This window comes from Sus scrofa, chromosome 16 (assembly GCF_054392235.1).
Source record: "Sus scrofa isolate SSC_HxYL_T2T_F1_AM1 chromosome 16, Sscrofa_HxYL_maternal_Yorkshire_Landrace_v2.0, whole genome shotgun sequence".
In the NCBI taxonomy this organism is placed as follows: domain Eukaryota; kingdom Metazoa; phylum Chordata; class Mammalia; order Artiodactyla; family Suidae; genus Sus; species Sus scrofa.
Window position 1 is genome coordinate 75,211,302 of NC_139398.1, and position 144,179 is coordinate 75,355,480.

Sequence of the window (144,179 nt, forward strand, 5' to 3'; positions counted from 1 at the left end):
TAATCAGTGAGTTAAGGGCCATTTTTACCCTCTTTCAGGGTTAAGAGAACTTGTGCACAGACCAGTGCAGTGATTTGTCCACGGTCTCTTAGTGGGAAGGGGCAAGAATTCAGAGCAGGGATCCAAACGCAGGCAGCCTGGTTCCAGAACCAGGCTCTTAGCTCTCCAGCTCAACTCCAATTTCTAAGCCAGTGGCCTTTTTCATGCAAGTGAAATCCCAGAGAGCCACTAATAAACCCACTATAGTCCAAACTCCTCATGTTTATTTTCAGAGGTGCACACAGCTTGGAGGGAATCACGCACCTGTCCAGGCTGACCACCCACTGAGATTTAAGTAATTTGCTCAAGGTCACACTGCTGCGTGCAGTGGATTTGAATCCAGACAGTTCTCCTTCCTGAGCTTACTACCCTCCAGCAATACACCACACTGCCTGCACTTGGGCCTGAATGAAGAAAACTAAACAGGAGTGTTGTGTGCATGGAAAGACTCAGGAGCACCCAGGAGATTCCTTGTCCCCAGGGATTTGCATCAGCCACCAAAGCTGCCCTGCCTGTTCTCTGCAAAGTTTTGCCTTATAAGGTTCTTACAACAGGAAGCATTGCCACCTCTGATCTACCTGGATCACTGCAGTGACTGGGAGTTCTCCATGTCTTGTCAACAGGGCACAAGATAAATAACAGCAGGGCCAGCCTTGAAGTATTATCTGAGAGGCAGCTGACTGTCATCCTCCAGCCCATTGAAGTATCTGCATGAAGGGCGGTGTGAGCACACACGAGTCCCCTGAGACCTGCTGACTGTTCTCCACATCCACCAGCACATCGTGAATCACAGTTATAACCAGGTGGTGCATGCTTTCAGGGCAGGAGGTGGCCAATGTTTAGCATGCATCGACCCAGAGCAGGCTCATGAGTCTCTCCATGCTGCCTGTTTGCACTTGTGAAATAAAAATGAAGAATTAGAGTTATAATTATTAATGGGTGGCTCCCTAGGGTTTCACTGACTTAAAAACACCACCAGCCTGAGAGTTGGGAGACCTGTGCTAAGATGGTATCAATCAGTTTCTGACAGTCGCGTGACATCTCTCTGGGTCTTGGTTTTTTTCATCTGCAGTGGGTGGCTGGGACAAGCACTGTGAACTCAAGCTCGTTGCACTCTGAGCTCTGACCCTGGCCAAACGTAAGGTCAGGGACCCCCGTTCTTCGTGCTGCCCCTTCCTCACTCTGGCCACGGTCAGAGGCAGGCTAAGCCCGGGCTTTGGGTCTCAGAAAAAAAAACAGACACCAAAAAAAGTCTTAAAAGCAGGAGATACTTCAAGGCAAACACTGAAGTGGTCCCTATGGAAAAACATCTGACCTTTTTGTTACATTAATTTATGATTTTTACTAGATTTGGGAGGAAACCATAATCTTTCCAGGTTTTTACCCTTTCTTTCTTTTTTTTTTTTTTTAAGTATCTTATTTGCTTTACTTACTTATTTATCTTTTTAGGGCTGTACCCTCAGCATATGGAAGTTCCCAGGCTAGGGGTCAAATCAGAGCTGCAGCTGCCAGCCTACACCACAGTTCTTAACCCACTGAGCGAGGCCAGGGATGGAACCGGAGGCCTCACCCATACTAGTTGATTTTTTGTTACAGCTGAGCCACAACAGGAACTCCCAAAGCTTTCAGCCTTTAAATCTGACCCTATTCTAAAAATGTAGAGGCTTCTGACTTCCTTTCGCCCTCCCCTCCACTCATTTGAAAAGATTCCTGAAAACCTCTGTGCCTTGGTCTCCTATTTGTAAAAGGGGAGCAACTGCCCAGAGTTACCTCTTAATGGTACACGTTCTCATCTAAGAGGATATCACTCATGAGGTCCCAGAAATGTGTGCAAGCGTATTTTTCTCAGCATTGTTTGTAATAGCAAAACAGAGGAAATAAACTAAATACCTGCCAACGTAGCGCTTGTTAAACCAATCCCAGGCACATCCACCCTATAGAACACTAGGTGCCCTGAAAGTGGCAGCAGCAGATCTGCCTTGAGGAATGGACCACTTCCAGAACCCATTTCTAAATGAAAACCACAAGATGCAGAGCAAGGCATAGCGGCCTCCCATTTGCGTTTCTTTTCAAGAAAACTATATTCACATATGCTGATTTATACATGGAATATTTCCAGAAGGATAAACAAGAGACTGTCACCCGTGGTTGCCTCTGGGGATTAGACTAGGCAGCCTGAGAGGGAATGAAACTTCATTTTCATTCTGTATGCTCTTGTACTATTTAATTTTTTTATCACTCACATGCAGAGTTGCTATTTAAATAAACAAAAGGCCCATATAGTCATCAATGTTAATGATAGAAGATAATGAAAGACTAGAATCTGTCAATACCAATTAGAAAGCATTTGTTCATTCGAAAGATGGACGGTGCATTTACTATGTGCAAAGCGATGTATTTGGTATCTGAACTTGCAGAGGTGCCTGGGGGTGGCTGCTTCCCCTAGGAGGGCACAGCAGGTGCCAGCTCAGGCCCTGGAGGGAGGTGGAGCCAACTTGAGGTGCGCCAGGGAGCCACCACTTCCTTGCTGGGTGGCTGTGGGAAAATCAGGTGACCTCTCTGAATCTCTCTTAATCTGGAAAATCAGGATAAAGAAGCAACTCCTCCTCCTCACCCTGAAGAACTGTGATGAAGACTAAAGGAGATGAGACAAGTGAGACGCTCAGCCCTGGTTCTTATTAATGGTGGTAAACACAGGTCATGGCTATGATAGGCATCTTTCTCTATCAGAACTCCAGCCACTCATTCTCTCAAAACCAGAAACTTCTGAGGTCTGGATAACCCACTATCCCTCCCTATGCAAACAGGTTCTATGAACTCAGGGACAAAACAGATTCAGAGAATAAGGGACATCCTTATTCTTAAGAAGCCTGGAAGAGGAATGCAAACTAAGCCTTGCAAGATAAGTACACAGAGGCAGTATGTATGGGGGTGGGGGTGGGTTCCTTGCTGAGGAAGAAGCATGGACAAAAGAATGAAGCAATAAAGATGCCTGAGGAGTAGCCAAGAGCCCAGTGTGGGTACCTCCATCACAGGTGACAACTGGACCTGTCAGGGCAAGGTCTCAAATGCCGTGATGAGGAGCTTCCAGAACAAAGTAGACAGAGAAAGTTGAGGAGCAATGGTAATGACCCAACATAGAGGTGATGAGAGGGTAATAGCTAGTGAGAATGGAAAGGAGAAGATGGAACCTGACAGACCCCAGAAGGTGGACTATCAAGGGTTTGGTTAGTGCAATAAATCTGAGCTCTCCATCACAGTAAGAAGGAGAAATGGGGGTACATGTGGCTTTGTATGTTGCCAAACACAATTCGCCCCTTTTAATTTCCAAACTGTCAGAAGATCTGAGTCAGCTTCCCTTTTTTTCTTTTCTTTTTTCTTTTTAGGGCTGCACCTGTAGCATATGGAAGTCCTCAGGCTAGGGGTCAAATTGGAGCTGCAGCTGCCAGCCTATACACCATAGCAACACCAGATCCAAGTTGCATCTGTGACCTACACCACAGCTCACGGCATCACCAGATCCTTAACCCACGGAGTAAGGCCAGGGATCAAACGCACATCCTCACAGACACAAGTCAGGTTCGTTACCACTGAACCACAACAGGAATTCCCCAGCTTCCCTTTAGTTCATGCAATAAACAGCCATTGAACACTTATTGTAGATTAAAAGACTGTGCCACGAGCCAGAAATATAGCAGTAAAGAAAGTCCTTTAAATCGACTGTGGAGTCCAGGCAAAGAAAGAGTCGATCACAACCATGCTAGGTCAGGAGAATTCATGGGATGTTGAGATTTTAAGTAGGGGTACCTACTCCAAGCTTGGGTGGCTTCAGAAGCGACTTTATGCTGAGAACAGAGAAAGAGGCAAGATTTAAGAAGCCAAAGAGCCAGCAAAGAATATTACAAGCAGAACAGACAGCAAACATGATGGTTGCCAGACATGGAGGCGCTGAAGAGGGGCATCAGGGGTAGATGGAGATCAGGGTGCAGAATGGACCCTAGAAAGGACCATATCATGGGACCAGATCATGATGCAAGGTGACAGGACCACATGCATGGGCATCACTCCCCAGTCGTTTCTCAGCGCCAGCATGACACAGCACCAACCCTGCCCCTGTAGCTCCAGTTTGCACACTTGGGAGAACTGCCTCTGGGCACAGGGGCCTGGGAGTTTCTCCCAAAAGCCTGTGCAGAAGGAGAGTCTGGCCAACGAGTCAAACCAAGTTAGGATTTGAAAACAATGACTTTGCTTTTCTATCAGATTTTTAAGTAGGGAGGGTTTTTTTTTTTCCTGCCCTATCAATGCCATATGCACTGAATCCCCCTTTTCACTTTCACTTTAAAAAAACAAAAAAAAAAACAAAACCTCATGCAAAATCCATGTGAAGATGGACATTTACAAGTACGTAACCTTGGCTACAGATTTCTTCCATCCCTTCATCTGACAATAATAATAACTTCCAAGGCCCTTAGAACATTATCTCAATCTCAGGACACAAGTAAGAGCCAGTTTTATTTTGATGTTGGTTTTGTTAGTGGAAAATATTTTATAACTTACCCAAGGTCATCTCGCAATTTGTGGATCTAAGGGCAAGGCAGCTTGGTTTAGTCTATTTTTCTACTTATCTTTCCCACCCTCTTCCTCTCCATTCATTTCGTCTTTCCTTTCCCACTCTCAGTGCACAAAAGAGACTTACTTGGTCTCCTCAAGCAATGGAGGTGGGGAAGGGAGCATAAGGGAATTAACAGGCCTTTAATAAAGGGGAAGCTAAGACCACTGCAGTGGAGTGGCAGGAAGAGGCACTGCAAAGATGCTGGCCAGGGATGCTGTGGCCCAAGGTGCTTGCCTTCGGGTCTCTCCTGCCATTCCTGGGATTCAGCTATTTCAGCTATTTCAGGGAGTTGGATTCCCTCTTCCCCTACTACCAACCAGCTTTCCAGGAGTGTGTCTCACACTTTGGCCCTTAGGACATTGAAGAGACATGAAAATGAAGTGGAATTCATGACCTCAGGTGGGATCTCAAGCTGGATAAAGCCACTATAAAGATAACTGGTGAAGATGAGATAACAATGTTTTATCAATGTTAAGTTTCCTAAATTTGATCACTCCACTGTGAACAGTCTTCTTCTTAGGAAATATATACTGAAGGAGTTAAGAGTTAAAGGGCTTAGTGTAAATTATTATCAAATAGTTCAGGGGAAAAAAAGATGCCTGTGTGTGTGTGTGTGTGTGTGTGTGTGTGTGTGTGTGTGTGTTGAGGGCTAAGGAGGAGCAAATGTGGTGGTTGCTGAATCTGGGTAAAGAGTGCTCAGGAGTTTTTACAACTATTCTTGCAAGTTTAAGTTTGAAAATATATTTTTTAAGTTAGGAAACAAAATTAATTTTTAAAAAGCCCCAAAATGTGGTCCAGGACTGGATGCATCTGAATCTCCCAGGGACTAGTTTAAAATACTATACCAGTTCCCAAGCCCCAACCCAGAACAATGGAATCTGCACCTCTAGGGTTGAGGTCTGGGAATGGGCCTGTCACAGAAGCATCTCCAAAGAATGAAAAGAGCATCAGTAAACTATGAGTCCCCAAAGGGGAGAGGGGAGGGCAGAAAGAAAAACCCAAACAACTAAGGGATGAAAAATGTCCAAGTGTGATAAAAGCTATAAACCTGAAAACTCAAATGCTGAGTTTATATTAAACCCCAAATAGAGGAAACATGAAGAAAATCACAGGAAAGCACATCATAATCTAATTATTCAAAACTAGTGATGTGGGGGAGGGGTGGGAGTGTCTGGCAAAAGAAGGCATTACACATAGAGCAACAAGGACAAGAATAATAGCAGATTTCTCCTAGTTGAAAAAAAAAATGCAAGAAGAGAAGACAGTAGAGCAGCATCTTTAAAGCTCTGAAAGGAAAAGACCTGCCAACCTAAAATCCAGAAATAAAGACTTTTTCAGACCATCAACAGCTCAAAAGGATTCATCACCAGCCAACCTAAACTACAAGAAATGTTAGAGGCAGTTCTCTGGGCAGAAGGAAAAGATAGCTAGATCAATCTAGATCAACACAAAGGAAAGAACATCACCAAGAAAAAATTTTTAAATGTTTTCATATTATCTAAATCTCTTTAAAAGATAATTGACTGTTTAAACAAAAAATAATGACAATGTAATATGGGATTTATAACATATTACAAAGTACAAATGCATGACAGCAACTGTGCAAAGGGTGGGAGGGGAGAGGTGGAAGTATATTATGCAAGGTTCTTATATGTGAAGTGACGTACTATCACTTACAAGTAGAAGGTGATAAGTTAAAGACGTGTACTATAAACTCTAAAGCCACCACTAAAAAGACAGAGCTTATAGCTAAAAAGACAACAAAGAAGTGGTCTAAATGAACAAAGAAATTCATTTAGGGTAAGCAATAAGGTCCTGCTGTATAGCACAGGGAACTATATCCAATCACTTGTAATAGAACATGATGGAAGATAATATGAGTATATACACATAAGACAATATATATATAAAATACATTTTATATATTTATGTATAACTGGGTCACTTGCTGGACATCAGAAATTTACAGGACTTTGTAAATCAGCTATAATTTTTAAAAAAATCAAGTCAATTTCAAAAATACTCCATCCAGGAGTTCCCATTGTGGCTCAGTGGAAACGAATCTGACTAATATCCATCAGGGCTCAGGTTCGATCCCTGGCCTCGCTGGGTGGCTTAAGGATCCAGAATTGCCAGGAGCTGTGGTGTAGGTTGCAGGCATGGCTGGCTTGGATCTGGAGTTGCTGTGGCTGTGGTGTAGGCCAGCAGCTGCAGCTCCATTTTGACCCCTAGTCTGGGAACTTTCATATGTCATGGGCGCAGCCCTAAAAAAAATAAATAAATAAATAAATAATACTCAATCCAAAAGAAGACAGAAAAAGAACAAAGAAAAGAAACAAACAGCAAGAGAGCAGACTTAATCAATAATCAAACCTATAGAAAAGTTCCAAGAATATTTACAGAGAACTCAGGTATAATGTTTATGCAGATTCACCTATTTTTTCTGTCATTTCAAATTTGCCCTATTACTCTCTCTACATATACATTTTTCCTAAACCTTTCCTTTTCTTTTTTTTTGGTTGCCCCACAGCATACGGAGTTCCCAGGCCAAGGATCATATCCAAGCTGCAGTTGCATCCTATACCACCACTTCAGCAATGCCAGATCCTTTAACCTACTGTGCTGGCCAGGGACTGAACATGCATCCTGGTGCTGCAGAGACCACCAATCCCATTGCACTACAGCGAGAACTCCTTCCTGAACCTTTTAAGAGTATATTGCAGATACCACACCCTTTTATGCCTATACAGTTTCACATGTATTTATTTCCTAAGAACAAGGACATTCTCCCACACAACCATAGCCAAGTTACCAAACTCAGGAAATTTAACAATGATGCAATAGTCTTATCTGAAAAAATAGTACATTTCAAAATTTCATCATTGCCCCAACAGTGCTCTTTAGACCAACTTTCTCCCAATCCAGGATCTGGTCCTGATGTTACAGTGTATTTAACTGTCGTATCTATGCAAGGTGCAACTGTTCCTCAGCCCTTCTTTGTCCTTGCCTGACCTTGACATTTTTGAAGAGTATATGTCAGATGAGTTGTCTTTGTTGTTTTGGTTGTTGTTTAGTTTGGTTTGGTTGAAGAATACCCCTCAAATTCTCTAATAAAGATAATTTTTTTTTAACTCTAAATGAAATCAGGACACTGCCCTACTTACATGGCTCCCATGGGTCCCCCAGCCCTTGCACTCAGGTTAACCACGTCATTACAAGGCCTTTCCTGATCCGGCCTCTGCTCTCCTTTCCACCTTCACCTCGCGTCACTCTTACCCCATCATGTTCCAGCCACGAAGACATGCCGGCTTGCTTTCCAGCTTGTTCTCGCCTCACGGCTGCTGCATGTGTGCTCCCTCTTCCATCAGCCCTCATCCTCCTGACTCAGTTCACAATCCCCATTTCTGAGGCCTCTTCCCTAATCACCACTGAAGGCAGCCCTTCCCCAGAGCCAGCCTCTGTCACGTCTCTTTATTTCCTCCAGAGCACTCCTCACCAGTGCAAATCACCTTGTGTGTTTACTTACCTTCTACTGAACTAAAAGATTTGGAAGGGGAAGAGCCTTGTCTGTCTTGTTCACAGATGAGTTCTTAGCACCTAGAATGATACCGGGCACACAGAATGAGGTTTTGAAAAGAACAAATGGGGAGTTCCCGTTGTGGTGCAGTGGTTAACGAATCCGACTAGGAACCATGAGGTTGCAGGTTCAATCCCTGCCCTTGTTCAGTGGGTTAACGATCCGGCGTTGCCATGAGCTGTGGTGTAGGTTGCAGACGCGGCTCGGATCCTGCATTGCTATGGCTCTGGCGTAGGGCCAGTGGCTACAGCTCCGGTTCGACCCCTAGCCTGGGAACCTCCATATGCCTTGGGAGCGGCCCAAGAAATGGCAAAAAGACAAAAAGAAAAGAAGAGAAAAGAACAAATGAAGAAGGGACAGAGGGCACCAAGAAAGAGAAGGAGAGAAGAACCAGAAAATGTGCTTTAAACAAAAAGAAATCCCGGTGACATCACTCGCATGTGTTGAGAGTTTTCCACACACTAAGCAATGTTCGAAGCGTTGTTCGTATGTCCCAGGTCACTTAGGGGATAGTCAGAATCTTGAGTATGTCACTGAATTTCTGAGAGCCCTAGAACCTCCATCAATAAAATGGGGAAAACTTGGCGTTCTGGGAATATCTGAGCAGTTAACCTCAGAGAGACAAGAGCAGGGATATTCAGGTTATCTAAAGGCACTCACAGGGGGTGGAAACCAGGGTGAACAGCAGAGACCTGTCCTGGGCAGCCAGAATGAAGGCCTGAAAAGGATGGAAGACACCTGTTGTAGTGAATGCCTAACTCTCCTTCCAGGGAGGGATCCTTCGAGCCATGGAAAGGGGCTCCAAACACTCCATTTTTACCACATGATCCTACCTCCTGAGGAAACATCAAAAAGCTGAGAGATAAAAGGAAGGAGCAGAGATGAGAGCTGGAGAAAGTGTTCTGCTGATGTTCAAATACCTGGTCTCGGGCCATCCAGAGGTCTGGCTTCCCTCCTGTCCTTAGTTTCATGAAAGTCATTCACTTTTCCAGCATCCCTTGCAGCCAGGATGGTGGAACATCTGACCAAGGTTCAACCAATTAGATGTTATGTGAAACGGGGCCCTAAAAAATGTGTTTTAATGGTTGGTGGCAACAGCCACATCTTCCATCCAGTGTCACCAGTGGTAGCAGTGGCCCCACTGCTGGGTTTGTGTGACAGCAGTAGCATCCATGCCAGGCTGGGCCTGCATCATCACTCAGACCACTACTCTGGCTGAGGCCTTGCTTCAGTTGTCACTGCTGTATATCTGGTGCCTGTTCTGTAGCTTTCCTGACATGTCTGTGAACCCGACATGCTTCTGGTAACTTCCTTTTCTGCTTAAGTCAGTTGAGTTGGTTTCTGTTGTTCTCAACTAAGAACTCCAATGATTCCAGTTACTTTCCACAAGAAAGTCATTCAATTAATAACTCATTTAAGGATTTCAGATTTGCCTGAGTCTTTTTCTTTTTCTTTTTTTTTTTTGGTCTTTTTGGTCTTTTTAGGGCCACACCCTGGGCACATGAAGGTTCCCAGGCTAGGGGCCGAATCGGAGCTGTAGCTGCCAGCCACAGTCACATGGGATCCAAGTCATGTCTGTGACCTACACCACAGCTCAAGGCAACTTAAACCCCTGACCAAGGCCAGGGATTGAACCTGTGTCCTCGTGGATGCTAGTCAGATTTATTTCCACTGAGCCAAGACAGGAACTCCCTGAGTCTTCTTTAAGTGTATATATCTAGCCTCTCCCAGCCACTAATTAATACTGTCTCCTGAACCCAAACAGGGAGAGCCAGCCTCAGGCTGAGCCCTCAGCCAGAGACTCTGCTGCTGGCCCATGTCCCACCTCTCTGTGAATGAGAGAAAGGCCTGACCATCAACTGGGGATGCCTCGTACGGTCACATGCCAAGGCCCGGATGGCGCAGCTCCTCCGTGGCCCTGCTGGGCGGTGGCTGATTTTGCTGGAGTTCGAGGGAGAGAGTAGTGAACATATGTTTACAAACAGACAGATCCTTCACTTGGCTTGGATTCAGCAAGAAAGCCAACTTGGAAGGCATGGACCAACTTGTAAGCCAAATGACGCACAGAATCAGTGGTCTGCAACCTGGAATTCCAGGGAGGTCTTGAAACATCCTGAAATTTTACATAAAATATGTGAGGACGTACAGTTTTCTGGAGAGGGGTTCTACAATGCTTATCAACTTGTCCAAGGGCTCTGTGACATCTACCCCACACCAAGATGACACAAATAAGTCAGAGCTAAAAACCACCGGTATGATCTAACCTTTCAGTTAACAAATAAGGAAAGGAAGAAACAAATGTTCAGAAAGGTCACAGAGCTCATTAGCGGTCAGCCGAGGATGAAAATCCAGGTCCACAGCTCAGATTATGCTTTAGGGAGCCATCACATGACCATCCCAGCAAAATGTTATTGGAAGAATTCCACCTGGTCAGGAATGTCCCAGAAGCGGCAGCAAGACTTCAGTGATGGGTGTCCCAGGAGGCATGATGCTGCTCTTCCAAACATCAGGCTCCTGTTGTCCCAGCCACCTCACCCAGCCCCATATGCTGTGGTGTAGAGCAGATCAGGGGCCACCAAGGGAAGCTCTGTCCCTCTGCCGTGCCCCCCACTATTCCCTGCCCCCCACACGCACTTGCAGGCACCTGCACCAAGGGGCCAGGCTGAGACGCAGGAAACCTGTGGGCTGGAAAGCCACAAGCTGCTCGGCTAATGCTTTAAAAAAAAAAAAAAAAATTTCTTTTCAAAGATCTAAAACCCACACAAATACTCTTGGCCCTCACATTACCACCAGGGCCAAGTGTGGGTGGCAGGGCTTTACGCATTCACACTCACCTTTCTCAGACAAGGCCTCGCCGTCTTGGGTGTCCGTAACATTCATTTCATTTCATCATTTTACGATATTGGGGACAGGGCCACCAAAGAGTTTCCCCCAGTGCCTTACCTCCAGGATGTCCCAGTTTTATTAAAAATAAATAAATGGGTCCTAGGGATTATCAAAATACACAGGAATCACTGCTAAGACTTGGGCCAGGCAGTGATAAGCACCTGACATTATAATTGAATCTTCACATAAGGATAAATACTATTACTGTCCCTATTTATTTATTTATATAGTCTTTTTAGGGCCACACCAGAGGGCTATGGAGGTTCCTAGGCTAAGGGTCGAATCGGAGCTATAGCTGCTGGCCTACACCACAGCCACAGCAACACCAGATCCGAGCTGTGTCTACAACCTACACCACAGCTCACAGCAACGCCGGATCCTTAACCCACTGAGTGAAGCCAGGGGTCAAACCTTTGTCCTCACGGGTGCTAGTCAGATTCGTTTCTGCTGAGCCAAGACAGGAACTCCACTGTCCCTACTTTATAGCTACAGAAACTGGGCCCAAAGAAGGTAACTTGCTCAAAGTCACCAACTTGTAGGAGGCAGAGGAAGGACTTAAACCCACATCTCAGGGGGTGGGAGGGGTGGGTTAGAAATGGGAAAGATGGGAGCAACCTATACACACAACTGTATAGAATAGATGATTAATGGGAACCTACTGTATAGCTCAGGGAAATCTACTCAATAGTTTCGTAATAACCTATGTGGGAAAAAAAGAATCATAAATACATATGTATAGCCAATTCATTTTGCTGTATATCTGAAACTAATACAACATTGTAAGTCAACCATACTCCAATAATTATTTTTAAAGAAGCAAAAGAAGAAGGAGGAGGAGGAGAAGAGGAAGAAGAAGAAGAAGAAGAGGAAGAAGAATCAGCAAAAATAAAATAAAAATACATCCAGGGAGTTCCCGTCGGGGATCAAGGGTTAACAAATCCAACTAGAAACTATGAGGTTGCAGGTTCAATCCCTGGGCTCACTCAATGGGTTAAGGATCCGGCATTGCCATGAGCTGTGGTATAGGTTGCAGACGCAGCTCAGATCCCACGTTGCTGTGGCTCTGGCGTGGGCTGGTGGCTACAGCTCCGATTAGACCCCTAGCCTGGGAACCTCCATATGCCGCAGGAGCGGCCCTAGAAAAGACAAAAAAAAAAAAAAAAAAAAAAAAAAAAAAAAATCCAGGTCTCCTTAATTCTAGGCTCTAAATGCTCAGCTGTTCTGCTCTGTTAGACTAAATCACTCTGAGGGAGAGGGCGCTGGCTGGAATTTCTGAGAACATAGTTTTCCACATTCCCCTTCAAAGGTTCTAAGCACTAAACAGGAGTTCCCATCATGTAGAAAGGAATCTGACTAGTGTCCATAAGGACACAGGTTTGATCCCTGGCCTCGCTCAGTGGGTTAAGGATCCCACCTTGCCATGAGCTATGGGGTAGGTGACAGATGCAGCTCAGATCTGGTGTTGCTGTGGCTGTGGTGTAGAGCAGCGGCTACAGCTCCAATTCAACCCCTAGCCTGGGAACTTCCATATGCTGTGGGTATGGCCCTAAAAGCCAAAAAAAAAAAAGAAAAGAAAGAAAAGGTTCTAAGCACAAAACAAAAGGATGTCCACGTTAAGTCCTGCATCTTCCAGTGAGAGTCAGCACCTCAAGGTCTCTGACTCTGAGATCCAAAAGAGTTTCAGAGATCATCTCTTCTAACCTCCTCATTTTACAGGTGAGGACAGAAAGGCCCAGAGAGGGCAAGCAACCTGTACAGACACACAGCTGGTAAGTGGTCCCTTGACTCCACGTGCAGGAAGCCATCTGCTGTACCAGTGTCTCCAGAGTGGGAGACATTTTTGTCCACTGTTGAATGGGAGATGATTTAAGGGGTACACAGATAAAGCTTTAAATAATGTAGATTCCCTTACAGAATGAGAAAAATATTCCCATTCACTTCTATTTTAGTTCTCTGATCACTTTAAGGATAGTCCTGGTTTGGTGTAACTATGTATTTAACAGCTCTTTAATATTTGTTAAACTTTTTATAAAGACAGAATGGACCTTTGGTGGGAAAACAAAGCATAAGTATCAATAAGAATGTAGTAACATTGTTTTATATCTTCGGCTTTTGTCTTTTGTTTTAAAGTTACCCCCTAATTATGCCAAGTGACATAAGCTTTCCACTTATACATTTAAAGTTTCCATTAAACATATGTATTTAGGTTAAAGAAAAATTAAATCCATATAAAGAAAAATATTAAATGAATACTTATCGATTGCAAAGAAACAGCAAAATAATTTCAAGGAAAATAAACATGTAACTTCATAATCACTTTTCAAGCAAATGACTCAACAACAAAAGCAAAACTTTAAAGCACATGACTCTAATCATGCCCCGCTCATGTGACTAGAAATCTCTCATACTAACTAGGGGGTCAGCTCTACCCTCTGTAACTTCCTCTCTTCACTCTGCCCGCCCTCTTACCACTCAGGTGCCCTCAGGGAGACAATCGGCCACCTCAGGAGGAGTGCGACACGAGGCCCTTCTGAAGGGAGAGGAAAGCAGCCCAAAGTCAACGCTGCCATGGCCTGGGGAGCCGCTCACGGCTGCGGAAGGGGTACACCGCCCCCTGGTGGCCAGTTTGGAGGTTGATGCAGTAGCTTTGGTCCTCTGGTGGATGTACACAGGCAAGTCTGACACTCAACTGGTAGGAAGTAGTCTTTGTCTTTGTATTACAGGTAAGCACATATGTAAACATGATTATGTGCTGCCTTTGAATTTCACTTCAGGATATTAAGGGACGTTATAAAATATTTGTTATAGGAGTTCCTGTCGTGGCTCAGGGGTAACAAACCATGAGGATACATGTTCGATCCCTGGCCTCGCTCAGTGGGTTAAGCATCTGGGGTTGCTGTGAACTGTGGTGTAGTTTCAGATGCAGTTCCTATTCAACCCCTAGTCTGGGAACTTTCATATGCCGAAGGTGTGGCCCTAAAAAGCAAAAACTAATTAATTAGTTATTAATTAAATACTTGTTACAGAAAGGGATGTTTGGGTCTGACACAGTTTTGAGCCACTGCCCTTGAGCAGTAAGACCTGCTTCCAGCTTTATGGGCTCACAGCCAGAGCACGAGGAGCCACCAAGGAGAACATCTCAAATGTCCAGTGTTATTTCCCCAATCTGACCAGAGTGTTTCTGGTCTGCTCCTTCTGTGAAAATGCTGCCTCCCTCCAGGCCCAGGGCTCCCTGCCTCCAGCCCACAGCTGTCTCACCCTCCTCTGCTCCCAGCACACCCCTAGGAGTGGTGAGCCAGCTCCGCCACACTGGACTTTACACTTTACTTAACCAACCAGAGCCAGGCATCCAGCTATTAAAAACGAGTGCCCACACCCACGCCCCCTGGGGTTGCTCTGAGATCCCATGACACATGCACGGGAAGCACTAGAACACCCTGGTGTGGGGTCCATGATCTGTAGTGTCAGGCGATGATGGTGACACACACAGTCTCCCTTCTACCAACTCCTCCTCTCCCCACACAGGTTTGCTTTTGTTTTGTTTCTTTTTAAGGCTGTGCCAGCAGCATACGGAGGTTCCCAGGCTAGGGGTCAGATCAAACCTGTAGCTCCTGGCCTACACCACAGCCATAGCCACGCCAGATCCAAGCCTTGTCTGCGACCTATACCATAGCTCATGGCAACAGCCCACTGAGCGAGGCCAGGGACTGAACCTGCATCCTCATGGATGCTAGTCAGTTCATTATCCCTGAGCCACAAGGGGAACTCCTCCAGTCCAGTGTTATTTAAAAAGGTCTCGGTAAATCTGTAATGACTGATAAAAACAGAATCAAGGGGGTTTTTTTGGAGAAAACTTAGCACACTCATCAAGCTGAGAATGTCCTGAAGAAAAAATCTGGACTTGCCACCCATTTCAGCTAAAAGAATATTTCCACATTAGAGAAAGCGGCCGATGAATAAATAAGAAGGCAGGAGGCGCCCTCTGGTGGCACAGTTACATAATCTCGGGGCAGGGGTTGGGAAGGGCGGTTCTGGAAATAGAAAGCGGGGAAGGAGAGCGTAAGTCTCAAGGAGGACAAATCCAAGTGTTAAGCTGAGTCAGGGGACGACAATGCCTGGAAGGTAGAACGGGAGTTTACTGTCTCCTCAGTGGACCACCACAGATGCCTTTGCTGCCTGACTTTACCCACAGGAAGTGGCTCGCTCAAGGCGAGGTCGTTAGTCAAGGGTAGGACAGGGAATTGAACCCCAAAGTGCCAACTACAAATGCAGAACTCTCTACCCTAGTGGGCAGCAAACCCCGTCAGAGCTGGACCTGTGACTTATGTCATTTTACATCCTGCCAGCACTTAGCAAGGAATTATGCAATCAATCAAATATTTCAAGTAATAATCAACATTTATGAAACCATCGCTCTGTACCCAAAGCTATGCAAAGTGAGATTACTACATTATTTCACTTATTCATAGTAACTGTAAGAGGTGGCCTAGTTCATGGACAAGGAAACTAAGTCTCAGAGAGGTTAAGTCCCTTACCTAAGATCACAAAGCCTAGATTCCCACCCAAGCACACTAACTCCAGAACCTGGTCTCTCATCCACTAGTTCTCACTGTTTGGTCACAGGTTTCCTTTATATTCTTATCTTTAAAATTATTAAGGACCACAAACTGCTTGCTTTTTGTTTATACCTATCAATACATTATAGCATTAGAAATTAAAATAGAAATTTAAAAGTATTTGCTAGTTGGTTTAAATATTGTAATGACCCTTTTGATATTAACATAATTAAAATATCTCTATGAAAAATATTTTCTCAGAGTTCCTATTGTGGCTCATTGGGTTAAGAACTAGTATCCATGAGGAGTCGGGTTTGATCCCTGGCCTCACTCAGGAGGTTAAGGATCAAGTGTTGCCATGAACTGTGGCATAGGTCACAGATGCGGCTTGGATCTGGCCTTGCTGTGGCTGTGGTGTAGGGCAGCAGCTACAGCCTGGATTCAACCCCTCGCCTCGGAACTTCCATATGCCATGGGTGTGGCCATAAAAAAAAAAAAAAAAAAAAAACAAAAAAAAAAAAACTTTTGGATAGAAAACACTTAGTGATTCGGATATTGTTTAATTTTTTTTTTTTTTTCCTTTTTAGGGCTGCACATGTGGCACGTGGAAGTTCCCAGGCTAGGGATGGAATCAGAGCTGCAACTGCCGGCCTACACCACAGCCACAGCAATGCAGGATCTGAGCCGTGTCTGTGACCTACACAACTCACAGCTATGCCAGATCCTTAAACCATAGATCGAGGCCAGGGATCAAACCTGCATCCTCACGGATACTAGTTGTATTTGTTACTGCTGAGCCACGACAGGAATTCCTGTTATATGTTCTTGTAGATTTCTGTAATAGCTGGCTTACAAGAAGACAGCTGAATTCTCCAATCCTCTGCACCCAGTCAGCCGTGAGATCACATTTCACAAAACTTCTACAAAACCATATGCTTGTGAGAAAGAATGAAAAGGGGAAATAATATCTTGGTAGTATTATTGAAAAATGCTCAACATCCCTGATTATTAGAGAAATGCAAATCAAAACTACCATGAGACACCACCTCACACCAGTCAGAATGGCCGTCATTAATAAGTCCACAAATAACAAATGGAGGGGGTGTGAAGAAAAGGAAACCCTCCTGCATTGTTGGTGGGAATGTACGCTGGTACAACCACTGTGGAGAACAATACGGAGGTACTTTAGAAATCTATACATAGAACTACCATATGATCCAGCAATCCCACTCGGGCATGTATCTGGACAAAACTTTCCTTAAAAAAGATGCGTGTTCATTGCAGCACTATTCACAATGGCCAAGACAGGGAATCAACCCAAATGTCCATCAACAGTCAATTGGATTAGGAAGACGTGGTATATATACACAGTGGAATACTACTCAGCCATAAAAAAGAACAAAATAATGTCATTTGCAACAACATGGATGGAACCAGAGACTCTCACACTGAGTGAAGTAAGCCAGAAAAACAAATACCATATGATATCACTTATATCTGGAATCTAATATACAGTGCAAATGAACCTTTTCATAGAAAAGAAAATCATAGACTTGGAGAATAGACTTGCGGTTGCAAGGGGGAGGGGGAAGGAGTGGGGTGGTTGGGGAGCTTAGGGTTATAGATGCAAACTATTGCTTGTGGAATGGATTAGCAATGAGATCCTGCTGTGTAGCACTGAGAACTATGTCTAGTCACTTATGATGGAGCATGATAATGGGAGAAAAAAGAATGTGTACATTGCTATGTGTAACTGCGTCACCATGCTGTACAGTAGGGGAAAAAAAAAACTGTATTGGGGAAATAACAATAATGTCTTCTAAATGAAATTTTTCTTCCACTGTGCTGCTCTGGATGCAGCCTATCAAGGCACTGATGGGGAATTCCCATTGTGGCTCAGTGGAAATGAATCTGACTAGTATCCATGAGCAAGCAGGTTAGATCCCTGGCCTCGCTCAGTGGGTTAAGGATGAGGCATTGCGTGAGCTGTGATGTAGGCTGCAGGCGCAGCTCAGATCTGACATTGCTGTGGCTGTGGTATAGGCCAGCAGCTACAGCTCAGGTTGGACCCCTAGCCTGAGAACCTCCATATGTCATGGGTGAGGCCCTAAAAACAAACAAACAAAAAGGCAATGATGAACCTCAGGATAGAATCTTATAAGTAGTCAAGAGGGCTCTGCCTTAATCCCAGATGCCTCCATCTAAAGCCCAAGGGGCAGGAGTTCCCGTTGTGGCTCAGTGGTTAACGAATCCGACTAGGAACCATGAGGTTGCAGGTTCCATCCCTGGCCTCGCTCAGTGGGTTAAGGATCCAGTGTTGCCGTGAGCTGTGGTGTAGGTTGCAGACGCAGCTTGGATCCCGCATTGCTGTGGCTCTGGCGTAGGCCGGCGGCTACAGCTCCGATTTGACCCCTAGCCTGGGAACCTCCATGTGCCACGGGTGCGGCCCTAGAAAAGACAAAAAGATCAAATAAATAAATAAATAAATAAAGACCAAGGGGCAGAAATGATTAATTTCTGTTATTCCATGTCTCAGGAAGAGAACTTCTGAAAAATCCTTGTTCAATTTCATCTAGATGCAGAGGCCTAGTATGAAGAAGTGATAGTTTCATTTGAGTTTTATTAAAATAAATAAATGAGTCATGAATAGCAATATCCTAAAAGACATTCACATTTCACAGCTGGAGGGAAAGAAGCATGGCCCCCCAGCTACCATCCCTCCCTGGGTCTCCCGTGAGCATCAGTGAAGAGGAGCCTGGGCTCCATTGCTGCTTCCTGACCACGCGCCCTCCCTCTGCCCTAAGACCCCAGCTCCAACCTCATGTCCGCAGACTACACCACCCACTGCCAGTCATGCTGTGAACACCGGGCTCATTCCCTTTCCTCCTTGAAGAATCTGACTCCAGCTTCACTGCCATTCTCTATAACACCACTCCTCCGTCCTGTTTATTCCTTCCAAGACCCTGCTCTCCGAATTCCTTGTCAGTTCTCCTCCAATGAGCTTGCCCTCCAACTACCTCAGTCACTCATTCCTATGGTCATCTAGACAGCATCCCTGTGGATAACTTCCAGCTCTCCATGATCTGCTCCTCAAGTACCCCACTCTCCATCTTCCCAGCTTAGCACTGCCCTGATCCCAACAATCTTTTGCCCTCCCCGCCTCCAGGGACCTACACTTAAAATCCAAAGTCCTTTCCATTGCCTTCAAGATCCTACATGATTTAGCTCCCACCTCCCTCTCTGGCATCATCTCCCAGTCCTCTCCCTATTACTCATGATCCTCCAGCCCTTCTGACCTTCCTGCAACTCCTCAAACAGGCTAAGTCCATTCCTACCTCAGGACCTGTGTACTTGCTCTCTCCTCTCTCTGCCTAGACAGTCCTTACCCTGGATGTCCTCAGGGATCCTCCCCCACCTACTTCAAGTCTTTGTTCAAAATTACCTCCTCAGGAGTCCTCTTGTGGTGCACTGGGTTAAGGATGCATCATTGTCACTGCTGCAGCTCAAGTTATTGCTATGGCTCAGGTTCAGCCCCTGGCCTGGGAACTTCTATGTGCCATGGGCAAAGCCAAAAAAAAAAGTACTTTCTCAGTCTTCTCGATGTGGCTCTCTATAACCTATTTAAAATTTCAACCCACCTACAGGACATACCCCCATCCCTATTTTATTTTTTCCATGGCAACTATCACTTTATAGCATATGGTGTAACATTATTTTGCAGCTAGTTTGTCTCTTCCAGCTAGAATGAAGGCAAAGATTTATATCTGTTTTGTTAATTGTTCTATCCTTAGTACCAAGGACAGTGCCTGACACATATCAGGCACTGCACAAAAAAAGGAAATTGGATTTTGCAGATTTCAAACAAAAGTTAAAAGGATTATGAAGTCATCTTCCACATAAAATTTTAAACTAAAAGCACCTACCAATTTTTCAGAATTGACCAGAATCATCTTTAAAGTTTCAACAGGTTTCAAATTGAAGTGTAAGCTATGTTTTTGCCACTACCACTTAGCTTTGCCTCTTTGGTAGAAACACATGACATCTATTATGGGCTGAATTGTGTCTCTGCTCCTTTGCCACTGTCCTGAAATTCACATAGTGAAGTCCTAGCCCCTGGTACCTCAAAAGGTGACTACATTTGGAGACAGGGCCTTTAAAGGGCTAATTAAATTAAAAATGAGGAGTTCCCGTCGTGGTGCAGTGGTTAACGAATCCGACTAGGAACCATGAGGTTGCGGGTTCAGTCCCTGGCCTTGCTCAGTGGGTTAACGATCCGGCGTTGCCGTGAGCTGTGGTGTAGGTTGCAGACGCGGCTCGGATCCCACGTTGCTGTGGCTCTGGCGTAGGCCGGTGGCTACAGCTCCGATTTGACCCCTAGCCTGGGAACCTCCATATGCCGCGGGAGCGGCCCAAGAAATAGCAACAACAACAACAACAAAAGACAAAAAATAATAATAATAATAATAATAAAAATAAAAATGAGGTCCTGGAGTTCCCGTCGTGGCGCAGTGGTTAACGAATCCGACTAGGAACCATGAGGTTTCGGGTTCGATCCCTGCCCTTGCTCAGTGGGTCAAGGTTCTGGCGTTGCCGTGAGCTGTGGTGTAGGTCACAGACGCGGCTCGGATCCTGCGTTGCTGTGGCTCTGGCGTAGGCTGGCAGCTACAGCTCCGATTCGACCCCTAGCCCGGGAATCTCCATATGCCGCAGGAGCGGCCCAAGAAATGGCAAAAAGACCAAAAAAAAAAAAAATGAGGTCCTTAGGGTAGACCCTAATTCCTGGTAGACTGGTGCTTTTCAAGATTAGGACACAGACAACACAGAGAGAAGGCAGCTGTCTGCAAACCAAAGGAGAGAGGGCTTGGAAAGAAACAACCTAGCAACTCCTTAACCTTGGACTTCTACCCTCTGGAATTATCAGAAAATAAAGTTTTGTTGTTTAAGCCCCCAGTATATGGTATTATTTTATGGTAGCCCAAGCACACTAATATAGCATTCATGCCAGATTAGTCTTCAAGTATATAAAGCTTTAATTATACAGGATCTTTAGAGCACATCCCTCCCATAAAAGTCACCAGTCCTGAGTGTGAGCACCTGCTGGATGCCAAGCTCTGTGTGATCTTATGTCTTCTGCCTTCTTAGTTCCCAGTTCTGTCTCTTTTTCAAGGTCTGAGTCATGCCAGCCTTCCTTATCTCTCTTCACCTGACTGTCCCCTTCAGCATCTCTGCACACCAGCCTCACCCCTGTGCCTCACACTACAATGCAAGACAGAAAGGCAACTTGTTTGACTGCTCTGGTTACAGTTTTCAACCAGGGAAGGCAGAACACTGTGCTCAACTAGCTTTTCATCTCTCCAGAATGACAAAGATGCTTCTTAACTATGCACCCTGCTCCAGACTACCTGGGTTAGTCTCCGCACTGTGCCCCCAGTGGACTGTCCCCTCTGGTGTGTCAGTGCAAGTGTGCAGGACACCAAAAGCCAGCTGGGGCCTGGGCTCTGAGCAGCACACCAGTGGCCAGCAGCTCCCACCTCTGAAGCAGTGCTGCAAGATGGATGGGAGGGATGGTACGTGCCATCACCATGGAAACCCCTCCCACTCCTTGGGCACCAGGGGAAGGCAGGGCTTGCAGTCTTTTCCATTCCCAGCTCCACTGGGAAGAGAAGTGGCTCTTCCATCCTGGTTCCTCTTACAGGAAAGAGGCCTCTTCATGAGGAATGCAGGCACACAGGGACACAGGCAGCCACCTGGCTGTCTTACTTCCTGCTGTAACTGAATCCCACAAACTGTCTGCCTATTCCAGGCAAAGCTGTAGACATGGAGACTGCGAAGATAAACCATCCCTCAGCAGGTGTTCACTCTAGCTAGAGAGGGATGGAAGATCTGGCATTTTTCATTGTTCCAGTTGCTTGAGCACATGAGGCTAAGGTCCCCAAAAGCCACTAAGTGCAACATGTTCTAAAGTTATTTATGAGCTTGGTGAGAGATGCCAGAACCAGCCCTGCGAGCATCAACCATTAGAAAAGAAAGCAGCCTGATACAGGTAGCCTTTGGGTGTCTGCAAGGAAAACCCATGTCCATGGTGGGAGAGTGAGATCCCTCCCCTCCTGTGGTCAAGGGTAGCTCTAAAGAAGTCACCTATGAAGGCTGAGGGACCTGCAAGAAGGAGGAGTGGCACCTTGTCCCCTAGATGCACACCTTCTGAGATGCAGAAAGGATAGGCCCCCTGGTGTCAACAGAGCCAAGCATGGTGACAGGGAGGACTTGGGGAAGCATCTTGAGAGCCTGAGAATATCGTTCTTTTCAGTCTTCTCACTGCACTATGGGAGGGTGGGGTAGGGATCTTCAGCATGTGGGGACTTGAACTCAAACACTGGTGGCCTGATCATGGCCCAGAGACTGCTCACCTGCCAAAGCAGCCCAGGACGACTGGGTAGAGCCTTTGAAAAGCCTCTGATGTGATGCCTGGGAAACCTTCACCCTAACCCATTCTCTGAAGTCCTTAAAGGGCATGGCTGTTGATGTGACACCATTCCTGTGGAAAAGGACCCCAATGGCTTCGTTTGTTTTTGGTTTTTTGGTTTGTTTTGCTTTTTTAGGGCTGCACCTGCAGCATATGGCAGTTCCCAGGCTAGAGGTGGATCAGAGCTACAGCCTCTGGCCTACGCCACAGCCATAGCCACAGCCACAGCCATGCAGGATCCAAGCTATGTCTGCCACATACACCATAGCTCAGGGCAACACCGGATCCTTAACCCAACGAGCAAGGCCAGGGATCAAACCTGCATCCTCATGGATCCTAGTCAGGTTTGTTAACTGCTGAGCCATGAAGGGAACTCCCTGGATTTTTTTCGTTTTTTTATTGGTTTCGTTGTTTGACCCCACCAGCAGCATGTGATAGTTCCCAGGCCAGGGATCAAACCCGTGCCACAGCAGCAACCTGAGCCACTGCACTGACAACAGCCAGATCCTTAACCTGCTGCACCACCAGGAAATTCTCACCAATGGTTATTAACGGAAGGGAAGAGGCCAGGGATGGCTCCTGGACCAAGCAAAAGGAGTCCCCTCCTAGGAGAAGCATGGGAAGAGGAGTGACTGCCATTCTCAGGTGGGAGCGTGTGATCTCACACACACACCCCCCACAGTGGTAGGCATCAGCACTACACAGAGCCCAACAGCCAGAGCAAAGCCAGGACACTCCCCATAACCAACATGAAGCCGGTCACACGAGCAGAATCCCTTCTCCCTCCAGCTGTCCGCCCTGGCACTGGGCTGCAGAAGGCCCACAAGGGGCCTGACAGCTTCTGGGTGGGCAGCAGATGCACATGCTTGAGTCCCAGCTCCAGCCTCTGCCCAGGGACAGGGAAGAGAGTCTGCAATGAGTTTGAGATGGACGTTTTAAAACAAACAGGACTGAGGATCCTATGCTAAGCCCCAAATTCATTTTAACCAAAAGTGACCAGAGAGCTATGGAATCTGTTGCGATTATATTAAGCATCATGCACCACCTGGCGAGGAGGAGAGGTTGACAAAATACCACTGGTAGTAATTACTGAAGAAAGAAAACCACTTCACATTTCCACCTTAAAGGCTACAATCTTCTTGATACACAGGTGGGCGGGGCTGAGAGAAAAACACAAATGATTGTCTGTGGGTTTGGGGGGGAAGCAGGCCTCCCCACCCATGCCTCTGTGTGCAAACCTTTGATGGAGGAAGGCTCTTCGGTCCAGACTCTAAGCGATGCTAACACTGGGCCCAGGGCAGTCTCTGGATCTCTAGAAACCAGAGCCCGAGGACACAGTCATTAATTTCAGCAAATACCTGAGCACCTACCTTGTGCCAGGCAAGACTCAACAGCAGACAGACCTCAGCCAGTTCCCAGAGGGGCAGAAGAGAAAGCCAGCCAAACAAGCACACACAGTTTGGTAGGGTCAGTGCTAGAAGCTTAAGGATCTGGGGCTAATTGAGCAAAATGGAAGGAACGTAGCTCAATCTTGGAGTATCAGGAAAGGCTTCTGATAAGAGAAATGTGTCGGTGGAGAATTAAAGGACGGATACGTTTGAGCCAAGCAAAAAGGCAGAGCTTTCCAGGAGAGGAATCGTACCATCATCTCACTGGGAGCCACCATGTGGCCTTGGGAGCCACGCAGACTTTATCCCAAGGGCAGTGGGGCATCATTAAAAAGTAAATGAAATGAGGAATGATTGCTTAATGGGCATGGGTTTCTTTTCTGGGGTGATGACATGTTCTGACATTAGGTAGTGGTCATGACTGAATAACACTGAAGGTACTAAAAGCCACTGAGTTGTGTACTGCGAAATGGTTAAAATTTTTAAATTGTGAATTTTATGTTATGTGACTTTTACCTCATAAAAAGAAATAATAATAAGATGATGCCTGGAGGGAACTTTCAGTTCCAACCAAGATAGAGTAACAAGGAGCACTCTACCCCTCTGCTTGAAACAACTAAAACTAAGAAAAATATATGAAACACTGTTTCCGAGAGAATAGACATTGGGCAACAGTGGTCCTTGAGGAATGGGAAATAAATGAGGTGAGCTCTAGGATTAGCCCAAGTTTAGTTTGGCAAGTTTTGAGTCCACAAAGCGGGGAAGAAAGGAGAGCCAAGCCAACTCCCTGAGCTGAAGAGACAGAGCAGAGTTTAAGAAGCCCAAGGCAGCTGGAGTTCACAGGGCAGAGCACCGGAGAGAGAGCCGCACAGAGAGAAGCCTGGAAACATGCAGAGGATCTCCCTCTAGCAGTCATCACATGTCCCAAGAAAACTGCCTGGAAAGGCAGAGGGAAGAGCATCCAGAACTCACACAGAGCTGGGAATAGTGTCTATTCCCAACAGTCAGACCATAAAAACCTCCTCACTCAGGGGACAGTGAATAGAGTATTAAGTGTCTTCATTCCTCAAAAAAATTAAAAATATGACCCACTATATGATCCAGCAATGCTACTTCTAGTACACAGCCAAAGGATATGAAAACAGGATCCCGGAGAGATGTCTGCACTCCCATGTTCACTGTTGCATTATTCACCGCACATTATCCACAGACACAAAAACCACCTCAGCGTCCGTGAACAGATGAATGGATAAAAAAAGTTGTGATATACATACATATCCTATTGAATAATAATCATGAGAAAGAAGGAAATCGTGTCGTGTGCAACAACATAAAGGGACCTTGAGGACATTATGCTAAATGAACTAAGTCAGAGAAAGATAAATACCGCATGATATCATTTATAAATGGAATCTAAAAAAGCCAAATTCATAGAAACCAAGTAGAGGGAGACGTTAGTCAAAGGGTACAAACTTCATTATAAGACAAGTAAGGGAATTCCCGCTGTGCTCCGCGGTAATGAATCTGCCTGGTATCCCTAACAATGTAGATTTGATCCCTGGGCTCACTCAGTGGGTTAAGCATCTGGCATTGCTGTGGCTATGGCATAGGCTGACACCTGCAGCTCCGATTTGACCGCTAGCCTGGGAACCTCCACATACTGTGGGTGTGGCCCTAAAAAGACAAAAAAAAGACAAGTTCCGGGGTTCTAATGTACAGCATGGTATATGGCGAATAATACTGTATTATGTAATAGAAAGTTGCTAAGAGTAGATCTAAAAGGCTCCCACCCACCCCCCCAAAAAAGAAAAGATAATCTGTGGTGCGATAGAGGTGTTAGTTAACACTAAGTGGTGATCATTTTGTAATACATAAGGCAATCAAATCAACACACTGTACACCTCAAACTTACACAGTGCTATGCGTCCACTGATCTCAATAAAGCTGAAAGGAAAAAAAAACACCAGGACACTGGGGCCAGAGAGATATGACTTCGATTCTAGGCTCCAACAACCTACCAGCTGTCACAAATTTGGAAGCTTGTTTCCTCATCTGCTAGGTAGGAATTCCTTTAGTGCTGTAAAGAAAAATGGAAGAATACTTGTTCAAAGGGTTTTACCTCAATACTAAGAGGAAATTAGCCCAAGTCCTGTCTAACCTTCAAAGCAGGACTCAAAAGAATCAAGCTGTTTCCAGTCAACTACATCCCAGAACAACATTTAAGAACATTTGTAGGAGTTCCCGTCATGGTGCAGTGGTTAACGAATCTGACGAGGAACCATGAGGTTGCGGGTTCGATCCCTGGCCTTGCTCAGTGGCTTAAGGATCCGGTGTCGCCGTGAGCTGAGGTGCAGGTGGAAGACATGGCTTGGATCCCGTGTTGCTGTGGCTCTGGCATGGGCTGGTGGCTACAGCTCCAATTGGACCCCTAGCCTGGGAACCTCCATATGCCGCCAGAGCGGCCCAAGAAATGGCAAAAAGACAAAAAAAAAAAAAAGAACATTTGTAATCAACTATATATATATGTATATAGATATATATTTTTTTTGGTCTTTTTGTAGGGTGGCTCCCACAGTATATGGAAGTTCCCAGGCTAAGGGTCAAATCAGAGCTGTAGCCGCTGGCCTACGCCACAGCCACAGCAACTTGGGATCCAAGCCGCGTCTTCCACCTGCACCTCAGCTCACAGCAACACCGGATCCTTAAGCCACTGAGCAAGGCCAGGGATCGAACCCGAAACTTCATGGTTCCTAGTCAGATTCGTTAACCACTGCGCCATGACGGGAACTCCAACTATAATTTTTTAAAAATTTTAAAGAACATTTCTAAAAATGTAAAAATACCCATCACACACACACACACACAAAGGTAAAATTCACATCTGACATCCAATTAAAAACTGTCAGGCATACAAAGCAATGGGAAAACATGAACTGTAATGAGGGTAAAAAAATAAACCCTTGGAACCAACCCATAATTGACATAGATTCAGAATTAGCAGACAAGAACATTAAAAAAGATTATAACAATATTTCATGTGCTCAAAATGTGGGTTAGACACATGGAAGATATTTTAAAAACTGTAGTCAAACTTCTGCAGTTGAAAACTACAATGTCTGAAGTTGAATAATAACGTCACATTTGCTGCCTGCCTGGAGAATGGCTTTGGGGAAATAATTTTTTTTTTCTTTTTTTGGCCACACCCTCAGCATAAGAAAGGTCACGAGGCAGGGATCAAATCCAAGCCAGAGCTATGACCTACAACCATAGCCACAGAGAAAAGCTGGATCATTAACCCACTGCGCCACAGCAGGGACTCTGGGGAAATAATATGAAATAATGAATAAAAAGCTGTTAGAACATCGAGGTGAGAAATGAGAGTGGTCTGGGAGTTCCCGTCGTGGCTCAGCAGAAACGACTCTGACTAGCATCCATGAGGACGCAGGTTCAATCCCTGACCTCATTCAGTGGGTTAAGTATCCAGCGTTGCCCGTGAGCTGTGGTGTAGGTCACAGATGTGGCTCAAATCCCATGTTGCTGAGGCTGTGGCGTATGCCGGTGGCTACAGCTCCGATTTGACCACTAGCCTGAGAACCACCATATGCCGCAGATGTGGCCCTAAAAAGACAACAGAAAAGAATGCATGGACGATGGGCAACTGGAAGAATCAGAGCTTTCTGAAACATTTAAGAGGTGGAATTGGCAGGATGCGGTAACTGCTCGGGCGTGTGAATGAGGTGATGAGCTAAGACACAGAATGAAGGAAGCAAGCAGTCCCTGCACTTGACATGAGATCACAGAGCACCAACAATGCCTCAGGTAGAATCGGTGATGGAAAAAGGAATCCAAAATGCAATTCAGGAGGCCACGAAGAGCCACACAACCAAGTAATGTCTCTTGCAGAGGCCACATCAGCAGCAGGAACAGTGCACTCAAGAACTCAAAGACGGGTGCAGCCAGGTTCTGGGGAGACAGAGTGTGGAATAAGGGAACACTGAAAGGCCAGGCAGGGGTCAGAGCAGGCAGGGCCTCCAGGGCCAGGGAGGCGAGTTCAGATGTAACCCGAGGCCCAGTGGGAAACTGCTTAGATTGCAGTCAGAGCAGGGCACGCACAATTAGATTTGCCTTTTTAATGTCACTCTGTCAATGTTTGGAATGAACTGGAAGGGGAGTGAGCAGAAGCAGAATGACCAGTTAGAGGGCCCCTTGGTCGTAGTGACAGATAATGCCTTGCATTGGAGGAGTGGGAAAGAAGTGAGCCAAGGAGAAATATGCCCTAGAACAGAACCATGAGGTTTGGTTTGGAATAAGTAAATGCCATTTATTGCCGTAGAGAAGGCTAGCAAAGGGCAGATTCGGAAGGGGTGAATCGAGAGTTCTAATTCAGATTACTAGAACTAAGATCTCAAGAAGTAACTCTTGGTAGCAGGTGTGGGAGTTCAGAGGAGACCTGGGTTAGAGACACAGATGTGGGTTAGAGATAGAAATGCAACACAGAGGTGGGATTCTAAACCACAGCAGTAGATAAGATCACATGGGGAGGGTTTGCAGAGAAAAGAGGCCAGCACTGAGCCCTTACAATCTGACATTTAAGCAAGATGTGGAGATAAGGAAGGAAATTTACAGACAGGGTTGAGACTAGAGAAGCTGCAAACATAAAATGAAAAGTAGAGAAATGTGATTACTGATGAGAGGAGGGGACCCAGAGCATATGTGGAGGGACTGGCCCATGAGAAGGAGAGACACCTCAGTTGTAAGATGCAGGTGACTTTGTAGAATAAACAGTAGCAAGATGAAGGCATTCCTGACTGCTGGCAGGAGTCATCCTCTACTACAGGGAGGTACAGCACCAAAGAGGCAGGGGTGCCGGGGGAAAGGCACAAGTTTCATGGGTAGAAAAGCTATGAAAACTGGAGTTCCCGTCATGGCTTGGCAGAAACGAATCTGACTAGCATCCATGAGGACGCAGGTTCGATCCCTGGCTTCACTCAATGGGTTAGGGATCCAGTGTTGCCGTGAGCTGTGGTGTAGGTCAGACACAGCTCGGATCTGGTCCAATCCAGGTCCGATTGGACCCCTAGCCTGGGAACCTCCATATGCTGCAGGAGCGGCCCTAGAAAAGGCAAAAAGACCAAAAAGAAAAGAAAAGAAAAGCTATGAAAACAGTAGACTCATACACTGTGGGCGAATGAATATGAGTAAACAGTAACACTGTCAGGCAGTGCTGCATGCCCAGGCCAGTTCCCCAAGTTGGTTGATCCTAAGCCCTAAGGATGCTAACTTCCTCCATGGGGTAGTTTTTCACTAGGAACAATCTTCAGTTCTCAAAAGGCACTAAGACCAAAGTAGCTCATCCCACCCCTAGCTTCCTTTGAAGCTGTTTCAGAATCAGATGCACTGTCACCAACCCTCATCAAAAACTACCAGGTGTTCAGACACCCTAGAACCTTAGATGCAGGTATCAAGGTAAGGCTCAAACCCAGTGCCCTCACCCCCACAACGAGATCTGTGGGGAATCAGCGAGAGGAAGGCAATCTTTCTGGCCTCCAGGTTCTCAAGGTTCCAGAGGAAAGGGTGTTTTCTCATTCTTTAAATGGTATAATCCTATTAATATACAAATTTTCATAAATTTAAAGTATGCTAATCTCTCATATGCATGCACACATAAGACAAGCCTGGTAAGAGATGAATATATACATTTATAGACATTTTTATACCCCAAAATAAACCAAACCATAATAGTAACTAAAACTCACAAAGGCTTTCTCCACAAAGAACCTCTTTTGGGTGTTCAGGCATCAGCTCGTATAATCCTCTGGACAACTTCCCAAGGTCACAGATTACAATGCTGAGCCAGGATCTGATTTTTGAGGCTGTACTCCCCACTACTCCGCTTTTCTGTCTCATGGAAGCACGTATGTATTTAAATAAAAGTGATCGTAGAGACCATCCTACAACCCACATTTTATTTATCTATTTTCTTTTTAGGGCCACACCCACACCCATATGGAGTTCCCAGGGTAGGGGTCGAATCAGAGCTGCAGCCACTGGCCTACACCACAGCCACAGCAACGCCAGATCCCAGCCACATCTGCTAACTACACCACAGCTCATGACAATACCGGATCCTTAACCTTAAACTTTTTATGCCAAAAACTTTTCATAGTTATTTTTCCACGTCTACCTAAGTAGATCCACCCTCTCCTTTTTAATGAACACATCTTATTCACTTGTATACCTGCACCATGGTTTTCCATTATAAACTATACAGCAACGAACATCACACCTGTGGACGCTTGTATGTGGGGTTTTCCCATGCCTTCTCCCCACTATTTGCCATCCTGCTGGTTCCAACTCCTGGATCCCTCCTGAAATCTTGCTCTTTTCTCCACTGTCATCTCAAGGTTATTTCATCATCATCACCATTGTGATTCCAAATTGGTTTCCCTGACTCCAGAAAAAGGAAGGTACTAAAACACAAACCTGACCTTGTCACTTCTCTCCTTAAAACCTTCCCAGGGCATCCAACATCACCAGCACAAACTCTTAACCCTCTGTACAGTTTAAAAAGCCATATGACCTTACTTTACTCTCCAGACTCCTTTGTTATCCACCACTGTGCTTGCTCAAATTTCAAGTGGGGGAACGGAAGCAGTTTCATTTAACAAGCTGATTTCTTTCCTCTGCAAAAGCTGTCCCCTCTGCCCAGAACACTCCTAGTCCACCAAGTTTCTGTCCACATGTCCCCGTCAGAAAGGCTTCCATGCCCTTCCCTAGACTGGTCCCCCACCCAGCCCCATTTGCATCTTCCTGTGTCCTGATGGCATTTGGTACCTCTCTTCTCACTGGATGCCAGGCACCTGAGGGCAAGGGAGATGTTACTTAAACATCATAGGCTTGGTCCCTAACATGTGGGGCCTCAATAAATGACTAACATTTAAACTAATGGAAAGAGGAGTTCCCATCTCAGCACAGCAGAAACAAATCCGACTAGGAACCATGAGGTTGTGAGTTCAACCCCTGACCTCGCTCAGGTTAAGGATCCGGCATTGAGTGAGCTACGGTGTAGGTTGCAGGCTGAGCTTGGACCTGGCATTGCTGTGGCTGTGGCATAGGCCAGCAGCTGTTACCCTGATTGGACCCCTAGCCTGGGAACCTCCATACACCATGGGTGTGGCCCTAAACAAGACAAAAAGACCCCCCCCCAAAAAAAAAAAATATATATATATAATAAAATAAAAAATAAACTACTGGGAAGAACAAAGTCAACTTAAGAATTTCTACCATAGTGCTGACCCTTTTGGGACTCAGTATAGGGACTAATCTTCCTATATAGGTTAGTTCAGAATTAGTCTAATAGAGAATATAGACAGTAATATACTTAAAAGGCTTTGTGTTCCTGTTGAAGGCTAACTGGAATGTGAAACCTGAAAAATGCCAAGGCAGGAAGAGTAAGCTGGTCATGAGCGAAACTTACATAGGTAGAAGCACCAGTAAGATCCCGTGTTCGGAATCTAAAATATGGAAGAGATAATCCTATCTACAAAGCAGAAACAAAGCATGGACATGGAGAGCAGACTTGTCTTTGCCAGGGTGGGGATGGAAGGGGGGTTGGAGTTGGTAGATGCAGACCGTTAGATTTGGAATAGATAAGCAATGGAGTCCTGCTATACGACACAAGGAACTATGTCCGATATCTTGGAACAGAACATAATAGAAGCTAGTGTGAAAAAAAAAAAATGTTCATACGTATATGACTGGGTCACTTTGCTGTACAACACAAGTTGAAGGGACACTGTAAACAAACTACCTTTAATAAAAAATGTTTAAAATACATAAAATGAAGAGTAAATCTGCCCGTGAAAAAAAATGAATAAAGTCCAGTGTAGGAGAACTGTCTGACTGAAAGAAAGACACTTCAGGAAGTTCCCTGATGGTCTAGTGGTTCGGATTTGGCTCTTTCACTGGGTTCAATCCCAGGTCTGGGAAGTGAGATCCCATGTCCAGCAGCTGCAGCCAAAAAAATAAATAAACTTCAATTCTCAAGGATTACCACTTGGACAACTTGGATTTCCAAATAGGGCCTCTCATAAGCTTTTTCAAGTATTAAAGCCAAATGCATGATACGAAGAGCAATAATTCCCACAAAATGAGAATTACTTATATTAATGGAGAAATATCTGTTTAAAGTTCTCAAAATCACCACAAACACTAGGCACTTCGGGTCCTAATTAACAGCAGTGAAAAGAAGGTCACTCGTGCTCAGGTCTGACCAAGGACAGTGACTAACTTGTAAAGGATTGACTTTGCTCCCGGCCCTTTGTTCCCCTCACAAGAAACCCTTTCCAGAGCTTCTAAAGGTACAGTATGAAAGCCACTCAGAACTAGGCTATGCTTTTCAAAGTGGCCCTGTTACACCCGAGGATGTGAGGTCTAAAACTTTCCCTTAAACTCAAGTGCCCGAGTGGTCTTCTCTTTTTTTTTTTTTTCCATTTTGTTTTTTCTTTAATGGCCATACCTATGACATATGGAAGTTCCCGGACCAGGGACTGAATCCAAGCCACAGCCACAACCTACACCACAGTTGCAATAATGCTGGATCCTTTAACACACTGCACCAGGCTAGGGATCGAACCCATCTCTCCACAGAAACTTGAGCCACTGCAGTCAGATTCTTAACCCACTGTGCCACAGCAGGATTTCCAAGTAGTCTTATTTTATTCCAGCAATTCAGAATAATTCCGTAAAAGGCTGAAGGTCAGGATCATTGTCTGTATGTGTTCCTAGTATTTCACGCCTAATATCTTGCAGCTTCCTGTAATAATGATGGAAAGAAAAGGCTCACATTCTAATCTGAGTGTAGATGCTACAAACATTTCATGGGAAAGGCTTCTTGTACAAGTTACTATTAAGCAAGGATCAAATTCAACTGACTGCCTGGCCCAGGTAAGTGAAGTTAAGTTAAGCAGGCTGGGTCAGAGCAGAGAGAGAGTAAAAGGAACACTTCAATTCTCTCTGCAAGCCACCTCGTGAAGGGTCTAGAGGACAAAAAACCAACACCCACCTAAAAGGCAGCCACCACACCATTACAGACAAGGACGTACTACTACTGACAGGTCAGCTTTTCCAAGAGAAGCTCTAGAGATAGATATGTGAACATCTAATTTTATTTTATTTTCTTGTTTGTCTATTTTTAGGGCCAAACCCACAGCATATGGAGGTTCCCAGGGTACGGGTTGAATCAGAGCTGTAGCTGCCAGCCTACGCCACAGCCACACCAGATCTGAGCCACATCTGCAAGCTACACCACAGCTCACAGCAACAGCAGATCCTTAACCCACTGAACAAGGCCAGGGATCAAAACTGCATCCTCAGGGATACTGGTCAGATTTGTTTCCACTGAGCCACAATGGGAACTATGAAACTAATTTTAAATGGTGGCTCCAAGTGACTTTTTTTTTTTTTAAGCATCATCCACCCCCTCCGCCCAAAAAAAGAAAATCCATGGGCAATCATTTATAATCTGATATTTTGATTTCAATCTCAGTTATGGAATCAAAACACCAGCTCTATCATTTTATAGCTCTTCCTGCCTTTGGTGTATCAGTGAATCTCTGATGTTCACTGTCATCTGAAAAATAAGGTCATAAACATGAAACACAGTGATGCATATTAAATACTTATTAAAAACAATTCCCAGCTCATGGTAAGCAACTAAATATAATTTTAAAAACAATTCCCAGCTCACGGTAAGCAACTAAATATAATTTCCCATGGAGGAGAATAGATCTTACTCTCAGTAAATTATCTGCTGTGGTCTTCAAAGAGCCCCACTGAAGATCACAAGGACGTCAAGTTTCTTAGGTTTAGACCCTTTCAACTTTTGATCACTGAATACAGGAACTGAAAAGAGCCAGCAATAAAGAACGCTGAGCAACGATACTTAATGAGCCGAAAGTGGTTCTTCTAATTAAGAGATCTAGTAACTGCCACTAGTTAACGGCCACAAAAAGGTAGTAAAGTACACATTGAGAGGCGTATGTTTCAGAGAAAGCAGTGGGAGCTTCCAAAATAAGCTGTCCAAACAAACGGGAGGAGTCTAGAGTAAGTTTTTCAACTCAAACTTCTCAGATTATACCCTTGTCTGTTAAACACGTCCACTAGTTTTCATACTGTTTTGAGCAAATCCCAAAGAATACCAAGCACAATATTTGGAAGAGTCTGTTAAAGAGTTGCTTTATTAATACAAACTGTTAATACATACCCACAGACCATAAAGTGCTAAGAAAGTTAAATATGTAAGTCATAGCAAACAGGTGGCAATTCAACATCCAGGGTCGACAGAATGCTTGAGGGAGACTGCAACACATCTAGAAAACAGGAATTTCTTACTCAACATCTGTAAATCCTCAGGGCCATCAACACAGACACTCATTGTCACTTTATTTATCTTGTCTTTTGTAGGGCCACACCTGTAGCATATGGAGGTCTAGGCTAGGGGTCTAATCGGAGCTGTAGCTGCCGGCCTACTCCAGAGCCACAGCCACGTGGGATCCGAGCCGCATGATCCTTAACCCACTGAGCAAGACCAGGGATGGAACCCAAAACCTCATGGTTCCTGGTCAGGTTCATTAACCACTGAGCCACGACGGGAACTCCTCGCTGTCACCCTTTTTTTTTTTTTTGTCTTTTTGCCTTTTCTAGGGCTGCTCTCACAGCATAGGCATATGGAGGTTCCCAGGCTAGGGGTCGAATCATAGCTGTAGCCACCAGCCTATGCCAGAGCCACAGCAACTCAGGATCCGAGCAGCATCTGCAACCTACACCACAGCTCATGGCAATGCCGGATCTTTAACCCACTGAGCAAAGCCAGGGATCAAACCTGCAATCTCATGGTTCCTAGTAAGATTCATTAACCACTGTGCCACGACGGGAACTCCCTCACTGTCACTTTTAATCATGAATTCTTCTTTTCCCCTGTGCCTAATGAATCCTTACCCCAGCCCCACCTACATACCTACACACACACCTCACTTCTTGGAATGTGGCTGTGGTCCCAGAACTAACCTTCATTAGGAAATAAATCTCAGAAGCACCCAAAACTGTATCATTCTTAGAGACCCAGTAAGAGCCAACAATTATCACTAGTGTCATTTTTAAAATAGTGTTAAGTTATTCTTCCATCAAAATGAATAGAACATACTAATGACGACTTTTGACCACTAGCTTAAACCAAACCTCAACCTTCAGCAGTAAGGTTGCCAATCACTGCAGTTGCGCAGGTCTTATTCCCAGCTTTGGATACAATTTGGAATTCTCATCCCAAGCTAGTCTATTTAACTTCAACTTAAAACCTAAGAAGTTATACACTAAATTTCATCCCGCTTGAATCTAAGAGCGTCCAAATTCCAGAATGACTTCATTTGACTGGGCATTTGGGGCTAAAAAGCAATACCAATGGACAAGAGTTTTCATTATCCTGAGACCTCATCCATGTGGTTTGAGGGATTCTCCTTCTGCAGCATTCTGTGCCCACGGTACTGAAGTGTTAAGACACAGACTGTTTACAGCCCTCCTAGAAGGCACGCGTTCACTTACCAGACTCCCACGGCGGAGAAGGCATGTTCAGAGGCGAAGGGGGGCCCAGGTGTAACAGCTGCTCAAGTTCCCTCTCCTCACGGAGGACCATCAGAGGCACTCCATTTAAGGGCAGGTGTGCGATCTGGTGCTCTTCAGGTAGGTCGAAACTCTCAAAATCTGCAATAGGGAGAAAGCACTTTGTCAGGGCAGTGGTTCTCAGGGTGCTCAGTGGACCCCTGGGCGTCTGAGGACCTTTTGCAGGGCCCTTGAGGTCCAACTACTTTCATAATAGAGACCCAGTAAGAGTGTCTATTATGAAAATAGAGACTATTTCCTATTGTTTTGGATATAATTCAGAATTGGATAGGATAAAGCAATGTTGGATAAAATCACTGTGGCGATAAACTATATTTACTAGTCACTACATTTCTTGCTACCATTCACCTGCAGTAAAAAATGCCTGTTTCACATATCACTTTACTATATGCAGTAAAAAGCATTAATTTTATTAGCTCGCAGGCCTTGAGAACATGTCTTTTTAGTATTCTGTATGGCAAGATGTGAGTATGCCATAAAAACACTTCTGCTGCATACTGAAGGACCATGGTATTCTCCAAGAATAAAGATTTGGGCAATTATTTGATTTGCAAGCTAAACTAGAGTCCTTGGAGTTCCCGTTGTGGCTCAGCAGTAACAAACCCGACTAGTAAACATGAGGATGTGGATTTGATCCCTGGCCTCCCTCAGTGGGCTAAGTATTTGGCATTGCCATGAGCTGTGGTGTAGGTCACAGATGTGGCTCAGATCCCGCATTGCTGTGGCTGTAGTGTAGGCTGGCAGCTGCCGCTCCGATTCAACCCCTAGCCTGGGAACTTTCATATGCTGCAGGTGCAGCCCTCAAAAAAATAAAATTATATGGACTAGAGGTCTTATTCCTGGACACTATTTACTTGAAAGAACTGACAGACAAACTGTGGTTACTCAGACTTGGGTTTGGGTTGCACAGTTTCCCTGAGGAATGAAAGAAGTCTATCACTTCAAGGCAAACAGTATTCACTGACAATAATAAAATCCACAACTTAAAAGGGAAAAGAACGAGAATTTCAAAAAACTTATGTGTAATCATTAGCTTGACAGCTTCCTAATACTAAAGACCTCCCTGACGAGCTCACGGAGTGTGGTTTTGATACTGCATAATGCAACATTTAAATGACCCACATTTCCTAGCAAACCAGTATTTCTAAATGACCAATGAATGATAAATGTAGGATAAAAAATACAATCAAAGTGCAAAACAGAGCAACGGCTCCTATTGTCAGAGTACACAATGTTCACTGAAATGGTTTCAGATTCCACACTGGCAGCTATACATACAAAACAGCCACCTGTTGAATTTCAGTGTCATATCAAAGACTTAAAACACTTCTCTCTTCTAACTAAGTATCTCCATAGAGCCAGAATCTCTTTATATACATCAACCCGAAACAGGCAACAGACAACACAGAATCTGTTGTGAATGCAGCTACTTTATGTTAAGCCAAATAAAGCAAAATTTCAAAAACATAAAATCATGCCAATCTTCACACTAACTGTTTTATCTTAAAAGAAAATGTTTAAGGTATATACATTAATGTAATGGGCTTATTTAAAGAATTAATACGTTTTTTTCAATTTCTCAATTTTAGTTTCTAATGTAAGATATATAAACAACACAAACAAAGTTCTTTGGAGTCTTCACTAATTTTTAAGGGTACAAAAATCCTAAATCCAAATTTAAGAACCATGATTTTAGGCAAAATTTCTTTTTTTTTTTTTTTTGTCTTTTTGCCATTTCTTGGGCCGCTCCCACGGCATATGGAGGTTCCCAGGCTAGGGGTCTAATCGGAGCTGTAGCTGCCAGCCTATGCCAGAGCCACAGCAACACGGGATCCGAGCCGCGTCTGCAACCTACACCGCAGCTCAGGGCAACGCCCGGATCATTAACCCACTGAGCAAGGGCAGGGATGGAACGCGCAACCTCATGGTTCCTAATCGGATTCGTTAACCACTGAGCCATGTCGAGAACTCCCACAGAAAGCTCTTTACATACACACACAGTCTAAGAAATCACAAAATCAAGAGAAAACAAAGAAACAGGAAATTAAAAAAGAAAAATTTTAAATAACCAATAATCAAATATACTCATACTCACACACCCCAGTTTTAAACAATGAGATACCCATTACCTTTCTGATTGAGATTAGAGTTTTAAAACATTTGTTGTTAGCTGTAATTATTGAATGTGTTCAATAATTTACGCTCCCATTTTGGAAGGCAATATCACTTTCCTCTAATACAGTATGTCATAGTCCTCTTTTCTGGTCAATATGCATAAATCTACCTCATTTTTCTGAATCGTAATCATTAGAATGAAAGCACATTATATCAAAACTTAATCACACAACTTTGAGACCCAGTCATCTTCCTTAAAGTCTGTCCTCTGGGTATACTCACACACTCTCAACAGTAATTTAGATAATACTAAGAGTAGAATTGTTTTATATTGTATAAAAGACAGAAACTACCTAGATGTGCACTAATAACATGATTAAATGTTCTTTGGGTAAAACACCAAAAAAATACAGCTCGGAGTTCCCGTCGTGGCGCAGTGGTTAACGAATCCGACTAGGAACCATGAGGTTGCGGGTTCGGTCCCTGCCCTTGCTCAGTGGGTTAACGATCCGGCGTTGCCGTGAGCTGTGGTGTAGGTTGCAGACTCGGCTCGGATCCTGCGTTGCTGTGGCTCTGGCGTAGGCTGGTGGCTGCAGCTCCGATTCAACCCCTAGCCTGGGAACCTCCATATGCCGCGGGAGCGGCCCAAGAAATAGCAACAACAACAACCAAAAAGACAAAAAAAAAAAAAAAATACAGCTCATGTGTGATCTGCCCCCACCCCGTTACCAGTATCACCCTTGACTCTGCCTTTGTTTCCCAGAACCACTCCAGTCCTTTATGCTGCCTCAGGATCTTTGCACACACTTTCCTCTGTTACAGTGCTCTTAACCTCCCTCAGCCCTTCTTCACCCAAATACCTCAAGTTCCTAAGGGAATTCATCCTTGCTCTTCCAGGCTCAGTTCAGATCTCACTACCAGACCCCGTTTTTCCTCCTTCCTCAAAGTGAGATGCTTTGTTCAGTGCCTGACTTTGCCTCCAAATCATGGGCTTCCTTGTGGTGGGGCCTGCCTTGTTAATCCCAGCATCCCAAGCCTAATTGTGCCTGGCACACAGTAGCCTCTCCTCAAAATATGAGTAAATTAAAGCTTGACAAGTTGGCTCTACAGCAGAAAATATTTCAGATACATGAACCAAGTTGAAAGAGAAAAATGCACAAACGCACATGTTTTCACTGGCTATGTGGATTTTTCAAGCATTGTTCAACTTGACATAAAGCCAACTTTCCAAAAGGTCTGCTAGTTAGACTGTCCACTTTAGACTTGTTCCACGTCAGTGGACACATCTCAGCTCCCCTAGGTGTTAAGTTTTTGAGGACAGGAACAATATTTGGAACATCTTTGTTCCAATTCCCCTTCTGACCCAAGATGTAACCTTACAAATAAATCCGCAAAGGTATTTGTTCAAAAGAACCCACATTCTGACAGCCTTGTTATAGGTTGGGGTCATATATCATTATCCATAACCATATCAAGTCACAGTTGAATTCAGGATCCTAAGACAAGGCACAATGGAATTCAGGATCCTAAGAGAAACTCAAGACTAAAGCATTTGTGCAATACCAAAAGATACTACCTAGTGGATTGAAGGGAAAGAATTTTTCTATTTCTGGATAGTTGTCATCTGAGGCAGGAACAGAGCTTTTTGCTTTAACAGTCTTCTCAGTCACCTAAAACCACCAAAGAAAATATGCATTACCAAGAGTGGAAGCCTGGTCAACTGATTAGTCCAAGAGATCCCAGGGTTTCTCTAAGACATGTGATTGCTTCACCACATTTTAAATTTTTTTCGATTTCATGCTGACTTTTTTGGGGGTGGGGGGCCATACCTACAGCAGAGAACAATTCCCACAGCCACACCAACTCAGGGTCTGGGCCACGTCTGCGACCCACACCACAGCTCATGGGAACTTGGGATCCTTAACACACTGAGCAGGGCCAGGGATCGAACTCACATCCTCATGGTTACTAGTCGGGTTCGTTACCGCTGGACACAACAGGAACTCCTCATGCTAACTTCTAAGAAACCTAATCCTTCATTCTCATGATTACATACAAATACAATTCAGCAAGCAAGCCTAGTATCATGGCTCAAAAGTTTGAAATTTAAGTATTCCCACCTATTAGCAGAAGTTATCAAGAATGCAGAGTTGAGTTAATTCAGAGCTAATCAATTTAATCACCCAATCAAATGAGGAGAAAATAGACATAAATCAACCAGAATAGAAGCTAATCCTAGAAGCCATTTTTGGCTTTGGGAATGGCATGTTTCCATTGCTGTGTCTCAGTATTAGCTAAATAATTTGTTTGGTTAATATTAAAAAACTAATGTTTGTTCCTCAAACACACACATAGAATAAGGGGCAGCAAAAGACATCCAAGGACTTTAGAAGCCCACGATGGATAATTCCCTAATCTGGAATTGCCAGACAGTCTACAATGGTAGTGAGCCAAAACAGAAGCCTGAATAGAGTTGATTTATTCTTTCATCACATGTGCATACCCAGAGGAAATCTCTTAGGCAGGGGTTCCCAAACTTCAGTTCTATCACATTCTTGCTACTTTTGTCATATTCTTTGCAATACTTACATTTAACATTTCTCTTACTCAACTCAGTTTTTTTTTTTTAAAGACATCCTTGTCCTAAGACCATACATGTGGGTCTTGGTTTGAAGTCAAATACCAGTTGTTTTTTTCCTAATACATATTAAACAAAAGTTATTCAAATGAAGTGTTAATGGACATGCTGAAGTAACCTTTCATAGCCAAGCCCTCTCAGTCCAGGACGCACTGACCTATTGTTTGTACACACATATACAAAGGTGAACATGCTAGCAAGATAACACCTAAAACCTGGTGCTTGCTCTGGAAGGTAGGGAGAAGGATGGCAGAACCTGAGCTGTTTGTTTTATTAGCCAGGTAACCTCTTGCAAAGTACCCTCTCAGTACTTTTTGTATCTTCAAGTAGATACTACCAACCAATGTGCTGTAATACACGCATTAAAGGCAGGTGAGGAAAAATATTCACCAGCTGTTTCTGATACTTGTGATGTTGGAGTTACAAAGTCTACAGTCTGAATCTCTTCTGCTAATTTATGTTTGCTCGTCTATATTTCCTTCTATTCACAAAGAAGAAAGCCAAGTAGAATGCCAATAATTGTCTTCAGAGTCAAAGGTGCTGAAATGTTTAAACAGTGTCTTCATAGCCAACGCTTACCTTTTTGGCAGAGAAGGTTGTCTGTTTCTGTTTGAGGGGCCCATTAGTCTTTACTGACTTTTCTGTAGTTCTGTTGACAGTTCCCAAAGCCTTTCTGGCAGTTTTAGGAACAGCTGGTGGAGCATCAAACACTTTGCCAACATGTGGTGTTGAAATGTGAGATCTCCCATCTAAAGCTTTGACTGCTAAAGAAAAAGTCTTACCATAAGATTATTCCAGCAACAAACACCTGAGCAACTTGAAGGCTGACTGTGCCTACATATTTGGCCTAATTTTTACACACTTTACCTCCATTTTTGACAGTGGCATGGTCATATGCCTTCATAGTTCAATTCAGTACCCTCTAAAATAATCTCACTAAGATATTGAACATGAAATAAGAGACCATGGCAAGCCTCTCTAAGTATCGAGAGTAAATTCAATTCCAATTGCCAATTGCCCAGGAAGTACACTAAATACCTCCCCTTCCTCCCTAGATCCAGGCCACACCCACCATTAATTCACCATACCTGTGTATCCAATTTCAACTAGTATACTCACAAGGTCCACACCCCCGCTTTAGCCGGTCCTTAGGAGCCACTTGGGTGCCTGCTTCTCCATTTTCCTTATCAACAAAGATCAGAGTAGACATTCTGGATTACCTAGGGGTGTGAAATATTCATTAGACCCTAGGAATTGGGGAAGCTGGGAGAAGCTAAGGTGTAGCAAAGACCCAACTTTCTACTCTAGCACGTCCACGCAAAGAGCTAAGCAGAGGGTAAAGCCCCATCTTGAGTCAACAGGCACTTAATCCATCTCTTAACTCTTGAAGGCTGCATCAGAGGCCCTAAGTTCCGGAAGAGTTGGCGATTTGGGACTGGCACAGCCCTCATCAGAAGCAAACCTCCGTGGGTCACGGATACAGTCCAAGGCCGCGGCGCAACGCGGTTCCTTGCTACAAACATCGGCGGGGATTCCAACCCCCCACGCCTCGTCTCCCCGATCCCCCGCAAGCCAGTTCACAGAACGCCCCCGGCCCCTACCCGGCCAGACCCTCCCCGGCCAACGACTCGAGACCTCTCTATTCACCCACGTTAGGATCAACAGCCACACTCCTCGCAAGACACGGTCTGCAGCGGTCGCGCCAGCTTCGGTGTTTAAACCACAACTTACGCCCCTATTGGTTCATCCGTCCAGGAGGCGGGACCTGGGTGGGGCGGAGGCTCCCAGGAAGAACCAATGAGAGGAACGCAAGCCCAGGGGCGCCGCTTTTCCCGGGACTACGCAACTTGTTTCCTTGGAAGAAAAAAAGCAAGCCGGCTGACACTTTGATCATGAAATTCTAGCAGTTTTTAAACCTGCTCCCCACAGAGATAGAAGGGGAGTAAATATGATCTCAATTCCAAGAAATAAATAATTATTACGATTATTATAATACCAAGATACGAAGTTGTTTCGCGGGTTTGGGTTTTGTTCTGTCTTTACTAGGGCCGCACCCGCGCAGCATATAGAGGTCCCCAAGCTAGGGGTCTAATCCGAGCTGTAGCCGCCGGCCTATGCCAGAGCCACAGCAACCCAGCAACCCGGCGTGGGATCCGAACCGCCTCTGCGACCTACATCACAGCTCACGGCAACACTGGATTCTTAATCCACTGAGCGAGGCCAGGGAACGAACCCGCAAACTCATGGTTCCTAGTCGGATTCGTTAACCAGTGAGCCACGGCGGGAACTCCTTTCTTTTGTTTTTTAGCTAAGACACTTCGGTGTCCCAAGACACTTTTAAATGAAGATTGTGAAGTTCAAAAAGTCAAGGTGAGGAGTTCCCGTCCTGGCACAGTGGTTAACGAATCTGACTAGGAACCATGAGGTTACAGGTTCCATCCCTGGCCTTGCTCAGTGGGTTAAGGATCCGGCGTTGCAGTGAGCTGTGGTGTAGGTTGCAGACGCGGCTCGGATCTGATGTTGATGTGGCTGTGGTGTAGGCCGGCGGCTACAGCTCCAATTGGACCCCTAACCTGGGAACTTCCATATGCCGCGGGAGTGGCCCTAGAAAATGTAAAAAGACACACACACACACACACACACACACACACACACACACACAAGTCAAGGTTGTGGCTCAGCAGGTTACAAACCCTCTGAGTATCGACCAGGAGGCGGGTTGGATCCCTGGCCTGGCTCAGTGGGTTAAGGATTCTGCGCTGTGGTGAGCTGTGGTGTAGGTCGCAGACCCAGTTCAGATTTCCTGTGGCTATGAAGTAGGCCAGCAGCTCCAGCTCTGATTCGACCCATAGCCTGGGAACTTTCATGTGCCGCAGGAAAAAGCCCCAAAAAGCAAAAAACAAAATTAAAAAAAAAAAAGTCAGAGTGATGAGTTCCCTGATAGCTCATCAGGTTAAGGATCCAGCATTGTCACTGCTGTGAGACGGGTCACTGCCATGATGCAGATTCAGTCCCTGGGCTGGGAACTTCTGCATGCTGATGGAATGGCCAAAAAAGAAAAGAAAGTCAAAGTGAGATGGTGACAGAACTGTTTTCCTAAAGTCTTCAACTAATCAACTATTTTCCTAGAAAGAAGAAGCATCAGTTCCCACTGTGGCACAGTGGAAATGAATCCCACAATTATCCACGAGGATGCAGGTTCGATCCCTGGCCTTGCTCAGTGAGTCAGGGATCTGACATTGCTGGGAGCTGTGGTGTAAGTCACAGACGCAGCTCAGATACCACTGTTGCCCTGATTCAGTCCCTAGCCTGGGAATTTCCATTTGCTGAAAGTGCCTGGCAGCACTGGAGGAAAGGCATTGTTGTCACCAGGAAAATGACCAAAAAAGAGGGTACATAATAGCTGTATTTCAATTAGAGATATGAAAAATATACACAACATTGTAAATCAACTATATTTCAATTTAAAAAATTTTTAAAGAAAGATACACATACAGCCAACATATAGTGGGTTGGGAAAAAACATATTAGGTCTACAGAATAGTAGCAGAGCTGAATTAAATATTAAGGGAGTTCCTATTGTGGCTCAGCAGGCTAAGAACCTGACAGTGTCCGTGAGGATGTGGGTTCTATCCCTGGCCTTGCTCAGTGGGTTAAGGATCCAGTGTTGCCGTGAGCTACCACACAAGTCACAGATGCAGCTCAGATCCGGTGTTCCTGTGGCTGTGGCATAGGCCTCAGCTGCAGCTCTGATTCCACCCCTAGCCCAGGAACTTCCATATGCCAAAGGTGTGGCCGTAACAAGGAAAAAAAAAATTTAAGAAGAAATGTAAGTACAAATAGATAAAATGGCAGTGTCTGAGTAATTTTGTTGTGCTTGTGATTAAGAATAGACTGATTCTGAAACTAATATTGTAAGTCAATTATACTTCCATTTTTTTAAAAGGACTAATGATTATTCCCTAACTGAAGCACTATCATCAATATTTCAAGTTAGGATTCTATTATACATAGCATCAGGAATCTGGCTTAGGAACAAAATGATGATCTAATGACTATATAGTTCAGGCTTACTTTAAAATTATATCATTTAATAGGAACTTATTTTAAAACTTTAAACCTTTGTGCTTCAGCAGATTGAGGATCCAGTGTTGTCACTGCGGTGGCATAGGTCACTGCTGTGACATGGGTTTGATTTCTGGCCTGGGAACTTCCACATACCTCAGGCACAGCAACAATAAATAAATAAATTAACCTGTAAGATCTCAATAGTATATTCATCAAAGCTGATGGGGGAAGGCCAGAAGAATGAACAAGAGAAAAAGATTAGAGAAATAATAATGATGTAGAAAAAGAATTCCAATTTCCTAGATACAGAAAGAAATTTTGCTTGAAAAAAGTTGATGATCTTTTCCTAATTCTATAGTAAATGAACATATATTAAACAAGATAAAAGAATCAATTCAGAACACAAAGCTGACCTGTCATCCAAATCCTACTCTCCACAGGTTACCCCATACCTTTTAACTTGATGGTAAGTTGGGATAGAGGAGTTGAGCCCACATTAGCCTTTCACAAGAGGCTTAGCACTACGCTGGGCATAGATGTGGTTCAAAATATATGCCAGTTCATTGTCCCTTCTTCCCTGGCATTTCAGGACCAAAACTGATTGAATGATTCATTCAATCAATAAATATTTATGGAATGCTTTTTTTTTTTTTTTTTTTTGTCTTTTTCCTACCGCACCCCCGGCATATGGAGGTTCCCAGGCTAGGGGTCTAATCAGAGCTGTAGCCTCCGTTCTACACCAGAACCACGGCAACTCCAGATCCTTAACCCACTGAGTGAGGCCAGGGATCGAACCCACAACCTCGTGGTTACTAGCTGGGATTGTTAACCACTGAGCCATGACGGGAACTCTGTGAATATTTATTAAATGCTGGTCACTGTGCTAGATGCGAAGAAAAGAGGCAGGACAAAAAAAATGCATACCTTTACTGTCCATTCCCTTTCCTTTCTCCCCTTTTTCCCTATCTCTCCTCCTATTCTTTCCCTATATCTCTTTCTAAATGTCTCAGCTCCATATTATGTCATCAGCACACAAAAGTATGTATTTCAAAATCGAATCTGCACAACACAGTCAAAAAACAAAATTCAATCAAGTAAATTTGAAGATCTCATTGGCTTTATTCAACAACTTGTGAATCAGACAGCATCCCACAGAACAAACAGAAGTGTGTTCCAAGGGGCTGTACAAGCTGAAGTGTTTTTGTAGGAAGAAGGATGAGGCATAGGAACTATCAGCAAAATAAAGGATTTTGAGGCCGGGACATCTTTGCCGGTGGTGGAGGCGGGGAACAACAAGAATTTTACAAGACGATTGCCTCTTCTTGCTCTGAGAGGTGGAGTGGGGGGTAGGGGATGACGGAAAGGGTCCACGTGACACTGGCACTGACCAGGAAATTCCAAACTGATTAGATGACATTTCTTTGACACTGATTGGTAAATTCTAAACTGGTTGATTGGATCACATTTTTGGAGATTACATTTCGGAGTTGTGATTAGGTTAAGTGTTAAATCTAGATCTGGTGTCATGGGCACAAGTGACTCGATTTGGGGCCAGTAGCTTCTCTCTTTAACAACACCCACAGCTTCCAGGTGGGAGTTCTTTTATTTCCTGAGGTCTTTGGGTAGTACAAGGTTAACATCTCCCTAGGGTAAGTCTTCCCCCTACAATAGAAAGCATTATGTCTCACAAGGTCCTGTAGTAACTGTAAAATGCCGAAACCACTCCATCTTTCTTTTTTTTTTTTTTTTTTTCTCTTTTTTTAGGGCCACACCTGAGGCATATGTAAGTTCCCTGGCTAATAATCAAATTGGAGCTGCAACTGCTGGCGTACACCACAGCCCCAGCAACACCAGAACCAAGTCACATCTGTGATCTGCACCAGCAGCTTGCAGCAAGGGGTGTAGGTCATTAAGCCTAGGTGAGTTAAGCTCAGCTCAACCCAATGAGAGAGGCCTGGGATTGAACCGGCATCCTCAAAGACATTGTGTCCAATTCTTAACCCACTGAGCCACAACAGGAACTTCCAACAACCACTCCATCTTTGAGTAACCACTGTTTTCTTACTAAAGATGCCCCTGAATATGAATGGGGATACGTAATTGCTAAATGACCATCACCACATAACCGCACCTATGTCCTAATTAAGCCCAAGCTATCAAGCAACAAGCCATCCAGAACTGATTCCTGCTTCCTTAGATCCTCATCAGAATCCTCCAGGGGGAATCCAGACCTTACAAAAGATTAGAGAAGAATCTTGTCAAGCACATATAATTCCTCTGGGAGATGTGCTCCCTGGTTTGTTCTTGGTGGTTTTAACTAAACAGGCCTTTACACTTCCAAGCAAATTTCAGCAATTGTTTTAAGGAGATAAAAATAAACCTTGAGTGATTCACAGACTGATCAAGTTCAGACTATTTTCTGACAACTTCTTTTCAACTATTGCCTTGCACAATCAAAATTAATAATTACATTCTTATGCCCTGGACACTGAAAATTAATAAGAAAAAATAGATTATATGATAATGAAATCTTTTATTGAGGCAAGGATGTTAGCTATTTTCACTTTGACATTTGGAAGGAATATATGTGTTATTTCAAAAAACAAAATGTTGACCAGAACATTGGTGTTCCCGTAGTGGCTCAACGGTTAACTAATCTGACTAGCATCCATGAGGATGCAGGTTCAATCCCTGGTCTTGTTCAGTGGGTTAAGGATCCGGCATTGCCGTGAGCTGTAGTGTAGGTCAAAGACACAACTGGGATTCTGTAGGCCCACAGCTACAGATCTGATTCGACCGTAGCTTGGGAATCTCCATAAAGCCACGGGTGTGGCCCTAAAAAAGCAAAAAAAAAAAAAAAAAAAAACTCAGAGAAAGTTCTACTCCAAAATTACTGCTTATTTTCCAGCACTTTATTTCACATTATACTTTAAAGGAAAGTTCAGATGCCATATATATCATTGTTTTGTTTTCACACAACGGAAATCGTTCTAAAGAGCTTTTTTCCTAAGAGTAAAACACAAGATCACTTTGGGGCAAAGTGTTGCAATTACGGATTAGATCCATATATCCTCAGAGCACCTGGTATTCCTTTGATAGCAGCTTTCTACAAATCACCGGAAAAACTTAGTGTCTTTCTCACTCTGTATGATGTAAATTCGAAGAGGCTAAGACTGTGTTTACCATGTCCCCAGCGTGTTACACTAGCTACTAATTAATACTAATTTTAACTCTTTCTTTCTTTCATTTTTGGCTGCCCAACGACATATGGAGTTCCCTGGCCAGGGATGAGAACCGAGCCACAGCTGCGACCTACGCTGCAGGCAGGATCCTTAACCCACCGCACGGGCTGGGGAAGGAACCCGCTTCGCAGCGCTCCAGCAGAAACGCCGCCGGTGTCTCTGAGCCTCAACAGGAAAACTTTCACTGCTTTTTTAACTTCAAGCACTTCCGCATTCATTTCGTTGCACTTCGATTTCATTTCGTGAAGCTTAAGCTGTTGTCTGTTCTCGGCACTAAAACTTTTGTTTGCATGTTTTACGTCGTAAAATTCTGCGACTCAAAAAGAAAAAGAGTTGAAAAAGCACAGGATGTAAAATGAGCTGCTCAGGAGTTCCCGTCGTGGCGCAGTGGTTAACGAATCCGACTAGGAACCATGAGGTTGCGGGTTCGGTCCCTGCCCTTGCTCAGTGGGTTAACGATCCGGCGTTGCCGTGAGCTGTGGTGTAGGTTGCAGATGTGGCTCGGATCCTGCGTTGCTGTGGCTCTGGCGTAGGCCGGTGGCTACAGCTCCGATTCGACCCCTAGCCTGGGAACCTCCATATGCCGCGGGAGCGGCCCAAGAAATAGCAACAACAACAAAAACCAAAAAACAAACAAACAAACAAAAAAATGAGCTGCTCAATTCTAACCCAAAACTAGAGACCCCCTGTAGAGAGGTAGGTACGGATCGAGATCTCGCGAGACCAGCGTCGTTTGGGAGTCCGAGACCCAGAGTCTTTGGTGCGCATGTGTTAGTCGTCCGGAAGGCGCCGCAGTGGGTGCCGGGAGAGGAAGGAAAGTCAGGAAGTAAACATTGACGATCCGCTTCCTTCGTGTCCGGCTGTTTTGGGGTCAGCAACTGCGCGACTTCGTGACCAGGTGAGGGATTATTGTGAGAATCTGGGGAAGGGGAGGAGGGTGAAGGTGAAGAACTCAGGGAAGTGAGCTAGAGGCTAATACAGATATCCTCACGGCGTTGACGAACGCCAGGTTGAGGAGAGAATGGGAACAGGGGACCGAGAAGGATGCCGCCGTGCTAGGCCTCATACGTGGTACTTGTGCCCAGTTAGACCAGGACTGTATCTTCAGTGGCATGACATATAGTGCTGGTGTTATATTTCTCTCGGACAGTCCTGCATTGGAGGGTTTTAAGCTTGGGTAGTGGGACATGATATGGTTAAATCTGTTTTAAAAAATAGCACTGCAGTGTGGAGAATTAATTGTAGGGAATCAGAAGAGACTCAAAGGAAAAAGTAATAACGTTGTTGAGAGCAGAAGTAGATGAATTTGAGTGATATTCAGAAGGTGAAAATAATACTTAGTGCTGACAGAGATATGGGTACTAGCTAGAACGTTGTTAAGTGATGGATGATGGTGTCTGTCTTTCATCAAGAGAGGGAACAGTGGAGGAGATTAGATTTCAGAGAGAAGATTAAGATTTGTTGAGTTCAGGGAGTTCCTCTTGTGGCGCAGCGAAACGAATCCGACTAGTATCCATGAGGATGCGGGTTTGATCCCTGGCCTCTATCAGTGGGTTAAGGATCTGGCATCGCCATGAGGCGTTCTGGTTGCAGACTGAGGAGAGGAAAAAACAAAACAAAACTGTTTGTTGAGTTTAGTTTTCTCTGTGGTATATAAGTGGAGATACTTTGAAGCAAGTAATTGTAGTGTACTTATCTGAAGCTCAAATAAAAGGTCTGGAGTAGAGAAATAAATTGGAGAGCCAACAGTTGTGTATTTTGGCTGTTGAAGCCTTGGAAATAGATAAGCTTGTCCTCTGCTGGAGTTAAGAGTGATGAAGAAGGCCCTAGGATTGAGCCTTGTGGAATCCAACATTAAATGACTGTACAGAAATGAATGAACTTGCAAAGGAGACAGGAACCAGTTTGGATCTGGTGTGGCTGCAGCATCAGCTAGCAGCTGCAGCTCTGATTTGAGCCCTAGCCTGAGAACTTCCATATGCCATGGGTAAGGTCCTAAAACACTAATATATATATATATATTAGTGTGTATATATATACATCTATACGTATGTGTGTGTATATATATAAAAAGGTATAGAACTAAAAAGTGTCCACAGGACTTAACGCATTGACAGCTTAGTGGTATCTTTGGAGCGGTGGGAGTGGAAGGTAAATCAGAGTGATTGACGGAGGTAGAAGATGAAGAAATAGATGCAATGAATATAGGTAATCTTTTTTTTTTTTTTTCTTGGGCCGCTCCCACGGCATATGGAGGTTCCCAGGCTAGGGGTCCAATCAGAGCTGTAGCCGCCAGCCTACACCGGAGCCACAGCAATGCAGGATCCAAGCCGAGTCTGCAACCTACACCACAGCCCACAGCAATGCCGGATCGTCAACCCACTGAGCAAGGGCAGGGATCGAACCTGCAACCTCATGGTTCCTAGTCGGATTCGTTAACCACTGCGCCACGATGGGAACTCCTGAATATAGGTAGTCTTAAAGCATTCAGTCTTTAAGAGGAGCAGAGGTAGGACTCTGTGTACTTGCTAAGGGTTAGTGTGATGGAAGAGTCTGAGACACACACATAGAGAGGACTTCAGGAATATATATGAGAGAAAGAATCTTTATGTATGTCTCTCTCCAGTTGTAAATTAGAGTTGAGAGAAAACAACAGTATATAGGCACTTTTGTGGAGGGAAAAGAGACCTTTTCCTTACAGACACTATGAAAGAATAAGAACATATGAAACATTTCATACAACCCACAGTATGTATTTTTAGAGTGTACTTTTGATAGTCACACTGATGAATTCACAAAGGCCTGGTTTATACTAAGAGATATTTCTTCCTTTTCATAGAGGAGACTGGATAACCATGTCAGCTGCAGCTGTGGATGCAGTTAATGCTACCCCCATGTCAGGGTCCAAAGAAATGAGTTTGGAGGAACCAAAGAAGATGACCCGAGAGGACTGGAGAAAGAAGAAGGAGCTAGAAGAACAGCGAAAATTGGGTAATGCCCCTGCAGAAGTTGATGAAGAAGGAAAGTAAGTAATTTTTTATAAGATCTGTTCATTCAAAATTCAAATTCATGTCTACTTTTTTTTTTTCATGGTCACACCCATGGCATATGGAAGTTCCCAGGCCAGAAAGTGAAACAGAGCCACAGCTGTGACCTATGCTACAGCTGGGGCGACACCAGATTCTTCAACCCACTGTGCCAGGCCAGGAATCCAGCCCAAGCCTCTGCAGCAACCCGAGCTGATGCAATCTTAATTCACTACACCGCAGTGGGAATGCCTCAAATTCATGTCTACTTAGTTTACCAGTTTCTCATCCCTTGCTTTGACAAGAGGCCATCTCGTTACCACCATTTACATCATTTTTGTTTTTATTTATTTTAGCAATGTGATGTATAAGGTTTAGTAATTGAATAATAATGAAGGACTTGTAGTTAACAGCTTTAGTCCTTCTCAGTTCTTCCCATTCCCTGTCCTCCCCTGCACAAATGGCTATGGTTGACCCTTGAACAACACAGGTTTGAGCTGTGCGAGTCCATTTATACTCAAAATTGTTTTCAATGAGTGTGCATTCCACTACTGATTGAGTCTACAGATTCCAAACTGCAGATATGCAGGTCCAAGCTATGCAGCTTGAGCATTCACAGATTTTGTTATCCAAGGCAGGTCCTGGAACCAGTCCCTCACAGATACTAAGGGATGACTTTAGTTATCATTCTGTTTTGAGTTCTTCTGGTTGACCTGCCACATCCCTAATTAATATACGTACACCATTATTATAATTAATTCTAGGCATTATTAGTTAACTTCTTGCTCTGATACAAGATTAATCTCACTAACAAAGGTTCCTATCTTCCTCTCCCTTCATCTCTTCTCCCCCTTCAGTTATATTGCTGTTCTTACTTTCTTTGTTGTAAATTTTTTTGCTCTAATATAAATTGCTTTCTTTATTTTTGTTTTTTATGATATTATAGAGATAACAAGTATATTCTATCTCCCTTCTCTCACTGCAATATTCTTAGATTCTGTATAGGCTGCCTTTGTAATTATAACATCAATTATTTTTCAGCTTCATTCTGTAAAAAAAAAAATTTTTTTTTTCATTTTATTACAGAGACATCAATCCTCATATCCCTCAGTATATTTCTTCAGTGCCATGGTATATTGATCCATCAAAAAGACCTACCTTAAAGCACCAGAGACCACAGCCAGAAAAACAGAAGCAGTATAGCTCATCTGGAGAATGGTACAAAAGGGGCGTGAAAGAGGTATGTAGGCAACCTGTATGTGTGTGTGTGCATGGGGAAATGGAGATTTTATTTTAAGAACATTAAATGCAATACTATGTAAAACAGAAACAGATTACATAACTTTTTATAAGGTATTAAAATTCACAATACATACTGTTTTAGCTTCTTTATCTTATAATTTTATATTGCTGAAGTCCTTAAACCTTTTATTTATGAAAGTGTGGAGATTCTAACTGATTTTTCCTCTTAACAAATAAATCATTTCAGTAGACAATATACTAATGAGAGCTAAAGTTATTTTAACTTGTTTAGATAGATAAATCATTTTGTTTTTCTTTTTTTTTTTTTTTTTTTTTTTTTTTTTTTTTTTTTTTTTTTTTTGGTCTTTTGTCTTTTTTTTTGTTGTTGTTGTTGTTATTGTTGCTATTTCTTGGGCCGCTCCCGCAGCATATGGAGGTTCCCAGGCTAGGGGTTGAATCGGAGCTGTAGCCACCCGCCTACGCCAGAGCCACAGCAACGCGGGATCCGAGCCGCGTCTGCAACCTACACCACAGCTCACGGCAACGCCGGATCGTTAACCCACTGAGCAAGGGCAGGGACCGAACCCGCAACCTCATGGTTCTTAGTCGGATTCGTTAACCACTGCGCCACGACGGGAACTCCTGTTTTTCTTTATATCCACTTACAGAATTCCATAACTACTAAGTACCGCAAAGGAGCATGTGAAAACTGTGGAGCCATGACACACAAAAAAAAAGACTGCTTTGAGGTCAGTTCACCTTTGAGAATTCTAGAAACTGTTGTCGAAGAGTCTCTTTCTTTATTCTTGTTAGAGAGTTTAATTTTATTTTTCTAAAATTACCTATATTTAGGAACAAGTTAAATAAAAGTTAATTTGAGTGAAATTAGTTTAGCGTCATCGGAATTTTTTTTTTTTTTTTTTTGCCTTTTGCACCTGCAGCGAATGGAGGTTCCCAGGCTAGGGGTCTAATCAGAGCTCTTGCTGCTGGCCTATGCCAGAGTCACAGCAAGCCAGACCCGAGCCGCATCTGTGACCTACACCATAGCTCATAGCAACACTGGATCCTTAACGCCCTGAGCAGAGGCCAGGGATCGAACCCGCAACCTCATGGTTCCTAGTCAGATTTGTTTCCGCTGCACCATGACAGGAACTCCGAGTCATCGGAATTTTTTGCTGGAAGAATAACTAATTGAATAAATCATAAAGCCCCATGTCTGGTCACACACACTCTATAAAGATTATATGAAATTTTCTTTCGGCTACAGGGATTTAGGAAAAGATTTGATTTTATTCTGTTTTCCAGAGACCTAGGCGTGTTGGAGCAAAATTTACAGGTACTAATATAGCTCCAGACGAACATATCCAGCCTCAGCTAATGTTTGACTACGATGGAAAGAGGGATCGGTGGAATGGCTACAATCCAGAAGAACACATGAAAATTGTAGAAGAATATGCCAAAGTTGATCTGGTGAGCACCATTCCCTGCTTTTTTGCTGTGCTTAAAGCATGTACATTTTGCTGTATCTCTAATTTATCAACTCTATTTTTTGAGTTTTCAAGCAGTATAAAAATGATGACATTTTTATCATTGTAATAATAGTAAGCCTAATTGAATAGTGAAGTAATCAGTGTGCTAGCCCTATTTGGCAGCAACTTTTTTTTTTTTTTTTTTAATTCTTGTATTATCCTTTCCTCCCTGACCTAGGTTGCAGAAAATGCTGGAAGGATGAGAGCAGATTAGTGTCCAAAGCTTTTTGCTTTGGGAGTTAGAAACTCTTGACTGTATCTTGCCTCTGGGCCTGTTTTATAGTTGTCTCACATGGCATTTGGGGGTGGTAGAAGAGGATAGAATAACTCACTTCGTGAAACTGAATTTTATTTTAGTTTAACCTCAGTTTTTTGTTGTGATTTTACCTTTTCAGTCTCATTTTTTTTAAAAAAAAAAAACACACTGCTGCTTTTTTTTTTTTTTTTTTAAAGTAGAATTAACATAAATCATGGGATTTTAGGGAGTTCCCTGATGGCCTAGTAGTAGTGGTTAGGACTCTGTCCTTTCATTGCTGAGGCCCAGGTTCAGTCCCAGATCTGGGAACTAAGATCCCACATCAAGTTGCCACACATCACAGCCAAAGATAAATAAATAACTAAAATCATAGGATTCCACATAAAAATCTGAATTTCATCTTTTCTTGCACAATGAAGTATGTGGTAATTCTGAGCCTGCTTGAAAGAGCCAGTCATCTCAAGTCAGGTGGCCCATGCCCCTTGTCAGCAGGGCTTACTCTCTGCAGCTTACCCCTGGTGCTGTCTAACTCAGTTTACATTAATGCCTGGTTCAAAAAGGAGTTGGTCACTCCTATTGTTTAGGAGCCAGAAGTCTAGAGCTGCAAGACATGACCTTGTCCAGTGACCTTCTCTGAAAGCAATAAACTTATTTATTTTATGTATGTAAAAATCAAATGTTCATTTGAATGCTACAAATAAATTTCATGTTTCTTTCTTTCTTAGGCAAAACGAACACTGAAAGCCCAAAAACTCCAAGAAGAATTAGCCTCAGGAAAGTTAGTGGAACAGGCTGTAAGTAATAAAATGATCATTTTTTAAAAATCCAGACTCTTAGTAAACAAAAAATGAAGGTTTAAACAGAAATTCATTTTTTATCTCTCCAGTTAGAAAAGATTTTATGGAGAGAGAAGTGCTGTTGAGGGGAAAGAGTAAAACTGACACAGGGTTCATGAGACTATAAATTGATCCATTCATTTTGGAAAGATTGTATCAGGCAGTTTTCAAAGCACAAGTTAGCAGGTAATTGATGTTAAAAGCCAGTTCTGCCCCTGGCTAGCTACTAGTCCTCAGAAAACTCATTTGCTTCCCTCTGTATCAGCCTCAGTTGATCATCCCTAAAGCAGAGAAACAATACCTACCCCGCAGGAGGCTTAGCATATATATCACAGAGTAAACCCTTGGTTATTGGTAGCTACTGTTGGGATTGTTCTTAATCATTAACAACTCTGGAAAAAGGAAAAAGGCTTGTTACTCTTTTCTAACATATTCTTTGTTGTTGTTTCTTATAAACATAATTTATTTCCCCAATAATTAGCATGCTTAAATGTATGTAAGGCACTGAAGAATTTTGCCCATTTGGATATGATGATTAACTACATAGCCTAGAGCCGTGTCTACTATAGAGACTTAGCTCTCAATAGCAAAAAATTATTTAAAAAAAAAACATTTCCAGTTTTGAAGGTTACACATTTTCAGAAAAAAATTAAGAAGAAACATATCCCCTGTTTTAACTGTTAACATTTTGAAGTAGGCCTTTTATTTTTTGTCTTTTTGCCTTTTCTAGGGCCACACCCGCAGCATATGGAGATTCCCAGGCTAGGAGTCTAATCAGAGCCGTAGCCACCAGCCTGTGCCAGGGCCACAGCAACGCAGGATCCAAGCTGCATCAGAGTTCATGGCAACGCTGGATCCTCAACCCACTGAGCAAGGCCACGGATCGAACCCGTAACCTCATGGTTCCTAGTCGGATTCATTAAGCACTGCACCATGACGGGAACTCCTGAAGTAGGCCTTTTAGTGTCCCAGTCTACCCCCTCACACTATCTCTGAATGTATGTGACTGTAATACATGTTTTTTTTTAATGGATTCATCTTTAGGTACTGATTTATAACCTACTTTTTCAATTAAACGATATACAGTGAGGACTTGTTCTCTGTATCATTAAATGTGCAGTGAGGACTTGTTCTCTGTATCATTAAATGTAGACCTATAACATTTTTATATAAATTTGCATGGTTCAATAATAAAAATCATTTAAGAGAGATGTACATTGAAAAGTCACCCACCCCAGCCTCTATCCACCTGATTCTAAACCTCACTGTCCCCATAACCTTTTTTATTTTTCTTACAGATTCTTTCAGTTTATTGTGTCAATACAAACAAATACAAATATGTAATCTCATCCCCTTCTCTCCCTCTTTTTTTTTAAACCAAAAAAAGTAGCAAAGTATATGTATTTTTCTGCACCTTGGACAGAATTACTTAATGTTGTTCAGTGTTTATTGATTGCAGTAATTTATATAACCAAGTATCTCTTGTTGATTTGGTTTTTTCCCAGTTATTTCTATCGTACACAAAACTAGATTCTTATGCATATGTCTTTATATAATACACATTATTTTGTAGGATAAATTCCTAAAAGTGTAATTGTTAATGCACCGAATATGTGTTTGTAAAATTTGATGACTTATCACTTAGGTACCATTCAGAAAGGCTGTACAAATTTATACTTCTACCGATATTCCCTCTCCCCCTCTCTCTCTTTATATATATACATATATAGAGAGAGACATGCATGTTTCCACATCCCCCCACTAATGCCGTAAGGTATTCTTTCTAACCTTTGAAGCCTTTTTAAAGAGATATGAGGAGGTACTGAGCAACTTGCTTTGGGCATTTTGTGCAGTTAGAGAATATCCTGACCCATGGCTAATGAAGAAAAATTGTCTCAGGCAAGGATTTCACACTCGCCTTAAATCACAATATATTATCCACCTGAGTAGATTTCTTCATTGCCCAGATTCTACGAAGGCTGCTTTTGCTCTAAAGATACTTATTACATAACCCTGGTAAGTTTTCTTTTTGGCCTTAGTAGGAAAATAGTGAAGGAAGTTCATCTGTGGCACAGCAGGTTAAGGATCTAGAGTTGCCACCACAACTGTGGCACAGGCTACAAGTGTGTCATGGGTTCGAACCCTGGCCTGGGAACTTCCACATGCTGCAGGCGAGGCCAAAAAAAAAAAAGAAAAAAGAAAAATAGTGAAGTTTAATGAAAATGTTGTGTCTGAAGATGCACACATGTGAAATGAATATTTATCAAGTATATTGATAAGCTTTATTTTTCTGTTATATTTGTATGATTTATAATCCTATCAGTGATAATTTTGGATTTGTAGACAGTCTAATAAAATTAACCATTCACAATGACATACTTGTATTTAAAACTTAACGTGCTTGCTACAAGTGAAAAATGAGAATTTGTTTGGCTAAATTTAAGTTATATTATTTTAACTAGGAATTAAAGTGTCAAATAATCATTTGATTCAGTGGAATAAAATTACAAGTTTCCTTTTTTTTTTTTTTTTTTTTTTATGTGATTCAGAATTCTCCAAAACACCAGTGGGGAGAAGAGGAACCAAATTCTCAAACGGTAGTAAATATATGCCCTGTCTGGGCATAGATGACATTTTTAAAATGTTGATGCCTAATAATAATAATAATATATAATTCATAATAATAATAGGTTTAAAGAACAAAATGAGTAAGGGTTTGGTTAAAGGGAAAATAAGAATTAGCTGTTGCTCCTTTTTTCTTAAAGATTTTTCCCCTTTCCTTTCTCTTCCAGGAAAAAGATCATAATAGTGAAGATGAAGATGAAGATAAATATGCAGATGATATTGACATGCCTGGACAGAATTTTGACTCTAAGAGACGAATTACTGTCCGGAATCTCAGAATTCGAGAAGATATAGCAAAAGTAAGCCTTGCCAACTTAATGTACATATTCAAAAAATATTGGTCTTCCTAGCCTAAATTTTTTCTACTCATATGGTACCTGTAAGTGTATGGGTAATACAGTCAGTCTTTCCAAGGGTAGGTAACATTCTGGGGTTTTTTCTCTTCAGTTATACCCCAGATAGGCGCGCACGAAAACACACACACACACACACACACACACACACACACACACACACACACACACACACACACACACACACACACACACACACACACACACACTAAACTGACTCCTGCTGCTAGTCTGCTGAAATCTTCTTTGATGGAAGTAAACATTAATGAAATCTTTATTTTTAAATGTTTATTATAGTTTATTTACAATGTCCTGTCAAATTTTGCTGTACAGCAACATTAATGCAATCTTAAAACATTTTTCTCCTTCTAGTATTTGCGGAATTTAGATCCAAATTCTGCTTACTATGATCCCAAAACTAGAGCAATGAGAGAGAATCCCTATGCCAATGCAGGAAAGAATCCAGATGAGTAAGTATCAAGGTGGATGTATAGATTTCAACATAGGGGATGGGAGTTTTTATTCATAATATGCAATCTGGGAGTTCCCGTTGTGGCTCAGCAGGTTAAGGACCTGACATTGACTCTGTGAGGATCCAGGTCGATCCCTGGTCTCACTCAGTGAGTTAAGGATCCATCATGGCAGTAAGGTGCAGTATAGGTTGCAGATGGACCTCCGATCCAGTGTTGCCATGGCTCTGACTTAGGCCAGCAGCTGCAGCTCTGATTCGACCCCTGGCCCAGGAACTTCCATGTGCCACAGATGTGGCTGTGAAAAGAATAACAAAACAAAATAAAAAACACTGCAGTCTGAAATTAGAAGAAGCATCTTGGAGTTCCCGTTGTAGATCAGCATGTTTCTTAACCCAGCTAGTATCCATGAGGATACAGGTTTGATCCCTGGCCTCACTCAGTGGGGTAAGGATCCAGCATTGCCATGAGCTATGTTGTAGGTCATACAACAGCTATGGCTGTAGTGTAGGCTGGCAGCTGCAGTGCTGATTCGACCCCTAGCCTGGGAACTTACATATGCCACAGGTACAGCCCTAAAAAACAAAAAAATAAAAATAAAATTGAAAATAAAATTCTTTTTTAAATGAGCATTTTCGCATCACCTTATGATCAGGTCAGAAAGAATTTTCTTAAGTCAATCTCTGAAATAATTTTTTTAAATTTGTGTTTACAGAGTGAGCTATGCAGGGGATAACTTTGTTAGATACACAGGCGATACCATATCAATGGCTCAGACACAATGTAAGTGTTTCCTTTATGTCAAGATATTTCATATTGGCTCATAATAAATTTGGGTGCATTTTTTAATGCTTGTTTTCAAGAAGCATGCAATAAATGCAATTGACAACTCATTAAGATGTTTTAAATTACTCTAGTGTTTGCTTGGGAAGCCTATGACAAAGGGTCTGAAGTGCATTTGCAAGCCGATCCTACAAAACTAGAGCTGTTGTATAAGTCCTTCAAAGTCAAGAAAGAAGACTTCAAAGAACAGCAGAAAGAAAGCATCCTGGAAAAGGTAATTTTGACCACGTTGCTAAAGAAAAACATTTCTTAATGAGAAATTGCCAGTTAATAGCATTTGATTTACATTTGGCACATAATACACAGTTCCATCAGGATTAGTCCTTTCCTTCCATTGACTTAATCAATTGGTATATAATGTTTGTATAGTTATGTCAGTGAGCTTTTTTTGTTGTTATTTTTTTTTAACTCAATGAATTTTATTACATTTATAGTTGTACAACAGTCATCACAACCCAGTTTTGTGTCTCACTATTTGACAAACTTCACTTAGCATGATAATTTCTGAGTCCATCCATGTTGCTGCAAATGCCATTATTTCTTTCCTTTTAATGGCTGAGTGATATTCCATTGTGTATATATGTACCACATTTTCTTTATATACTCCTCTGTCAGTGGACATTTAGGTTGTTTCCATGTCTTGGCTATTGTATATCATGCTACAATGAACATTGGAGTACATGGATCTTTTCGAGTCATGGTTTTCTCTGGATAGATGCCCAGGAGTGGGATTGCTGGATTAAATGGTAATTCTCTTCTTTTGCAGCAAAACAAACCACTTCAAAACTAAAAAGTATTTCTTACTTCTCACCATTTTGTTAGGTTAGTTGGGTCTCCTGGTCTGGGCCTGCCCATCTGAAGCAAAACGATCTAGAATGTCCTCACTCTGCTTTCCAGCAATTAGCAGGCCTCATCTGTCCTGAGAAGGCCTCAGTTAAAACAGCTCATCTCTGCCAGACATGGGCTCTCCTCCTCTGATAAGCTGGCCCAGTTTCTTTATATGGCATTCTTAGGATACCAGAGATAGCAACAAAAAGTAGCACAGCCAGGCCCAGATTAGGGGATGGAGCGGCAGAGTCATGTGGCAAATGGGCATGCACACAGGTTAAGACGGATTTTATAGCCATTTTGTAATCAACCACACTCCACAGATGAATAGCAACTGAGACATCTTTTATTCACCTATGAAAATTTGGTGTGGGTTTTTTTTTTTTCACTTTTGCAAAGTGTTTTGCATAAGAAAGCCCATGAGGAATATCCCACCCATCTTTCTGATTGGAAATAAAGCTTTCAGCAGAGAATTTGAATGCAAATATTTGTAAAAGTTACTTAATAATGTTCAATGTCCTTTTAGTATGGTGGCCAGGAACACTTGGATGCCCCTCCAGCCGAACTGCTTTTAGCTCAGACTGAAGACTATGTGGAGTACTCAAGACATGGGACGGTCATCAAAGGACAGGAGCGGGCTGTTGCCTGCTCCAAGTATGAGGAGGATGTGAAGATCAACAATCATACGGTATCTGTTGAACCAGAACCAGTTTTGTGTTCTTCTTAGCATTTTGCTCTGGACTGTATATTTTTTGTTTGAACCTCATTAGTAAATTATTGCAGTATTTTGTTTTTTTACATTTTAACTTTAATGTTTCTTAAATCCAATTTTTAAAAATTACATTCCACTTACAGTTAGGAGAAAATATTGACTATATTCCCCATGTTGTACAATACATCTTTGTGGCCTTATACCCAATAATTTGTGCCTCCCACTCTCCCACCTCTATATTGCCCCTTTCCCCCACAGAGGGATAGGGAAGTGATAACCACTATTATGTCTTTCTCTGTCTTATTTCACTTGACATAATGCCCTCCAAGTCCATCCATGTTGCTGCAGATGACAAAAATTCATTTTTTATGGCTGAGTAGTATTCCAGTATATATGTGTGTGTGTGTGTGTGTGTGTGTGTGTGTATACCACTTTACACAGTCATTTTCTTTACACACTCATCTATTGATGGACACTTAGGTTGCGTTTACATCTTGGCATTTGTAAATAATGCCACTGTGAACAGTGGGGTACATGTCTCTTCAAATTAGTGTTTTTGGGGTTTTTTGGATATATACCCAGGAGTGGAATTGCTGGGTCATATGGTAGTTCTATTTTTAGTTTTCTGAGAAAACTCCGTATTATTATTTTCCACAGTAGCTGCACCAATTGCTGTTTTATGAAATTTTCTCAAGATGCAAAATACTATTACATCCACTCATATATCCACCATCTAGATTCATTTTTTTTTTTTTTTTACAGATTGCCATATATGCTTTGTCTAGGGGAGTGTGTGTGTATAACTACACATTTTTTTCACTGAAACATTTGGAAATTTACAGATGATATGACATTTCATTAATAAATATTGTATCATCTATCCTAAAATTAAGATTGTTCTCCTATATATTATCATTATCACACTTCAGAAAATTGACATTAATGCCTCATTATCACTTAACCTCTAGTCCTTAATCACATTTTTCAAAATATAACCAAAAATGCTTTTAAATAGCTGTTGGTGATTTTTTGGTTGGGGGAGGGATTGTATGTATATGTATGTGACACAGAATTCAATCAGTTTACAGTTTATTTTGATTGTTATTTGGTTATTGTTATCTTTTTTCCTAGCATGTATTTCCCTTTTCATGATAGCAACTATTTAACAGATCATGCCATTTATCTTGTAAACTGTCTCATATTCTGTATTTGACTGGTTCCTAGTGATATCATATAACTTATTCCTTATTCCCTGCATTTCCTATAAATAAGATCAGAAATAAAGGCTTGGTTAGATATAAGTTAAATATTTTGACAGAAACAGTTCACACATGATGCAGTATATATCATATTGCATCACATCATAAAGCATATAATTTGCTGTACAAGTGTAGTTTGAAGTACCCAAACTGCACTTGTCTAAGTATCAAAAAACATAACTAGGAGTTCCCGTCATGGCGCAGTTGTTAACGAATCCGACTAGGAACCATGAGGTTTCAGGTTCAGTCCCTGCCCTTGCATAGTGGATTAATGATTTGGCGTTGCCGTGAGCTGTGGTGTAGGTTGCAGATGTGGCTCGGATCCGGCGTTGCTGTGGCTCTGGCGTAGGCCGGTGGCTGCAGCTCCAATTCAACCCCTAGCCTGGGAACCTCCATATGCCGCGGGAGCGGCCCAAGAAATAGCAAAAAAAAGACCAAAAAAAAAACCGTAACTACTTACAGGAGCCAGGCCAGTAATTGTGTATGAGCGAAATGAATGAGCCAGGCAAGTTTTACACACTGGAGAACACAAGACCTGTCTGATAGGCCCATGCGCTGGTCAGCAACAGCCAGTTATTGACAAGTGGGAATGTGGGCCCAGAATTTTCCAATCCTTCTAAATTTTTCAAGAAGTCAGTTATCCTAAATTTAAAGTTTTTGGGGGAGTAGAATGTAAAACCATTGTGACCACAACCTCTGTTAGCTAGCCTTAGAATCCCTGTAATTTTCCTTCTTTTATCAACAGTATATAAGAGATCCCAGTTTCAGGTTCCTTTTTAAATAACCTCCTCTCTCTTTTTCTGTAGCATATCTGGGGATCTTATTGGAAAGATGGCCGATGGGGATACAAATGCTGTCACTCATTTTTCAAGTATTCCTATTGTACTGGAGAAGCTGGGAAAGAGATTGCTGTAAGTCATTGTCCTCTATTTCCTAAAAGTGAAAAACAGCCAAAGCTCTTAAGTCAAAATCTGTATGAAAAAATCTTTTTATGTTTTAAATGTTAAGCTTTTCTTAGATCATTGGTAACTGTTGACACAAGTTAGATTACACATATTTTTCCACAGAATTCAGAGGAATGTATTATGAATGATACAACTGGAGAAGAATCTGTGAAGAAACCTCAAACCCTCATGGAGGTAAGTCCATGATCAATTGTCCTCAAATTTTTTTTTTTTTTGGACAACACTTGCAGTGTGTGGAAGTTCCTAGGCTAGGAATCAAACCTGTGCTACAGTAGTGACCTGAGCCTCTGCAGTGACAACGCCAGATCCTTAACCAGCTGTGCCACAAGGGAACTCCCATCCTAAATTTTTACGTGTTGGAGGGAGGACTTTAAAACTGGAACTAGGAGTTCCCGTTGTGGCGCAGTGGTTAACGAATCCGACTAGGAACCATGAGGTTGCGGGTTCGGTCCCTGCCCTTGCTCAGTGGATTAACGATCCCGCGTTGCCGTGAGCTGTGGTGTAGGTTGCAGACGCGGCTCGGATCCCGCGTTGCTGTGGCTCTGGCGTAGGCCGGTGGCTACAGTTCCGATTTGACCCCTAGCCTGGGAACCTCCATATGCCACGGGAGCGGCCGAAGAAATGGCAAAAAAAAAAGACAAAAAAATAAAAAAAATAAAATAAAACTGGAACTAGAGCTTTGTTTTTGCATTAATAACACTATTTCAATTCTCCGTGTCAGATGCATCAGGAAAAACTAAAAGAGGAGAAAAAGAAGAAAAAAAAGAAGAAGAGGAAACATAGAAAGAGCAGTTCAGAGAGCGATGATGAAGAAAAGAAACATGAAAAATTGAAAAAGGTACTTTGTAAAGGCTAAATAGTACAAGTGACTCAGTATTCTTTATTTGTAAGGACCTTAGAAAATTGTCAAGTCCTCTTCCCAGGCTCATTTTTAAAATGAGCAAATGAGCCCCAACCTTGGAAAAGTTGCTGACGTCACCTAGCAGGTCTAGAAAATCAACAGAGACTTTGTGTGACTTGGCGTGCCTGCTTCTTGAACTATTTGTTAAGTGTCACTAATGCACAGAAGAAAAGTGCTTGGTATAGCTGTTACTTTAGAGCTATTGACATGTTGCCCAGAGAAAGTTGTCTTCTAGCTCTATAATTCGTGTCAGCAAGTCTGTCTTGAGAAAATTCAGAATTGCATCAGTTGCCAGCTTCTGTCAGTAAAATGTACATCAGTTTTTGTTGTTAAATAAAATTTCTTTAACATTGAAAATGTCATGGAATGTTTTGTGCTTTATGAAAATATATGAGTCAAATAGTGATTAGTTGTAGCTTGATAGCAAAAGGGCTGACTGCCAAGCTCTTTCAGGCAATCTAGGTTTTTGATGTAGTAATTCATAGTCAGTGGGGTCTTTTGGTACTCTGCCACCTTTGAACAAAAGAGATCTGATGAAGAGTCATGGTCCTCATGTCTTTCTTCTCACTGCAGGCACTGAATGCAGAGGAGGCCCGCCTTCTTCATGTCAAGGAGATCATGCAGATCGATGAGAGGAAGCGGCCTTACAACAGCGTATATGAAACTCGGGAACCCACTGAAGAGGAAATGGAGGCCTACAGAATGAAACGTCAGAGGCCAGATGACCCCATGGCCTCCTTCCTTGGACAGTAATAACTGGTCACAGACAGTCACCCAAGATAGACACTGCTGATATATTCTCTCAGATTCTTGCTGATGATTATTGATGGGAAAATCCATATCGATTCTTCTTGCTGCCTGGCTTTAATAAAGCATCCAGAAGTCTCATAGAAAATTCATTCCTTTCCATACTGAAGAAACAAGAAGAAATAAGCAGGACATTAGGGGCAGAGTAAGGTTTTATTTCCAATTTTATATTTGTGAGGTGGAAAGAAGTCTTGGCTCTCCACCTATCACACATATTTTTGTAATATTTATTAAGTTTCAGACTTTTATTTCCTCAATTTTTATGGCCATTTATCTTGTCTTAGCACTCATTTAGAGGGCAATTAATTACTCTTTCTCTAATTACTTTCTCAGAACAAGGGCTTCATTTTTTTTAAATTAGTAGTAACTATAATTGTAGTTATATAGTAATCATTTGTTTTCACCTTCTTAAATTTTTCTGATTTGAAAGTACTACTCCTTTCTTGAGCTTTGGGTTACTTGAATAACTTTATCCGTGATGTCAATCTGTAGTAATAATTGTTTTCCACTTGTAGTAATAATTGTTTTCCACTTGGTTATAAATTTTTTTTCATTCTTAAATTTTGTTGCGGTTATAAAATTTTGATTTTCAAAGTATTTCCTTGAATCTTACATTCAAGGAAGTGTAAGCCTTTGAATGAGAAAAACAAAACTGTATTATCACTCTTGAATCAGTGTAGACTGATCAGTACTAGGTCTTTTACCGTTCTGGAAGTGAGTGTTTAGACACAGAAATCCTTTCCTTTATCACAGAGGATATGGTTTGTGATACTCTTTGTTGTTTTCATTGTGAATGCCTTTATAAAACAATCATGAATATTGGATATTTTAAAATATTGTAGAATATTTGTTGTATGTAATCTTTATAAGCAACAGGTGTCTTGTAAAATTTGCAAAAAAACATAAGCTGAAGTTGAAGGTTTCTTCAAAGAATAAGTTCAGCTTTTGGGACTGTTAGTAACTGAGACTGCCACAACTCTTAGGCTTCTACTAAGAACACTGCTAAATAATACAGTAACAGTGGCATCATTGAAAACAGCCTGTTTAAAACCCCTAACGTAAGGACACTGACTTTTCATAGCTCACTTGTTTTTCTCAACTACCATACCACTAGAATATTGCGTTAAATGGTCATCTCAGAAATATGGAGTTCACATCATGGCATGGCAGAAACAAATCTGACTAGGAACCATGAGGTTGCAGGTTCAATCCCTGGCCTCGCTCAGTGGGTTAAGGATCCGGCGTTTCTGTGAGCTGCAGTGTAGGTCAAAGGCGAGACTCGGATCTGATGTGGCTGTGACTGTAGTGTAGGCCAGCAACTGTAGCTCCTATTTGACCCCTAGCCTAGGAACCCCCATATGCTGCAGATGCGGCCCTGAAAAAAACAAGAAAAAGTGCTGGTGGGAGTGTAACTGAATCAGTTTGTCAAATACAATGAATATACATGCTGTCTAGTCTAATGCAGTATGAAATTAAAACAGCAATGCAAATAGGTCTAATTCTTAATCTACCTTAAGAATCTCAAAAATTTGTTTTCGGAGTTACCATTGTGGCTCAGCAGATTAAGAACCCAACTAGTATCTGTGAGGATTCAGGTTCAATCCCTGGCTTTGCTCAGTAAGTTAAGGATCTGACACTGCCGCAAGCTGCAGCTCAGATCTGGCATTGCTGTGGGTGTGGTGCAGGCCAGCAGCTGCAACTCTGATTTGAGCCCTAGCCTGGGAACTTCCATTTAATGCAGGTGTGGCCCTAAGAAAAAAAGGAAAATTTGTTTTCATATTCCTACTTTAACAATAGGATAGTCAACATAAAGCCATATTGGTGTCTATTTTATATTTCATTTACCCTTTGTTAATAAAGATGTATACTTCAGAAAACTGCAAGTGGCTTGTAGCATATTTTCAAATACTTGGCAGAAAGTGATTTATAGGGCTGGTGGGAGCCTGGGTTAGCTTTTGTGCATTTGATTTAGGAAACTTCAGGACACTTTCAACTCAAGAAAAATGTGTCACCTAACATTTCTGGACTTTTTTTTTTAGGGCCAAACCTATGGCACATGGAAATTCCCAGGCTAGGAGTAGAATCAGAGCTGTAGCTGCAGGCCTACGCAACAGCCATAGCAACTCGGGATCCGAGCTGCATCTTCGACTTAGACCACAGCTCACAGCAATGCGGGATCCCCAGCCCCACAGATTGAGGTCAGGGATCAAACCTGCATCCTCATGGATACTAGTTGGATTTGTTTCCACTGTGTCACAATGGGAATTCCAACATTTCTGGGCTTCTGTTCCATCTTCTGTGAAACCTAATTTACTCTGATTTTAGGAAGAATTCTATAACATTTGAAATCATGTCGTAGTTCTGTTTCATTCTGGAAAAAAGGTAACATCTTGAACATTACTGAAGATAAGAGGTGTGATTTTATTATCTCAATAATTACCTTTTGAATGCTGGAACTTTGGGCTGGAACTTTTTTTCTTTTTCTTTTTTTTCTTCACAGGGCCGCACCTGCAACATAGGGAAGTTCACAGACTAGGGATCAAATCGGAGCTGCTGCTGCCAACCTATGCCACAACCATGGCGATGCCACATCTGAGCTAGATATGTGGCCTATGCTGCAGCTTGCACCAATGCCGGCTCCTTAACCCACTCAGCAAGGCCAGAGATCAAACCTGAATCCTCATGGATACTAGTCAGGTTCTTAACCCACTGAGCCACAACAGTAACTCCTGTAATTTTCATGTGTTATCTCTTCAAAAGAATTTCATGGGGTGAGTAATGGATAACAGCCATATTTTATAGTTAGCTAAGGACTTAATAACTCCAGGTAACTTGCTCAAGTCCTATCAGTTAAAAGTGTTGGTGCCAGTACATAAAGCCAAGTCTCTGACTCTAAAGCCCACTCCTTTCTCTTGCATTTAAAGCCCAGGTTTCTGGACCAGGAAGGCTGCTCTTTTGCAATTTCTCTCACTGACAGAAACCTTAGATAGCCTCTCAATCTTTTTATCAGGTTCACCCTCAATACTTGAAAATGATGCACCAGAAGTTCCCATCATGGCTCAGTGGTTAACGAATCCGACTAGGAACCATGAGGTTTCAGGTTCAATCCCTGGCCTTGATCAGTGGGTTAAGGATCTGGTGTTGCCGTGAGCTGTGGTGTAGGTCGCAGACGTGGCTCGGATCCTGCATTGCTGTGGCTCTGGTGTAGGCCGAAGGCTATGGCTAGGATTAGACCCCTAGCCTGGGAACCTCCATATGCTGAGGGGAGCGGCCCTAGAAAAGGCAAAAAGACAAAAAAAAAAAGAAAGAAAATGATGCATCTCTCCTACATTCTTTGACACTTTCCCTTCCGCCACTTTTGCAGGATGCTTCTCACAAGCTTATATAAAAAATAAATAGAATGTGATTTCATTAAATACCCTCAAAATAGGAAAGAGTAGGTTGGTTTGTTTTGCCATTTTCTAGTTTACAGCTTGGGGTTTTTCTCTGAAGTCTATCATGCATTTATATCTTTAAGAGCCTGTAATCTAAGAATTTTAAATAAATCTTTTGGCGTCCCCGCCATGGCACAATGGATTAAGAACCCTACTGCAGCAGCTCAGGAGGGTTTGATCCCCAGCCCTGCACAGTGTTATTGGATCTGGTGTTGCCACAGCTGCAGCTAGCTGGAGTCACAGCTGTGGCTTGGATTCAATACCTGTCCCGGGAACTAACATATGCTGCAGGTGCGGGCTTTAAAATTTTTAAACAATCTTTTCTCCTATGATTCTTAGCAAATTCATCCACACGCTCTAATTTGTGGGAAGAGGGCAACACGTGTGGGCAAGAGGACTCATCCTCTACCATTAGCATCTTAATGGCATTTACAACTTGTCCCATTTGCCTGAATGTTTAATTTGGGAGTGGAATGAGCTTCCTTCTCTTTTACCTCATTTATTACACATAGGAAATGGTTAATTACTGGAGTTTATAATCTCCAAGCCCAAACCCTGACACAATATAAAGTTTCATTTCTAGTGCTCTGAATGTTAAAAGGTAGAACTATATGGACGTCCAGTGTCTTCCATCTCTGAGACTCTACAATTCATCCTTTTTGGCCGACACAATAAGCAAAAAAATTCCAGCGCCACTAGTCTGAAAAGCGGGCCAGCGCGCATGCTCCTTAGTCAAGTCAGCGGTGCCTTCAGCCTTTTGCCATCGCGCCTGCGTGCCGGGATGCACCTCGCCCAGTGTGCGGGCGGGAAGCCACCCGGAGAACCCGGATGGAACCCAGCGCGGCTGGAGCTGAGGAGACTGCGGGCGCTCCTGCCTCACCGCGCTCCGCAAGTTCCTGCTCCGGGGTCGGACCCAAGGCGCCACCGCTGGTTTCAACGCCCCGAGGCTGGGCCCCAGCCTGAGTCGAGAGCGAATTGGAGCCTGAGACAGGCGCCTAAAAGCCCGAGCATCCCTTGGGCCTGCGCCTCTGGCTCCGAGACGGCGGGCAGAGACCAAGCAGTCTTCTTCCCGCGCCGCCAGCATACTTAACTCGCCCGGGCCGCCTCCTAAACGCTCCGTCCTTAATAATACACAACAGGTCCTACTAGTTACAAGGTGGTGTTCTTTACATGCATGCTCACAATTAAACCTCCCAACAATCCTATAAGGTAGGTACTATTGTCATCCCCAGTTGAGGGATTGAAGCCTGGACAGGTACCCAGCCTCTAAGTGACAAAGCCAGGATCCCAGGCGTTCGTTTGCTTCTGCAGAGTATGCTCAGCGACTGCATTCCTGTCGCTTCTCTCCCGGCTGTTGCTTTTAACTGTAAGAGGTAATGAGTCAATCCTCTGCCTCCCTGACACCCGCACCAACTATGGACCGGCATAGGCGGTGGCCAGGTATAATAAGTTGGACTGTATTTGGTTTGGAGTTTTAGGTTTACAACTGTACTTTGGTATTGTCACTGCTGATATTGATGTTTTAGCCTTCCCCACATTATTTCGGTTCTGTGAATGTTCACTTGTAACTGGTTTTTCTCTCAGTTGTACTTTTTCATGTGTACCTTTCATAAACTTGCAAAATACTCTTGTTAAATCTGGTCTTTCATTCTGCATCTTCAGAAAGCTCTCAACGAACTCTCCAATGAATCATTCTAAAATCAAATTATGTCTATCTCAATAAGATAATCCTTTTCATTTTACTGTTTATTATGGAAATTTTCCAGTGTACATAGAAACTAGTGAGAATGTGTACCCATTATCCACCTTCAGCAGTTACCAGTTCAAGGCCAATCCTAGTCTATTTCCACCCCATTATGTGTGTGTGTGTGTGTGTGTGTGTGTGTGTGTGTGTTCAGTTCAGTATTTCAAAGGAAATCCCAGACATCTTATTTCACTTGTAAATAATTAAGACTGTACCTCTAATAAAAAAAGACCTTATTTTTAACACAACCCATACCATTATTACACTGTTTCAATTAACAATAATTACTTAATAAGATGATGCTTTTTTAATGTTTACCTATTTTAGGATATTGTGATTGCTAAATACCACAAAGGAGCAAGTGAAAATTGTAAGGTTCTAAAACACAAGCAAGCCTCTTGGGCGGTAAGTTCATCTCTGAGGATCTTGAAAATTCTTTCTACCTATTCTCCTTTTTCAAGGGGGATGGAGAAGAATACTAGAAATGACTGTTTCTAAAAATTCTTTTGTTCCAAGCAGATAACTCTTCAGTCAAAATATACTTGAGTAGCATAGTCAGAGTGTATAAGAATGTACTCTTAACTCATCCTATGATTTCTAATGAGACTAAAGTAAAGCTTTTTCCTTTACTCCTTCTGCCCCCCAAATACATGTAACAGAATACAGAAGTATAAGCATTTTTATGTTCATGTCATAATTTTATCATTATTAATTAGGAGAGGTTCAGTTGGCCTATAGTCTCATCTCTTGCCCAAAGAAAGCTTGAGATCAACTCCGAACTTCAAATTGTCTTGACTGGCAGACATCTTCCAATGTTAAACTGACTGACAACAACCATATGGCAGATCAACTTAAACTGACTGACAACAACCATATGGCAGATCAACTTAGTAGTTACATAGAGATACATTTTACAACTAGTTATTCTTGGCAGAGTCACTAGAAAACTTTTAATATTCATGGCTTACTTACTGTGATTTTTTTAATGGCCAAATTGAGCATTTGGATTTAAATGTACCCCATCACATCATTTAAGCCATGTTATGTGGCATAGAACTTTGGAGACTTTGGGGATCGCTTATTTATCTGGCAGATAGAATTGTTTTCTAAGGTATATTTGGCCCTATCTATGGTTTATACTTTTGCTCATTGCTCAGAGAAAAAGAAAAAAAGGTATGGCTTTCTTTTTAGGCCTCTCAACTTTCATAGGAAGTTGTCATCAACTCAGAAAACATAAATGCCTATTAAATCATTTAGACTGTTTACTTAGCAACCTAGAATATCTGCAAGCTAGGGATTGCCAGAGGGTATGTTTCATTCCTCGGAATCTGCCTACATATTAGGATGTGTATCAGAATCACCTGGACGACTTTATTTTGGGTTCTTTGGTCCTACTTCTGGAGATGATGATTTATTAGTTCTAAGGTAATATAGGGACATGTATACTTTCAACAGAGTTCCCAGTGATTTGATGGGAACTCTTGTTAAAGGTAACTGCTCTAGGTACTGTTCATAAGAATTATCTAAAATGCTTATTTAGAATACAGATTTTGGTTTCCTACTCTAGAGCTAGAGAATCAGAATCTCAAGTTGGGACCCAGGAATCTGGATTTTGGTAAGAGACTTAGATGATTCCTCCATTTACTACACCAGAAAACCACTGCCTCCTACATCCTGTTCTACGGTAATTGAGGGTGTTCTTTTAGACGAGAGAAATTTTTCTGAAGTCTAAGGTATCAGTAATAAGAATAGTTGTGTTTCTCCTGAGCAACTTGTTTTGCTTTTTCTACATGGACAGTGTGAATCATGAACTGATCGTGTGTATCCTACTCTTACGTCAAGGGTAGCTTAGTCACACCTGTTTGAAATTCTCTGCTTCAGTTGGAAACAAAGCTATTCGAGGATCAAGAGTTTCAAATCTGTTTAATCCTTAAGTCTATGTATATACAAAAGTTGCTGAAAGTAGATCTTAAGTTTTTATCACAAGAAACATAATTGTGACTTTGTGTAGTGATGACAGTCAACTAGACATTGTACTCATTTTGCAGTATATACATAGAGCAAATAATTGTGTTGTACACCTGAAACTAATATAATGTGGTATGTCAATTAAATCTCCAAAAAACCTTTTTAAAAAAGAATTGGATCTCTTGAAAGAAAAAGTACCAATATAGTTATAACAGGAGTTATTAGAAATTTGTTGGTGATATTTTATGGTTTAGTATTGCTTCTGTTTGTTAATCAGGGGCCAGCAGATAATCTTTAATGTTGAAACCATAAAATTTCTTAATCCAGCCCTGCTCACCACAGAAACAGCACCTCCCTCTGGCCTTGGTATCAACTGTGGATACTAAAATATTAGTGTATAATTACATCCATGTATATATCATAATGTGAACACATGGAACTAGCTGATAAAACCATGGATCCTAGCAGAGAAGGAAACTATAACAGGCCTAAGAAGAAACCTGTGATAGGAGGAACAAATGTGTTAGTTAGGGCCAAGGTGGCCATGGTCAGGTGTGTTCTCTGCTGAACAATTAAACTTTGTAGAAAAAGAAACTTTGTGGGAGTTCCCGTTGTGGCTCAGCAGTTAATGCATCTGACTAGCATCCATGAGGATGCAGATCTGATCCCTGTCCTTGTTCAGTGAGTTAAGAATCCAGTGTTGCTGTGAGCTGTGGTGTAGGTTGCAGATGCAGCTCGAATCCTGCATTGCTGTGGCTGTGGTGTAGGCCACCGGCTACAGCTCCGATTGGACCCCTACCCTGGGAACCTCCATATGCCATGAGTGTGGCCCTAGAAAGCAAAAATAAAGAAAAAAGAAACTTTGTGAAGCACAAAAAATGTAAGTGCCTCTTTGCTATGTTAAATTGCATATGTGTATATAATTTTTTAAGTTCAGTAATAACTCTTTATGTGTATTTAAAAAATAATTTTAAAAAAGCTAGCCACCATATCAAAATCTGCCCTTCCTTAAAATATTTAGTAAATTACTCCCTTCTCTGTTCACTAGATCATAACTGGGGGTGTGCATACCTCCTTGGCACAAGATGGAAGGAATGGGTGGTGGTGAGATGCCTTTTCTGGGGATACAAAATAAACCTGATTTGTTTGGAACATACATCACTGAAAACAAATATAAGCTTTAACTTCAGCTCCCCAATAGAGGACTTATAGGTGTTCACAATTTGCATAAACCCAGATCTCCCATATGTAACTTGCTGGCAAGTTAGTTATTCCAGGGCTTTAGCTGTGAGTTGCTAAATTTAAGTTGGACTGTCATGCTGTCATGGCTTACTTTGGACTGACGTGTTACAGTTTATTTCTTGATATGTACATAAATGACAGGATGGTATATGGTGTGACTTTGTTTTAATTCAGTTAGCCACTGATTCTTAATGTCTGGGTTCTGTTTTACTCCCAAAGCAAAAATCTGCGACATCTCTGGAATACTACCTGAGAGTGTTGGGGTGCCATGTCGAAGAAACGCAAATGGGATGATGACTATGTTCGTTACTGGTTCACCTGTACGACAGAGGTTGATGGAACTCAGCGCCCACAGTGTGTGCTGTGTAACTCAGTATTTTCAAATGCTGATCTCCGACCATCAAAATTATCTGACCATTTCAACAGACGGCATGGTGGTGTAGGTGGGCACGATCTCAACAGCCTGAAACATGTGCCAGCACCATCTGATCAGAGTGAAACCCTAAAAGCATTTGGAGTTGCATCTCAGGAGGATGCCTTACTTCAGGCATCATATCAGTTTGCATATTTATGTGCCAAGGAGAAGAATCCTCATACAATAGCTGAAAAACTAGTGAAACCTTGTGCGTTGGAAATAGCACAAATAGTTTTGGGACCAGATGCACAAAAGAAACTTCAGCAGGTACCCTTATCAGATGATGTGATCCATTCTAGAATTGAGGAAATGAGCCAGGATATCTTACAGCAAATTCTAGAAGATATCAAAGCCAGTCCTCTTAAAGTGGGTATCCAACTTGCTGAGACAACAGACATGGATGACTGCAGTCGGCTAATGGCATTTGTTCGATACATAAAAGAAAGAGAGATCATAGAAGAGTTCCTGTTCTGTGAACCATTGCAGTTAACAATGAAAGGAAAAGATGTGTTCTGTCTAGTCAGAGACTTCTTTTTGAAGCATAAGATATCACTTGATGTGTGTGGCTCTGTTTGTACTGACGGTGCCTCTTCTATGCTAGGAGAAAATTCAGAATTTGCTGCTTGTGTGAAAAAAGAGGTACCTCATATCGTGATCACACATTGTTTGTTGAACCCTCATGAACTTGTCACAAAGACACTGCCTTCAAAACTAAAGGATGCTCTTTTTACTGTGGTGAAGGTAATAAATTTTATCAAAGGGCGAGCTCCAAATCATCGCCTGTTTCAGGCTTTTTTTGAAGAAATTGGAATAGAGTATAGTGTTCTCCTTTTCCATACTGAAATGAGGTGGCTTTCCCGAGGCCAAATACTTACTCATATTTTTGAAATGTATGAAGAAATAAATCAGTTTCTTCACCACCAAAGCAGCAATTTAGTTGATGGCTTTGAAAATAAAGACTTTAAAATTCACCTAGCATACCTGGCAGATTTATTCAAACACCTAAATGAACTTGGTGCATCTATGCAAAGGACTGGGATGAACACAGTATCAGCTAGAGAGAAGTTATCTGCTTTTGTTAGGAAGTTTCCATTTTGGCTTAAGCGCATTGAAAAAAGAAATTTTACCAATTTTCCTTTTCTTGAAGAAATCATTGTTTCAGATAATGAAGCATTATGCATTGCAGCTGAAATAACACTGCACCTGCAACAGTTGAGCAGCTCCTTCCACGAATATTTCTCTGTTGGAGATCTTGATGAGGCAAGTAAATGGATACTGGATCCATTTCTTTTTAATCTGGACTTTGTTGATGATGGTTATTTAATGAAAAATGACCTTGCTGAATTACGAGCTAGTGGCCAAATCCTAATGGAATTTGAGACAATGAAGCTTGAGGATTTCTGGTGTGCTCAATTCACAGTGTTTCCAAGCCTGGCAAAAACCGCTCTAGAAATCCTTATACCATTTGCAACTACATACCTTTGTGAGCTGGGATTTTCTTCACTTTTACATTTTAAAACAAAGTCCAGAAGCTGCTTGAATATGAGTGATGACATCCGTGTGGCTATTTCAAAAAAAGTTCCTCGTTTCTCAGACATCATCGAACAAAAACTCCAGCTACAGCAGAAATCAGTGTAAGCTGGCAGACTTTTTTTTTTTTTTTTTTTTGACTGCAGCATGCAGCAGCTGGATGTGGGATCACAGTTCTGAAACCAGGAATTGAATCTGAGCCACAGGGATGAAAGCTCAGAATCCTAACCACCAGACCACCAGGGAACTCCCTGATAGACTTTTTAAATGTATTGTTTTTAATATATTCTCAATTCCATTATAAAATTAATTTTTTCCTTTTATATTTATGATATACCAAATCCTATGTTAAAAGTTTAGCATCTGTAACTTAATTTTCACATGAGGCATGGGAAAATATGTTTTGAGAATGAACACAGCAGCAGAAAATTAAGTACCACTGAGACACAGCATTTTTCTAAGTATCTGTTTCACTTGTTGATGTGATTCCATAAAAACGACACCCAAGCACTAGAATATCCAAGCTAAATGGTACAGTAGGCCACGAATAGAGCCAAGAGAACAAGAGAAAACCTCCCAGAACGTGCACCTTCATGTTAAAGGTCAAAGGATGAAATGACAGACTGAGTCCTCCCAAATCCTTGAGGCTTGTTTTGGGGAGGTTAATGAAATCAGAAAAGGATTATGAAATGTTATAGTGAGAGAAGGGATGATTCCAATTTATGTAGGATTTTTTTTTTTTTTTTTTTTTTTTTTTTTTTGGTCTTTTCGCCATTTCTTGGGCTGCTCCTGCGGCATATGGAGGTTCTCAGGCTAGGGGTCCAATCGGAGCCACAGCTGCCGGCCTACACCAGAGCCACAGCAATGCAGGATCCGAGCTTCATCTGCAACCTACACCACAGCTCACGGCAACGCCGGATCCTTAACCCCCTGAGCAAGGCCAGGGATCCAAATCCGCAACCTCATGGTTCCTAGTCGGATTCGTTAACCACTGTGCCACGACGGGAACTCCTGTAGGATTTATTTTTAAACGTATTCTTTGGGGTGAGTCTCACAATGTCCACTCCTCTACCTCTCAGACTCTAAATTCCATGACATTAATAAATATCCTAATAACCTGTTAGTTGGTCTTTGTCTTTTTTAAAATTACATCCGGACTCCAAGTCATCAGGGCTGCTGAAAAGAAGATCCCAGAGCCTTATTCAAGAGATTATGATTTAGCAGATCTGCGATAAGATCAAGGATCTTCTTTCTTAACCAGCTTTCCAGATGGTTCCCATGGATTCTTTGGTCCTTTTACCTCATCCTATTTTTCCTTTACCCCAGTTTCCTCACTTATTTACATCCTATGCTATATATATATTTTCTAAGGTAATTCAAAACCTTTGAGTGGACCAGAATATAATAAAATTGACATGAAGTCACTGTAGTAATTCAGGGCGACCAAAAAGTTCCCCATAGGAATCTAAGTTAATATACATTTCTGGATGATAATTTAACTAGATTTATTTTAAAATTTAAGTAATCTTTTATTTCAAAATTTAATGTTTTATCCATATGATCAAGGCTGGAAAAATAATGAGTCCTAAAATGAAGTGCCACAGTCCCCTTCCTACCTAATTACCTTAATAATTTCTGCTTTAACTTCCTAAGGTTCCACTCGTATCTCTCAGTAGTAACGTTATACCAAATACATATGCCAGTTTTGATTTATCAGACAGCAATTATATATTGACTCCTCTAGATAACAGGCAAGGATTGAATTTATAAAACATCCTCTCCTCTCCTACTACTTCCAATTTTTGTTATAATACTACTAATTTTAGTCCCTCTATTGATTCTTCGCAGCCCTTTGGTTAAGGATTTTTTCCCTCTAGGGGTTTATCACATGGAAAGAATCAGGGGTGTCCACAAAGTTTATAAGGTGTATAATCACAACACTTATAATACATTTTTTTCTTGGTTTTTCGTTTTGATTTTTTTTTTTTTTTTTTTTTAGGGCTGCACCCCTGAAGTATATAGAAGTTCCCAGGCTAGGGGTCCATTCAGAGTTACAGCTGCCGGCCCGCACCACAGCCATAGCAACTTGGGATCCGAGCCGCATCTGTGACCTACACCACAGCTTACGGCAACACTGGATCCTTAACCCACTGAGCGAGGCCAGGGATGGAACCCACATCCTCATGGATACTACTCAGGTTCGTTTCTGCTACAACGGGAACTCCTTGACATTTTTTTTTAAGCTTGAAGGGAAATGGAGTCCGACTATCAAATTTACATGCCACCTAAGTACACAAATTGAAGATTATATTTCCTACACAAAATTAAATTTTATCACTACCCTTCAAAATGCTTTATCAATAAATACAAATACATGCCTTCTTTAAAAATATAGTTAGAAAAATGTAACTCCTAATTTTTCCTAGTATAATCTAATATCAAGAGCAGTGGAGGAAATTTCCAAAGCTAATACAGGAACAAATCTGGAAGAGTATTATGAAGTTTAATACGTATGCATAGCTACAGATAGGAAGGAAGTAGGGATGGGAGCAAGGGTATGCATGAAATCTGGGACCTAACAAGATCAGGATGAAATGCCAGAAGCAAATCACCTTTAACAGCCAGTCTTTCATTAGGTCCACTAGAATTTTCTAGGACTAAATTCACTAAGTTCTGCTTTGAAAAAAAACCCCAAAAGGTACTTTAAAGGAAATGACTGAGTTTTTAATTCATTTTTCAAATTCTCCAACGGTTCAAATGAAAGAGATCACAGTATCTGCTAAAATGAAGAAGAAATTTAGATTTTATTTTTTAGTTTTAAAAATACCCCACAGTGGTACATATACTGGCACATGTTTTGGTTTATTTATCTCCCAAGGATGATATAATTGTTTTTCTTACATTTCACAATATAATTAAGATCACTGATAAACTGCAAAAAGGCATCAAGACAATATAAAGAAACCTTTATGACCAGTAGATGTCACTGTCAGCATATGACTGGTTGAAAGCAAACCCTCTCATTACAGATGTTGCCAAATATCTGATTTTAAACATCTCTAGAAAAGGGATTAATAGCTCAAATTAAAAATGCCCACCTGAGCCTCTGCTGGCACAAAACTTGTAACAACTTGGAGCCAATTACTACCAGACTGCAAGAAATCTGGGAAACAGTAAGAAAGAGAAGATATGAAGGGTATTTTACCTAAAACTGACTTAACATGTGGGTTGACATCTTGGCTGCTTTGATAAGCCACCAAAAGCCATTTTTAGTGGGTGGATAGGTCAACATTTTCACACAAGATCCAATGAGAATCAAAACCAAGTAGACACAAGCTTTTAAAGGGTGAACTTTATGTGAGGTATATCTCATTTTTTTTAATAGGATATTTATGGTAGAGAGTCTTTCTAGCACTAAATTATATCAAAATAGTGTAAGCTTGGCTTTAATATCTACTAAGCATTTATAAAAGTCAAATTTGGAATTCCCATCATGGCTCAGTGGTTAACGAATACAACTAGGAACCATGAGGTTGCAGGTTCGATCCCTGGCCTCGCTCAGTGGGTTAAGGATCCAGCGTTGCTGTGAGCTGTGGTGTAGGTTGCAGACGTGGCTCTGATCCCGCATGGCTATGGCTATGGCGTAGGACAGCGGCTACAGCTCTGATTAGACCTCTAGCCTGGGAACCTCCATATGTTTCGGGAATGGCCCCAGAGAAGGCAAAAAAAAAAAAAAAAATCAAATTTGAAGCTTCTGAAGGACTGTATAAGGTAACTGTTTAATTCATTGTATTTTTAGCTTTATCTTCTAAGAGTATCTTCTGAGAACCTAAGGTTTTTTCCCTTCTGTTTTACAAGGTTGCTCTAAGTCTTACTCTAATACAGAAATGGATTCAGCTACTTACTAGCAGACTAAACTCTATAGCCCTCAGCATATAGAAATCAAGAGGTCTGGCGAACCCTGCATCTCTTATTTTGGTCTGCTCAGCAATGATTCATTTATTCACTGGGTTTTTTTTCTTGCTGATGGCCGCATTCATAGCATATGGAAATTCCTGGCCAGGGACTGAATCTGAGCTGCAGCTTCAACCTACACCACAGCTACAGTGACACCAGATCCTTTAACCCACTGTGCATGGGAGGTGATCAAACCCATGCCTCTGCAGCAACCTGGGCCACTGCAGTCAGATTCTTAACCCACTGTACCACAGAGGGAACTCCTCGCTTGCTTCTTAATGGCACTCATTTTTCTTTAAGGAACTTCCTTACCCCACTGTCAGTTTTTATGGTCCCACCCTGGCTAATTAGAGTCAGCTCCATTTCTTTTGTTGGAATTAATGGGAAAGATGTTATGCTAGCTAAAATAGCAGGATATGAGTCTGGAGCTTCCAGTGATCAACTCTGTTGCCAGAGGGTGAAGCCAACAAAGACAAAACCAAGAAAAGGAAGGAGACAGATTCCTTATGACATTGCTTTAGCACCTAAATGCAGTCATACTTTTTTACTTTTCAGTTATATGATATAACAAATTCCCCCTTTTGCAGTTTCCTGTCACATGCAGCCAAGAGACCTACTTCATATACTCGGTTTCCAATCTTATTATGAATTGCTAAAGGGAAAGTTTTGACTCCAATAATTTTACTCTGTGATTTTGGACAACTCTCACCTGTTCTGGACCTCAGTTTTCTCCCCTATAAAATGAAACAGTTGAACAAGTGTTCCCTGGAGAAGCTTTGCATCTTTTTCTACAGAGGCCACATTTCATTCACTTAATTTTGGAATTTTGGTGATAGGACCTTTCCTAGACATAAACAGAAAAGACCCCCCCCCTTTTTTTTTTGCTTTGTTGTTGTTGGTGTCGTAATGGCATCAGCTTGGTTTCTGGAGCAACCACAGTTCCTATGTGTCATTTCCCTCTTGTAACAAAAGAACTAACCTATAATTCTGGAGACTTTCACCCTTTTTCAGGTTTACTTTTTTATTCTGGTCCTGACATTTATCCAGACTTTCAGGATTTCTTTATCCCCAATGTTGTATCATGAAAGGTCTCAAACATACCAAAAAGTTTTAATAATAATACAATGTACACCCATATGGCTATTTTCTAGATCCCAAAATTGTTAACATTTTGCCATAGCTAATCTATTTATATAAATGTATAGGTATTTATGTATCAAACAAGGTCAAATAAGAACAAAAACTGTACCAATTTTTAAATTATAAGAATCTACAACAGGAGTTCTCATCATGGCTCAGTGGTTAACGAATCCCACTAGGAACCATGAGGTTTCATGTTTGATCCCTGGCCTCGCTCAGTGGGCTAATGATCCGGTGTCGCTGTGAGCTGTGGTGTAGGTCACAGATGAGGCTCAGATCTGGCATTGCTGTGGCGTAGGCCGGCGGCTACAGTTCCAATTAGACCCCTAGCCTAGGAACCTCCATATGCCGAGGGTGCAGCCCTAAAAATACAAAAGACAAAAAAATAAAAAATAAAAACAGCCCTTGCCTGACCGGTATTACTGTCTTAAGAGCTCAAAAGTCTGAAGATGGGTGCCAGCCTACTGGTGCTGCCATCTCTGACCATGCATGATGAGGCTGGCTCTGGAGGTGTGAAAAAACTGAAAACTGATACTACTGGACTAACTCTCAATGCCAGGGTGAAGAAACACTGCAGAGATGATAAAATAGCAGCAGAAAGCAAAAGAGGAAGGATCGAGTCCCTGGTCCTTCCTGTAGATCTCCACCATGCCTCTGTATCCCTTATTTGCAGAGCCTAAGAGAAAACTAAGTGATAAAGAAATGTACTTTGTGGGGTTCCAGCCCCAGCATGACAAAGCAGATTACAGAAAGTATAGAACGGCGAGTTTGAAGCTAGAAGATGATAGCCTAGTCCTGCCCTTTGGCTATTCAGCATCCTTCTATCCGTAACTGAATTTCTATACAATAAACATAGCTTTGTGCTTAAGATGAAACTATCCTCTGTACAAATAAGATGATCTTACCTTTTCTCCACAATAAGGAGACAAAAAGTTTCTACTCACTTCTCAAATTTCTTAGCAGTCCCATTAATTATTCTGTTGGCTAAAAACTAGCCCCAACAACTAAGTTTTGGGGTTTTTTTGGGGGGAGTTGGCAGGGTTGAGGGGTACAGAAGTCTCCAGGTATAAATAATCCATCTCACTGTTATAATAAACAGTAATGACAAACTGATACACACCACCCTGAAGCTCCTCAGGCACACAGTCATAAAGCAACACTACTTATCAGGACATGCCATGCCCCGATCAAGGCAATTTCGGGCCCACCGGCATTAACCCTCATAGTACAAGATAAAAATGGTCAGTAGCAGACGCAACTACCAATTCAGAAGAAACACTATTATGTCCCTTGGTGAAAGCATTCCTCCCTTGGGAACCAAGACTTCCTAAATATCAGAATCACAGTCACAGCAATGGGAAGCAAAAATTCTGAATGTGTGAATTATTAGGTGCCCACCACTTGATTCCAAGATCAATGTATTCTGGCTTGGGGGGAAAAAAGAAAAGCATATTCATTGGTTACCAATTCAAAGCACATATTGTGTCCTATAAGACAGAACCTTATCTTTTAGGTTAACTTCTAGTTGCAAGTTAACTGAGTCTTACGTAGATCATCCTGTAATTCTAATAGACCAGGTGCTTCTGAGTGATGAAGTACATGACAAGACCAATAAATTCCACAGGCATCAGTCTGCTTCCACACTCTGCTATGAACTAAATGTTTGTGTCTGCCCCCAAATTCATATGGTGAAATCCTAACCCCTCAATGTGTGATATGTGAAGATATGGCCTTTGGGAGCTAATTAGGTTTAGATGAAGTCACAAGGGTTGGAGCCTGGCCCATTGGGATCAATGCTTTATAAAAAGCTTGATCTCTCTCTTTCTGGGGCACAAATAAGAGGTCATGTGAGCACCCAGAAAGATGGCAGCCTCCTACAAGCCATGAAAAGAGTCCTCCTGGAAGCCACACCTTGATCTTGGACTGACTAGCCTCCAGAACTGAGAAGTTTCTGTTGTTAAGCCACCCAGTCTCTTTCATTTTCTTATGGCAGCCCAAGCCAACTAACACACACTCCTTAGCTACTGCTTGATAAGATGCTGTGTTACCATGCAGGATATCTTAACACTTAATAAGGCTGGCAGAAGTACTAAGGACAAAGCCACATCTAGACTATGTGTCTTTTTCGGTGAGGATAAATAGCTGCCCCTTTCATGATAGGAGGGGTCTAATGTAATAAACCTGCCACCAAGTTTCCACATTAGAGACTAAGTGCTGATCTCCGCTGTTGGCAGGTCCAGCACTCAGGTGGTCAGCCTTGGAGGGAAGTCCAAGTTGAGGAATGGCTCCATCCTTGCCCACATAGCCATTCTTGTCCATGGGCCCATGGGCAATCATTAGGATGACTGGAGAAAGAGGCTACAAAGTACGTCATCTTGTTCTCTTGATTATTGAGAGCTTCCTCTTCACTAATTTAGGTTCAGCAAGGCCATCAGGAAGTCCTCAGGCTAAAGCTAGCTGTCACAGGAGACCCAAATATCCCAGGGATAGGCCTGCCTTAGTTTCCCTGCCACTCTCAGTCATTTGCTAGGAGCAGCCCGTGGGAAGCAGTGGTGAGCATCAGAGGGCAGCAGCTGGAGCTCTGGTTGTGTTCCCTATAGTTGTTATGTCTGCAAAGTACATTCTCATGGCTCAACAGAGTCCTTTGGTGAGCATTCACACAGAGCAAAATTATCTTCAATCTTCTGCCCATTGTGAGAGGTTCATCCATGTATTTCATCCCCAGACCTTCTTGTCACTTGTCTTCTAAATCTTTACTTTCCAAGACCCTCACCATTCATCAAACCATGAATAACTGCCCTTGATTACTAGAGTTTAGATCCATACTTCTGGATAGTGCTCAGTTTAGACACAGTAGACAACTAAATGTAGTGCTCAAAATTCTGAACCCTGGAAAGATTTCTCTTTAGTAAGATCTTTCAAAGACATACCTGATTGGGGTGTAATAGTGCAGGAATTTTTGTAGCAACCGGTTGATACTAGCATATTGGGCAGAATAAACTGTAAACCAAGCCTAAACTTCATCCTTATAATCAGCTAGTCATAAGGAACTTCCCAGGCAGCCAAAATTACAGATTGAGGAAAAGCTACTCCTTGCACCAGGAGTAGCTCTCAGAGGAGTTGGCCCACTTACTCAGGCAACTTGCTTATGTCTTCCAGATCCGCCTGAGCTCTATCCCTCAAAATAGACAAAACTGCAAAAAAAGGAATGGACTATTGCAACCTGCTCCAGACCACTAGCCTATCAGAAACTTCACCAAAGTAGATGAGTCCCTGGACTTTTATGGGGTTTATCTCCCACTCTCTGACTAACAAGAATTTTACCAAGGCACCTAAAGTACTTGCTACTACCTTCTTATATGATCTCATCAGTGAAGTAATCAGTGAAGTGGACAAGTTTGATGCTGTATAAAATGTCAAGATGATCCAAGATCTTTGCAGATTAGATTATCACAGACATTAAGTTGGGATAGCACCAAGGCAGGTCTGTGAAGGCAATCTCTTGTTTCTGCAAGGTGAAAACCTGCTTATGGGGTTCACTGTAAACTGATATAGAGGGATGAGAAAAGCATTTGCCAGATCACTAATGGTACACGAGGTACCATGGATTATGCTGATTCTCTCTCATAGAGATGCCACATCCAGAACAGTACTTGCAATGAGAGTCATTGCCTAATTAAGTTTATAACAATCCACAGTCATGCTCCAGATCCAACAACACTCTGCACAGGAAAAGCAGATGAAATTAAATGGGGATATGATAGATATTAACACTATAACAGTGACATTAATGTCTGTAATTTCCTCTAGGAATGTGGTATTGCTTTTAATTTACTACCCTGGTAGGGAAGGGAACTTTTAGGGACTTCTAACTTGGCCTGTTTTACCGTAATAGCTCTCATTCCATGGATCAGCAAACAAATCTGGGGATTCTGCCAGGAATAGATTATGTCTATTCTTATTAAACATTCAAGAACTACAGATATAACTACTGGATTCACAGACCTACTGGGCTCCTTTAACTTCAGCTTGGGCCAACACTCCATTCATTACCTGACCACCACAAGCTCTCACTTTAACTGGTAGGCCATAGTAGTATTTTAGGGTCCCAGGAATTAGCATCAGTTCAGGGCCAGTGCCTATTAGTTAATCCCTAAAAGATCTTAGGATTTTCTTGTTTTGTAATACAAAGTCACTGCAGGTCTCTGGAGAAGCTGTGGAGGAAGTCTATAGCATCAACTTGTGACAGTTAAGGGAGTTAAGGGAACTCAGCATGTCCTTCAATCAAGAAGCCCTGGATCAGACAAGTGGTTTAGATCTGGAAAGTGGAGAAGAGGCTGTGACTCTCTCTGAAGTGACTTTAGTCAGATTTCTGGACACCAGATCCAGTGTTTTTCCTGTTAAAAAGATCAAGCCATGTTTTAGTAGACTGACTTTCTATTTGCATTCCTAGATCCACTGTAGCATTTAGCTACTGTATTAATCAGTGTTTTCCAAATAAAACAAATCAATAGGATCAATTAATTGATTATAAGGAATTGTTTCACATAATTATGAAGGCTGGCAAATCCGAACTCTGCTGGACGAGCCAGTGGGCCAGCAGGCCAGAACTCCAGGAGAGCCAATGCTGCTGTTCCAGTCCTGAAAGAGTCAGCTAGAGAACTCTCTCTTGCTTGGGGGAAGTTTGTTTTTTTCTTCCATTCTGGTTTCCAACTCACTGGATCAGGCCTACCCACATTTTGTAGTGCAATCTAGCTTTACTCAAAGTCCACCAATTTAAATGTTAATCTGATCCAAAAACATCCTCACAGAAACACCCAGAATAATGTTGGGCCAATTATCTGGGCACCTGGTGACCCAGGCAAGTTAACACAAAAAATTAACCATCACAGCCACTATCTTTTTAATTTTTTTTTTCTGTTTTGGGCCACACCTGTGGTATATGGAAGTTTCCAGTCTAGGAGTCAAATTGGAGCTGCAGCTATAAGCCTATGCCACAAGCCACAGCACATCAGCAGGGATCAGAGCTGCATCTGTAACCTACACCACAGCTCACAGCAACACCAGATCTGTAACCCACTGAATGAGGCCAGGAAACGAACCCACATCCTCATGGGTACTAGCAGGATTCTTAACCTGCTGAGCCACAAGAGGAACTCCCATCACAGCTACTATCAACAATCCCTATGGGTCAAAATATTCTGATCACCCTTTTGTCTCTGCCTCACATTAAGTGCATCCACCTTCTCTTTCGTGCTAAACACTACCACTTGGCCTCTGCTACACCAGAATCCTCTCAACCCCACTAAAATCAATGAACTCATCTCAGTGGCAGCATCTTCTACCATCATACAGCCTGTAGAGAATAGCCACCAAAGAGGTTTTCAAAGATATTGGTGGTCTCCTCACTAACGTATTGCTCAATACCTCAGAGAAGGAGAGTCCTGCAGGACTTTTTGAACTGTATAGTAGTGAGCAGCAGTGGGTAAAAGGAGTTCAAAGATCACACATGAGAGGTTTACCCAACATTTATATCTAAGTCTTTGAATCCCTTTCTCTACATTTTGCCAGGGAAGTTCTGGGATCTCAAACTCATTATATGTATACAGATCACTGTTTGGTCCAAGTTGCTATCATCCAAATAAGTAAATTTTTTTTGCACCCCCCTCCCTGAGGCATGTGGAGTTCCCAAGCCAAGGATCAGATCCAAGCTGTAGTTGCAACCTATGCCACAAGTGTGGTAATGCCAGATCCTTAACCCACTTTGCCAGGCTGAGGATTAAACCTGCATCCTAGCACTCCAAAGACACTGCCCCCGCTACTGCACCACAGCAGGGACTCCAAGTAAATTCTTATATAAGCTGCTAACACATTAAATCCAGAATCCTGATAAGTACAGCCATATCAGTAAATTTGGCCTGTTACATTCTGCCTTCTTTAGTCTAACACTTAGAATTCCATTACCATATATATTTATCAGGTTCCTTCCTCTATAAATTAGAAAAATTTTGCAATTCTTTTGGATTACAGATTCTTTCCCTTAGGTTCAGATTTGTACTTGTTCCTCTGGAATATGTTGGATCTAAACCTAGTTTTGGATCTAGTGGCAGCAAGGAGTAGTGGAGCAGGTCTTGAAGAGGACAAACATCTCCTTGAAAGTCACCTGCTTCAAATATGGTTAGTACTACAAGGTTATCAAGCAAAAGAAGCCTAATCTTGGACACAGAAGGTGAAGGTAAGGAAGGCTCTGAGTGATTTAGAAGTTAAGATTCTCAGATTCATCTGAGATGAATTTGGACGTCGTCATTCTAAGTCCTGGGGATAATTTCCCCAGTCTTGATCCTAACTTTCACTGAAAGATGTAGGCTATACATGCAATTTCCATTTAATTCTGCAGACCTCACCAGTAAATACTGTGACTGAATTTGCAGCTACAAGAGATTTGGTATTTCTTTTTAGGGCTGCTATAGAATTTCTCTAGTTCTCTGACCTGTACTTGAGCTGAGATATTAAAGGGCTGTTTTTTCTTTCTATAAGCACTCCAGAGCACTCTGGAGGAGGCATCCCACCACCATGGTCCTTGTAATCATCATTATTCCCAGTAGCCACTTGGTCCTCCAGGGAACCTGATTCAGGAGGTTCTTTATCACAATGATTAAATAATCATGATAATTATTTAATCACAACCAATAAATCTGATTAGTCAGGGCCACTCCAGGTCATGGGTTACCAGCATCTCATTTCCATGACAAGGAGCTCAACACAGCATTCAAGTCTAAAGACAAACCCAAACACCTAAGAAAAAGGTCTATTTCATGAGACTTCTACTTTCAATTTCTGTATCAGTCAGGGTTCAGCCAGGAGACACAAACTCCACCAGTTACTTTTGCAAAGAAAATTTAACTTAAAGAATTAACTCAGCCATTAAAAAGAACAAAATAATGCTATCTGCAGCAACATGGATGGAACTAGAGCCTCTCATACTAAGTGAAGTAAGTCAGGGAGAAAAAGACAAATACCATATGATATCACTTATATCTGGAATCTAATACACAGCACAAATAAACCTTTCTACAGAAAAAGAAAAAAAAAAAAACTCATGGACTTGGTGAACAGACTTGTGGTTGCCAAGAGAGGAGGCAGTGGGATTTACTGGGCATCTGGGGTTAACAGATGAAAACTATTGCATTTGGAAGGGATAAGCAATGAGATCCTGCTGTATAGCACTGGGAACTGTATCTAGTCACTTGTGATGGAGCATGATGGAGGATAATGTGAGAAAAAGAATGTATATATGTATGTGTGACTGGGTCACCTTGCTGTACAGAAGAAAACTGACAGAACACTGTGAAACAACTACAACAGAAAAAATAAAAATCATTTAAAAAACAAAGAATTATTAACCAGGCACTGGAGAACTAGAAAGGTAAGAGGAATACTGCAGTAAACACAGAAATCAGTTACCATCCCTAAAGCTGGGAGAACAAGGAGAGGAGCTCACTGGGACTAAAAGAATTTAGAAGACTGAACAAAGGTCCCACGGAGCTTCAGCTGGAAGGCATCTGCCAGCTAATAACAGGTATGTCTAAAGAAGCATAAGGAGGCTGGTTCTGAGACTGTGTTAAAAAATGTAAACTTAAACCAGCTGCTCCTCCAGGAAATAACCATCATTCCTAGGTAAGGAACTGTTGCCTGAGGGAGGCTGAGAGTAACAGGAAGCAAAACAGAAAGAAGCCTGGGGAGGAAATGTGGGGGGAAGGGATAAATCAGGAGTCTGGGATTAATTAACATATACACATTACTAGGTATAAAATAGATAATCAACAAGGACCTACTGTATAACACAGGAAAATCTACTCAATATTCTGTAATAACTGATACAAGAAAAGACTCTGGAAAAGAATGGATATATGTACATGTGTAATTGATTCACTTTGCTGTATACCTAAAACTAACGCAACATTGTAAATCAACTATACTCCAAAATAAAATAAAAACTAATGAAAAAAATAAAAACAAAGAAGCAAGCTCCTAGCAGTTCCTCTAGACTTCCAGTCTCCTTCTAGTGCCCCTCACTGGCAGTCTAGCAGAAGGCCCACTGGCAAAGGAGAAACGTGATTTGCAAAGTCCCAGCCCTGACATCACATAGCTGCATTTGAGGCCAAGACTACAGCTTAGCACTCTGTGTGTATTTGCGGGGGCGGGGAATGAATGTTTGAAGGTGTATGTGAGTGTTTGTGTGTTCGTGTGTGTTTTCTGAGCCACTTTTAAAGTAAGTTCCCAACATCATGTTTTTCACCCTCTATACTTCAGCATGCATCCTAAGGGTAAGGACATTATCCTATACAACCACAAAACCATTATCCACACACAAGAAAATTAATAATAATTCACTAATAGTGTCTAATACTCAGACCATACCCAAAGTTCTTCCAATTGCCCCCAAAATATATTCTTAATTTTTGAACCACTTTTTAATATTGTTATGACATTAACATTTTGAAGAACATCCCACTCTCTGAATGGACTGTTTTCTCCTGTTGTCATATAACTAGTTTCTCTCCTTGAGTTTCTTGCTAGTCAGAGGTTAGGTGTAAAGGCTTAATTATATTCAGGTTAAACCCTGGCTGTATCAGATAATGTAAGGTTTTATGCTTTCAGTAATACTCAATTTCCTTACTTGGTTAATAGAGTGACCACCAAATGTCTCCATTTTAAAGGTACATTTTTCCCTTTGAGTTTTTTTATTACTCAATGAATTTTATTGCAAATTTACAGTTGTACAACAATCATCACAACCCAATTTTATAGCATTTCCATCCCAAACCCCCAGTGCACGCCCCCACCCCCCGACCTGTCTCATTTGGAAACTGTAAATTTTTCAAAGTCTGTGAGTCAGTATCTGTTCTGCAATGAAGTTCATTGTGTCCTTTTTATTAGATTCCACATGTAATATCATATGATGTTAGTGTCTCACTGTCTAACTTCACTTAGCATGATAATTTCTAGGTTCATCCAGGTTGCTGCAAATGCCATTATTTCTTTCCTTCTAATGGCTCAGTGCTCGCTTTGAGTTGTTTTGTGTGTGTGTGTCTTTTTTGCCATTTCTTGGGCTGTTCCCGCGGCATATGGAGGTTCCCAGGCTACGGGTCGAATCTGAGCTGTAGCCACCGGCCTACGCCAGAGCCACGGCAACGCCGGATCTTTAATCCACTGTTTTTTAACACCCCATGGCATATGGAGTTCCTGAGCCAGGAATCAGATCCCAGCCATGGTTGCAACCTACCCCATAGCTGTGGCAACATAAAATCCTTTAACAACTCCCCTCCCTGCCCCCCGGGGCCAGGCCAGGGATTGAACCTGTGTCCTGATGCTGCAGAGATGTCATCAATCCCATTGTACCACAGCAGGGATTACTCCCTTTGAGCTTTTTTAAGAGTGTGTTTTATTTTTAACATGTAATACAGGCGTCTGTTCAATTGAGACAGTACAGTCAAAGCTGTACCTCCCACCCCTTCTCAACTCCATAGTTCTCCTCTCAAGAGGGAGCCACCACTACCAGGTTGTAAGTCTTTAAAGAATGGTTACACATGAGCGCGCGCGCACGTGTGTGTGTGTGTGTGTGTGTGTGTGTGTGTGTGTGTGTGTAGCCTTTTTTCTCCATAGGTGGTAGTACATTAGGCACACTCTTGCATGCTTCGATGTTTTTTTTTTTTTCGATGTTTTTAATTTTGTATTATACCCATAATAAGTGAATAAGACATGTATAGCTAAGTGTCTTCTGAGTGTTATTTAAAAGAAACCTGTAGAAGTATTTTAAAATACAACATTTAGAGAAATTAGTCTCCTTCCACTTCACAACAGCTAGCAGATAAAACATTTCTTTATAGCCACCAGCTAAATCTCATTTATGCAGTTTCCTCATGCCTCATTGCCTCAATCTAAGATTTATGCTTTTCTTCTCAGCCAAAAGGCAGGAATAGACCCTTTATTTCTCATATTCTCCCTAAAATCATGCTGGCAAAACATGGCAAAGTCTTGGTGTCTATACTCACTCATAAGCTACTTTCTCTGAGCTTAATTTTTACAAAGCAAAAACCTCTAGACTTTCTTAGCATCTTCCTCAAATCAAATGCCAATTCATTTTTGATCCACAGACTGAGTTGAGAAACCTCATCAATAGCTTTCCGCATCAGATTCCAAAATGAAGTCTCTCTGACTGAGGCCTTTCAAGTGACATCTGGAAACTTTTTGGATCTTTTCTGGGTCATTTCCCGTTGAATATAACTGTGTCTATTTTGGTCTGACTTCATTTATGCTGGGACTGTAGCTGGCTCAGGGCTTTAACTCCCCTGAAACCTCAGACTAGAAGAACCTCTTAGAACTCTCTGGTTCTTCTTTTCCTTCCCATGAAAACTACTCTGCTTGTTGAAGCCCTCTGCCCAGCTAAACATCATCTAGTAGAAGGAACTTATGCTCAGGCAATATCCGAGCTCTCATCCCAACTGCCCTGTACTCACTGGGTAACCTTGGGAAAATGGCCTTGCTTATGGGCCATTCCCTTCAGCTGCAAAATGGGGAAAATACTTGTCCCAAACTTGGAAGACGGCAACAGATTACCCTTTGAAATGCTTTTTTAAAAGAAGGCATACAATTGTCGGGGGTTATTAACTCTCTAAACTCTCTGTCACATCCCCATCCCCAGGTCTATCTTATCCATCAGAGCAAAGGAGGACTTCGCAATAACTAAAACACAGAATTTCCTTATTATTTTTTGGGGGAAGGAGTGTTGAACAAGTAATAGATTTCCATTGTTTAAAAAATCAAATTGTTCCAAATGGCATAAGTGAAAAAAGAACTCTCCCTCTTACTGCTGTTTTCCAGTTCCTCTCTCCAGAGACAATTCTGCTGTTAAAATTTTTTGTATATCCTTCTAGAGATAGATTGTGCTCATATGTCCATGTGTTTCTGGGTGTGTTTAGCTCACATTTTTTGTTTAACTTGAATGGTAGCAAACTATACACATGGTTCCGCACCTTTTCTCACTAAACAATATACCTTACCGGTAATTCCATAACAGTACATAGAGTTCTGCTTCTATGTATGTACGTATCATGATTTATTTAATTAGTCCCTTATTGCTTGGCACTTAGACTGTTTCCAGGCTTTTATTAGTTCAAAGAAGGTTATGATGGATATCCTTATGCACACTTCCAGGATAAATTACTGGAAATACAACATCTATGTCAAAAAATAAATTGTATTTTAGATTTTTATAAATCTGCAAAGCTTTCCTTGCAATTTCATCCTAAGTGACACAGTACACAGAGCAGCCAGCCTTCACTCCAACATCGTGGTCTTTGCATGGAATGGTAGCAAGTCCCCTCTACTAACAGCTGTCTCCCCAGTGCTGCCACATTAGTAAGACCCCATATGGAATGACCTCATTCTGAAGAACTTCACAGCCCCAAAGTCCCTTGGTGAAAGTAAGCACTGACAACTTGGATCTTGGCCATTTAGCTATCTGGAATGACTCAACAATCCTTTTCAAACACTCTTGTGTACCAAAACTGGAGAAAGGAAAGGTTGAAAAAGGCATAGGGGAAGGCCAGAAACCCCCACATTTTAATAATACATGTAAGTCAAAAGACTCTGTCTTAACTCCACAACTAACTACCAGGTCCCTGAATGTCTCTGAACCTCTTTGCCCCTGTGTGTGAAATGAAGACCACAGGCCAAATTATTTCTCAGGACCCTTTCTTCCTTTGAGTTTCTGAAAACTTAGATGCAGTGTACATTTGGGGCACTTATCTTCCTAACCTCACCATTTTCAAAATGCAAGAAATGTCATGAATTAGTACATGATAATATCCAAATGGATGGCACAGTTGAGAAGACTTAGACAGCAGTATGCTAGTAAACAGGTGGCATGGGAGAAAGGACAGCCTTGATTTGCAGCATTTGCTGATTTCCATGGTGTTATGCTCACTATGATGATTTCAAATGCCAGCAGGACATCACTAAAAGTTAGGGAGAGAGGCACAGAACTGGCTGCTGGCTCGAGAAAACCACCAGCTAGGAATCCAAGCAAGCATTTTCTTCAGACTGTCCTGTGTTGAGAGGACTTCATGAAAGAGAAGATACCTGAACGAGGCATTTAAGAAAAGTGCATTAGGACTCTTTCCATGCAAATTGACAGAAACCACCCAAACTGGCTGAAAGAGAGAGAGACAGAGACAGAGACAAAAACAGACAGCAAAAATGAGAATAGGAATGAATGCTTTAGTATAAGTCTCCGAATAAAAAGCCTCTAATAATGTGGTCATAGATAGCACTGTCCCCCTACTTTTCAGTTCTTCTTGAATCTGCTTCTACTTGCGTATCAACATCACTGCCTCCTGCCATTAGCAGGCTCTCTCCAAGTAGCAGGCTCCCTGCCAGTGGCAGCCCAGAGCACTGTACTCAGAGTTAACAATTCAGAAAAAAGGCAGTGCCCACTCAGGGAAAACCAATGGAAAGACTGGTTGGCTCTGCGTGGGCCTCACTTCTACCATTTGAGCTCTTAATTGAGCACAGAAGGAAAGGGAACCCAGTGCACGTGCCTCTGCACACAGATCACTCTTTCGCTAGCACTCAAAACACATGAGAGTCATCCAAGACAAATTTCCCAAAAGACAGAGGGATGCTGGGCAGACAAAAGCCTTACCCTCATAGGTACATAGGTAAGGGTTTGTAGAGATGCAGAGGAGCTGGTACTAGTTAGAGGGAACTGCATAAGTGGAGGTGTGGAAACATAAAAGTTGAAAGTGCATTCAAGAGCCAGTAAGAAGACCATCCTGATCAAAGCAGGGCTACCCACAGAGCAGCAGTTCTCAAAGGAGGGTGATGTTGCCTCTCTCGGGACATTTGGCAATGTCTGGATTTTGGCTGTCACAACTCAGGGAGGATGGCTAATACTATCATCCAGACAGTAGAGACCAGGGATTCTGCTAAACATCCTACAGGGCACAGGAGAGTCCCCACAATAAAGACTTATCCAGCCCCAGATGTCAATAGTGCCAAGGTTGAGAAACTCTGTCACATAGGAAAAAGAGGAGAAATCTCTGGGAAGATGTCAAATCATAGAGGGGTTCCAGTTAGTGAGACTACGGAAAGGGTAAGGAGTTGAGCCATTATCCTATGGCTGTTACACAAGGGAGTGCTGGAAAGATGTTGAGAAAGCCTAACGTTGCTCATACACACCCTGCTCTTTCTGCCTGGCATCTCTCCTATTCCTCCTCTGCTACCGTGGCTCAGCTGACCCTTTTTTATCCTTTGTGGCTCACGTTAAATGCTACCTACTCAAGCAATCCTCCCAGATTTCCCAATCAAAATATGCTCTCCTGCAGACTTAACACCATCATTCTCTCCCAGTTTCCTTTTCTTTTCCTTCATAATTTTTTTTATTTAAATGAGAGTTGCAACGTTTATTTCAGGTTCTCTCTTGGGTTTTTTGTGGGGGGGTTGCATTTTTTTTTTTTTTTGTCTTTTTGCTATTTCTTGGGCCACTCCTGTGGCACATGGAGGTTCCCAGGCTAGGGGTCGAATCGGAGCTGTAGCCACTGGCCTACGCCAGAGCCACAGCAACGCGGGATCCGAGCCGCGTCTGCAACCTACACCACAGCTCATGGCAACGCTGGATCGTTAACCCACTGAGCAAGGGCAGGGACCGAACCCGCAACCTCATGGTTCCTAGTTGGATTCGTTAACCACTGCACCATGACGGGAACTCCTTTTTTTTTTTCATTTTTTGCCACACAGGCAGTATGTAGGAATTCGTGGGCCAGGGATTGAACCTACACTGCACAGCAGCAGAGCCACAGTGGTGAGAACACAAAAGCCTCAACCCGTTAGGCCATCAGAGAACTCCCTCCTTCATAATTCTTACCATGATCTTGAACTCCAGTTTACCTGAGTGCTGGTAGAACATATCTTTGCCTAAGCATCATGGAGACAGTGACCTTGTGTAATGGTTCACAACTGTGACCTCCAACATCAGAGTGCTTTGTGCACTGCAGTTGTTTGATACTTAAATCAATCAGTTAATTCATTTGAAGGTGGATTATGGGATTGAAGAGGGGCTGAGGGTAGAAGGTAGAATTGAAAGAGCAGAGAGAACAGCAGTCCTCTGGACTTCTTCCCTGCTTGCCCTGCTGCACATTCACCTGCCCTCTCTGACTTTTCTGGCACCTACAGTTCACAGCATGACATATCAGTTGGGCTCAAGTGAAGAGACAAAACCCTTCTAGCTATTTCAAGCAGACACAGATTTAATTAAGAGAATTAAGTGAGTTCAGAATCAATGCAGAGCAAGTTCTGCCTGGGCGTCCAGGAATGACTTCCATAACACCACCAAAGTACTCACACCACCCTCACCACCCAATCTGGAAGTGAGAGTCCTGGAAGCCACTGGCCCATTTTCTGGCTACAGGGAAAAATCAATTTCAGTGTAATCTGGGGAGCTACCACCAGAACTCCAGTGCCATGCTGTACCTTTTGGGTCAACTCAGCCAAAGGGATTCTTCCCGGCTGCTGCCTCCTCTCCACCCAACCCAATTTTTTTTTTTTTTTTTCCCCTAACTCAGTTTTGAATTCAGGTCTTGCACAAGCATAGGCCTGGCTAAACCTAAATCTCAAAGAGAAACCCAGCAGCAAGGAGTATAGGAAACAGGTATTTATTTATTTATTTATTTATTTATTTATTTATTTATTGGTCTTTTTAGGGCCACCACATATGCAAGGTCCCAGGCTAGGGAGTCGAACTGGAGCTATAGCTGCTAGCCTACACCACAGCCACAGCAACTCAGGATCCAAGCCATGTGCAAAACCTACACCACAGCTCACGGCAACCCTGGATCCTTAACCCATTGAGCGGGGCCAGGGATTGAACCCAGGTACTCATGGATACTAGTCGGGTTTGTTACCACTAAGCCACAATGAGAACTCCAGAAATGGGTTTTTAGCTTTCCAGCCTTGGCGGTACAGGTAGGCACACTCAAGAGAGGCGTGTACAGATGTGGAACAAGCAGATCTCCCCTGTCTGGCACATGGCTGCCCCTGTCTGACTGTAAACTCTCTGCGGCCATCAATGTCCTAATGTATTCATCACCTCTCATTCAATGCTGGGCATGTCCTCTATCTGAATGAAACTACGAAATGAATTTAACTGAATCAAACAGAGTGGGAAAGCCTTCTCATTTCTTATAACACGTTGAACTTTTCCCATGATACATATTTAAAGTAATATGTTTGCATTCATTTTCTCTGTAGACCAGAAGTTCACCTCCCTGTCTCCATTCTCACATAGGTAATACATGTTTGCGGACTAAATAAAAGACATAAACAGACTAGTGGGAAGAAGTCATGAGCCCCATCCAGCTTGAAGCATATCCTGCAATAGCCATTAAACTAATATTTTGGATTTTCTGCTCCATGAAGCCATCACCACTCCAAGGACCCAAAGGACAAGGCCCCAAAGACTCCCCTCAGCTTCAGGTGATGTGGATTCCAGGGCTCTTCCAAAAGTTGGGAAAACAACCACTCCCACCTATGCAGCCAGTAAACATTTATTAGATGCTTGCCAGGTACTGAATATGGCACCACTGCCTTTCCCTACACTATCCATTAACAATTTTCTTGCCAACAAGAGCATGCCAGGAGTTCGCATTGTGGTGCAGTGGGTTAGGCCAGCAGTTGCGGCTCTGATTCGACCCCTACCCTGGGGAACTTCCATATGCTGCAGGCGTGGCCCCAAACAGAAAGGAGGAAAAAAAAAAAAAAAAAAAAGCATGCCAGTGATCTCACTTCTGTCACAGTGGAGCCCCATGGGTACCACTTGAAGATTCCTACTCTACCCTAGGAGAGAGGCTATCCTGAGCCCTTTAGATTCAGAATGGCCTCCAGGCATCCTAAGCTGCATTCCCTTACCTTTTTCATTCCTGACACACTTGGGAACAGACCAAGGTACCCTGAGCAAGTGGTGGAGAGCGGTCCCCTTTCCAGCCATCTGTGAACTGACACACTATACTTCACGTGTTGTCTTTCAGTTGTGTTTACAGCTCTCACCTCCTCTACACCCAGACAAGTTCCTGCCATTCCTTAGGCTCAACTGAATGTCACTTCCCCACGCCTCCCCCTGAACTCCCAGTTTCATATGCATATCTTCCTCTTCTGTAACTCTTATTTCATTTAAAATCACCTGATTCATTCCTACTAGTCCCATGAGGCCAGGCACCAAGATGATTTGGTTTACCTCTAAATCCCCCAACACCCAAACAGAGACTGACACATAATAGATGCTTATTAAATGTTTGTTGAGCCCACTGACTTTCATCCTCAAATAATATTTATGTAATATTAATTCTATACATAGTTCAACAGCTTACCAAACATCTCTATGAGTGTTCCAACTCTAGGGAGAGGGTGTACAGCACAGGTAATATAATTGCTACCTGCACTTTTCAGAAAATGAAACACTGCCAATGAGGTAACTGACTTGTCTAAGGTAGTGGAACCAACATTAGAGTTTAAATGCATACCTGCATTAAAATTCTGACTGTAAACCTTGGGTCTCAGTCCATCTGCTTACCAGATGCACTGGCAGCCAAGTGAAATACAGGTAGCTAGTAAAAGAGAGAAGAGAAAGGAACAGAGAGAAGCAAAAGCCAGGCCTCTGATGACTTTTCTTTCCTACAGTGTCTGCTTGCTACTTAAACATGGTCACTCTGCCCATATGGGAGCTAGGGCCCTTGAGCACGGGCACATCTCCCAATGACTTGAAGCTGGACCAGAGTGTTAGTGAGGCCCGAAAAGCCCCATCTTCTGGGGGAGGAAAAAGGAGATGAGGGCTGGGACGAAGGGTCGCCTGTCCATTATTATGTAGGTGCACACTCACATCTGGAGAAAATCTGCACCAAGTTATGTATACATATACATAATGAGCCGCTGTACAGAGGCCACAAAGCAGCACATCTGTACACACCGATGTGTGTTTATTACCTACTCATACACACATTTAAACATGCACCCAACACTGATATACAGCCATTATCATATACACACTAAAACTAAATATACTTCAGTTGCACACCAAGCTGCAAGCCTGGGCACGTGCATGCACATGCACACAGTAACTCAACACGATTCATAATCACTCTAAAGTACATGCACAGCAGTGCACAAGGAAAGGTCCTCTGGTATAAGTCCTCATACCCAGAGCACCTAGAGATCCACAGTGAAAGATGAATGCTCACGTGTAAGCAACACACCCACACTCCTGCAAAAGCTTGGGTAACAATCACTCTCATGTACGGAAAATCTGTCAAATGCACTGACAAGTTCTAGGCACAGGGCGATACATCAACGCACTCAAGTTCTCACCGGAGCTTAAAGTTTCTTCCAAACTGATACCCAAGAGAGTGCAGTGTGCTCCGGGCCGGCCCACGTGACCTGGCGGAAAGAGCTCCCGCCCATGACGGGATGTGAAAAGTATGCCTGGGGCGGGCGCCGGCTGGGCTGCCGCTACAGGAGGCTGGGAAGCTGAAAAGCTTCGTGGCCCCAGACGCCCCTGGACGTGGCTGGCTGAAGGCGGTGGAGGCAGCGAGGGTGAGTATCCGCGGTGGCGCTGTCCGCCCAGCCTTCCGGTAGGGGCCAAAAGTGCGGGCGGGGAGAGAGAGAGAGAAGCTATGCCGCTGTGCCGGGCGGGGGTAGGAGGAGGTGGGAGGGAGGGTTTCGCCGACGTCCCATCTTTGCAGGCCGAGCGGTCCCTGGATTCCTGGCCCTCGTCCTCTGCCTTATGAGTTACAACCTGAGTCGGCATTTATTGAGCGCTTACCGTGTGCCCGTCTCTGTGCTCAGTGTTGATAGTAATAACTATACCATCTGTTGAGCACCTAATTTATGCCAGGCCCTGCCAGCCCTCCACGTGAGGTGTTTCATTTCCATAACAAGGTTATCCCCACCTGCAGAAGGGACACCAGGAGCTAAGGGACATTAATAACTTGCTCAGGTTGCACAGTTAGTAGCTGGTGGTAAAAAGACTTGAACCCTGGTAAGCTGAGTCCAATACCTAAACTTACAGTCATAGCTACTTATCAAGTGCATTATCTCATTTACTCTTGATAACATTTAATTAAATATATCGCAAAGCCCAGCAAGCTGGGATTGGCACCCAATTCTTCACAACTCTATTCACTCTCTCTCCCTCTTCCCTCAAACTACTTGTCCCCAAGCCTTGTCTTATTTACTTTGCTCTTATTTCTCCATCTCCACTGCCTCTGCCCCATTCCAGAACCATACCTCTCAACTGATGGCTGCATCGGCCCCTGCAGCCTCCTACCCTAGGTCTCTCCCCTAATACCTGAGTCTTTTGCACAACCTCAGGGCAATCCTTCTCTGCCTTTTGACTGCAAAACTCTGCTGCATGGAACCCGTCAAGGGTCCCCTCCTTAGACTGGCCATGTCTCAGAGACCCCACCAAACCAGCAGCAACAGCAACAACGTCAATGTGGCCAAGGCTCATTCAGCATTGTTCAAAGTCCTCTCGGCTTCTCCATTTCTGTTCTCCCCTGTGCACAGCTCTCCTCCCATTCATTCTGTTATCTGGTAGTCATATCCATTACACACACTTTCAATTGCCACTTGGCAGACCCCCCACACTTTTCAGAACCTCACTGCTGCCCTTCATTCTAGCATATCCGGTGCAGCACTGGCTTCCCTTCTTACCAGATGTCTGACTTCTTCCCATCCCCAATCAGGGACATAACATTGCCTGTCTTCCAATCCTCAAACCTTAGGGTTACCTTTTGTTTCAAATGATATAAAACTAACAGTGCTCATTGTAAGAAATGCAGGCAGTAGGAAAAGGTGGAAAGTGAAAAATAAAAGCCCACACATATTCCTTCCCAATGCTGGAAGGTAATCCCTTTAAAAAGATGTGTGTCATTTCAGAAGTTTCCCACACACACATATACATTATCTTTCTGTATTTGAGGGTCTATCTTTTTTTTAACTCAAAGAAAATCATACTTTACATTCCATGCTGCAACTTGCTTTTTCACTTAACAGTGTAACTTGGCCATCTTTCCATATCTGCATATACTTTGTTCTTGTGTACAATGTGTCATTACACAAATGAATTGACATTTCTTTCACAAGGCTGGGGCATGTTCATAGCTACTCAGCCTCCATCAGATATTCAGAAAATTCCCTAAGAAGTGACTTCTTTCTCTGAGGGTCCCTCCATTCTTCCCTATCTTGCTATTCCTTCTCTCATCCTCACCTCCAGAGTGGACAGAGATGAGCAGACCTTCTTTCCTACAGTCCCAGTCTCTAGTGCTTCCTACTCCTCAATGTTCATCATGGGGCAACAGAGTGCCTGTATACACTCATAACTTCCCCCTTTCCTTCCTTTGGAAGTCAAAGGTCTTCCAGCCTGGCTTTGCCTCCATGAGATGAACCCCTGCATCAGTCAGATTTCTGTTAAGCAAGTTCTAATCTAGGTATACTCTTCAAGGGAATTCTATGCCGAATCTTTCTTCAAGGAAGTAATCTTTCCTTGGACTTCTACACTGCTGTAAATGGCTTATTTCTATAATACGCATAAACACACAGCTACCCTATCAGTTAAGGCTTTATGTACTGTGCCCAAGGAGAGGGGCGTGTTAGAGGGGCATAGAGGGACATGAGCCCTAGGCCCAGAGTCAGCATGCCTGGGTTCCATCCTAGCTCCGACCTGGGAAAAATGGCTTCACTTTTCTGATCTCTGTATTCTCTTTTGCGAAGTGGGCAGAATGTGTGGATAATTAAAGGAGAAAATGAACATCGGAGCTCTGAAATAAAAAACACATAAAAAAGGGAGTTCCCGTCGTGGCGCTGTGGTTAACGAATCCGACTAGGAACCGTGAGGTTGCAGGTTCGGTCCCTGCCCCTTACTCAGTTAACGATCCGGCGTTGCCGTGAGCTGTGGTGTAGGTTGCAGACGCGGCTCGGATCCCGAGTTGCTGTGGCTCTGGCGTAGGCCAGTGGCTACAGCTCCGATTCAACCCCTAGCCTGGGAACCTCCATATGCCGCGGGAGCGGCCCAAGAAATAGCAACAACAACAACAACAACAACAGACCAAAAGACAAAAAAAAAAAAAAAACACATAAAAAATATGGAGAATACACATAAAGAATACCCTTTCCCTCCAGATCAGGGGTTGCAAACTCATACGCAAACTCATGCTCATATGCATGTTGGGGACTGTGTGTGATATGTGGGAGTGGTAAGGACTGGACACTGAAGACTAAAGGTCTCATGTATTAGTTTGCTAGGGTTGCCATAACAGAGTACCACATATTGGGTGGTTTAATCAACAAAATATTATTTTCTCTTATTTTCTGGAAGTTAGGAGTCCATGATTAAGGTGAGGGTAGGTTTAGTTTCTTCTGAGGCCCCTCTCTTTGGTTTGTAGACGGCCACCTCTGACTGTGACCTCACTTCGTCATTCTTTGGTCTGGGTGTTGTGTCTTCTCTTCTTATAAAGATACCACTTATATTGGATTAGGAACCATCCATATGACTTTGACAGTAATTACCTTTTCAAAGATCCTATCTCTAAATATAATTCCACTCTGGGGTTCTGGAAGTTAGGACTTCAATATATGAATTTTGGGGAAATACAGTTCAGCCTATAACACCTTGTACAAGAGGCAGCCAATTGGTGCCCTGCCAGAATGTTGCCAGATCCTCCAGATTCTCAAGAAAAGCTGGAACTTTTTTTAAAATTATGTATAATTGACTTACAATATTACATTAGTTTCAAGTGTATAACATAGTGACACGATTTTTTTTTGGTCTTTTTGCCTTTTCTAGGGCCTCACCCAAAGCATATGGAGGTTCCCAGGCGAGGGGTCGAATCAGAGCTGTAGTCACCAGCCTACACCAGAGCCACAGCAACTTGGGATCGGAGCCGCATCTGTGACCTACGCCTCAGCTCACGGCAATGATGGACCCTTAACCCACTGAGTGAGGCCAGGGATCAAACACGCAACCTCATGGTTCCTAGTTGGATTCGTTAACCACTGAGCCACGATGGGAACCCCCAATATTTTTATATACTGAAATAATCACCACAATAAGTCTAGTTACCATCTATCTCCATGCAAAATTATTATAATATTACTAACTATATTCCCTATGCTGTACTTTGCATTCTTGTCACTTATTTATTGTATAACTGTAATTTTGTAACTCTTAGTCTCCCTCACCTATTTCACCCATCTTTCCCCTACCTTCCCTCTAGCAACCATCTGTTTCTTCTTTGTATTTATGAGTCTATTTATGTTTTGCTATGATTGTTCATTTGGGTTTTTTTTTAATTCTATATATAAGTGAAATCATATGGTATTTGTCCTTCTCTGCCTGACTTATTTCACTTACCATAATAACCTCTATATCCATCCATGTTGTCACAAATGTCAAGATTTCACTCTTTTTGGACTTCCCATTGTGGCTTAGCAGTAACAAACCCGAAAATTTTGTTTAAAATACATAATATGAACTGTGCCCTTTCAACCCTCCATTCAACCATTTATTTTTTATTTATTTTTTGCTTTTTAGGGCCACACCTGCAGTATATGGAAGTTCCCAGACTAGGGGTCGAATGTGAGCTACGGCAACCAGCCTATGCCACAGCCAGAGCAACATCAGATTCGAGCCGCATCTGTGACCTACATCACAGCCCATGGCAACGCCAGATCATTTAACCCACTTAACAGGGCCAGGGATCGAACCCACAATCTCATGGATACTAGTCGGGTTTGTTACTGCTGAGCCATGATGGGAACCCCAATTTCACTCTTTTTTATGGCTGAGTAATATTCCATTATATATATCTTTTGTATCCATTCATCTATAGATGAACACTTAAGTTGCTTCCGTATCTTGGCTATTGTAAATATTACTGCAATGTACATAGGGGTGCATGTATCTTTTTGAATTAGTGTTTTTGCTTTCTCCAGATGCATACCCAGAAGTTCAATTTCTGGATCATATATGGGAGTTATATTTTTAATTTTTTGAGGAATTTTCTTACTGTTTTTCATAGTGGCTCTATCAATTTACATTCCCACCAAGAGTGCATGAGGTTTCCCTTTTCTCCACATTCTCACCAACATTTGCTATTTGTTGTCTTTTTGATAACTGCCATTCTGACAAGTGTGACATGATATCTCATTGCAGTTTTCTTTCTTTTTAAGGCCACACCTGGAGCATATGGAAGTTCCCAGGCTAGGGGTGGAATCAGAGCTACAGCAACCAGCCTATGCCACAGCCACAGCAACACAGGATCTGAGCTGCATCTATGACCTACACCACAGCTCATGGCAATGCCTGATCCTTAACCCACTAAGTGAGGCCAGGGACCAAATCCATATCCTCATGAATACCAGTTGGGTTCTTAACCCACTGAGCCATGACAGGAACTCCTCATTGTGGTTTTGATTTGCATTTCCCTGGTGATTACCGATGATGAGCATCTTTTCATGTATCTGTTGGCCATCTTTGGAAAAATATATACTTATGTCCTGTTTTTTTGATGTTAAGTTATATGAATTCTTTGTATATTTTAGATATTAACCTAATAGATATATTATTTGCAATATCTTCTCCCATTTAGTAGGTGGCCTTTTCCTCTTGCTGAAACTTTGCTTTGCTGTGCAGAAACTTTTCATTTGATGTAGTCCTATTTGTTTATTTTTGTTTGTGTTGCCCTTGCCTGAAGAGACATATTAAAAATATATATACTGCTAAGACCAATGTCAGAAAGTAGACTGCCCATGTTTTCATTTAGGAGTTTTATGGTTTCGAGTCCTACATTTAAGTCTTCAATCCATTTTAAGTTTGTTTTTGTTTATGGTGTGAGGAAGAGGTCCAGTTTGATTCTTTTGCATATAGCCCTCCCATTTCCCAACACCATCTTTTGAAGAGGCTGCCTTTGCTCCATTGTATGTCCTTGTCTCCTTTGCCATAGATTAACTGACCATACAAGCGTGGGTTTATTTCTGGGCTCTCTGCTCTGTTCCATTATCTATGTGTCTGTTTTTGCACAATATTATTCTGTTTTGATTACTGCTTTATATAGTATAAAGTGAAATATAGTATATAGTATATTTATATAGTATAAAGCAGCTTTATATAGTATAAAGTGAAATCAGGGAGTGTGCTATCTCCAGCTTTGTACTTCTTTTTCAAGATCATTTTGGCTATTTAGGGTCTTTTAAGTTTCCATACAAATTTTAGAATTACTTGTTCTAGTTCTGTGAAAAATGCCCTGGGTGCTTTGATAGGGATTGCAATGAATCTATAGGTTATCTGGGGTAGTATTGTCATTTTAACAATATTAATAATTCTATCCATGACCACATAATAATTCCATCCGATTGCACTGTCTTCAATTTCTTTCATCAGTGTCTTATAGTTTCTGAGTACAAGTCTTTTACTTCCTTGGTTAGATTTATTACTAGTTATTTTATTTTCAAATTTTAACATAGTATTTCACAAATTTTACACTGGCAACAATTCCAAATTTAAAAAACTAAATAAAAGCACAGTGCAGTCTGTGGTTTGCATATGACCATTGATAAGCCAGCTGGTCACCTCTTATCTATATTATAACTTCCTCAGTGGCAGGGCCATCATCCATAGCTCTCAACCAGAGGTCCCTGCACATTGCATTCTTAACAAAAAGCCGATCACTGAATGACTAAATTCTAATTTTACAAATTTCTGGTTTAAAGTAAGTAGGGAACACCCATAGAATTCCTGAATCTTTGCATTCATGCCATGCTGTAAAATCACCTCAGTTGGTACAACTGCCTTCAACATCATTTATCCTAAAGCTCACAACTGTTCATCTCCTTAACAAGCTCACTGTTCTCACCATTTTACAGATGAAGAAACAGCAGACCCAGGTCTGCTCAGTTAAGCTTCTGTTATATCTCTCCTTGTTTTCATATAACTATATCAGAATTACACTATTATTGAATCATTACTGTGTGCTGGTTACTGCATGATCTTATTTAATATTCACAATTACTCTATAATGGAAGTATAAGCAATCAAATTACTCAGACACTCCTAAAGACCTCATATAGTTCCAACTGGTGTAATTCAAAACTCACCTCTTGAAGGATGGCAGGTATTTCTGCTTACCCATTAAAATTTCAATTTACCTATTAGAATAGCCTTGCAAGATTTGACAAACTTTCAGACATAACATGAAACAAATATCTGTATGCCATGCTACTTCAAATTCAAATGATTCAAACAAGACCATATAGTATTGCTTTTCCCATTTCATGGACAAGAAAACTACAAGGTTTAATAACTTCAGAAGAGGTTAAACAGCTAGAACATGACTTTTAACCATCTTTTTTTTGTTTGTTGGTTTGTTTTGTTTTGTTTGCTTTTTAGGGCTGCACTTGCGGCATATGGAAGTTCTCAGGCAAGGGGTCAAATCAGAGCTGTAGCCACCAGCCTAAGCCATAGTAAACTGTGAATGGAGCCGAGTCTGTGACCTACACCACAGCTCATGGCAACACTGGATCCTCAACCCACTGAACAAAACCAGGGATCAAACCTGAGTTCTCTGAAATAGTAGTCAGGTTCATAACCCAGTGAGCCATAACAAGAACCCCTCTTAACCATCTTATAACCACCAGCCCAGCTCTGTGCTGTCAAAGGCCAGCTTTGTGTCAGATCTTTATAGAGTTACCCTGAATGCCCATCATGACCTGACCAGGAGTGACTCCAGGGAAGTCAAGGAAATCTTAGCTTTTTTCTCCCCAACCCTTCAGAGTTCAGACTTTGTTCTTCTCCCTCAGTTCCTAGATCTTCAAGCATGGTCCCTTCTGTACCATTCTAAGGAATCATCTAGTCCCCAAATATCCTCCCCCTGCTTTCTGCGTGGTCCAGAATGCTCCTCAAGAGAGGCTGTATCAAAGAGAAAGGAGAAGCAAGGCTTGCTTTCTCTCCTGGTGGATAGGTATGCCAGGTGTGACCCTCAGCATAACCCTACAAGAGCAGCAACCACAACTTTTCATCTTTAGATCCCCAGTGTCTGGCCTCCAAGGCAGTAAGAATAAGCCACATGATTTATTGGGCATCCTCTCCAAGCCACAGTACCAAGCACCTGCATATGTGATATCCCATTTGGCCTCCTGTCACTTGATGAGATACTCTCCCATTGATTCATCAATCTTTGTACTATGGAGCATGAAGAACATACCAGGTAGCTCAAGGGTGTGGGGCCTAGCCAATGCCCCCACCCTTCCCTCAGGATGTAACAGCAGATTGGGAGTGAAGGCTAAGCCTCCCTAGGACACTCCTTTGGTAGCAACGGACAACACAACTACACAACTCGAACTAGCTTACCTGAAAAATGGATAACTTATTAGGATAATACTTCCACCTGAAATGCCAGAAGGGCGGTCAGGGTGATTTTTCATTGGTTAAACTGCTGTTGGTGAGTGACAATTACAGTTTTAAATAAGGTCTTAAGTTTTGTATCATGTTTTGCTTTCAAATCCACCATCATGTTTGTTTTTCAGAAGGGCAAATAATAAAAAAATAATAGCTAATGCTTTTATACCTCTTCCCAAATGCCGGACCTTACTCTAGGAAAATCAAATCCTCATAACAGCCTTCTAAAGGTAGGTGCTATTATTATCATCCCCATTTTGGAGAGGAGGAGGTCTGAGGGAGAGAGAATAAATAACGTGTAGGAGGTCTCACAGCTAGTTTGTGGGATTTCAACTCCAGCAGCTCTGCTTCAAGCTAATACAGTAGCCACCAGTGACAGCTGAGCACTTGAAATGTGGCCAGTCAGCATGAAGACATGCTGCAATTGTGAAATACACACTGGGCCTCAAAGATTTAGTGCTGATTAAAGAATGTAAAATGCCTCCAGTGTTTACAATGATTACATGGTGAAATAGTCTTTGAGATATGAGATAACATATTATGAAAATTAATTTCACCTGCTTTTTACCTTTTTCACGTGGCAATGGGACCACTTAAAATGACACAGATGGCTCACATCCTACTCCTTGAGCAGCGCTCTGGTCCGCCGCTTGGAGGCCAGCCCTCAGGAGAAGCTGGATTCAGGGTTCTGAACACCCTGAAGCCTCTTTCATCGGTCCTCACACGCCACACATGGGCTGCATGCTTCTCACTGCGGTCCTCGGTCTCCACGGCGGCGGACAGCAGTGCGCAGCTTCGAAGCTTGACAGCTTTGGCTTCAGCCGCCGGGAGCCTGACTCTGGCCCTCACTGCCAGGGCAGCTGATGTACAAGAAGAAGCGGCCCAGGGCCCAGAGGGTGGGCTCCCCGTCCACCCCACCACACGCAACGCGTGCTGGTGAGTCTGCCAGGAGGCGTAGCTTGGCGGCGGTACCTCAGGAGCAGCGAGGCTGACTTCCGGCGTGCTGGCCCAGAGTGCCGCGAGACAAATCTCGCGAGACAAACTTCGCGAGATCCTGTTTAGGTCACCGTTTGGCCTGGTACCTCTTTCCAGACTGAGTCAGAAGCAGAGTTGAGGGAAGAAGGAAACAGCAGATAACATAGTTTCTGAGGCCTCTTGGCAAGTAGGCCCCATGACTTTCAATCCTCTGTATTTAGACTCAGGTCTGGAGCGTTTCCAAAGGGGCATCGGTCTCCCGATCCCAGGAAAGGGGGGCTGGTTGGACGAGTACCATGGGAGGAGCGGCTGCCAACCCCTCTCTCCTCCCGTCGGCCTCTCGCGGCTTTTCAGAGAAGCTGTTTCCAATTTGCTTCCTAGAATTCAGGGAGGGCATGGGTTGTTTTTCATCATGGAATTTTCACTCCCCATCAAAGCAGATTTTCAGTGAGCTTCGTCTGCTAGCAAGCCCCACCCCATTCCCACCGTCAGCCCTTTGCTTTTAACTGCAAGCACAGGGAGAATTGAGGGGCTGGGTCATGTGTCCTCCCCCACACAGAAGTAGCCTCCTGCTGAAACACTCCAGGCTCCTGGTGGGAGGCCAGGACTGCACGCTGTTAGTTCCGCTGCAGTTGGTGTCAGTTACGATTTTAAGCAAGGCTCTAACTTTTGTATCATGTTGTGCTTTCAACATTCGTTATCTTGATTCTCAGAAGAACCCTGGAAGGCAGATGGCGTGAGGGTTATTACGATCTCCATCTTACAGGTGGGGAAATGGAGGCCCAGCTAAGAGGATGTGATTTTTCCATAGCCACATGGCCAGTGAGTTACAAAACTAGGACTGGGACATCTTCTGAATCTAAAACCAGTGTTCTCTTTGAGGTTTCCTCATAGCCAAGTGTGTGTGGCTTTGTCATCCTTTTTTGTTCTTATTGCTCTTTTATGAGGAGTGACCATTTCATTCTAGGCTGTTAAACAGCTATGAGTTGAGCTCTTATGTGCTGCGTGGGCACTGTGCTGGGCTGTGGTGACATAACAGAGCAAGACAGGCAGGGCTTCTGTGTTCCAGGACCTTCCGCTCCAGAGAGAAGACACAGGCAGCAGAAAGTTAGTGAGCCAAGAAACAAAAAAAGATAGAATCACAACTTGGGCCAAGTGCTTTGGAAGGAAGACCGAGTGGTCTGAGCAGACAAGCGGAGGTGGACTTCTTTTAAGAAGATATTAGACCTGAGACTTGAAGCATGAAGCAGACAGCTATCTGAAGCCTTCAGAGGGACCGAGTTAGGATGAGGGGCATTTAAGGCAGAGTTCTCTTCACCTGCTGAGCTTTGACCGTGTCACACCTAGGCTAGAAGTTTTGAATACGTTCTCTCATTAGTCCACAAGTTCCGTGAGGTAGGTATACAGTTTTTCCATCAGGTAGTTGAGGAAACTAAATGGCTGGGTTTCCCACAGCTCTAAATCACTGAGTTAAACACCACCTCTACCTGACAGTGTGTCCCAACCTGGTAACCAACATGTCAAATTTATTTGAGCATAATTTATATCTTACATTCCCCATGGGAGATTGTACGGAACTCAGGCTCAGCAGGCTTGCTCAAGGCCCAGACAGGTGTCCCTGGATTTTTCCGCTGGTAGACCACGTTCAGCTAGTCAGTGAGAGACCCATGTTCCCACTGCTGGCCCTTCTCACATCACAGTATGAATAGAGTGTCCTGGGGAATGAACTAGGGATTTCTGTCCTGAGGGCCAAGGACAAAAAGGAGGAGGAGGAAGAAGGCTCCTGCCCTGACAGTGGACATCAGGCTGGGGCACTTTAACTCCTAGTGTTTTCCTAGAACATGTGTCTTTATGAATCATTAGCTACTTAACTGAGAGATGAGAAGCCCAGGGACTGGGCAAATTAAAACCAGACTCAAGAACTTCATCCAAGTTCAGCACCTCATGACTCCATTTTGGCGGTTGAACCAACTAACATTTTTTTCCCCTTCAGCAGGAAGACTATCATACAGTCTTCCCTCTTCAGCTCACACAAGCAAGGACAATTTAGGAACTAAGATAGTTTTTCTAAATGTAAGGAAGGAGGAATACTTTTTCTTTGTCAGTTGAACAGATGTTTATGGAATATCTGCTCTATGTAAAATATTCTGCAAGCCCCCTCCCCAGTGTGGGAGTGGGGGGCAATGTGCTCTAGGAGATCAAAAGGAAGGAGAGATTAGAACTGGATCTGGTTTGAGTTAGAAAAACTGGGCCAAGGTGAAAACTTCTTTGAATCCAAGGGTATCAGGGCCGTTTTGGATTTAGACCATGGCCTTGTTTTCTCTTCACTGTGGATTTTCCTCAGGGTGGAGTCTGGGTCTAACACACTCATTAATCAAACAAATATTTCTTGAACAACTACTATGTGCAAGGCAGTTGAATGCCCTGGGGATACAACCCATCCCTGCTCCCGTGGGGCTTCCATTTTAAAGGGAGAGGCTGCGGGCCCCGTAGGGTGGCAAGCAGACAAATGCAATGAATACAGATGAAACGTAAAGGCTGGAAAGACAGAACAAGGATCTGGACTCCAAAAGGAGAACTGTTGAGAGGAAGGCCTTGGAGGAAGTGACATTTAAGCAGCAACACCAGGGATGAAGAGTCACATGCCAAGAGGGTGGGCCGCTGGGTTGCAGGCAGAGGAGAGGAATGGAGCTTGGCCTGAAGCAGGGAGGGGGCTGTGGGAAGAGTGGGGAAGGTTAGGGGAGAGGCAGGATATCCTTTAGGGATACCTCAGGGGTTCTGATATTTGCAGCCAACAGCCACTGGAGTAAGACTGTCCAGGAAGCAGTGTGGCTGAGTTATGTTTGTACATGATCCTTTCAGCTTGGGCATGAAGAGTGCCCGTGGAGGGCGCAAGGGACCATGGTAGAGGCTCTTTCCAGGTCTCAGCAAGGAATGAGCTGATGATGTGGGGGAGGGGGGAGTGGTGCATTGTGCACCCTGGTTTTTTGGTTCAGCCCTTGGGGACACCCCTTTAACACTCCTGTCATGGCCCGGGAGGCTGCCCCCATCACCTTGGCTAAACCACATGTGGTCCTCAAGTATCCTGAGGGAGAAAAGACATCCCTTACACATTTTCAAAATCATGAATTCTATGTTTGTGCGTGCAAAATGATATAATAAAAGATGAGAGATATCAAAGAAATTTCTCTATTGCTGTGTGTGGCTTTGGTATATGCTTCAAGATCTCTCCTATAATTTGGAATATTTAGGAAGAAAATCTGAGAAACGCTGACATAATGGAAAGCATTTGGGCATTAGGGTCAGCCAAACCTAAGTTCAAATATAACTTCTGCATGAACTAGTTGTGTAAATATGAGCAAATTAGCCTCTCCAAGCTTCATTTTCCTCTTCTATAAAGCAGTGCACGCGGTGGCAGGGGCGGTGCAGGGGATAGATACCAGGGAAGGGAGCTAGATGTATTACAATATATATTATGAATAGTCTTCAGAGCCCTTCAGATGCAGGTGCAAATGTTCTCCCAGTATTCGAATTGTATGACTTTGAGAAAATCATTTCACTTCTCAGAGCCTCTATTTCTTCTGAACACAAGAAGGTTACTGTCTTCATAGGGTTTATTGTAAACTTCAAATAAAATAATTCTAGTAAAGAGCTTTGCATGTTTCCTGGAACTTTATAGATGTCCAGTTAAGACAGTTTGCCTCTGCCTCAGTTTCCCTGTCTATATCCAAAGGGGTTGGATTGGATGGCCCCCTGGGGCTCTCCTCAAGTTTGTCATTCTAAATTTATTTTTAAAATCCTGCAAGAATGAACCTGTCTGGATGCCTTGGGGCCTTGGACCCTCTCCTAGCACTTCTTGACTCCAGGTTTTTTTACCTCCGTGGTGTGGAAAATAGGCTGAGGGGCCCAGAGCAGGGGAGGCTGGGAGTGGGGTTATTTGGAGCCTGGTGTTTTGGGGGTTTTTGGAGTTTGGGGAGGTTGTTTATTTGGTTTAGGGCACCATACCCCATGGCATGTGGAAATTCCCAGGCTAGGGGTCGAATAAGAGCTACAGCTGTTGGCCCACACCACAACCACAGCGACATGGGATCTGTGACCTACACCACAGCTCACAGCAACGCAGGATCCTTAACCCATTAAGCAAGGTCAAGGGTCGAACTCGAATCCTTGTGGATACTAGTCTGATTCATTTCCTCTGGGCTACAATGGGAACTCCTGTTTTTTTGTTTGTTTGTTTGTTTGTTTGTTTTGAGGTGTCCTGGAGGCAAGGAGGCTGCCCTCTCCATCCCTCTGGGTTTGGAACGAGAATCTAATCGCCCCGCCTTTATTTCCAAAACAGTTCCTGGCTCAGGCTGCAGGAACCTCCAGGCTCCAGCCCTGAGAAATCCCTTCCTCTCGGCTTGTTCCAGAGCCCTAGGCCTCCACCCAGCCCCTGAGCCCCTGAGTGGGCCAGCACCACTGAGCGGGATCCCCTGTGGTCCAAAGAGGCTGGAGGGGAAGGACGTGGGCTGGAGAGAAGACCCTCCTCCCTGGAGTGTGGGAGTGGAGGTGAGAAAAAAAAGGAGCTCTTCCCCTCCCTCCTGGCTTTCTCTCCTCCAGCTGTCTCTCTCCCCTGCCTGACTTGCAGACTCTCATCTGCCTGGGAGACTTGCCCTACTTCTTCCTTCCCTCCTTCCCTCCCTCCCTCTCGGAAAATATTTTCAGGTTGCCACTTTCCTAACTATTTCAAACCTGCTTTGAGAATTCAGTTTCTCTCCTGGGGCCCTACTTGTGTCCCAGCTCACAAGTAACACTAAGACCAGTTTTGCAAGGCTCTCATCAAGCAGACCAGGTAAGGAGATGAAGAGTCCTGGGGCCTACAGTGTGTCTAGGACACCGTGTTCCAAAAGTTACATCCTGCATGTAAACTTCCCCCACGTTTGCCAGGCTTGCCTGAGCACACGTGGCACTAGGGAGACAGCAAACTGCAACTTTATTTTTGTCTCCCTCTGCCCCTTTATAACTTAGCAGTGAGGGAGCTCTACCCCACCCCTGCCCCCTGGTAATTCACTCCCAAGGAATCCATCTTTAGTCAAAGGTGAGACTTCTCCTCTCCCCTGCACAGGTGTGAGGCTGGCAGGACCATCTGCTCCCTCTCCCAGGCCACCTCTCTCCAGGTTGAAGGACGGAGAGGTAAAGGGACAGATGACAGGAGGGTCCTTACTTGTTTCACTGCTGGGACAGGGTGGACACTGATGACGTCTCTTCTGTGGGGTGCCTTCTGCGGGCTCCTCAGGCTTTCCCAGGTTGAGTCCTCCAACCGGAACAGTCGTGAAGCTGCTCTATCCCTGGCCTTTTGCACACTTTCCTTTCACAGGCAAGTCCAGGCTTCACCCTCAGCTTCTGGTTGTCTGGTTTTCTGGTATCCACCCTGCATGGTTATCGCTGCTGGGCTGCCCTCTTTCTGTTCTGATCTTTCTGGCCCAGGCTGGCTGGGGCTGCAGAATGTCCAGTACCTTCCATCGACCAGGGAGGACAGGAAGGCCGTCAGCCCCCTTCCTGGACAGCAGAGCGCTCTCTCTTCCTCTTCCCCTTTTTCACGATGCACGTCCATGCCCTTTCTCCTCCCAGGGACGCTGGTCACATTTTAAAATCCAAGGGTGCCCAGAGTCATAGAATGGGCTCTCAAATGGTTCTTTTGTCACTTCTTCGTTTTTTGGCCTGACCCCTCAACTTAGTGGTTTAGCGCACAACCTCTCGTGTGGCCTCATGCCCCGTTGAAAATTTCCATTTTAACACCCTCTGAGGCTTTCTTTGAGTCCTCTCTAAAGGGCTAGATACCCAGAACTAACCTGCGCTGGTCAAGTACCCCCCCCCCTTTTTTTTTTTTTTGGGTCATTTCTGGCTACCCCGCTGAATATGAAGCTCCTGGGCCAGAGATCAAATGGGAGCCACAGTCATGACCTAAGCTCTAGTTATGGCAACACTGGATCCCTCACCCACTGTGCTGGGCCAGGGGTCGAATCTGGACGCCCACTCCTCCTCTGGATGTCTTTCTTTTTTTTTTTTTTTTTTTCTTTTTAGGGCCACACCTGTGGCATATGGAAGTTCCCAGGTTAGGGGTCCAATCAGAGCTGTAGCTGCCAGATACAGCCACAGTAACACTAGATCCAAGCCATGTCTGAGACCTACACCAAAGCTCATGGCAGTGCTGGATCCTTAACCCATTGAGTGAGGCCAGGGATAGAATCTGTTTCCTCACGGATACTAGTCAGGTTTGTAACCAACCAGCCAAGCCACAGTGGGAACTACTGGATGCCTTTCTGACTGACTGCCAGTTAGCTCAGTGGCCAAACTTGCCTGCTCACAGGTCTCTTGCCTCCTACAGGTGACCACCATGATCCCCTGGGTGCTCTTGGCCTGCACCCTTCCTTGTGCAGCCGACCCGCTCCTTGGTGCCTTCGCTCGCAGGGACTTCCAGAAGGGATCCCCTCAACTCATCTGCAGCCTGCCTGGCCCTCAGGGCCCACCTGGCCCCCCAGGAGCCCCAGGGCCCTCAGGAATGGTGGGAAGAATGGGCTTTCCAGGCAGAGATGGCCAGGATGGCCAGGACGGGGACCGGGGGAACAGCGGAGAGGAAGGTAAGAGCCCAGTGCCTGTCCCTCCTGTTCCCACCTGTGGTGACTGCATCTGACACAAAAAAACACAGCAGGGGGAGGAAATTAAATTATTTGCTCCAAATACTATTGTGATCATTCATTTTTAGAGGGTGTTTTTTTTTACTATGTATATAATTTATATATAACAATATATAATGGGGGTTTTTTTAGCCTTTTTTTTTTTTTTTTAAGGGCCATACACAGAGCACATGAAAGTTCCCAGGCTAGGAGTCAAATTGGAGCTGCAGCTGCCGGCCTACACCACAGCCACAGCAATGTGAGATCCGAACCATGTCTGCAGCCTACGCCACAGCTCATGGCAACACCAGATCCTTAACCCACTGAGCAAGGCCAAGGATCAAACTGGCATCCTCATGGATACTAGTTGGATTCATTCTGCTGTGCCACAACAGGAGATCCCAAGGAACAGCTTTTTGATCTTTATTAGTTTTATTTTGTTCCCCATTCCCTTTGGGGGGGGGGGTGCTGCCCCATGGCATATGGAAATTCCTGGGTCAAGGATGTAGTGACCCACTACAATGATAACGCCAGATCTTTAACCTGCTGCACCACTAAAGAAATCCCCTCCCCGTTCCTTTGATTTATTTTTAATTACATCAGTAATAAACAAGTACATTTTCATTGCAGTATATCCATACAATATAAATAAAGCAGGAGTTCCCATCGTGGCGCAACGGAAACTGAATCCAACTAGGAACCATGAGGTTGCGGGTTTGCAACCTCACTCAGTGGGTTAAGGATTCGGGTTGCCGTGAGCTGTGATGTAGGTCGTAGCTGTGGCTCGGATCCTGTGTTGCTGTGGCTGTGGTGTAGGCTGGCAGCTATAGCTCCGATTAGACCCCTAGCCTGGGAGCCTCTATATGCCACAGGTGTGGCCCTAAAAAACAAAATACTAATAATAATAATTTTTTTAAAAAGCAAGCTTCCACCTTAATTCCTACCCTTCCTCATACTCCCCTCATCCTCCAGAGATAACCACCATTGATTGGTTAAATGTGTATTCTTCCTGGCCTCTTTCTACATATTCACATATGTATATAATAATATCAGGCATTGCCAGGCACTTAGCTGAAGCAATCTGTTCCTGAAAATAGATGTTTAGTGGAAAAAATGCTATTTGGGAATCTATTTCCCACGTACTTAAAAATAAGAAAAATTTAAATGCGATACACATCAAGCCAAAGCTCTAAAACACAGTTAAATGCCTACAAATACCCATATAAGAAGGAAGGTGCCTTGTTAGGATGTAAAATATCTGCAACATTATTTTCTGATCACCCATTTCATAGGGTGATTATCGAACACTTGCTTTGTGTGCAATGATGCTAGGACAATACTTAGCACCAGTAACCTCCAGCAGCAGGCTCCTTGATTGACATCTACTATGTTTTTCAAAACATCTACCCCCAGCTGTGCCAGTCCACCAGTTGTACCAGTTGCACCATTGTGATTGGATGTGACTCCAGTCGTGACCCAACTATTTTGTTTAAAATGTTGTATTGAGTTTGGGGGACATAAATATAAATGCTTCCTGGAGTTCCCGTCGTGGCGCAGTGGTTAACGAATCCGACTAGGAACCATGAGGTTGCGGGTTTGGTCCCTGCCCTTGCTCAGTGGGTTGACGATCCGGCATTGCCGTGAGCTGTGGTGTAGGTTGCAGACGCGGCTCGGATCCCGCGTTGCTGTGGCTCTGGCGTAGGCCAGTGGCTACAGCTCTGATTCGACCCCTAGCCTGGGAACCTCCATATGCCGCAGGAGCAGCCCAAGAAATAGCAAAAAGACCAAAAAAAATATATAAATGCTTCCTATATAATCATCAGTCAAAAATGTTGTATTGAGATATATGCATATCATTAGAATATGGGTATTAACAGCTCATAGGCGTTCTACAGGTAAGCATTACTGCGGAAACATGCTGCAGGATATGCCAAATGTATTTAGCGAGTATTTACTACATGCCACGCTCTTAAATGTATAGAAATAGAATTGTGATTTCCGTTTAACAAAAAAAAGTTTTCTACCACTTGCTTTTTCCTCTTGACAGTATATTTGAGAGAAGTTTTCATATGGTGCACGTAAATTGTGCCTTTTTGAAACTCCTACAGACAATTGCATATAATGGATGGATCGTAATTTTTGATCATTTCCCTTTGGATGGGCATTTAGTGGTCCCTAGTTTTTACCATTGTAAGCAATGCTGCCCTAAAAACTCTTGCACTAAAATCAAGCCTTTGAAGTCAAGAAAGTTCTTCCAATTCGTCTCAACCCATTACTCACATAGCCCGGGACAACGGATTGATCTGGCAGACAAAGACTCTTCCTTAGAAGTCAGGAAAAGGGAAGGGCATGAATTGTTACGAGTCACTTTTGCCCTAATGACCATGATTCGGGAGGGTAAGTGCCACCAATCAAATTTGCCAGATAAATCAGGAGAAGTGCCCTTGGTTAACGCCATCAGGACTTGCACCCATTTCTGTGCGACCCTACAGCCTTCCTTTTCTTACCCAAGGGCTTGTGCTCCAAGGATGGAGAGGACAGTTCTCTGAGGTCCCCTCCCTAACACCAGCTGCTCTGTCTTCCAGGTCCACCTGGCCGGACAGGTAACCGGGGAAAGCCAGGACCGAAGGGCAAAGCCGGGGCCATTGGGCGGGCCGGCCCTCGTGGCCCCAAGGGGGTCAGTGGTGCCCCAGGGAAGCACGGCACGCCAGGCAAGAAGGGGCCCAAGGGCAAGAAGGGGGAGCCAGGCCTCCCAGGACCCTGCAGCTGTGGCAGTGGCCATGCCAAGTCGGCCTTCTCCGTGGCAGTGACCAAGAGCTACCCTCGGGAACGGCTGCCCATCAAGTTTGACAAGATCCTGATGAATGAGGGTGGGCATTACAATGCGTCCAGTGGCAAGTTCGTCTGCGGCGTGCCAGGGATCTACTACTTCACCTACGACATCACGCTGGCCAACAAGCACCTGGCCATCGGCCTGGTGCACAACGGCCAGTACCGCATCCGGACCTTCGATGCCAACACGGGCAACCACGACGTGGCCTCGGGCTCCACCATCCTGGCTCTCAAGCAGGGTGATGAGGTCTGGCTGCAGATCTTCTACTCAGAGCAGAATGGGCTCTTCTATGACCCATACTGGACCGACAGCCTCTTCACAGGCTTCCTCATCTATGCCGACCAGGACAACCCCAATGAGGTGTAGACAGGCCAGTGTTGGATCTGTGGGGAGGGCACCAGCTCCTGGACTTACGCTTCCAGAGCAAGAGCCCTAAACTGTCTGTTGGGGACTGGAAGTTGGGAGCTTCTAACCTCAGGCCCACCCCCTCTGCCCCTTTTGTCCTCCATCATTAAATCCAAGCTTGTTTATTCATCCTTCCATCTATCCATTTGTGAATTTTCTTCTTCTTCTTTTTTTTTTTTTTTGCCTTTTTAGGGCCATACCTGAGGCATATGGAGGTTTCCAGTCTAGGGGTTGAATCAGAGCTGCAGCTGCTGGCCTCCCCCAAAACAGGGATCTGAGCCACATAACAGCTCACAGCAACACCAGATCCTTAACTCACTGATTGAGGCCAGGGATTGAACCCCACATCCTCATGGATACTAGTCAGGTTCATAACCCACTGAGCCACCACAGGACTCCTACTTGCTAATTTTCTTAGTATATACTATGTGACAGGCACTGTGCTATACTCCAGAAGGTACCTCCGTGAACAAGACAGAGGCTCTCTCCTCACAGGGCTTACACTCTAATAGGAGATACAATTTATAGATAAATCAACAGATAGTGTAATTATTGTACCAGGATGGAAATGCACATGTCATGGTTAAAAGTGACAGGAAGGACAGGAGACAGAGAAGAGGGTGAAAATCTTTTTAGACTTTATCTTTTTAGGTTTTACTTACATACAGTAAAGCTTACAAATCTTAAATGGATAGCTCAATGAATTTTTACGTGTACCCCTGCCCCCGTCACTTCCATGGAGATCAAGAACAGGGTATCTCCAGCCCCTTAACTCCTCAAGACTCTCTGAACTCCCCTCCAAATCAGTACTGGAAAGATGGTAACTTTTAGGCTGAGCCCTGTAGCAGGAGATAGAGCAAGGCAAAAGTGGGAGAGAGGTGTTCTGGCCAAAGGAGCAGCAGGTGCAAAGGTCCTGATGCAGAAAAGAGCTTGCAATATCTGAGAATCTAGCTGAAGGCCTAAGGGTTGGGTGAAGTGAGAAAGGAGATGCGGGCATGAAGTGGGAGGCTGCCAGGTTATACAGAACCTCACAGGCCACAGCAAAAAGTTATTCTGCTCAAGAAAGCAAGAATAAGCATGACATTCACATAGGTATAAACTTGAATCAGCTCCCTGCCTGAGTCAAATCAGCATCACACTTAAGCACTTCATTATTAGATACAAATCACCTGCAGGCCCACTTCTCAATCGGTGAGATACACAGCGTTTCCTAGCATGCCCGAGAACCACTGGGCAGGAGGGAGAAGCATATGAGTGAATCTTACCTCTGCCCCCAAGATTTCCAGTGGGAGGAGATCTGAGTGCCTGGTGCTGAGAAGCCCCTCTCCCCTCCCAGGTCGGTTGTTGGAGAGAACTTTCTGATGCAGCTGCAGACCCCCTGCAGACTGAGCTGACTGACTTCTAGCTGGAAAGGTAGGGCGGGGGGATAGCCCTCTGGGTTAGTTCTGGAAGGTTGGCCCCTCCATAAACAGAATAGGGTTTACTTATAATCCCATTCTCTTTGGGCCCCAAAAAGGATGGGGTTGGGATGGGTCTGAGAAACCCAGGGAGGGGGTTGAGGCTTGGGCAGATTAGTGTGTCACTGGGGTTCTGCCCAGCACCCCTGTAGGAAAGGGCCAGGAGCTGAGCTCAAGGCATTGTTGTCTATTCTTTTCCTTATTTTTACTTTTTTTTAAGAGTACCTTTAGCCACTTCCTCTTCCTTCTCCCAGTGATGCAGGCATTTGAAGGCAGTTGATACAACCCTGGAAAGCCTGGGTAATAAACCCATCCTGAGAAAGATGGGTAGAACCCTGAAGCTCTGTGGTTGCCACTTCTGGGCCTGACCTAAAACCTGTCTTCTTGGAAGCTTGTCAGGGAATCACCAGGAGCGGGGAGGGGATAACTGGGGGATGGCTGGTGCATTTTTTCGGTGGGGGGGGGAACGGGTGAAGGCAGAGACCTTGCAGGACCAAGGGCTGGGGCCTTACCTTGCTTGGATGTGGCCTAGAGCTGCTGGAAGTGCTGGGTTTGTGGCAAGTGTGCAGAAGCAGTTGACACAGTTGAGGGGGTCTCTGGTAGCCAGGTGATGGCAAGGATGAGGGCTGATTCATCCCTAACACTTTGGAGAGTGGCTGCCTCCCAGAGGCCTTGAGGACTTGGAGTCCTCAGGCAGAGGACGCAGGCCCCATGGAGGAAGGGGTGAAAAGCTGGAGCCTTCCAGACACACTGCAGCACCAGCCCCTCCTCCTAGTCTGACTGCTTACTGTGGGTCCCAACAAACACGGCCTTTCTTTAGGCCTTCATGCTTTAGGCTTTGAGGAAAACCCAGAACTCACTGCATTTTTGCACAATAAAATTGCCCTTGGATCCAGGGTCTTTTCTCATAAGGGACATACTTTAAAAGGCAGCTATTATCAAAGAAAAGCAAAGCTGGACACTAGTTAAACTGGTAGGACTTTCTCTTTTTTTTGGCTTTTTAAGGCATATGGAGGTTCCCAGGCTACGGGTGGAATTGGAGCTGTAGCCGCTGACCTACACCACAGCCACAGCAACACAGGATCCGAGCTGTGTCTACGACCCACACCACAGCTCACGGCAACACCGAATCCTTAACCCACTGAGTGAGGCCAGGGACTGAACCTGTGTCCTCAAGGATACTAGTCAGGTTGATTAACTGCTGAGCCACAAGAGGAACTCCTGGTAAGACTGATTTTAATCAGTCATCTATTACTGCGGTAGGGAAGAATCCATTGTGAATTGGATTCACTTTGATTCCTGCAGCAATGACTGGGTGTTTTAAAGGGAGAATGAGGAAATAGGGGTGGGGCTGAGCAGGGCTGCTGTAGACTCAAGTGAGAAACCTCAAAAAGGAAATGTGTGACCGGCCCATGTGAAGTCTGCCTGGGTTTGCTAACTGGCCTCTATAGAAATGGGGCTCCTGCTCTCCCACAGAAACCAGGGGCCCTGTCATCAAATGTTGGCTGGAACAAACAGGAGATTCTGTTGGCTGCCCGGAGTGTTTCCAGGTGGCCACAGTAAGGGAGCATGGGTCATTCAAGGGTGTGGCCTTGAATCCTGTTGGTGTTTGTATAAGTCTTTATAGGCCGAGGTTGCCAGGCCTCCAGAAGAAGAGGACTTGGAAGAACTTGCCTGGAGTTTGGACAAGGAGAGAGTCTTGGTCACCATCTGATTCTAGAGAAAACCCGGGGACTCTTCAGCTCTGATCAGTAAGGTGCTAGAACACCAGACCCTCACAGCCCTAAGGCCGGCCCTGCCCAGCCCTCACTGGGCCTCCAGGTCCTCTGACATGTGAGGGGGTCAGCACATCAGGTACCTGTGGGGTTTTCTAGTGCCTCCTTGGCGGGGGAGGTAAAATGAGGCACTCACCTTCAATACAACCTTAAAGGTAATCAATATAAATAACATTTTCATGCAACATTTTAATCAAAACTAATACAAAAATGTTTTGATGAACAAAATAGCAACATTTTGGAGTTCCCATTATGGCTCAGCAGGTTAAGGACACGACATAATCTCTGAAAGGATGTGGTTTCAATCCCTACCCTCGCTCAGTGGTTTAACTATCTGACTTTGCCACAAGCTGTGGTGTAGGTCGCAGATGTGGCTTGGATCTGGTGTTGCTCTGGCTGTGGCATAGGCTGACAGCTGCGACTCTGATTTGACCCCTGGCTTGGGAAATTCCATATGCCGCAGATGCAGCCATAAAAAGCAAAAAATAAATAAATAAAAATTTTAAGTAAAAACGGGATCTGACGGTGCTGGCATCAGGGGTCAGATGCAAGGGAGGGCCCATTGTGCAGGCTCCATCAGACCCTCTGGGCATCAAGCTGCGTGGAAGCGGAAATGCTCTTCACTCCCTTCCTGTCATCTTCACTCTGTCCACTAGGGGGAGAATGTCTACCACACAAACCTCCAGCCTGAGGCTTAGAGGCTGGGAGAAAGAGCCTGAATCTTCCCCAAGCTGTTTTCTAGATTCTGAGTCAAGGAAAAGGGGGGGGGGGGGGATTCTGAACTGTGATGTTTTTTGACCATGAGAAAAGAAAAAGAATACGAGAGCTACACGTCTTCCTAGCATTTTCAATTAAAGGGATTTTATGTATATTCTAAATTGCAGAGACAAGCTGGTAAAGGGACTTCACATACATTCTAATTGCAGAGTCCAAGAATACAGCAGTTGTCCAGGAAACAAGAAGTCTGGGTTCCAGTCCTAGCTCTGCCTTCCGATTCCTTGTGTGGCTCTGACCAAGCCATTTCACATCAAGTGGCCTCAGTTTCCTTATCTCTGAAATAAAGGATTGATCTCAGAACCCATTTTGGCACTAAACATTTATGCTTCTGTCTCCAAAGCAAAGCTGAGAACAAAGCCTGAAATTCGTGAAACATAAATTAAAACAGCTGAATAAATCTGGCCAGCATGTTCTGAAATGTTGAACTTTCACCTCTGGCCCTGTGCTTCCACTGAAAACTTGCAGCCATTGCTGTATTAGGTTTCCTGAGCTAGAAGACAAAAGCCATTACAAGCATTAGCCACATGCTGGGTTTTATATGTATTCTTTCAGCTTCTCAACACCCCTATGAGCAGCTAGTATGATCATCATCCTCACTTTACAAGTGGGGAAATTTGAGTCATAGAAATCTTAGGTGTATGCTCATGGTCAATCCAATATCTAGGATTGGAACGGGGCAGCCAAATTAGAGGCTGCACTTTCACCTACATATTGGGTACCAGCAGGTGCATCAGTGGGTAACAGGCCTTCCCTGCCACACTGTGTGCTCCTGGTGAGAAGGGAGCCAAAAAAAATGAGGGCAAGCGCCCTGACTGAGAAGCACTCTTTTAAAACATTTTTTCTTCTTCAGGCTGCACCTGCGGCACCTGAGCTGCAATAATGGTATTGCCACAGCCACAGCAACATTGGATCTGAGCCACATCTGCGACCTATACCATAGCTCACGGCAATGCTGGATCCTTAACCCACTGAGCAAGGCCAGGGTTCAAACCCCAGTCCTCATGGATACTAGTCGGGTTCTTAACCTGCTCAGCCACAACAGAACTCCTTGGAAGCACGCTTGGATGCTGGGGGTTGGGCCCCAAATACTTCCCCCCTACAAAGCAGGATCCTATCTAGTCGACTAAAGATTTTATTTCATTTCAACAGACACCTCCTAAGGCCTCAAGGTAGCAAGACCAGGGAAGGCACTTGTGGTCTGCAAGACAAGTGGGGCATCAGAAGCCTCCAGGGCAAAAAGGGGTGTGGACACATCTGCCCCTCCTTCAGCCCTTCAGTTAGCTCATTTGGCCTGGGAATCTGATTCATTAACAAGCTCCTCAGCCAACACTGAGGTACAGCCAGGCTTGCCAATTCCTGGGCCAGGCTGAGGGAAAAGCCATAACAGAGAAGACTCTGGTTCTATTTTTTTTTTTTTTTTTTTTTTTTTTTTTGTCTTTTTGCTATTTCTTGGGCCACTCCTGTGGCATATGGAGGTTTCCAGGCTAGGGGTCCAATCGGAGCTGTAGCCACCGGCCTATGCCAGAGCCACAGCAATGCAGGATCCGAGCCGCGTCTGCAACCTACACCACAGCTCACGGCAACGCTGGATCGTTAACCCACCGAGCAAGGGCAGGGACTGAACTCGCAACCTCATGGTTCCCAGATTCGTTAACCACTGCGCCACGACGGGAACTCCTGGTTCTACTCTTTAATGGGGGAAGGGAGGGGAGACGGACATGGGTGGGCTCCTTTTTCTTCACTTTCCCCTTTCCTGGTGTCCCTTCAACAGCTGTCCTCAGGCCCAGGTGGACGCTGGCCCAGGATCTCTAGGGTGAGCTGTAAGTTGACCTCACAGGCCCAGCTCCCGCCATGGTGGCTGAGGGTGGGAGAGGAGAGTACTTGCTAGCTTCCAATAACCTCTGCGAAAATTCCAGGCCTCTCCCTGCTTCAGAGAAAAAAGCCTAAAAAGAATTTCTCAGAAAGAGCCTAAAGGGGGCTCTGGGTAAGTTGCTTTTTTCAGACCAACGTTGTTCATCTGCTTTATCATTTTGTCTTAGGTTGGCCCTGATTAAAAACAAGAAGAGTTGAGCTTCCTCTCTGCTCTTGATTTTTGTTGATGCCCTTGAAACTCTCAACACCCATTCATCCTCACCATGAGTGGTTTTCCAGCCAAGGCTAACGATGATCCCAAATGGCCTCCTGGTGTGAAAAGTCCATATTCCACGTGGGGCTTTCTTATCCCATAAAACTTATTTAATGCATGAGCTTAATTACATGGAGATCAAGGGCCTCAGAGGTGAAAGGCTAAGTAGGGCACTAAATCCTGAACCACTTCTCAGCTGCCCCATCACTTGGCAGAAGCGCATGAGCAAATCGTTCTTAAAAAGCTCCCCATCCACTCATTTGAGTCCCATTCCAGGCATTGTACAGCCAGAAGCTGACCAGAGAAGGACACGGAGGTCTGGAAGGGCCACCTTCCATAAGGAATGGAGAGGGGAAAAGAGTGGGGGTCCTGAAGGTGCCTGTCCACCCTTCCAGGATAGTCCTGTGGTCCAGGCCCTGACTGCTGTGAGAGCCCAACTTGAAGTTGATGGACTTCATCAAGAGGCCAATTTTGGCCAGTTCACTTATCCAATAGAAATTTCTCAAACCTCAACACAGAGCCAAGCACTGAGTTAGTCCCTGGGGATACTGAGGTGAGTAAAATGCAGATATGGTCTCTGTCTTCCTGTAGCTTAGAGTCTAAGCACAGGTGACAAACATTGGACAAATGAATAGAAAAGTAATTGTGAAATGTCAGCTGTGAGATAGTGCCATGAGAATGAAAGGTGAGGGCTTGACCTAAGAAGAGGGTCAAGGAGAACTTTACTGGTAAAATGATGTGACCAAGCTAAGGGCTACACAGTAAGGAAGTGGGGAAGCAGGGTGGGGAAGATACTCCAGTGGAGCAGGGAAGGGGGCATCATATGCAAAGGCCCTGTGGTGGGAAAAGCAGGGCAGGTCAGGGAATTCAAAGTAGTCCCCTCCCCCAGGTCATGGTGGGGAAAGAGTGCAGAATAAGAAGGTGGAGGGCAGTGCTCAGACCTCAAAAGGCTGCTGGGTCAAAGTCAAGACTTCTGCCTTTACCCTGAGACTAAAAGGAAAATCACGCAATGATTTTAAGTGGGTGAGTTAACATAAGCAAACATGGGTTTTGAGAAGATCACTCTTGCAGCCATAAGAAGAACTTTTCAACTTAACCTAAAGAAGAGCTTTCTAACGGAATGCTTGACCTTGGGAAAGCAATAACATTAAGCACATTTACTGGGCTCTTACTCAGAAGGAACACTCTGTGTCATGTGCGTATCGTGGATTAATATTTTTAGCCTTTGGGTGTATTACTACAATGCCCTTTTTACGGATGAGGGGATAGAGGCTCAGGGAGGCTCAAAACGTTGGTTGAGGTCACTTGGCAAACTGCAGATCTGGAGCTCAAATCCAATTCTGTCTGACCTCAGAGGTTCCACTCTTTTTTTTTTCATGGCCACACCTGTGGCTTATGGAAGTCCCAGGCTAGGGGTCGAGTCGGAGCTGCAGCTGCCAGTCTACACCACAACCATGGTAACACCAGATCTGAGCTGCATCTGGGACCTATGCCACGGCTTGCAGCAAGGCCAGGTCCTTTACCCACTGAGCGAGGCCAGGGATCAAACCTGCATCCTCATGAACACTATGTCAGGTTCTTAACCTGCAGAACCACAACAGGAACTCCAAGAGGCCCCACTCTTTTTTCTTTTTTCTTTTTCTAGGGCCACACCTGTGGTATATGGAAGTTCTCAGGCTAGGGGTCAAATCAGAGCTACAATAGCCACAGCACCTTGGGATCCGAGCCACATCTGCGAACTACACCACAGCTCACGGCAATACCGGATCCTTAACCCACTGAGCAAGGCCAGGGATTGAACTTGCATCCTCATGGATACTAGTCAGATTTGTTTCTGCTACACCATGACAAAAACTCCAAGAGGTCCCACTTTTGATGACAGCAGCACCAGAGAGCTGCAAGAGATCTCAGCCCTGATCATCAGCCTGGGTTGCACCACAGAATCTCCTGAATAGGGTGTAAAAATTCAAATCCTCCCCTAAAGAGATTCTGATGCCATTAGTCCATGAGCAACCTGGACCTTGGAAATTTCTATAGACAGGTAATTCTGTTGTCAGCCAGGTTGAGACCCACCAGCCCACAGCCTGGGAAAACTTTTGCAGCAGAGAGCCATCTCTCTGGCTTGACTCAGTGACCTTCAAGTTCCCTTCCTGCTCAGAGAGGCTGTGGCTTGTTGATTTCCCAGCTCTGCTGCCAGAAGCCTTTCCCCCAAGGTTACTGAGTTTCTGGAACTGAGAGATGGAGGCTGAGGAAAATGGTTAACATCTCTTTGGCTGTAAGGGATGGGCAGGGAGAACCAAGTCCTCGAGGCCGAGCCTCTGAGCCCTGCCAACCCTCTCCCCACTGGCTCAGACCCAGCCTGCAGATAAGTTAAGAGGAGGAAGAGAAAGGGTCAGCTGGAGAGTTCCCTTGTGGCTCAGTGGGTTAAGGATCTGGTATTATCTCTGCTGCAGGTCAGGTGGCAGCTATGGCATGGCATAAGTTCAATCCCTTGCCCAGGAACTTCTGCATGTCACAGATGTGGCAAAAGAAAAGAAAAGAAAAGAAAGAATTGGTCAGCTGATCTCAGGTGAGCACTGCCAGAACTGGAGCTACGGCCACCTGTCAGCTCTCTTACCAGGGACTGAGCCGCGGCTTTGAGAACACCTGGAGCACTGGAAAGTAGGGGGACATCCCTCACCTGCCACTTTGGGTTCCTTCTCTTCTGTGGATTTCTGCTGGTTGGAGCAGGTTTGACTTCCCCTTTCTCCAGCCAGGCCACTTGGCTTCCACTTGAGCCTATCAAGTTCATTCCCTCTTCTAGTCCTTTTGCACTTGCTGGGCCCTGGGCTTGGAATGCCCTCCCCCACTTGGCAACTCTGGGCCTGGAACCCAGGCTACTTGGCTGGTGAGGTGCAGACAAATCTCTGAACAGACTCTGAGTTGACAGGCACAGAGACAGGCTGTATCCAAGCCTCATGCTCCCCCCAGACACCTCCTCCCTGGCACTTGGGGTGCCTTTATCTGCCCCCAGGGAGACCAGCCCCACCTGACCCACCATCACTCTGCAGTCCAAAGACTTAGGTCACAAATGCTTACCTGGCTCTCTCTGAGCCCAGTAGCTGCACAACCACCAGAGGTTAGAAAGAAATGGGGCAGCAGAGAGTGAAAAACCATACCTTGTGGAGTTCCTGCTGTGGTGCAGTGGAAACAAATCCAACTAGTATGCATGAGGATGTGGGTTCAATCCCCGACCTCACTCAATGGGTTAAGGATCCGGCATTGCCATGAGCTGTGGTGTAGGTTGCAGACGTGGCTCAGATCCTGCGTTGCTGTGGCTATGGTATAGGTCAGCAGCTGCAGCTCCAATTCGACCCCTAGTCTGGGAACTTCCAAATGCCAACAGTTCAGCCCTAAAAAGAAAAAAAAAAAAAAGTGCTTTATTTAATCAGAAAAGCTGTCAATTTGGGGAGAGGGTGGACTCATGTTCAAAGGCCAACTCTAAAGATTCTGCTCAGCCATGACAGTTTTTTTTTTTCTGTTTTTGTTTTTTCTTTTTATTTTTTTTTTCCTTTTTAAGGCCATTCTGGAAGTTCCCAGGCTAGGGGTTTAATTGGAGCTGCAGCTGCAGCTGCAGCTGCCAGCCTATGTCACAGCAACACCAGATCAGAGTCACATTTGTGACCTATGCTGCAGCTTGTGGCAATGCCAGATCCTCAACCCACTGAGCAAGGCCAAGGATTGAACAAGCATCCTCACGGACATTATATGGATTCTTGGCTCACCACTGAGCCTCAATAGGAACTCCACCATGACATTTTTTAAAGGGAAAAATGGAGGGTGAAGAATCTCAGTGAATCACTGAGGCAGGAGGTTGGGTCTCTGTTGCGTGCAGACTGGCTGGCTCTCACTTGAGATACTATCTTGCCTGAGTGATCAGCGGGCAAGACGGCTTAGGGGGGCTTTTAGGAATGGAAAGCTAGTCTTGTTTTTTTGGTTGCACCTGTAGCATGCAAAAGTTGCCAGGCCAGAGACTGAACCCATGCCATACCAGCAACGCAAGCCACATCAGTGAGAACACTGGATCCTTAACCCAATAAGCCACCAAGTAATCCTAGTCTTCTTTTTATATAGGAAAAGAATCAACAGGTTGGATAAGGCATCGTGTTCATTCAGGAGAGCATCCAGTCAGGAGTTAGTTTCAATTGCTTAGGGATCTCATCCCTATAATTAGGTTCTTTTATGGTTAAAGGGGAATAGAAATGGGCAATCAGGAAAAAGGCAAAAGAGCTGATTTCAGGTAGAGTCCCAATAATACTAGTCAACATGAGTGGAAAAGTCTTAAAAAAGGCTGAGTTCTCAATTCCTCAGATCTAGTTGACCAGAGAAGCTCAATCCCCAGCTTTTTTCCTTTACCTCTAAGAGTCTAGGTTTTTTCATTTATTAAATGAGTATAGTGGTTGTCCTCACTTCATAGGGTCGTTTGAGGATTAAATGAGATTAAAACTCCCTCAAATGCATGACCTGTATTTGACAGGCAACAGAGTGAATGCTGTTTTGATTTTAATAACTATTATTAGAATTTTCATTGTAATCACAACCATTCTGAAAAACAAACCATTGAAACATCTTCCTCCATAGATGGGGCCTCATTCTGACCTCTTGGTCCCAGCTGGTGAAATCAACCTGGAGGGAACTCCTCCCTCTTTTCTCCCCGTCCCCCCCAAAATACATTGGCATACTAGAGCCAAATTGTACTGGCTTTTGAGGGCCTATTGTTCCATTTTCAGAAATTTTGTTAAACATGGCCTTTTTTTTTTTTCTTGCTTTTTAAGGAAGCACTCATGGCACATGGAGTTCCCAGGCTGGGGTTGAATCAGAGCTATAGCTGCCAGCCTACAGCACAGCCACAGCAACACGGGATCTGATCCTCTTCTATGACCTACACCACAGCTGATGCCAATGCTGGATCCTTAACTCACTGAGTGAGGCTAGGGATCAAACCCACATCCTCATGGATACTAGTCAGTTGTTTCCACTGAGCCACGATGGGAAGCCCACACAGCCATTATTACAAGTTAAATCATATTAACTGTTGGGAGCCAGTTTTTCCTGAGTTCCTCTCATTTCAGCTGCTCTTGTGAGCAGAGGAACTGACTACCTTTATTCAGGACTATATTTTCAGATTTGTTGGTATAGTGTTTCCCTCCAGAAAAAAAGGGGGTGGGGGAGAAGGTTTGCTTATTGTCTAGAATAAGAAATAGAATGTCTGCCTCTGAGCATTACAAAAGATGATATCGATAACCTCTGGAGTTCCCACTGTGGCACAGCAGAAATGAATCTAACCAGTATCCATGAGGATCTGGGTTTGATCTCTGACCTTGCTCAGTGGGTTAAGTATCCGGCATTACTGTGAGCCATGGTGTAAGTTGAAGATATAGCTCAGATCCCACCCTATGGGAACTGGGGCAGGAAACTAGTATGAGATAATGCTGACACTAGTTACTGCAGTTGCTGGAGATAATAAAGTCCTTTGTTTCTGACCCAGGAGTCTCATGTCTTCTGCTAGCATGCATGAAACTGACAATGTGTTAGCTTGCAAGTAACCTCCAAGGACCGCCAAAGTTCTTGACCTAAACTTAAAATTAAGTAATATATAAAACGAAGTTGATAAATACTCAAAACTCATCATTTCCTATTCCACTTCCCTATTATCTATACCTCTAAGGTCATTTGCCTCTATCGTAAGTATCGTTAGTAGTATCATACTAAATAATGATGTGCTTCTGTGCATCTCTTTCCAACTCTGTGTGTATAGGCATCAAATCAGTAGCTTGCAATCAGCTGCAAGGATTGTATTTATACCACGGAAATTGTCCCGCCCCCACCAAGACCTGGTTGTGAAACTCTTAATATCACATCAGCATTTAGACCCCACAAAAGAAGTTCTCCGACCTTGATGTTCCCGAAGATTAGTTAAAATGCAGGATGAATTTGGACATTCATAGGTTTCAACCCAATCTCACTCTTTATACAAAAATTAACTCAAAATGGATCATAGCTTTAAATGCAAAACATTATAAAACTTTTAGAAAAAAATGTAGAAGAATATCTTTGGGAGTTCCATTTGTGGCAGAGTGGAAATGAATCCAATTACTATCCCTGAGGATGCAGGTTTTGATCCCTGATCTGGCTCAGTGGTTCCAGGATCTGGCATGGCCATGAGCTGTGGTGTAGGTCGCAGACATGGATCAGATCTGGCATTGCTGTGGCTGTGGTATATAGGCTGGCAGCTACAGCTGCAATTTGACCCCTAGCCTGGGAACCTCCATATGCTGTGGGTGTGGCCCTAAAAAGACAAAAACGAAGAGGGAGGGAGGGAAGGAAGGAGAGAGAGAGAGGGAGGGAGAGAGAGAGAGAGGGAGGGAGGCAGGCAAGCAGGCAGGGGGGGAGGTTGGAAGGAAGGAAGGAAGGAAAGAAAAAGATTCTTGCCTTCATAGAACTTACACTCTAACAGAGGAAATAAACCAGGTAAATAGGTAAAGCGGTAGGTTGCATGGTCTTAGCTACCACTGTGGTGAGAGAACAGTGGTGGGTGGGGGGAAGGTTGTTAAGGGTGGGTTAAGATTTTGTGAGGTGTTCATAAAAGGTGTTGATGCAAAGGTGGCATTTGAGCAAAGACCTTTTCAAGGGTGAGATGTGACTGTCTGAGGGTGCTGCGGGGGAGGGGGAGCATTTCAGGAGGAGGGTACAACCAAGCATGGGCCTGAGATGCCAGCACAGCCGAGGGGCCACGGAGGCTAGAGAAACAATGGTGGGGCCATCAGGGCTGGCATTAAGAACCATTGACCTGATCTGGGCTTACCATGCAGATGCAGAGCCCCTGGGGCGTGTTGAACAAAGCTTTTACATAAATGACAAACATGTAAACAGGAAATAAATGCAAGCTCCAGGTGTCCCTGTGGAAGTGCTGAATGGGTGGGCCAAATCTGACAGTGTCCTGAAATAGGATTCAGAGCGATTAACAAAATAAAGGGAGGGGGTAGGAAAGAACAGCAGAGAAATCCTAGTCCTTGAACCTGGTTGCAAAAAATTATAGATAAGAATAACTCTGCAGAGCAGGACGGGGATGTTTTCCCTCTCCTTTTTCTGCCTTGCTCTACCAGGTCTGGGTGCAGATAAGGTGACAGGGAGACCTTCGCAGCACTCTGGACTGGGAAGAGCTGCCGCTGCCCCTCCCCCACCCCCCGTGCCCTGGCTCCAGATACTCTCCTCAAAGCTTTACGTATGACATCTCCCTTCCACTCACTTAATCCTCACAACAGCCTTATGCTGGGGCCTCTCTGCTTCATTACATTTTAAATCAACATCGGAGAAAAAAAAATGCCTTCCGTTTTATTCTTTTTCCATTTAAAGACAAGCATGGGTTGATTTTAATACATTCTCAACTGAGTCACTTTGCTGTACGGCAGAAATTGGCACAACATTGTAAATCATCTGTGCTTTAGTAGTAGTGAAAAAAATAAAGACATTCTCAATACTAGAAGGGAGTGGTAGTCCCGCTGTGGCTCAGCGAAAACGAATCTAATATCCATGCGGACGCAGGTTCAATCCCTGGCTTCACTCAGGGGGTTAAGGGTCCCTGGTTGCCATGAGCTGTGGTGTAGGCGGCAGATGCGGCGCCAATCCTGTGTTGCTGTGGCTGTGGTGTAAGCCAGCAGCTACAGCTCTGATTTCAACCCCTAGTCTGGGAACCTCCATATGTGTGGGTGTGGCCCTAAAGAGACAAAAAAAAAAAAAAAGAAAAGAAAGAGTGGTAGAATTGAGGACATTTGGAGTTATTACATCCATTGCAGATAACGAAAAGTGAGTCTCCAACAGTTAGAAGTCTAAAATCAGAGACTCGAACCCACAACCCTGGGTCCCCCCTCCTCCTCCCTCATTGAATAGCTGGCAACCCCATCCTCCTAGGTGCTTACCTCAGAAATGTCCACTCATTCTCTTTACCATGATGCTGACATGGTGCTGAGGGTTCATCTCAATCCTAAATTAGCAGGACCTTGGCAGATGGAACCTCCTACCACACTCCCATCTGTGGAGATTTTGTTCCATGGCCTGACTCCTGAGTTTTGCAGATATGTTTTCATCTTTAAAATGTATGTCACTTTGACATTTTTTCATAAACATCTCTATTTGTTTAATGCAAAAATAACACATTTTTCTTAGCCAAATCCTTGAATAATATTGAAGTTTGACAGGGAAAGGGGCCATGGCCTTGGGTACCCAGAACCCATTGATAAAGTTGAGCCATTTGGTGGTGTGTTTCCAATTAGTCAACCACAGCTTGCCTCTTGGCAGATATGAGTAACAGATGAAAAGCTAGTTTCATGTCAGCATTCATGTATCACTGAAGGCAAGTCCGTGATGATCAGGCGTACATCTAAGAGAAAACCACCATATCATCTTTGGAGGAGTAAGCAAATCTTTATGTATTTAAACATATGGAAGGATGTGCTTGGATCATTTTCATAAACTCTTGAAGAGCAATTATGACTTTTCACTTAGATAGTAGTGAAGTCCAAAATATACTTTTTATCTATTTATACCCAAGATACATAAATACCCAAGATACATCATTTTGGTCCTGTATTTTACTGCTCTATCTTCAAAGCCCCCTCTTGTTTATAGGGATTGAGGTTTAATCACAAGTTCTGGAATAGAGCGTGGTACTACCGTTCATTTTGCCAGGTCTTTTTTAGGTTTAAGAATTCGTTTAGTATCCTTAAGATGAGTGCTTGTGGTAATAATAGCTCATGCTTCTTGAGCCTTTACAATGTGCCAAGCCCTGTAGTAAGGGCTTTGTATGCACTACCTAACCTAATTCCTTCTTACCTAGCTTAGATTTCACGGTCCAATATTATAATCATTCCCTTACACCAATGGCTTCAATGACCTCTCTCTTCTCTCCCCATCATTCTTCCCTAGAAAAACCTTAATCTGGCTAAACCCAACCCTCCTCTTTCCCCATTCACTCACTACCAAGTGAATGTTAAAGAGAACAAACAACTATGTCAATTGGTCTCACTTTAAATTCACATCCAGAAAGACTTATATGCTGATAACTATAAAACATTAATGCAAAGAAATGGACAGATATTCCATGCTCCTGGGTTGGAAAAATTAATGTTGTAAAAATGGCCATACTACCCACAGCTATCTACAGATTCAATGCGATCCCTATCAAATTACCCATGATGTTTTTCACAGAACTAGAATTAACAATCAAAAAATTTATATGGAATCACAAAAGACCCATAATTGCCAAAGCAATCCTGAGGAGCAAAAACCAAGCAAGAAGTATAACTCTCCCAGACTTTGGACAGTATTACAAAGCTACAGTAATCAAGACAGTGTGGTACTAGTACCAAAACAGACATACAAAACAATGGAATAGAACAGAGAACCAAGAAATAAACCCACACACCTATGGTCAATTAATTTTTGACAAAGGAGGCAAGAATATAAAATGAGAAAAAACAGTCTCTTTAGCAAGTGGCGCTGGGAAAACTGGACAGCTGCATGTAAATCAATGAAACTAGAACACACTTCACACCATGCACGAAAATAAACTCAAAATGGCTTAAAGACTTAAACACGACACAAGACATCACCAAACTCCTAGAAGAGAACAGAGGCAAAATATTCTCTGACATCAACCATACAAATGTTTTCTTAGGTCAGTCTCCCAAGGCAATAGAAATAAAAACAAAAATAAACCAATGGGACCTAATCACTGACAAGCTTTTGCACAGCAATGGAAACCATAAAAACAAACAAACAAACAAAAAAACAAAGGCAACTTACAGAATGGGAGAAAATAGGTTCGAATGATGAAACTGACAAGGAATTAATCTCTAAATTATACAATTTATACAACTCAACAGCAAAAAAACCAACAACCCAATGGAAAGATGGGCAAAAGATCTGAACAGACACTTCTCCAAAGAAGATACACCAATGGCCAACGAGCACATGAAAAAAATGTTCAACATCACTGATTATTAGAGAAATTCAAATCAAAACTACAGTGAGGTAGTTTTCTCACACCATTCAGAATGGCCATCATTAACAAGTCAACAAATAACAAATGCTGGAGAGGGTGTGGAGAAAAGACTACCCTCCTTCACTATTGGTAGGAATGTAAATTGATACAATTACTGTGGAAAACGGTATGAAGGTACAAACTAAATATAGAACTACCATGGGACCCAGCAATCCCACTATATACTCAAAATACTGGCTAATATTTTGAGAAGAGACTGGAAAGGACAAGGACAAAATTGGAGAGACAGGAGATGATTGTCATAATCCAGGCAAGAGATGCTGGTGGCTTGGACCCAGGTAGTTACAGAGAAGGAGGTTAGAAGTGATCTGACTTTAGCTGTTTTTGAAGGTACAGCCAACAGTGTTTGCTAGTGATTTGGATGTGGGATATGATAGAAAGTAAAGGGTCAATAGGGACACTAAGGTTTTGGCCTGAGTAATGTTAAGACTGAAATTGCCCTTTACTGAGATGGGAAAGACTGTGGGAGGGGCAGGTCCAGTGGGTGGGAATGGGAGGTAAGTAAAAGAAGACTCTTTTTTGGACATGTTGAGTTAGAGATGTCTACCAGACAGCCCTGTTAATTCTCTAGGGCTGCTGTAACAGATGTGACCACATACTTGGTGGCTTAAAACAACAGAATTTGATTCTCTCATGATTCCAGAAGCCAGAAGTCTGAATTCCTTTTTTTTTTTTTTTTTTTTTTTTTGTGGGTCCACACCTGCAGCATATGGAAGTTCCAGGGCTAGAGGTCAAATCTGAGGTACAGCTGCCAGCCTTTACTACAGCCACAGCAACATGGGATCAGAGCCGCATCTGTGACCTACAAACACCATAGCTCATGGCAATACCAAAGCCTTAATCCACTGATCGAGTCCAGGGATCAAACCTGCATCCTCATGGACACTAGTTGGGTTCTTATCCTGCTGAGCCACACAGGAACTCCAGAAGTCTGAATTCTAAGCATCAGCAGGCTCATGCTCCCTCTGAAGGCTCTAGGGAACCATCCGTTCTTTGTATCTTTTAGCTTCTGGTGGCAATTCCCTGACCTGTGGCCGCACTGTCCCAACCTCTGCCTCCTACAGATGTGGGAGAGAGTCAAGGGTCTGGGAGGCTGAAAGCCAAGTGTCTTAGTCCCTTTGGACTGCTTAACAAAGTGCCATACATTGGGTATCTTATAAACCACAGAAATGTGTACCTCATAGTTCTGAAGGCAGGAAAATTTAAGCTCAGGATGCTGGCAGATTTTCTGTCTGGTAAGAAGAGCCCATTTCTTGATTCATAGATAGCCATCTCCTTGCTGTGTCCTCACTTGGGGAAGGGACAAGAGAGCACTCTGGGGTCTCTTTTTTTTATTTTAATTTGTTTGTTTGTTTTAAGGCCACACATACCTGTGCTATATGGAAGTTCCCAGGCTAGGGGTCGAATCGGAGCTACAGCTGCTGGCCTACACCACAACCACAGCAATGCTAAATTGGAGCTGAGTCTGTCACCTACACCACAGCTCATGGCAATGCCGGGTCCTTAACCCACTGAGCAAGACCAGGGACTGAACCCACAATCTCATGGTTCCTAGTTGGATTCATTTCCCCTGCGCCACGACAGGAACTTCTCCTGGGATCTCTTTAATAAAGGGCACTTATCCCATTCATGAAAACTCCCCACTAATGACCTAATCACCTTCCAAAAGCCCCACCTCCAAAGACCATCATGGGTGGGGAGGACACAAACACTTAGTCTGTGGCACCAAGTGAAGACACTGTTACAAAAAGGAAGAAATGATTAATTACATCACATGATGCGGTAGGAAAAATAAAATCAAGACTGAGTGTTGACCATTGGCTTTAGCAAGATGGAGCTCAGAGGAGATTTTTGAAAGAGCAGTTTGGGAGGAGAAATAGTGGAAATGCATGATTGGAGAAGGTTCAAGAGACAATAAGCAGCTGCAACCCTGCTGACCTTGGCTATTAGATCTAGCAGGTTTCCTGTGGATTCCTTGGGATTTCCTATATCTAGGAAAGAATTTGAAAACAGTGCTGATGGTGGCACAACAGTGTGAAAGTAATTAATGCCACTGGATTATACACTTAAAAATGGTTGAAAGGGCGTTTCAGTTGTGGCACAGTGGAAACAAACCCAACTGGTATCCATGAAAATGTAGGTTTGATCCCTAGCCCCCATTCAGTGGGTCAGGGATCCGGCATTGCCATGAGCTGCAGTGTGGGGTGCAGACATGGCTCGGATCTGGCGTTGCTGTGGCTGAGGCGTAGGCCAGCAGCTGTAGCTCCAAATTGACCCCTAGCCTAAGAACTTCCATATACCATGGGTGTGGCCCTAAAAAGCAAAAATTAAAAATAAACGGTTGAAAGGAGGGTTGAAAGGCACTTTTCATGTTATGTATTTTATCACAAAGTTTTCTTAGAAGATGAAAAGAGACATAGGTGAATAGTTGGAGGCAGTGGAGACACTGTTTTTGAGAAGCTCTGTTGTAAAGCAGAGAGAGATAGCTAAGAGGGAGATTTGGGAGTTCCCACTGTGGCTCATGCACTAAGAATTTGGCTGCAGTGGAAGGTGCAGGTTCAATCTCCAGCTGGTGCAGTGGGTTAAAGGATTTAGCACTGCTGCTGCTGCAGCTTGGCAATTCAATCCTTGGCTGGGAAACGTCCATATGCTGCAGGTGTAGCCGAAAAAGAATAAAAAAAGGAGGGAGATTTGAGGTTAATTTTTTTAAGCTGGGAGAAGTTATAGCATGTTTCTATATTGATGGGAATAACCAGAAGAAACAGTTCACCTGAAAGAACTTGCAGGGCAGGCGGCAGGAAGGTGAGGAAATATGATGGGGCAGCTTGTGAAAGTTCCCTTCTGGCAGCTTCTTTTTTCTCAGTGAGGTCGAAGGAATTTCATCGGTCAGGAGTGAAGATGGGACAAGGCATCAGAGGTTGAGGAAAGGTATGAAGTGGTGGCTTATGAGAGCGATGGGGGGAGCAGACTTGGAAGTGGTCCTCACAGGCAGATCCCCAGACCCACACAGGACCATCACCTGGGCATTGCTAGAAATGCTGTTGATCAGACCCATTCCTCATCAGGGCCTCAGAAACCCAGGGAGTGAGGCCAGGCATCTGCGTTTGACAAGCCCTCCACATGGACCAGATGGCTGGTCTGAGGAGGCCCAGCCCACTTCGGTGTGAAATAATTCCTGGGCATGAGCATCCGTAGGAAGTTAGTGGACCTGGGAGGCTGGTGTAGTGGTTCTTCATGTGGATTCTGTAGCCACACTACCTGGATTCTGTTCTAATTCTTAGACTTTGCTGTGTGATCTTGACCTTGCTGTGCCATTACAGTCTCCTCTTGAAAATGGGGGTGGTGATAATAGTATCTTACAGGGTTGTGATGAGGAAAAATGACTTATTATATGCAAAGCACTTAAAAAGTACCTTGTCAGAGTTCCCATCATGGCTCAGCGGTAACAAACCCGACTAACATCCATGAGGACGTGGGTTCGATCCTTGGCCTCACTCTGTGGGTTAAGGATCCAGCATTGCTGTGAGATGTGGTGTAGGTTGCAGAAGAGGCTCAGATCTGACATTGCTGTGGCTGTGGTGTAGGCCAGCAGCTGCAGCTCCGATTCGACCCTAGCCTGGGAATTTCCACCTGCCATGGCGGTGGAACTAAAAAAAAAAAAAAAAAAAAAAGTACCTTGTCTATAGAGAACACAATACATGTAGCTATTATTACTGATTTAAAGTAAGGCCTTTGCACTGGGAACTATGTCTAGTCACTTATGATGGAGCATGATAATGTGAGAAAAAAGAATCCGTACATGTATGTGTAAATGTGTCACCATGCTGTACAGTAGAAAATGGACAGAGCACTGTAAACTAGCTATAATGAAAAAAATAAAAATGATTATACATAAAAAAATAAAATAAAAGGGTATTCCGTCGTGGCTTAGCAGTTAATGAACCTGACTGGCATCCATGAGGACGCAGGTTCGATCCCTGGCCTCGCTCAGTGGGCTAAGGATCTGGTGCTGCCATGAGCTGTGGTGAAGGTCACAGGCATGGCTTGGATCCCACATTGCTGTGGCCCTGGTGTAGTCTGGTGGCTACAGCTCCGATTGGACCCCTAGCCTGGGAACCTCCATATGCCATGGGTGCGGCCCTAAAAAGAGAAAGACAAAAAAAAAAAAAAAAAAAGAATGAAATAGATAATATTTTTAAAAATAAAATAAAGTGAGGCCTTTGGCATGGTTTTGTTTTTTTCGGGTTTTTGTTTTTTGTTTTTTGTTTTTTTTGCAACACTTAGTTGTGCAGGGGCAAAGTAGATGAAGAGCTGTCTTCTTCCCAAGGCTGGAGTTTTACCAGGTGACAGTTGTGAAGTAAGAAAAGGCAGCAGAGTAGAGGGTATAGTTCAATGATAAGCTATGGAATTTGTGCTGTGTTGTATAAAGAAGCAAGTATGGGCATGATAGCAGGAGGATGGGGTGGTGAAAAGGTGGAGGGGCCCATGAATGGAGGACCAAGTGGGGTGAAATGGTTGTGGGCATTGTGGAGCCAGAGGGGTGGTGGTTGTAGCATGTGGGGCTGGAAATGGATGGTTTGCACTTATTAGCAATATCACAGTCTTTGGCTGTGTCAGTGTGGAGGATAAGATCGTTGGAGAAGACCTCAAGGAAGAGCGAGACCTGGGTCCTGGACTGAGTCATCCACCAAGACAGTGAAATCACCAGGAATTATGATGTGGTAATGGTAGAGACAGTGATAGGAAGGCATGAGCTGAGATTGCCAAGGACTGAGGAGAAGTGACCTGGGGGCCCATGGGACACTGGACACTGTGATAAGATGGTCTAGCCTGATGATGTGAATTTCTAAGCTGACGTGGGGGGGGTGATAGAGGAGGGAGGGAGAATGGTTGGGGTGTGACAATGAGGCACAAGGTCACCTACCTCCCGCTTAGGCCAGTTAGAACGAGGGGAGTGGAACAGAAAACAAACCCAACAACTTAAGGGGGCTGCAGTGGAAGCACATTCTCAGAAAGGGGCCAGATTTTCATTAAAAAAAGAATAGGAAGGGACTATTCAAGGAGGTTGAGGGTACAAATTGACAGTGTCTGGCACTCAGCTGGTACAGAGACAAGAAACAAAAGAGTAAAACATCCTGCCCTCATGGACCTGAATGTTCCACCTAGGGGGAAAGAGTAAGGAAGATTGGAAAAGTGAAATACATAGTCTACTACCTAATACTAAATATTGGGAGAAAAGATAAAGCAGTGAAAGTTGAATTATCAGTAATTGGGAGATGAAACTTCTTTTTTTTCTTTTTAGGGCCACACCTGCTGCATATGGAGGTTCCCAGGCTAGGGGTCGAATCAGAACTACAGCTGCTGGCCTACACCATAGCCATGGCAACACAGGATCCAAACCTCATCTGCAACCTATACCACAGCTCATGGCAACACTGCATCCTTAACCCACTGAGCGAGGCCAGGGATTGAACCACAGATACTAATCGCGTTCATTACCACTGAGCCACGACAGGGATTTTGAGAGTTGAAACTCTTATAGGTGGCCAAGAAAGACTGAGAAGGTCACATTGAGTAAAGACTTGAAGGTATATTGGTGAATTGACCAGACATCTGAGAATAAGAGCAGCAAGTGCAAAGGCCCTAAGGTGGGAGCATGCCCAGAACATCTGAGGAGGAGAGAGGCCAGTGTGGTGATAGCAGGTGAAGGGAGGGGGTAGAAGAGGTCAAAGCCGGTAGCAGAGGGGTGGGCAGATCATGCAGAGGCCTATGGTGTATGAAGGATTCAGCCTCTACTCTGGTGAGCTGGGGAGCCAGTGAAGGGTTTGCGGCAAAGGAGAGATGCGAATGACATTCTGATGAGATCATTCTGGCTGCAACATGGAAGGCAAAGTGGGTGGCAAGGGCTGGTGTAAGGAGATTAGTTAGGAAGCTTTTGCCAAAATTCAGCTAGGAGTTGGTGCTGGTTTAGACCAGGGAAGTAGTAGGGGTGTGGTCTTAAGAGCCCTGATAGCCAGTGTGTCCTTACTAAGGAGAGAGCAGGTAGGGTGTAAGGGCATAGCTGCAGTAAGAGGAACTTAGGTCTGTTGTGGGAAGTTCTTCTGCTCTTCTAGTGAATAAGGAAGCAAGCTGAATGTGAGGTGGGGGAGGAAGTACTGAACCTTTGCAGGAAGAGGATGAAGTATAAATAGTCATCTAGGAGAGTGGAGGAGGAAATAGACTAGAGCAATGGTTCTTAAACTAGAGCCTGTGCACCAGGTTCATCTATAGGAATTGCTACAGCAGAGCGCCGGCCCTTATCCCCAAAATTTCTGATTCAGTGGCTCTTGGGGCCTGAGAATTTGTATTTCTAACAAGTTCCCAGGTGATGCTGATGTATCCCTAGTTAGGGATCCCCTTGGCAAACCACAAGATGAGGGCCACACTGCCAGCTTGCCCCTCAGAATGGAGCATCCATGTGTGCTTAATGGTGGTGGATTCACTGAAGGCTGCTAGCATGGCTGTGTTTTTGTCCAGTCACACTCAGTCACACTGGAGCTGACATAGAACAGGCAAGTAGGTTTAACTTTGGCTGAAGTTGAGACAAGTGAATGCTACGAATCATGAGTAAGGCTTTTGGGTTAAAGGTAGATGCAATGGAGTGACTCAACCAACCTTGGACTTGAATCTTGATGAGGTGTGGCTGTGGAGAGGTGTCAGGATCCACCAGGAATTTAAGGATTATTGGGGTCTGGATCCTAGAAGGAGTGAACTGGAAATTGAGGTTATGGATAGAATGAGAACATAATAATGAAGATGGGGTGATTGGAGGATAGAAAGTCGAGCAACAAGAGGCCAGAGTCTTGGGGAGGTACAAAGACAGAAATATAGACCAGTGGAACAGGATAGAAAGCCCAGAATTATACCCACGCACCTACAGCCAACTAGTCTATGACAAAGGAGGCAAGAATATACAATGGAGAAAGGACAACTTGTTCAATAAGTGGGGCTGGGAAAACTGGACAGCCACATGTGAAAGAATGAAATTAGAACACTCCCTAACACCATACACAAAAATAAACTCAAAATGGATTAAAGACCTAGGTATAAGACCAGACACCATAAAAGTCTTAGAGGAAAACAGAGGCCAAACACTCTCTGACATAAACGACAGCAACATCTTCTCAGATCCACCTCTTAGAGTATTGACAATAAAAGCAAAAATAAACAAATGGGACCTAATCAAACTTCAAAGTTTCTGCACAGCAAAGGAAACCCTAAACAAAACAAAAAGACAACCCACAGAATGGGAGAAGATATTTGCAAATGAATCGACTGACAAGGGATTAATCTCGAAAATTTATAAATACCTTCTGCAGCTCCATACCAAAAAAACAAACAACCCCACCAAAAAATGGGCAGAAGATCTAAACAGTTCTCCAAAGAAGACATGCAGATGGCCAAAAAACACATGAAAAGATGTTCAACATCTCTCAATATCAGAGACATGCAAATCAAAACCACAATGAGGTACCACCTTACACCAGTCAGAATGGCCATCATCAAAAAGTCTACAAACAATAAGTGCTAGAGAGGGTGTGGAGAAAATGGAACCCTAGTACACTGTTGGTGGGATTGTAAATTGGTGCAACCACTGTGAAAACAGTATGGAGATTCCTCAGAAAACTAAACATAGAACTACCATTTGATCCAGCAATCCCACTCCTGGGCATCTATCCAGAGAAAACCACAACTCACAAAGACACATGTACTCCGATGTTCACTGCAGCACTATTTGCAATAGCCAAGACATGGAAACAACCTAAACGTCCATCAACAGAGGAGTGGATCAAGAGGTGGTACATATACACAATGGAATATTACTCAGCCATTAAAAGGAACGAAATACGAAATACCGGCATTTTTAGCAACATGGACGGACCTAGAAATTATCATGCTAAGTGAAGTCAGCCATATGATGAGACACCAACAGCAAATACTTTCACTGACATGTGGAATCTGAAAAAAGGACAGACTGAACTTCTTTGCAGAACAGATGCTGACTCACAGACATTGAAAAACTTATGGTCTCTGGAGGAGACAGTTTGGGGGTTGGGGGGATGTGCTTGGGTTATGGGATGGAAATCCTGTGAAATTGGGTTGTTACGATCATTATACAACCACAGATGTGATACATACATTTGAGTAATTAAAAAATAAAATAAAATAGAAGCCAATTAGAGAGAATGATAGTGAGCTAGGCACGAAAATCCTCCATCCATGAGGTGGTAGCCTGGTGGCCGGGAGGTGACAGCCATAAGGAAAGGTGGTGGGAGCTGCACTCTAGTGACCAGAGGTTCCAAGCCGAAAGGTTTTACAGGAACGAGGATGGAGGAAGGCCTGGTAGTGACGAGCGTATCCCACCCCTTAGCAGTGCTCCATATCTTTATTAACATTGTCCCAGTATCACAGTGCTTGTGTCTAAGTCACCTTTTGGGTTTTTTTTTGTCTTTTTGCCATTTTCTTGGGCTGCTCCCATGGCATATGGAGGTTCCCAGGCTAGGGGTCTAATTGGAGCTGTGGCTGCCAGCCTACGCCAGAGCCACAGCAACGCAGGATCCGAGCGGCGTCTGCAACCTACACCACAGCTCACAGCAACGCTGTATCGTTAACCCACTGAGCAAGGGCAGGGATCAAACCCACAACCTCATGGTTCCCAGTCGGATTCGTTAACCACCGCACCATGACGGGAACTCCTTTTTTTTTTTTTTTTTTTTTTTGCTTTTTAGGTCTGTACATGAGGCACATGGAAGTTCCAGGGCTAGGGGTCAAATTAGAGCTGCAGCTGCCGGCCTACCCCACAGCCACAGTGACTCCAGATTCAAGCCACATCTTCAACCTACACCACAGCTCATGGCAACGCCAGATCCTTAACTCACTGAGCATGTCCAGGAATCAAACCCGTGTCCTCATGGATACTAGCTGGGTTTGTTACTGCTGAGCCACAATGGGGTCTCCCTAAGTCACCTTATTCTACTTACTCGTGGCCTCAGAGTGCAATAGTAGTGATGCTGGCAATTTGGATCTGCCAAGGAGAAGCTGGAAGTGCTTCCTTTAAAGTGGAAAGGTGGGAATTCCTTTGTGGCACAGGGGGTTAAGGATCTGGTGTTGTCACCACGGCTGCTGTGGCTCAGGTGCAGTCCCTGGCCCAGACTTCACATGCCATGGGCATTGCCAAAATAAAATAAAGTGGAAAGGTGAAAGTTCTCAACTTAATAAGGAAAGAAAAAAAATCATAGGCCGAGGTTGCTAATATCTATGGTAAGAATGAATTTTCTGTCAACTTGTGAAGAAAAAAAAAACCCTCGTGCTAGCTTTGCTGTCACACCTCAAACTGCAAAAGTTACAGCCACTGTGTGTGAAAAGCACTTAGTTAAGAAGGAAAATACATTAGATTTGTACAAGGTATTTTGAGAGAGACCAAATTCACATAACTTTTATTAGGGTATATTGTTATAATTGTTCCGTTTTACAATTAGCTGTTGTTAATCTCTCACTGTGCCTAATTCATAAATTAAACTTTATTCTAGGTTTGTATGCACAGGGAAAAAAACATAGTATATATAGGATTTGGTACTATTCGAGGTTTCAGGCAACCACTAGGGACTTGGAACATATCCTTCACAGACGGGGGCGGTAAGGGGAGTGGGAGGCAGTCAGAGCCTAGACTATGGAGCCAGACAGACTTGGTTCAAATCTCTGCTCTGGGTGACCTTAGGCAAGTTAATCTTTCTGTGCCTCCAATCTTCCAGAAGTAAATTGGGGCTAATTATAGTAGCCACCTCAGGAGCTTCCATCATGGCTCAGTGGAAACAAATCTGATTAGTATCCACAAGGACACAGGTTTGATCCCTGGCCTCGCTCAGTGGGTTAAAGGATCTGGGGTTGCCATGAGCTGCGGTGTAGGTCACTGACTCATCTCAGATCTAGCATTGCTGTGACTGTGGTGTAGGCTGGCGGCTACAGCTCCAATTCGACGTCCAGGAACCTCCACATGCCGTGGATATGGCCCTAAAAAGACAACAAAAGCAACAACAAATAGTACCCAACTCAGAGGGAATTTGTGAACATTAAGTGCGTTAACTTATGGAGGCGTTAGCAGAGGGCTCGGCAGAGAGTAGGCCCTGTTTGTGGTTCCCATTCTTTATCACACGCATCCCAAGTCTTCTCCTCCTCTCCCTCCCCATTTTGACACTAGTTCAAGCCACCATCATTGCTTGCTGGGTGTCCTCTTTTCTTTCTTTTTTTGTCCTTTAGGGCCGCACCTGCAGCATATGGAAGTTCCCAGCTAGGGGGTCAAATCACAGCTGCAGCTGCCAGCCTACACCACAGCCACAGCAACGCCAGATCCAAGCCATGTCTGCGACCTATACTGCAGTTCACCAGATCCTTAAACCACTGAGCGGGGCCATGGATCGAACCTGCGTTGTCATGTGTCCTGGTTGGGTTGGTTGCCCCTGAGACACAGTGGGAACTCCTGGGTGTCCTCTTTTCACTCCCACTTCTAACCCACTGTCCCTGCACCCAGCGTGGGGTTTTTTGGGGTTTTTTTCTGTGGGGGGGGGGTTGGCTGCACCGGCGGCATGTGGAAGTTCCTGGGCCAGGGATCAAACCAGGGTCCCAGCAGTGACCCCAGCTGATGCAACGACAAAGCAGGATCCTTAACCCATAACTCCCAGGGTCGTTTTGAAACTGCAGATCAATCCATGTTACTCCTTGGCTTCAAATCTTCCTATGACCTCTCATCCATGGCCTTTAAAGTCCCAAATCACTGTTCCTGGATTACAAAGCCCCTCACCATCTGGCCTTTGTCTCCACCTCATTTCCTCACACACTAAATTCCAGATTCACTGACCTTTCTCTTCTTTAACATGCCAAGCACACTCCTGAGTTGGGGCTTTGCTGCGCCAGCTGTTCCCTCTGCCCAGATTATTCCTTCCCCTAGTCTGTGCAGGGCGAGATTCTTGTCCTTCAGGGCTCCTCGAAGGCCTTCCATACTCCCAACCTCACTTACTTTGTTCTGCCTATTTCAGTTCCCTGCAGGGTACTCACCACCGTCTTTGTTTTGTTTGTTTATGCCTGTTCTACTTCGCCTTTTCCCCCAGGCAGAGACGGAAACAAGGGTTTGGGAACAGATAGCTTATTTGGAAGATGTGGCCAGAAAGCAGGGACGAGGAGGCAGGGGCAGTGCAACAGGGAAGGGGTGTTACACATCAGTGTAAAAGTGTTAGCAGCAGCCTCACTCCCATAGGAGAGGGGTTTCAATCTCCAGAGGGCCTCTGGGAAGCATACAGAATACCCCACAGAATTGTCCTGCTAAAAATAGAGGTCAAAGTCTTTAAGGGCCGGCTTCCATTACCCTGTGGCTGAGGACTGCCTCTGGGGCACTAATTCCCTGACTTCTGGGTTCTGCTTGCCTGCAGGCCAGGCTAGATGCAGCTGCAAGGATGTATTGAAGAAGGCTCTGGCCGCCAGAGGCAAGTCAGCACTGAGACAAGTGTGTCTAAATGCAGAGGTGGGGGGAGAGCCTGCACCATGGGCTAAGTTATCTGCTGCCTGACTGTCCCCACTAGAGTGTAGACTCTTACTGTAGACTGTCTTTTCTGTTCACTGATGTATCCTAAGAGCCCAGCCTGGCAGATAGTAGGTATCAGTAATATTAGTTGATGGAACTCAATCCCTTAACCAATCTTAGACTAGGTATTGTTGTTATCTTTTTTTTGATGAAGAAATTAAGACTCATTCTCACTTACTGGGGTCACCCAGCTCGCTGGTGATGTAGCTAGAATATCAACCCAGGCAGTCTGACTTTAGACCCCAAAGCTTTGAACTACAAGAACTTCCTTCATCAGCAGCTACAGTTACTGAGCTTTAGACTTGGTCATCACATTTAGAAATGACAATATAATGCTTTAAGGTATTTTTTAGAGATCGCCTTGCTTATGTGACGTAATGAAGACCTAGTATTTTTTGGGCCATGCCCACAACATTTGGAAATTCCCAGGCCAGGGATCAAACCCACGTTACAACAGTGCTCCAAGCCACAGCAGGAACAAAGCCGGATTCAGCCCACTGAGCCACCAGGGAACTCCAGTTAGGTGACATAATGGCTTTCATGTTGTATTAGGTTGTGATTTAGAGGATTAATAAGAATGAAAAACACAAAAGGTTCAGAGGCTTCAATGGCAAGAT

General features: G+C 43.7%; 3 protein-coding genes and 2 long non-coding RNA genes across 19 annotated transcripts; 3 read left to right on the forward strand and 2 right to left on the reverse strand.

Moving 5' to 3' along the window:
- Window positions 1-22,515: 22,515 nt before the first annotated feature.
- PTTG1 (PTTG1 regulator of sister chromatid separation, securin) lies at window positions 22,516-41,640 on the reverse strand. Of its 9 annotated transcripts, none has more exons than XM_085001866.1 (7): window positions 41,602-41,640; window positions 41,070-41,170; window positions 40,530-40,714; window positions 38,889-38,982; window positions 35,120-35,278; window positions 33,786-33,891; window positions 22,516-25,598 (listed from the first exon to the last, which is right to left on the reverse strand). In XM_085001866.1, exons 2-6 carry the CDS (start codon window positions 41,158-41,160, stop codon window positions 33,812-33,814), a joined length of 609 nt encoding a protein of 202 aa, XP_084857992.1. In that variant the 5' UTR covers window positions 41,161-41,170; window positions 41,602-41,640; the 3' UTR covers window positions 22,516-25,598; window positions 33,786-33,811. The 9 variants fall into 9 exon arrangements, 8 of the variants coding, with proteins under 8 accessions (XP_084857992.1, XP_084857991.1, XP_005672622.2 ...); XM_085001865.1 differs by lacking the exon at window positions 22,516-25,598 and adding an exon at window positions 31,997-32,336; XR_014830911.1 differs by lacking the exons at window positions 22,516-25,598; window positions 33,786-33,891 and adding an exon at window positions 26,699-28,603 and having other exon boundaries at window positions 34,392-35,278; window positions 40,530-40,711.
- Window positions 41,641-48,070: 6,430 nt separating this feature from the next.
- On the forward strand, window positions 48,071-65,789 carry SLU7 (SLU7 homolog, splicing factor). The gene is made up of 16 exons (XM_003134093.5): window positions 48,071-48,158; window positions 50,100-50,285; window positions 51,373-51,526; window positions 52,197-52,277; window positions 52,834-52,998; window positions 54,039-54,107; window positions 56,699-56,746; window positions 56,942-57,073; window positions 57,500-57,597; window positions 58,313-58,380; window positions 58,515-58,654; window positions 59,795-59,956; window positions 62,046-62,150; window positions 62,307-62,378; window positions 62,926-63,042; window positions 63,679-65,789. The coding sequence occupies exons 2-16, from the start codon at window positions 50,116-50,118 to the stop codon at window positions 63,856-63,858; spliced, it is 1,761 nt and encodes a 586-aa protein (XP_003134141.1). The 5' UTR covers window positions 48,071-48,158; window positions 50,100-50,115; the 3' UTR covers window positions 63,859-65,789.
- On the reverse strand, window positions 60,054-111,340 carry LOC102168193 (uncharacterized). Its single transcript, XR_001301904.3, has 5 exons — window positions 111,022-111,340; window positions 105,412-106,538; window positions 66,353-66,420; window positions 62,871-64,016; window positions 60,054-62,580 (listed from the first exon to the last, which is right to left on the reverse strand). It is a non-coding gene; the product is annotated as an uncharacterized LOC102168193 (long non-coding RNA).
- Window positions 68,164-75,368, forward strand: LOC146395658 (uncharacterized). Its single transcript, XR_014830912.1, has 3 exons — window positions 68,164-68,555; window positions 69,418-69,495; window positions 72,520-75,368. It is a non-coding gene; the product is annotated as an uncharacterized LOC146395658 (long non-coding RNA).
- On the forward strand, window positions 96,940-115,853 carry C1QTNF2 (C1q and TNF related 2). 7 transcript variants are annotated; one of them, XM_085001519.1, is made up of 5 exons: window positions 96,940-96,985; window positions 110,158-110,366; window positions 110,923-110,990; window positions 112,186-112,438; window positions 115,060-115,853. In XM_085001519.1, exons 4-5 carry the CDS (start codon window positions 112,195-112,197, stop codon window positions 115,671-115,673), a joined length of 858 nt encoding a protein of 285 aa, XP_084857645.1. In that variant the 5' UTR covers window positions 96,940-96,985; window positions 110,158-110,366; window positions 110,923-110,990; window positions 112,186-112,194; the 3' UTR covers window positions 115,674-115,853.
- Window positions 115,854-144,179: the final 28,326 nt, after the last annotated feature.

Excerpts from the sequence above, each read along its gene's own strand:
- PTTG1 (XM_085001866.1), bottom strand. The coding sequence starts at position 41,160 with ATGTCTACTCTGATCTTTGTTGATAAGGAAAATGGAGAAGCAGGCACC. Across the intron at positions 35,279-38,888 it reads CTTTCCCTTCAATCCACTAG|ATTTTGAGAGTTTCGACCTA; the intron begins GTAGTATCTTTT and ends TCCCTATTGCAG. Across the intron at positions 33,892-35,119 it reads TTCTCCGCCGTGGGAGTCTG|ATGTGTTGCAGTCTCCCTCA; the intron begins GTAAGTGAACGC and ends CCTGTTTTCTAG.
- SLU7 (XM_003134093.5), top strand. The coding sequence starts at position 50,116 with ATGTCAGCTGCAGCTGTGGATGCAGTTAATGCTACCCCCATGTCAGGG. Across the intron at positions 59,957-62,045 it reads TGAAGATCAACAATCATACG|CATATCTGGGGATCTTATTG; the intron begins GTATCTGTTGAA and ends CTTTTTCTGTAG. Across the intron at positions 63,043-63,678 it reads AACATGAAAAATTGAAAAAG|GCACTGAATGCAGAGGAGGC; the intron begins GTACTTTGTAAA and ends TTCTCACTGCAG.
- C1QTNF2 (XM_085001519.1), top strand. The coding sequence starts at position 112,195 with ATGATCCCCTGGGTGCTCTTGGCCTGCACCCTTCCTTGTGCAGCCGAC. Across the intron at positions 112,439-115,059 it reads GGGGAACAGCGGAGAGGAAG|GTCCACCTGGCCGGACAGGT; the intron begins GTAAGAGCCCAG and ends TCTGTCTTCCAG.